Source organism: Takifugu rubripes, chromosome 21 (genome assembly GCF_901000725.2).
Source record: "Takifugu rubripes chromosome 21, fTakRub1.2, whole genome shotgun sequence".
NCBI classification, from domain to species: domain Eukaryota; kingdom Metazoa; phylum Chordata; class Actinopteri; order Tetraodontiformes; family Tetraodontidae; genus Takifugu; species Takifugu rubripes.
The window spans coordinates 8,151,563-8,272,313 of NC_042305.1; the positions used below are offsets into that span (position 1 = coordinate 8,151,563).

General features: G+C 44.8%; 3 protein-coding genes and 2 long non-coding RNA genes across 5 annotated transcripts; 1 reads left to right on the forward strand and 4 right to left on the reverse strand.

Moving 5' to 3' along the window:
• Positions 1-277: 277 nt before the first annotated feature.
• On the reverse strand, positions 278-1,474 carry LOC115247694 (G2/M phase-specific E3 ubiquitin-protein ligase-like). Its single transcript, XM_029830286.1, has 3 exons — positions 1,195-1,474; positions 890-1,068; positions 278-649 (listed from the first exon to the last, which is right to left on the reverse strand). Exons 1-3 carry the CDS (start codon positions 1,352-1,354, stop codon positions 614-616), a joined length of 375 nt encoding a protein of 124 aa, XP_029686146.1. The 5' UTR covers positions 1,355-1,474; the 3' UTR covers positions 278-613.
• A 43-nt stretch (positions 1,475-1,517) lies between these two features.
• LOC115247696 (uncharacterized) lies at positions 1,518-2,973 on the reverse strand. Its single transcript, XR_003886789.1, has 3 exons — positions 2,666-2,973; positions 2,443-2,561; positions 1,518-2,082 (listed from the first exon to the last, which is right to left on the reverse strand). It is a non-coding gene; the product is annotated as an uncharacterized lncRNA (long non-coding RNA).
• A 4,588-nt stretch (positions 2,974-7,561) lies between these two features.
• LOC115247530 (uncharacterized) lies at positions 7,562-9,768 on the reverse strand. The gene is made up of 6 exons (XM_029829544.1): positions 9,229-9,768; positions 9,006-9,124; positions 8,339-8,645; positions 8,158-8,234; positions 7,953-8,005; positions 7,562-7,802 (listed from the first exon to the last, which is right to left on the reverse strand). The coding sequence occupies exons 1-6, from the start codon at positions 9,395-9,397 to the stop codon at positions 7,562-7,564; spliced, it is 966 nt and encodes a 321-aa protein (XP_029685404.1). The 5' UTR covers positions 9,398-9,768.
• A 2,427-nt stretch (positions 9,769-12,195) lies between these two features.
• LOC115247695 (uncharacterized) lies at positions 12,196-15,943 on the forward strand. The gene is made up of 3 exons (XR_003886788.1): positions 12,196-12,643; positions 12,814-14,420; positions 14,532-15,943. It is a non-coding gene; the product is annotated as an uncharacterized lncRNA (long non-coding RNA).
• Positions 15,944-20,189: 4,246 nt separating this feature from the next.
• galnt9 (polypeptide N-acetylgalactosaminyltransferase 9) lies at positions 20,190-73,563 on the reverse strand. Its single transcript, XM_003974548.2, has 11 exons — positions 72,373-73,563; positions 64,966-65,146; positions 57,298-57,464; positions 51,815-51,989; positions 45,971-46,168; positions 41,408-41,525; positions 28,039-28,224; positions 26,675-26,812; positions 25,608-25,703; positions 23,290-23,457; positions 20,190-21,117 (listed from the first exon to the last, which is right to left on the reverse strand). The coding sequence occupies exons 1-11, from the start codon at positions 72,611-72,613 to the stop codon at positions 20,971-20,973; spliced, it is 1,815 nt and encodes a 604-aa protein (XP_003974597.1). The 5' UTR covers positions 72,614-73,563; the 3' UTR covers positions 20,190-20,970.
• Between the last annotated feature and the right edge of the window lie 47,188 nt (positions 73,564-120,751).

The following is a 120,751-nucleotide window of genomic DNA, read 5'->3' on the forward strand; positions in this document are numbered from 1 at the left end:
AACAGAGCTGTATCTGAAACTAAAAGAAATTATTCAGCTATGAGTTGGAAAGACATTATAAAGGTGTAACTTGTACACAAAGTGTCTTAATTTGTCACCTGCAGCATCATTATTTTAAAGTGGGAAATATGAATAAACATAATGCGTAGTAATGAGCATGGATTTCCTTTTTTGTTTAATAGATAAAATCGTGAACTACTGTTTCATGAACAGAACACAGTTTCAGAATGATGACCCCCCCCCCCCCAATTAAAACAAAAAACAAAACAGCCTCTTACTTTAATATCAAACACTTGCAACAAAACACATCTTTAACATCACTTTAACAGCCTCTTACTTTAACATCAAAACACTTGCAACTGCATCTTTAGGTGCACCAATGACAACGGCATAACAATAAACATTTTTGAGTCCAATATGGCTCATACACAGCCAAATCCTGGACTATTCTGAATTCCAAAGTCCATTTGTGCCTTAAACACACTGTAGGAATCCAGGAGTGGTAATTTCAACAAGTTAGAACAAGTATTTGACATTGGGAATGGAGAGCCATCCAGGAACTCAATTTTTGGCAACGGTTCCAACCCAGAAGGAGGAAGTGATGTGGCAAACATCAAAACGTCTTCCACAGACACAGCAGCCTTGCCTTCTGCAAAGAAAAAATGTTCAGGTAGATATACATGGTAATGTGCTTTGGGAGACACTGTGCTGTGTCTCATGATGCATTCTTGCAGAGCATCCAATGAAGCAGCATTCTCAATCTTAAAGACCAAAAAAGAGAAACATCACAATAAATATTTGGATATCCTTCCATATTTTTATTCACTGACATGCTGACATGATGTAACCATGGTGTGTTCTACCAAACTGTGCTTCATGCTATTCTCACCTCTTGCAAAACTTTCCTTATTTCCTCATCAGTTATTGCATTAACTGTTGAATTGAATGAAGGCCGGCCAGCAAGATACTGTACAAGATCTTCTGACAGGAAATGGGGCCCTGGACCTCCATGCACAACTGACAAAGCTATCATCTTTCCTGCCATGAAATATTCATCCTCCCTAACAGCTGCAAAGGAATTCATATTGCAAAATTAAAACATATATACACTTGAAGACATCGAGGAAAAGAAGCAAATGCAATGTGATTTATATATATTTAATTAGTGTAGCGCACATCTAACCCTATGCATACCCTTTGCATTGTAGACCAAGAACCGATGTCCATCGGATCCATCAAAAATGGGCCAGTCTTTCAGGTGTTTCATAAGCAGAGTAAAGAATTCTCTTCTGGGACCACCTGTGTCAATTCCCTCCTCAAAAACACTAGCATCATCAGTGAATCTCACCAGCATGTCACAGTTTTCAGTATACAGTATGTTGGACGCTTGAAACCTCTGACTGCTCCATCCCAAACATTAGCCCTTGAGATGTTGAACCTGCTGACCCTTTTGTGATCAATAGGTAGTGACAAGTTTGCCACAATGTCGGGCAGTGTAATGCTCATCTCCTCCCTGTAATGACAGAAAATGATTTAATTAATGGGTATCAACACACAATGAACCCTTTTAGCAGAATTAATTAAATACCAGCAATACTTCACAACAAAAAAACTGGAATGCCAGTCAGAAGTTCTTACACTGCAGTGTGTTGCAAATTCTCAACAACACTGCTGTAAAAACAAGAAAATTCCACAGATCATGTAGCTAATGGTGATATATCCTTCAGTGCAGCATCTAAAATAGATAAAATTATTGCATCATGCGATCCACTAACCTCCTTTAAAATGCTGTTCAAGGCAAATAAAAAAGGTGATCCTGCAATATGGCCTCCCAAATTCTTTATTATATTCTGCCAATTTGAATGGCCTTTCTGACCCAGGCACATGCATCACCTCAGAGCAGTCTGGATACAAAAGGTCATAAGTCCTTTCTGGTGTGTCCTGGTTGAATGTCCTCATCTTCTGGACTGCTTTTTTTAGGATGTCAGGTGCTTCTATATCTGGGTCAACAAATAACGGGAGTGTTCTCCCTCTTAGAGGTTTTAGAAAAGTCTCATGTCGCACCATTGTTCCAATGTTTATCTAAAAAATGAAAAAGGTACGGTTAATTTCATGTACTATAAAAAGTAACACAAAAGCTTATACATACACCAGTACTTCCCATTAATTATGGAGAACATGGAGGTGACATTTCCCTCCATGTTCTAATTTATGTCAACACAGTTTCATAGTTAGCCGAACATGACTGGAAACTACACTCCAGATACAGTAGTTGCACTGTCTTGCCGAGTTGCTTCAGCAAAGCGTCTCATCTTGCACGAGTGCTACATGCTTTAAAATCTATGCACAGATTCCTGTGTCAAAGTTCTCTTACATAGATCGATTTTTGAGCTACCCCGAGTCAGACAGTCGAGTATTGATAATACAGTCAGTACAACAGACCTGCACGTGTTTTCTCTCTTTAGCCCGATGTCTTCCCCCGTAGTTATAAGACTGACGCTCCTTGGATTTTGAATTTCTGTAGTCCAGGAACTGCTTATATGACGGTAAATGTTTTTCTGCTGAAATTAAAGTCAAGTTTACAGAAAGTTAGCAGCCGCTAACCAATGGTACAGCTGATTCACGTTGTACGTACTTCAGATAGCGACGGTTATGCTACACTAACTTTGCTTAGCATTAACAGGCTGTTGAGACGTCCCCGGTACGTCTGGTTCTTCAGTCTGGGCTGCAGCATTTAAAAACGCCAAAGACCGACCACAGGCAACACAAAACGGCGTCAATCTGTTCAAATGTTTGCCACAAAACGGGCAAAAGGCCACTTGCATGTCGTCCATCCTGCGTCACAATGAAGTCCTTACCCGCTTTCGATTAAAATGATGCAGTTGGTAATTCCCTTTCCGGCTGAAAAAGTAAGTTGGTAATTCCCATTCCGGCTGAAAAGTAACTTGTAAATTTGTTTTGTGCCGGCTCCTTTTTCTGCCGGAAAGGGTATTACCAACTGTACCGACGGAACGCATCCATTGGCCCAACCGTACCAAGGGTCGGTAATTCCCTTTCCGGAAGAAAAAGTTATTTGTAAATTTGTTCAGCCGCTTGTAAAAGTGTTTCGTCATTTGTAAATTTGTTTCATCCGCTTGTAAAAGTGTAAAAAACAGCTTGGTCAGATATTCATTGTGGTGGCCAATGGTCTTTCAAAACATTAGAGGACCCGCGTTGTCAGATTCAGATGTTACATGAAAATAAACGTTTTTGGTCCTGAAAAGAAAAAAAAGAACAAAACTCACATTTCTCCTTGTACAATGTTGATTGTCAGATTGTCCGTATAACACCTATTGAAAGCCCATATGCAGGATATCTGTATGAATCTTACTGCCACTGCTGTACCTTGAGGACAATTGTTCTTCAAGCTCTGAATGGTGGACAGTGAGGGTGCAGACAGAACAGTCAAGAACTGGCAATGGGGCTCCACAGAAAATGGAAGAAGCATCAGATGATCAGGAACAGCACATTCCTAACCCCACCGGAAGCCAGGCACACTATACATCGGGATATCCACACGAAAGTCATCACAAAGCCAAGGGTACACACCTACCCGACTATGGCCAACCACCCTCCAGAGAGGCCAAAGCACCTGCCATCCACCAAGCCCAGTGAGAAAAAGAGGACCCAACCTGAAAGCAACCCCGACGTGCAACACCCGAGAGAGCCAACTCATACAAACTCATAACCACTCGCAACACACACAGGTGCACTCAAATACCAACAACACACATATCCGCAAACACACAGAAAAGAAAAGAAACAAATAGTCGGATCCTAAATGGTCAGTTTTTGTGGGCACTCTAGAGTACAGGGTCCAACAACCCCCCATGACGTATGGGTACCCCAGGCCCAATGCTATTTTCCACGAACAGGAGTAATTTCTGCCACTGCTCCAGGGCACACAGGTACCCCGGGGACCCCCACTGCTCTCCCTCCAAACTGCTGGCAGCTTCCTGTCTGGAATGGGGTTGGAGAAAGTAGAGTTTCATATTTATGTGATGCAGTGAACCTCCACTGCAAAACTCCTGTAAATCCCTAAATTTCTGTGCATTTAACATTTTTGGGCAGATAAAAATGTAGTTAGACAAAGGGAATGGCTGCCATTTAGCACCCCACTTTCATCCGCCTACACCTCCCTCAATCCCAATCGTACAGAGTGGAAACAGTGGGTGTGAAATTGAAAAGGTGTTTGTGTCTTGTTAAAAGGGTGATTTTTATTTGGCTTTTGACACATTTAATCAACTTATTATTCTGTAATGTGAATAATTGAACATCTATAGATATGCTTGAGACCTCTAGCGCTTGCTGAAGAAATGCTTCACTGCAGAGAAGATCTTGTCCAAATAGTTCAAATTTTTGGTCGGTTCCTTCAGAAGACTCTTGGCTATGGATGTAATGCAACGTGGAACCGTTGTATCACAGCAATCAGTCCATAACTGCATGATCTCATCTATTGTGCCCAACTGTTTGCACAAGCTCTTGTGGATTGTCTCATCCAGTCTCTTGAATGAGTTGGCTGTGATATGACACTCGACATCCTGGAGTTCACTGCAGACTTTCTGAAACATGTGATCGACTAAATCAATGTTGTAGTTGGGTACCATCTTTGCATCTTGGTATAGGTGGTGTACTATCTTCTCAATTAAAAACCTGATGTATACTTGGTTTGCTGTGTAACGGGCATCGTGTGTTCTTTCAGTATGATCCAAAGGCACAACTTCTGGCTGTGTTGTGGTTTTCCGGGCTGGGAGGTTAACACTTTCAACGAGCTGTGTCAGCACAGTTTTCAGGAACCAGTTCATCATTACTTGACATGTCCAAGATTTCCTCCATATGTCTGCATGTAATTCATATTGGGATTTTGGAAGACCCTTACTTCGGCCATCAGCTTTTTGTATATTTTCCTGCCAGTATTTGTTCAGAAGTTGAAATAGTTTTTCAGTAAAAACCAAGTTATTAGTGTTGGAAACATGGTCAAGTGCAAGAACTATGGATGTCTCATTTTTACTATGAAGCCAAGACTCAATGTTATCTATCAGCTCCTTAACGGACTCGGTGCTCTCCGCCTTCTTGCTGGGGCAGTGCTTCCTCTTTAGTTGATCAATTAGGTGGTGAATCCAGATGTTAAGAAAACATTTCGTAAAGAAATTTCTCACCTTGCACCTTATTTTCCTCAATTTCTTTTTGTCCTGGGTTTTGTCATGTGACTTGAGGAGGTCACCTGAGAGGACACTAATTTCTAGAGCAGTGTCATTCCACACCTTCTCATATTCTGTGGCAGGTACATGCTCCAACATAGGACTAACAATTTCATTCAACTCTTCTTCCAGTATTTCTTGTATACCTTTTGGTGGTCTATCACTGCCACTTAGGACCCTTCCATATTCCTCATGTTGAACTTTACATTCTTGTTTGTGCTTTTTTGGCACAAAAGATTTCTTCATTTTCTTCCCAAACCTCTTCAAAAGTCCAGAGGCATAACTTATCATGGAATCCAATCCAAAGAAAGGAGTGACCCGCTCCTTATTCTTGGAAAGGATAGCTTCCAGGTTTTTTCCAACCTCTGTCTGAATCATTTCAGACAAGCTTCTTAATGTTTCATCTTCAGCTTGATCTGGAATGGCCAGAGCCTCAGAGAAACTCCTGGGAAATGATTCATTCATACTGGAAACAATACTTGCCCTACGTTTGGGATTTAATTTGATTTCTGCCAACAAGCTGGCTGTAGTTAAAGTCATAATGTCCAAAAGGAACTCGGCCAGCAGGATTCTTGTTTTTAAATCAGTGCAACCAGATATAATCAAGTTCCATTGTTCTTCTGTAATTTTTTCAAAAAGGGTTTTGACAGATGACCTGAAATTGTCCACTGTCAATGTCTCAATACGTTTTCTTGAAGAGCTCATCATTTTTAACAGTAGCTGTGACTATTATAGTTTGCTTCTACAGTATTGCGTGTAGTTAAATTTCTGCTTGACTGGTTTATGCTTGTATGAATGACTAAAATGAGAGGCATTATAACATCAAAGGCATTATAGCTTTGAATTGTTAACGAAAGTGTAGATGGCTTGTCCTTTGACTACATGTTTCTTGTATAAACATGAAAGCTGCCTATTACAGTCCTGGAGGATCAGTCAAGTGTGATCGGCCACTATTTTCTGTCATGCGTGCGAAACCTCTCTCTCATTCCCATGAGATTGAGGACTGATTGCGGCACGGAGAACGGAATCATGGCTGCAATTCAGTGCACCCTACGCCACCACCACAGAGACTACTACTCTGGACCGTCCAGCCACATGTATGGCTCATCCACAAATAACCAGAGGATTGAGTCCTGGTGCTCCATATTCAGAAAGGGGAGGTAAATGGCCTTCATCAAGTAATTTACCTTCTATTTCACTCATTCACTTATACATATGTATATGCTTAGAATGATCATTTATTTTACCAATTTCCATAGGAGTCAGTTCTGGATGGGAGTCAACGGGAGTCATGAGCATCAGTGTCTACTGAGATACTGCTTTAGTGATGTCATTCAGAAGGACTTGGACGAGTGTGTTGGATTGTGGAACAGCCACAGGATCCGGCCCTCCAAAACAGCATCATGTCCAGGAGGAGTGCCCAATGAGCTCTACTACTTACCACACCGGTAATATTTGATGGTAGATTGTCTGCAGTATGTCTGTTTTTCAAATAAATGTAATGATATCTTCTGTGTAACATAGGTTTGACTCCAGAGACTGTGGATTTCAAATCGAACAGACTCAACTGGATGCTTTTCCTGAGGCTCACCTGACAAGAGCTCCATGTGGGGATGCAAACATGCAGGAGTACCTGGACTTTGCCATGCAGAGCAATCATTTACAGAAGGCAGAGTACTGGCAGTCTGCAACAGAGCTGTATCTGAAACTAAAAGAAATTATTCAGCTATGAGTTGGAAAGACATTATAAAGGTGTAACTTGTACACAAAGTGTCTTAATTTGTCACCTGCAGCATCATTATTTTAAAGTGGGAAATATGAATAAACATAATGCGTAGTAATGAGCATGGATTTCCTTTTTTGTTTAATAGATAAAATCGTGAACTACTGTTTCATGAACAGAACACAGTTTCAGAATGATGACCCCCCCCCCCCCCCCCCCCCCAAATAAAACAAAAAACAAAACAGCCTCTTACTTTAACATCAAAACACTTGCAACAAAACACATCTTTAACATCACTTTAACAGCCTCTTACTTTGACATCAAAACACTTGCAACTGCACCTTTAGGTGCACCAATGACAACGGCATAACAATAAACATTTTTGAGTCCAATATGGCTCATAAACAGCCAAATCCTGGACTATTCTGAATTCCAAAGTCCATTTGTGCCTTAAACACACTGTAGGAATCCAGGAGTGGTAATTTCAACAAGTTAGAACAAGTATTTGACATTGGGAATGGAGAGCCATCCAGGAACTCAAGTTTTGGCAACGGTTCCAACCCAGAAGGAGGAAGTGACGTCAGCCCTGTGGCAAACATCAAAACGTCTTCCACAGACACAGCAGCCTCGCCTTCTGCAAAGAAAAAATGTTCAGGTAGATATACATGGTAATGTGCTTTGGGAGACACTGTGCTGTATCTTCAGCATCAGATATTACTATCTGAAAAACAAATGAACACGTATGAAATAACAACAATGGAAGTAAGGAATTTCCAGCTGCCACAGTCGGCCCAAATTCCTGACCAGGCTGAATAGTTGCTGAATGTCCTGGTGCATCTCTGAAACATGATTAAAATGACAAAATTATTACATTATTTATTTCTGTCCTTCAGGCAAGATTCCTAGTGCTTGACTGCCACTAGAAAGGACCTCTCATTAAATGTCTGACTCCCTCTTTGGCAAAGGCTGGGTGCCAAAAATGCACTGACCTTTCATGTTCCGGTATGTTTTGCGGAGTACTTTGGTTTTGTGGTTCAAAAACCTGACAGGAAACACAAATTTATCAACAATTAGTCTCAGCTTCCATAACGCGTCCCTCATCATGTACAGTATATATTAATACTGGAAGGTTGTCAGTTTTGTCATTGATAAATACATTTATTCATTTGTATATAATAGAAAATAATGGCTTACCACAGTGTCAGCTTGATTGAATTCAGCTGAGCTCCTTGAAGTGAGGACAATTTCAGAATCAGAATCTGATTCCACTGCTGTAAAAACAAAAAAAATCCACAGATCATGTAGCTAATGGTGATATATCCTTTAATGCAGCTTCTAAAATAGATAGAATTATTGCATCATGCGATCCACTAACCTCCTTTAAAATGCTGTTCAAGGCAAATAAAAAAGGTGATCCTGCAATATGGCCTCCCAAATTCTTTATTATATTCTGCCAATTTGAATGGCCTTTCTGACCCAGGCACATGCATCACCTCAGAGCAGTCTGGATACAAAAGGTCATAAGTCCCTTCTGGTGTGTCCTGGTTGAATGTCCTCATCTTCTGGACCGCTTTTTTTAGGATGTCAGGTGCTTCTATATCCGGGTCAACAAATAACGGGAGTGATCTCCCTCTTAGAGGTTTTAGAAAAGTCTCATGTCGCACCATCGTTCCAATGTTTGTCTAAAAAATGAAAAAGGTACGGTTAATTTCATGTACTATAAAAAGTAACACAAAAGCTTATACATACACCAGTACTTCCCATTAATTATGGAGAACATTGAGGTGACATTTCCCTCCATGTTCTAATTTATGTCAACACAGTTTCATAGTTAGCCGAACATGACTGGAAACTACACTCCAGATACAGTAGTTGCACTGTCTTGCCGAGTTGCTTCAGCAAAGCGTCTCATCTTGCACGAGTGCTACATGCTTTAAAATCTATGCACAGATTCCTGTGTCAAAGTTCTCTTACATAGATCGATTTTTGAGCTACCCCGAGTCAGACAGTCGAGTATTGATAATACAGTCAGTACAACAGACCTGCACGTATTTTCTCTCTTTAGCCCGATGTCTTCCCCCGTAGTTATAAGACTGACGCTCCTTGGATTTTGAATTTCTGTAGTCCAGGAACTGCTTATATGACGGTAAATGTTTTTCTGCTGAAATTAAAGTCAAGTTTACAGAAAGTTAGCAGCCGCTAACCAATGGTACAGCTGATTCACGTTGTACGTACTTCAGATAGCGACGGTTATGATACACTAACTTTGCTTAGCATTAACAGGCTGTTGAGACGTCCCCGGTACGGCTGGTTCTTCAGTCTGGGCTGCAGCATTTAAAAACGCCAAAGACCGACCACAGGCAACACAAAACGGCGTCAATCTGTTCAAATGTTTGCCACAAAACGGGCAAAAGGCCACTTGCATGTCGTCCATCCTGCGTCACGATGAAGTCCTTACCCGCTTTCGATTCAAATGATGCAGTTGGTAATTCCCTTTCCGGCTGAAAAAGTAAGTTGGTAATTCCCTAATGTATAGGCAGCAGTGATACAAGGTTGCATAACAAAGCTTGCTCTATCTGGATTATTGTAAATATCCACCCTCTTTGTATATTCCATTTGATTCTATCTTATTTTTTCCCCTGAGTGCTCTTGTTGCTGTTGTTGCACTGTAAATTTCCCCGTGTGGGACAATAAAGGATCTGAATCTGAATCTGAATCTATGACCTAAGTCCCTTGACTTTGATATTTGGAAGATCAAAGTCCCTCTAGAATCCAGAAAATCAGCAAATCAGCTCTTCCTTGGTCCATCATAGTTTTATCCGTCAGTACATATCTTAAGGTTAAAAATATATATGGAATCAAAATGTATCCAATGAAGGCTTCATGTAGGTGTACAAATTACATTGCAAGTTATCAAATAAGTTAAATTAAACAAAGAAAACCCCAACTCTACATGCTGAAAGACTCCAGTCCATCTAGTCCTTGGTTGATTAGTTTTCCTAATTATCAAGAAAAACTTCATTGTGCCTGATTAATTAATATATACTGTAACACTGATAACCAGCTGTCGACTTTAAGGCCACTGAATACAATGATTCACACACTGACAGTAAAGGTTATTTAAGAAGAACACAAAATATCTATTGTGTCTGAAAAACAGCTTTTTATTCATTGTGGTTGCCAATGGTCTTTCAAAACATTAGAGGACTGTCGTTGTCAGATTCAGATATTACATGAAAATAAACATTTTTGGTCCTGAAAAGAAAAAAAAGAACAAAACTCACATTTCTCCTTGTACAATGTTGATTGTCAGATTGTCCATTTAACACATATTGAAAGCCCATATGCAGGATATCTGTATGAATCTTGCTGCCACTGCTGTACCTTGAGGACCATTGTTTTTCAAGCTTTGAATGGTGAACAGTGAGGGTGCAGACAAAACAGCAAACTACAGCAGAACTTTACTGATAATTTAATTACCCTCCTTTGTCCCTGCACCACCTCTACATGACCTACTTGGGGTAGGTTTTTGCTGATGATCAAGCAAAGTAAAGGGATAGCATCCGTGAATGCAGCCCACATGCTGATTGGCTCAAAGGTGTTGGGTTAATAGGATGGGTGAAGGTTATTGTGGGGTTACTTTTTCTATTTCCACCTCCCAGATTGGTTTCAGTATAATAGCTATGAATAATGTTCTGATTTCAAGATACACAAAAGAGCATTAAATTTACATCTGCAACGCTTTTCTCTCACTGTGCCTTCAGAGAATCTCTCAATATAATTTGCAGTTGGATTGTTTCAACATCTAGTGAAAGTGCAATTGCCCATGTTTCACATTGGCTATCAGTGTGATTTGTGGAAATGTAACCTACATTCACCCTCATTCTATCTATAATAAAAAGATTCAATTATTACATTAAATTTCCATTCCTGATCAATCTAAGAAACCCACAGAAATGTATCCCGTATTGTAGTTGATAGTGCTTATGATGGAATACTGTATGAGAAATAATCACATCCATTACTGTCCCATTAATCTGCCCTGGGATCTTTATTTCGGGTATAAAAGTAGAGTTTTACAAAGACTTCCAAACTGATTGTTTTCACATTTGGCTAAAAAAAATTAAGGAAAAAAAATCAATCCATTAAGAAAATGAGGGATGTTCATAATTTTCTTAAATCCTCTCTATCAGCTACTTCATTTCATTTTCGTTCTTTTGTTGAGTCAGCAATTGGCACAGAGTTTCATATAGTAAATTAACTGTGGTTCCAGCAATAGATAGTGATGTGAGTCCAGCGTGAAAAGTCATTCTCCCATTCTTTTGTGTGGCCAGTCTCTCACAAATAATAATGTTGCAGTGTTAATTTAGTTTTTGCTTCTGTAGGCTTCCCTATGAACAACAGAGAAAAATCATGTCCTTCTCATCCTGTACAGAAATGCAAGTGTGACAGATCTCTGCACACGCTGACATGGATGCCCTTGAGGTGTAAAGATAGCTTGATTAATGTGTCAGCATAAAATTAATTTGGGAGCAGCCAGCTGAGTGATAGTAGCCAAAGAGTCAACAGGTCAACAGTAAGGGTGGTGGGGAGAGTTTGGCCAAAGGGGCTGGAAGATCCTGACATCTGTAGAGGACATGACTGCCTTGTTTGGTAGCAGATATGAAATGACACCACTTCCATTTTTCCAGAGGTTTTGAACCATTGAGTCAATAAATCCAAAACCACAATGACAGGGTTTTAGGTTTGGGACAGGAAAACCAGTCCCAATAAGCTGACCTTCAGATCTCTGCACCCTGTGTTTTTATCATCATACACATCACTCAAAGCTCCCCATAGCTTTTATATTTAAGCCCAAATCAACTTTTCCTGATATAATGGGCTAAAATACTATTTTACACCGTAGTGTTTCCACAAATATAGACTTGTGAATACAAATGACAGGTATGTTTTCTTTTATTGCCTGTGTGTTTTTTTTTTTTGTTTTTTTTTAACCAAATAGTCGGTATAGAGTCACCCATTTTAATTTATGCCGAGGGACAGCAAATGGAAATTAGTTTATAGCTAACTCTGGTGCAGCTAAAAAGCTGTATGTTGTCCTAGTGAGATAAATAAACAATTGAATACATAAATACATACATAAATTGTATTTGATTTTTTTTTTTTTCCATTATTTTATTTCCAGAGCGTTTTTCTCTGCAAAGAGCACTGGAGTTACTCAGTGCAATGGATGGAGACATGTCAGATTTAGAAAATTTGTCTGACAATGATGATGCCATCCTGGATGCCAATTATCAACCCCCACCTCAGGAGCAAAACAGCAGTGAGGATGAGAGTAGTGGTGATTAGGACCCCATTCCACAGCCCACTGAGCAGAGCAGGGGACGTAAACGTCTCCGTGGTGAAGATAATGGTTAGCCAAGACTTAGTGGATAATTGTTTATTTTAGGGCTTCAGGGCTAAGTAAATGTTTTAGAGGAATGCATAATGGTACAGCACCATTCAATGTTTGTAGCGAAATGCCAATTTACAACACTTGTTGACAGATTCAGGGACAGGTACAGGTTCAGACTATGGCGCTGCCAGATCAGTCAAACTCGGCAGATTGAGGCTGATGGCTCAAATGATGGCCCAGAAGAGCCAACACCAGGACCAAGCCCTCAGGGACAATCCAATAAAGGTAATAATAATAATGGTTCTTATTTTGGCATGCCTTGAAGGCAAATCATAAAATTTCATATAAATATCCACTCAGATTCAACTATGTTATGCACCAATAGACCTCAGTGAATTGCTTGTGTAACTTACTTCGCAATAAGCTTGATTTGTATTTTGATTCTGGTTGTGCAGGACGTGGAATGCGCTGGAGAGCAACTCTATTGATACCAAACCTTGCAGAGTTCGAAAATGAGGACGAAACTGAGCATGATAGAAATGGCTGGACCCCACTGAACTATTTTGAACAGTTTATAGATAGAGATTTAATGAAAACTATAGCAGATTGTACTAACGCTGTGTCACTGAGTAGGAGTGGGGACCTACTCAAAACATCAGTAGATGAGGTTTACCATTTTTTTGGTGCCTGTATTCTGATGTCCTGTGTCCCATACCCAAAAATGAGGATGTACTGGTCCAAATCCCTGAGATTCACTTCTATCACTGACAGATTCACTCGTGACAGATTCTTCAAACTGAGGCAATCTCTAAAAGTCCTGATTGATGATGATGTGCCAGAAGACCTGAGGAAGAGTGACAAATTCTGGAAGGTGCGACCTTTTCTGGATCGGATTTTGCAATGCTGCAGGTCTCAGACTCGGCCTGAATGCGTATCAATCGATGAGCAGATGTGTTAGAGCCAATTTAGTTTCCTTAGTTTAGATGTTTATTTGGGATAAGATTTATTGGCCTCAGGCCACGTGCTTTTATTTTGACACAGGCTTTGGTCACATGACCAAGTAAAGATGGCTGCCCCTCCCTTGGCAGTCAGTTCTCAGTTAAACAAAGGAATGGTTAGTGGTGATATAGTTTTTTACCGCTTAAACCTGGTAACCTTTGAACTTAGAAAATGAACACTTAAATTTACTTATTCAAACCTTTTTTGTTGAGCCATTTTATTTGGATTATTTAGCCTTATTTTGGAATACAAACAATTTGGATTTATACCACTGTGTGCCACCTGCTTGCCTGCATGTCATTTTCCCCCTCTGCTTGCTTGCCTGCCTGCCATTTCTCCCTCTGCCTACATGCTACTTACCTGCTTGTGGCCTACTCACCTGTTTGCCTCCATCTTAAACACCTTCAACCATCTAAAACCAAGGTATGAGCAACAGCTGTGCACAGTGTTTTAAGATAGGCGCGTAACAACAATACAACATCTTTCCTTTGAAGTTGAACTGAATTGAAACTGACACTCACAAGATGGTTCCTTTCACAGGAGCCTGTCCATGTAGGCAGTATTTGCCAATGAAGCTGAACCCTGTTGGCATAAAGAACTTTATTTGTGCTACAACAGATGGCATTGTGCTGGACTTTGATCTGTATCAAGGTTCAGGTGCATTGCGTGAGCAGGTCGAAGAACCAGAGGGTCTGAGTTTGGAAAGCTTATCCATGGCTCGTCTGTGTCGAACTCTGCATCGTGGCACAAAAGTGTATTGTGACCGGCTCTTCACAAGCATCCAAGGTGCGGAGTAAATGATGAAGAAGGAGCTGTACATGACTGGTACAGTAATGAAGAACTGCAGCATTGCAGAAGTTACCTACTGACAAAAGCATGCAAAATGCAGGAAGAGGTACTTCAACAGAAGTTTCCACTGAAGATGGAAAGTTGTGTGTAGTGAAGTGGTTTGACAAGAAACCAGTTCTGATGATGTCTGCTGTTCATGGTACACAACCTGAAGACACCTGCCAGCGCTGGGACAAGATACAGAAAAAATATGTGTCACGACCCAGCATTGTCCGTGAGTACCTCAAGATGGGTGGAGTTGACTTGATTGATAGAATGATCAGTTACTATTGCATGAGCACTCGTACTAAGAAGTGGACAATGAGAATGCTAATGCACTTTACAGATCTGGCTTTAGCCAACAGCTGGCTACTCTACCGCAAAGACCTGACAACGTGAGATGCACCACCAGAGCATCATGCAGTTCCTGGAGTTTCGTATGGAAGTGGCCAGGACCTTCTTGGCCCAGCAGTACAGTCAAGAAGATGATGCAGACTTTCCAGAGCTGTCAGAGGGAGAAGATGATTCAACACAAGGGAAAAGACGTCCAGTGATGGCAGTGCCCCATGTCTCTGTCCGCAGGAGGGCTAATGCACATCTCCCAGAGATGATCAGCCTGAAGAATGCAGCACGATGCAGAGCAGCAGGCTGCACAGGGAGAACCCGAGTGCGTTGTGTGACCTGCAAGGTGTTCTTGTGCTTGCAAACTGAGCTCAACTGTTACGCAGCATTTCACACATAAATGTGGACATGTTCCTAATATAAAAGGGCATACATAGCCAATGCCAAATGCCTTGAATGTTTTATTTTTTTGTTACAGGCATGTGACGTCTATCTGCAATTATTTGCAGCATTTCTAATTAGCCATATCGTAGCTGTGACTGTCTAAAGGGGGCAAAAATGTTATTTTGTTTTGTTTTTTGTTGCACAGCATTTTTTGTTCACTGTTACACTGTGACCTGCAAGGTGTTCTTGTGCTTGCAAACTGAGCGCAACTGTTACGCAGCATTTCACACATAGATGTGGACATGTTCCTAAAGAAAAGGGCACTAAATACTTTGAATGTTTTATATTTTGTTACAGACATATGACATCTATCTGCAACAGTTAGCATTGTTTCTAATGAGCCATATTGTAGCTGTGACTGTCCAAAAGGGGCAAACATGTTTTTTCATTTTGTTTTTTGGGCTGTGATGTTTAAAACATGTTCAAAAATATGTCTGTATGTGTTATTAATACATGCAAAAGCAGTCATTATAGTCTAACCTGTATTCAGGATTCAAATGAAGAGTTTTTCATTCTTTTACACAAAAAGTTTATAATTGACTTTATTGTGCTTTATGGAAATTCAAAACGAGTGTACACATATGCGGCCATCATTTTTCTCTAAAACTACATCATGTCAAAAGATGATGCTTAGTTTTTATACATATCAGGTTCCAATAAGTCCAAATAGCAAAGAGAAATAAAAATTGCATATCAAACAAGAGCTCGGGTCTTAAGAGGTTTTTTCAGTCCCTCTGTACACATAAGTGTACATTGTGTTTAGCAGCATATTACATTGTTACTTTTACTAAACTTTGTCAAATTTGCATGCCATAGCAAACTATATTATCCTCCATCCTCCTATATACTATAGGTATATAGTCACCCACAAAAAACAAATGATTTGCTGTGGCTCCACTATTTCATTGCAGCCATCAAAATCAGTTGTATCTGCATTTCTGTACTTTTTGATCAAGTCTGTTTGGCCTCATTAAAACAGTCTTTTGCCCTGTCTGACAGCCAGTCAAGTTCATTCAAGTGTCCTTCCTACACGAACAATGGCATTAAAAATGATTATTTCTCAGGACTGATGATCCGGCATCACTTTACCTTTTATCAGGTTGTTACTACAGGTGTAAATTACTGCTAATGTTTAAATGCTATTTCTTTTACTCCATAACCAGATATTTCTAAAATGTGATTAAGTGTGATACAAGTTACCAAGACTAACATTTTGGATTTAAAAAATGGACATACGCTTTCGAGTAAATCCATGTAATTTAATGCATCTTTCACAAACTTACGAGGGCACGTGGGATAGAAAACATTGGGATTCTGTTGGGATGAAGCAGAGAGGAGTTCAGGGGCTGAGGGGAACCTTTCTCAGGAAAATAACCTTGGATGTTGATGCGGGTAATGCATTCCCCCTCAAGTCATTGGGCTGTTTTGGGAAATAGCACCATTAAAGTCATCAGTGTCTACAATGTGGAAAGAACACTGGCATGTGGGAACAGAAAAAAGCCTGGCTGACCTTGATGGAGCTTATTAGCATAAAGCAGCCCTTTGGGCCCCATAGTGGGTGGTGGTGTGAATGCATCTGTGTGGAGGAGTGAAGGCAGTTGCAAGTTGCTTCTCATAACCTTGTATTAGACTCAGCCCAACTATAATAAAGGACTCAGTGCTGTTTATGCAGATTAATAATAAAATTGAGAATGATACAATGATTAATGTGTTTGTTGTAGTTTAATGAGAAACCCAGAATTGGCTAAAAATGGGATTCTTTCATCAGGAATGAGAGATGATCTCCAGTCAAATGCTTTTTCTGTGTGTATATTTTAGATGAATTCACTCCACATTCTGCAGTTACCAGCCTCTTATCCCAGGAACCACTATAGTGGTGTTGGAAGTTCCTTTTTCATACAACAGCTTTCCAAGTTGCTTCAGACCGGGTCTTTATATTCTGGTAAAAACAAACAGTTCTCACTATAAAGTGAGGTACATAATATAATAGCATCATGAAGTGCTCATTAGAAAACAAAGAGGAAAACAACAGAACCAACTTCCACAATTTCCTGTATTCCATTGTAGTAGACACACATGCACACACTTCCACATGTGAGCGCGCCACCTCTGCGCTGCCTACGTGTTTCTGTCTGGGAGGCAGCACATCTCTGGGCCTAATTGTATCTTGGAGCTACTATGCAGTTCATCTCTGGAGACCTCATTATAAGATCCACAAGCTGTTCAGGCACGTACAAGCTCTCCTCAATCTCACATCGCATCAGCTTGTACATCATGGACATGTGCAATGTCCTTCGCCCCGCTGCTGTATTGACAAAATAAATTAATTATTGTCGATTAGAAAATGGCACACCTACAGACGAAGGTGCCCGAGACATAGGGGAAAGTCGCTCTGCACATGTTTGATCTAGCTGTTTTCTTTAAGGACTTTGGTTTGTAGTTCTTATCAAAACCACCAGAGCAGTCTGATTTAAAGTCCCCCTTAAACTGTAGTCATTCATGCCAAAGTACCCACCTCATACTTCTTCATGAGCTTTCACACTGTTTCTTTTTTTAATTTTTAACAGAAAATACTATCATTTCCAATCTGACATCACAGGGTGTCTATATTTTATATCCCCTAGAATATTTCAGTAGTGTAACTTTAGTAAAAACATGCACATGTCCTTTATAATGAAAGTATATTCTATGACCTGATGCATGCAACAGCTGCTCATAATCATGTAGAATTCATGCAGGTTAAAGTGCGAAGAGGCTTTTTGTAGAATGTTACATTTGTTCTCCAAGGACGTGGGAAAAATTTGTGTAGAGCCGGAGCTGGGAAGCTGTAAGCTTAGCTTATCATGTGAACAGGAACTGAGGGGAAAGGGGGATTTTAACAGCACCTTTAGAGCACCTTTCTGCAAACAGGATGGGTAATGAGTTGCTATCAATCAAGAGTGAATTAAAAATTACATTTCAGACCAACATTTAATGGATTCTTTGTAAGTCTTATTTTGTGTCAAAAGAAGGGAAGTTACTTCAAACTGGGAAATATAATATGGAGAAGCATTCATTGACTCCAGGATGAATCGCCGTGTCACAAAGATTTGAAATATTGTAGCACGATGATCATTTTATATCAGGGAAGGCTCATAAACTATAACTTCAACTATAATTTGCTCTTAGTCACAAAAGTCTAAGTTATTATTAATTTTTATTTCAACTGTGTGATTTGATGGATTTTAGCAGGCAGAACCCCTGTGAACCTCTGGTTGTCCCACAGAATTACTGTTGCTCTGGATACATTTATGCTCCTGACTGAAACCTCTGCAGAGCCCGTCTGTCTCTGTCAGGTTCTTTCTGCAGATAAATAAAGCACTGATTGCTTTTGTCAAGTAACAAATACAAAAAACAGCCTGTTCATATCTGCATCAAGTTGGTCCCGCAAAGGAGGTAATTACCATCAAGGTCTCCTAATGATACACAAATGAGCATGCGCATGCACACACACATTTACTCATCTTTTGAATGAAGTCACCTCTACCTCTTGGCTGTGGCCCAAGCATAAAGAGAGTATTGTCAGTATCACAATGAGAAAGAATGACGGCCCCCTCCACATGAGATGGATATGGTGTCCTTGTCCATTCAACCCCACTGAGCCCTCACCACGGTTTATTGTCTCCCGCTCCCTGTCAAATGTGCAGTTCCCGCCTCCCTTGCCAGCATCATCGCTTACTGACAGTGCCATCTGATCTGAAGGAAAGTGAAACCTTTTAATGCACACTGACCTCTGCCTATACCTCCTGTCATGGGGGGACTGCTGTCTGCATCCCACATTCACATGTTCTGCCCTATGCAGTTAAATGCATACGACATTCTATTTAGCCATAAACTCTTTCATGCTTTGCTGCTTTATTGAAAATCCTTATGAATGTGTATCCATAAATTCCAGTTGAGAGACGTTTGACCCCTTTAGGCACTTCCTTGAATGCATTTGTGGTTTCAATCATAAATCCAAATATTTATTGAGGACATTTATCATTCAGTGTAAGTACAGGTAAAACAGACTCCCATTTGCACCATTTGCGTTAAGTCCCCTTTTGAATCCACAAAGTAGATGAACCTCTGTGGACCGGAGCCCAGTACATTCATTCTATCAGGTGGGGTAATTTCATTCTGAAGGTGTCAAGTTTAGGGAAACCCATACATCTACAATAATAACCTCCCCGTTCAGGCTATTTCTGGGCATTATACTGGTAGGTAGCGAGTATATAAACCAGGCCAGAAAAAGATGTTATCTCGGGACAGCTGAAACTAAAGGACACACAGATGATGGTGTACTCACAGGATGATTAGGGTAAAAGAACCATGATGTTGTGTCTCAGCATAAACCAGTCGGAAAGCAAATTAATAAAGATACTTGGAATGGGGTGAGATCATGGCAAACATCAATTTTCACTTTCTGCAGCATCCTAAAATGTGCCGCTCATCTGGAACGGAGAGGAGCAGAGAAATGAATTGGACACACATGGAGGAGTCAGTGTGTATTCGGTGCTTTCAGGAGCAGCACTTATGTGTGTTGTCTGTGTTCAAGAGAAAAAAAAGCTTTTTCATATCTTATATTTTCTGCCATTGGGATTAAAAAAGCTTCTATACATCAGACAGAGCTGAGGTGAAAGCTAGAAGCAGCAGACTCAGCAGATGATCCATGCATGGAGTGCAGTGAAAAGAGGTTTTTCTTATAACTACAGTAGATGCTGCTTTAATATGCACAGACCATAGTGAGCATCGTCGAGAACTAAACTGTCATTTATTAGGCTAGAAGCCATAAAATAAAGGAGATAAATTGAGTTGCAAAGCAGTAAGTTGTTTGGAGTTTCTTATTAGGCCCTATATGTCTTAAGATGTCACAACTGCATGTTGTAAATGTCTTTATAAACACAACAAAAGACGCTTTCTCAAACTAACACAAGTAAAGAATTTTTCCTCCAGTGGAAAATTACTTTTCAAAGACCTTGCTTCCAGTGGGCGTTGGAGAACAATCATAGCACGTCAAAAAAGCTGAAGGAGGACGGAGGTGGCTGTAAGTGCAGCCACAACAAAAACATGCTGACTGTGGTGCTGCTGTTAGCAACTGGCTCCACAATAAAGGAAATGTGCGTTATGTTGCACGCTCACAGGATAAAAGCAATTTGTGAAGTGACAAATGCTGCTGGATAAAATCATCAGACACGGCTCATCAAAAACAAAGATTTTAATGTCCTAATTGTTACTTGGAGTATTGATGTTTCACTTTGTACAATATATTACTATCATTAGACTGGTTTATACATTGTTCCATATATCAAGAATGTTTTTTAAAATTGATTTTATACATGCTTCTGGGACTGACATTCCCCGGTCAGAGTTAAAGAAAATAATAAAAGAAGAAGAGAGAAAAAGGCACATGATTGCTCCCATTCAGAGAGCAATACAGTCCAAAAAAGAAATGATGTGCGAGTGTGGTGTGCAGGATTCCTCCTGATCAGCACGATGGGTGGCCCCTCTGAAGCCCTTTACATTATCTGGCCAGGGCAGCAGAAAAGGCTGAAAGCAATCTCTGGAATCAGAGCCCAAGTAAATCATTCTGATATGGTCGACTGACAGCGCGTGTATCTGCTGATCTGTGCAGACACACTCAAAAACAAAAAACAAACAAACAATTTTTACAGTTAATTTCAAGCCAGCATGGGCTCGTTTTGCTGTTCTACACAGGTTTTCTGAAATATGGGCCATTTCAAACAGCCCTGTGTCCTGTAAGGTCCCCATGAAGACACGGCTCAATGGATCACTTCAATTGACAATATTCTTCTTAACGAAAGAAAATCCCTGTAGCCAGAGGGAGACTCAGCACAGTCTACAGCGTGAAATAGCACACGCTAAGACTGCTAACATGGCTAAAAGTCCGTCTTGTCTCTGAACTGTCCGGTGTGTGAAATCCAAGTTGGACTAAATCTCTATCCAGGGTGCCTCTGGCTTTAGTGCCTGGGATGCTTTACCCAGTTTCGTATCATCCACTTCTGACCGGAGCATCTCTGGACGACTAGACGAAGACCAAAATTAGCGTCTTTGGACATTTCCACTTCCAAGCATCGACCTGTGTCCCTGCTGATGATTGGTCCATTCTGCAGAGGACAAAAGACGCAAAGGTTTGACCAAATTTGTACAATAGATTTACAGATATCAAGTTGTCACAACAATATTAGATTAGCTTCAGATTTTTTGTTATTGCACATGTACAGGAACATAGCAACAAAATGCAGTTTAGCATCTAACCAGAAGTGCAAAAAGAGCAGATATAATAAATGCACTATGCGCAGTATATACAGGTTGTTGTATGAACATATTTTACAGATAGGTATGTACATTAAATGCCTTAGACTATAAGTGCTGAGACGATTTACATAAGTCTAGACGAAATGTGCAACTGATACATTAGGAATGTGCAGATGAAAAATTAACATAAAAGTGCATAAATAAGTTTAAACTGTTGGTACGTGGGATACCAAGCTAGTGTGTTGTTGTGTAAATGTAGTACAGTGAGATGTGAAGTGGTGTATAGGGGGTCATCTGGAATTCAGCAAGGACACAGCTCTGGGGAAGAAGACGTGCCTCAGTCTACTGGTCCTTGTCCTGAGGGTTCTGAAGTGCCTACATGAGGGCGGGAGGGAGAACAGACTATGGGCGGGGTGAGAGGAGTCCTTACGGATGCTGCGTGCTCAATGCAGGCAGCACTTCTTCTGGACATCCTCGATGGCTGGAAGTGGGGTCCCTGTGATGCGATGGGAAGCTTTTGCCACCCGCTGCAGAGCCTTACACTCAGCGATACTACAGCTTCCATACCAGACTGTCACTGTTAAGATGCTTTCTATCGCAGTGACAAAAGTTCACCAGGACGGGTGAAGACAGGTGGTTCTTCGTTAGTGTCCACAGGAAGAAGAGGCGCTGGTGAGATTTCTTGATCAGGCTGGAGGTATTTGTGGTCCAGGGCAGGTCCTCCAAGATGCGGGTCCCCAGGAACTTGAAGCTGGGGACATGCTCGACGGCCATGATGTGGATGGGATCAAGTGTGCCTCCTCTCATCTTCCTGAAGTCCACAGCAATCGTGCATATGTGTTTGTGTTGTCCAGGTGTGTGAGCACAGAGTGCAGTGCTGTGGAAACGGCATCATATATGCTCCTGTTGCTGCAGTAGGCAAACTGGTGTTTGTCAAGTGTGGATGGGAGGCAGTCCTTCAGGTGTGCCAGGACCAGCCGCTTAAAGCACTTCATAATGGAGGTGAGTGCTACCGGGTGGTAGTCGTTGAGGCACGTTGGCCTGGAATGTTTTGGTACTGGAACAATGGCTGTGGCCTTAGAGGAGAGTTTAAAGGGTTGGTGATCTGCTGACAGTGGGGTCCTGAAGGCTGTTGCTGTGAAGCTCATTCAGCTCATTCAGGAAGGTGGTGTCCATTGCTGTGGATGTGAAGTTGTTGGGGTTGTAGTCTGTAAGCGCCTGGATGCCTTGCCACATACGCCTGGGGTTGGAAAAGTGATGCTCTCTTGCATTTATAGGTGTGCTTGGCCTTTTTGATGCCCCTCCTCAGGTTAGCCCTGGCTGTGCTGTAGGCCTGTGTGTCACCTGATCTGAAGGCAATGTTACGCGCCCTCAGCAGGAGACGCACCTCCTTGTTCATCCATGGCATCCGATTGTAGTACGTGGTGATCTGCTTCATGGTTGTGATGTTTATTGTGGTGGTGATGTGGTCCAGAACAGAGGAGGTGAAATTGTCAATATCAATGGGTGAGCTTCACTGATGGCCTGACATGGTTGATGAGCAGTGAATACTTGTGGGTGAGGAACAAAGAAAGGTGGTATGATTGTCCTATGTGGGGGAGGGGTATGGGCACCAACCATGTTTGTGTAAACATGGTCCAGGGTTTTGCTCCCTCTTGTATTATAAGAAACATGTTGGTGGAATTTGGGAAGCACTGTCCTGAAGTTTTTGTGGTTAAAATCCACCGCAACAATAAATGCAGCCTCCGGGCAGCCTCTGGGTGAGCGGTTTGTCATTGGCTAATGGTCGCAGGAAGTTCGTTCTTTGCGATTAATGTCTGCAATCTCAACAGTGAAATTCAAGGCAGCGGCAGTGAGCCTGAATCTGGGTCAATAATCACTTTTGATCGTGTGATTGCTGTACAGCAGAGCTTATCCGATGTTGTATCAATGTCAGAGAGTAATTACACGTGGACATTGGATTAATAGTAACCAGGTACAAGCATTCATTTGGAAACTTCAGAGGTGAGGTTTCTTGTTACCTGTGTAAAATCCCAAAGCCTCTGGGAAATCCTCGAAACAGCCTCGCATTTTTTGAGCCGGGGAGTTCGTCCTCTACCGTCATCAACAAGGCATTTTGTGTCAGGCAGGAAGGTGGTCGACCCCAGGGGTCCGAGCTGGAGTAGCCCCTCGGTGGAATAGCGGGCGAGCTGCAATACAGAGATAACCATGTGTAGCAGTGATTTACTGTCACGGCGAACGGAGCATCAATAAATACATACAGCTTAAGTGGAAATCAAAGTCTAGACATGTGTTTTGGCAACAAAACAGTAGAACCTAAGGGAATCCAGTTATTTTCAGGAAACTTTGATTCTAATAAAGAAAGCAACAAATACAATTTATCAATCCTGTGACATTCCCCCAAACCAAAGTGATCCTGCAGTGTTTAATCCTGCACATTACAGGTGATATGTGTCTCTTATATAAGACTACAGGTGAGGTATTTTTTATTATTAATGGCAGTGATTGAGCTTAAAGATAAGATGCCACACATGGCCTTGAGGGGAATAAACGACCAGATCTGATTTGTGAGAACTCTAAATCAAAACCTTGGTAGTCAGCTTTGGGGAATCTATTTTATATCTCAAAAACTTCAGCATATTTCCATCACTTGTCATCCCAAAGGTCATTATTAGTGGAAACGGATTAAGAATTTTTCTAAAAATGTTGTTTTCCTATAAGGTCAAAACTGATTTATGCATGGAATAAGCTGTGATTGGCACGAGGGAACCTCTGTATAATCTCCAGTAATACATTTTGAAATTGGATTGTAAAATAATTAATGCAAGAAAATATTGTGGCAGGCTAATTAACCTGCATCTCACGCAGCAATATTGAGATGCTCCACTGCACTTCCTGCCGTTGGTCAACTTCTGTGACCTCTTCATGCAGAGCCGTAATAGTGTGCAGGTAACACGTAATATTGCTCAGTTGTGCATTGTTCATGCAGTTAGCCTCGAGGATGTCAGTGAGTAAATGCTGCAGATATTTTGAAGAGGTTGCAGAGTGTTTTAACATGGGAACTAAAAGTTAAGCTTCCAACTGGTGTGCATAAGGTTTAATCAGCCTTGTGTAGAGCCAAATGTAGAACTGGGAATCCTCTAATGAGAAAATCTGGATTTTGTGTCTACTTCAAGTGAGTTTTATATGGCTTCAGAGTGCTGTAGGTCAACAAGAGCAAGATTGTTGCATGTTTTGTGCTGCAAATTGGTGTCTATTCACTGTTTAAATACAACAAAATGTTTCTTATCGGAAAGAAACTAATGCAACATTTACTTCAAGGGACTAGTCGGTGAGTGCGATAAAGAACAGTGGTGCAATTTTTGGAGTCTCTAGATATCTGCTGAGAGCCAGCAGACAGAGGGATGATTCAGCACAACTGTAATAGAACTATTTCTGTCCAGCCACGTGCTCAGAAGTAAAAGAGCAACGTTTATAGAAAGGAATATGAAATCACAATGTCCCACGTAATTAGATTCAGCCTCCTCAGAATCACAATACTCATCACAAAAATTGAATGATAGCTGGACATAAAATTCATCTCCATTTGTGGGCTTTCCCCCCCATGGATCAGAGCCAGTAAAGCTTTACAATAAAGACCCCTGCAAGCCTCCACCGTAGTAAACAAGATGAGCTGCCCTCCACCTTTTAACAATTCTTCTCATGACAGAAAATAAGCACATCACCAAAGGTGGTCCGGACAGGTTGGAAATCTCATATGCATGAGTAGCATTTGCATGGCTTTAGGTTAATCATTGTCCTGCAGCACACAACAGGATGAGAGACACCAACCAGGAGGCATTTGTCCTGATATCCATTCAAGCAAATTATCATGCTGAGCACATGTGTTCTATTCTACGGCAGCATCTGCATATTCATTTAAGGGAGCTTTTACCCAGAAGTGGCTGTCTTGGTTCAACTAGTGTTGGCTGGTTGCAATTTATATTATGGTGAGGTGATGTAACCACAATGATATCGGACTAAGTTTTATAGTATATTAAAATGCATAGTTTGATAAATATTGCAGCCAGCTTCAAAAGGAAATGTGTGTGTAAAGTAATTTGCCTCTAAATGTAGATTTAAAGTTAAAACTCTTTAACTGTGCATGTGGAGATCTGTGGTTCTGTTAAATTAGAGGCAGTTAAGTGGCTGTATTTCACTCTGTAGCATTGTTACTAATGGGCCCTAAAACAGACAGCAATTACACCACAATCTTCACTTGTTAACTGGTAAATCTATACGTGTACATTTGCCTAATGTGCTAAGGGCCTGAGTCAGCACAGACATATTTGGTTCGAACCTGGGACGACATGCCGTGGCAGGGGTACAGAATGGCTTTGTCATCATCTTCGGCACCCTGGTCCAGGCAGTAGCCACTAGCCTTGCTGTTTCTCACCTGTGAAAAAGAAGACATTTATTTTTCAATGAATGGATCACATAATTGATGATTCTTTACATATAAATGGTTTAGTCAGCTTTACCACTTTCCAGCTGCTGGACCTTCATCTTACCCTCTGGGACTCTGACATTAGTTTTATTTTCCTGTTCTAATACACTTTTATGCCGACTACTGACATCCTCTTATGCTGCCGCTGTGGTCAGGATAGCACATCACCAGCTCCGGTCATGTATCTCCCTGCAGGGCTCCAGATGGAGGGGTGCATTGTGCTCCATCCTCAGCTGTGTGTGATTCGAATGTGCAGGGCTTCATTTCCAGGTTGTGACATATCTATCATGGGCTGTTGTCAGGAAGGGTTCCACTCGGCTGACCCGCTTGGCACGGCCAGGCTCTGCACTGATGCTCGATGACAGATGAGCCTCACTTCCGAGGTAACAGCTGCGTGGCAACACAATTCTCGTGGACAGATCTGAAATAGTGCCACTTAAGTGGCTGCTTCTCTGAAGAATCCATTAGCTGGGGACCAGAGTCAAAACAGGCGGCGGCGGAAACAATGCCAGTGGTAAAATCACATCGCTTCAATCCAGACTTCAATTCAGATGTCTTCCAACGTTCATTTTCCATTGTTAGAATCAAAATATGTGCTGAGCAAACCGCCAAATAGCAACTGTTTAATTCTTCATCCTCTCATAATTCTGTTTCCTTTGCTGACTGTGTCACGGACGCACCCAATCCCAAAACAATCAGCATGGTCTGAGAAACTAATTAAGTGTTTCATTTAAAGTCATTGTGAGGAAAAAGCATCTAATCCATCAGTATTAATCCTAATCCTGAGCCTGTCATACATCTCATTGTGGATTCAGTTAGAATTTACAAATTCTGACTCCTACATAGATCTCTCTCAGCTTTCTTTCCACCACAATGTGCTATAATTACAGGGAAAAGAAACGAAGGAATGCATTTCTCACCTCCCCGTACGTGATGGTGTTGTTGTAGACCCGCATTTCTGGATAAACGTGTTCAAGGTACCAGCGGAAACTCCGACACTGCAGCCTTTTCCTCAAGGCTAAGCGCTCCGAGACATCTCCGAAATCCACCCCAGGGTTCTGTCAACAAAGGCGCACAACAAAGAAAATAAAAGTCTCAGCCAAGATGCGCTTCAGCCGGCTGTGAGCCCGGGATGCTAAAGAACACCTTTAGCAGTGTGTCAAGAGGTAGATGGATGCACCTGCCATATGGGAACCTCAGTGTTCTCTTATTAACTGTGATCAGCGTTGAGTAAATTCTAATCAGCTGATTAATGATGAGCCCTTGTGGCCCCCGTCTGCAGACCAACCTCAGAATGTCTAATATGGCCTAATCCTGACGCACACATGCAAACCCATATCAGAATAATCGGTTTTCCTTCCTCTCTTTCATAATAAGGAAATGGTTGTGCATTCATCTGGCAACTTCTGTTTTTTGTTCAGATGAAGCAACAACAATAACAAACACACTTTGAATTTCTCTGAGCTGGTCTTCTCTGAGATGTGTTTTGATTTTTGGAGGCTGGCTAAAGGGGTGAATCATACAGCCTCTCCCATCAAAGTCATTGCGGGCACAGTTGGCGCCTCAGACAATAACAAGAATCTGAGATTGTGCAGGTTTGGGGGGGTGAGAGACAAATAGAGTGTGGTGGTTTTATAGTCTTAAACTGTGGATAAAATAACCGTGCACCTCAGGACAGCTGAGGTAATAGCATGCCACACCATTGTATTTGTAATTACACTGCAGCGTGATGGGCTCCTTTCTCAAAGTCCTCTCCCTCCTACATGACCTCGGTGCTGCATGCAGAAAACATATTTCCCCAGTTGGCACTTCCTTCTTGCACTTCTCTATGAGGAGTGTGCAAACTGCAGACTCAGTAGCAGATCAGCCGTGTGAGGCTGAGCAGCAGTGTGATGTTTTGGAAGTCCTTCACTGACAATCATCTCATCCTGCATGAGTGAAGAGGCAATCAGGTCTCAGTATTAAACTCTATTAATGAAAGTAGCTGTTTATCATCTCAAAAGCCCCCCTGAATGCAATTAAGCCAAAGTGATGTGTATGAAAATAAACTGATTAGACAGGAAGCTCATCTCTTTCGCGTCCGTGTTTGAAAACACTCCGCCTCTGCTGAGCCTTCGCTCGGCAGCAATTGTGAAGGTCAAGTGGGCTGAAATCTGAATATTGAATTTGTGTTGACTGGTGTGTCTGGAGGGCCCAAGGTTGCAGGTCTGCAAGTAGGAGGTGGGAGAAGGAAATCCTGAGGGTAGCGGGGAGAGAGTGATTAAAGCTGGAGAATAAACCTTACGTTCATGGGAATGTTCCAGGCCATGTAGACATGGGATTTGTATTCATCCATCCAGACCTCGGCGGCTCGCAGGGCATTGCGCTTGGCATAGTAATCTATGTCATTGTTGTAGGGCTTCTTGGTGCGCTCGATGTGAGCCACTCTAGCACACGGGAGGACTTCCATACTGCCGCCGCACTGCCATACCTGCACAGCAACGAGAAGAGGCACAAGAACCGTTTTGATAAACCCAACAGAAAGATTTTGGGCCATTAAACAGGATCAGCTGTGAAAGTTTAATTCAAAGTACCGTATTTTACTGTTCTTCCTCTTGTATTGTTAGATTTCAGTATAAACATAAATCAATGCAGTATCTCAAAATGATTGCAAATGAGCTTGTAAATCGATCAAAGTCCAAAACCAAATGTTCTGCACTCAATCAAGGGGAAAAAATAAAATCAAGTCAACTCCAGCACCCAGACAGCATAGCAACTCATGACAAATGCATAACAGCCATTATTTTCTTTGAGGCACCAGTGACACAGCAGACCAAGGTTAATAAGACCAGTACTAAGAAGCCATGTCCATGTTGGCTTCACAGTTCTGTCTGGAGTCTTTGTTATGTCATCACTTGTGATTTCTGCAGAAACTCCCAGACTTAAAGCAATTTGTTCCATAAATTCAGCTTAATTGTTATCCTCTGGCAGGACAGCGATTACTGGAAACATAAAACTTGGAGAAAAATGCTTTTCTCCTCTGTCTACTTAGATATTTTATCAAATGATGGACATTTGGAGAAAATAAATCCATTCAAATTCTCATTTATTAGATACCAGGTTTGAAAACACTGTAGTTATTAAAACTGACTGACTAAAAGAACAAGGTCAAACACTTTCATTTACGTGCTGTTGGGCTTTTTCTTTGGTCATATTCACAAACAAGCTACTCAAAAATGCAAAATGAAAAGGAACAATAGAAATATGTAAGTTACTCTCTAATTTAATTTATTCATGACTTTTTCTGTCATTAATGCAGCTTCATACAGGAAGAAAACTGACATCATTACACAATGTTACCTATTTAAAGATGCAATTGCAGCAGATAGATTCATTTTTTTAAACATGAGCTGATGTGACAAATGGTGCAAAATAGGCCTGTTTAATTTCTTATTGTGCAATAAAATAAATGGAAAAATCAGTCCTCCAGAAACAATAGCTGCTAATCTGTGTCATGCTGTGGGAACGTGGCCCAGGAGTTACACAGTCGTGGTCCACAGCATGTGGAAATGTCTCCCCAGATGTATGGGCTGCAGAAACTCGACCCCCTGCGAGCTTTCAATGACGATCAGCACAATGTGCAACAGCTGCTCGGATCCATTAACTCCTCTCTGAACCCAGAACAATGCACCTCCTGCGTGACGTTAGAGGAGATCAGTGCTGTAAAGGAGTCTGGTTTGTTCAGTTGAATCCAGATCTTGGCTGAATCATGTTGACCTGACCATGTTCATTCAGCCCGGTTTCTTTAAATCTACAGCTCTGCCTGCTTTGGGGCATATTTGTTATACTCGTGATTGGAGTCGAGGTTGTTCAAAAGTTGGATTTTTCTCTCTCAGATCATTTGGTTTATACCAGAAATTCTAATCTTTGTCCAGACATTCATATTTTCATTGGTAAGAGCATTAAGCATGACTTCTGTTTTACTTTTTTCCCTAAGAATCTGTATGGCAGCTTTGTGTGCATTAAAGGATTGATTTCCTTTCCCTGAAAAGTTTATTAACTTAGAGATCATTGAACATATCACTTCATTGACGTTCGTGGCCGCGGAGGCTGAGAATCACCATATTCATCACGTCTTCCTGTTTAAACACGAGTGGAAGTCACAATGCTCAAGGTTGTACTAAAGGTTGTGTTTGCTGTCATCTAAATAAAGGCACCCCCCTGATCCTGTATTATGTTTCTTGGACCTGTATCAGTGCTGTATTTCCATGGAGATGACCCCAGCTTAAACACCTCCACTGACTGAATAGTCTTCAGCACCGCTAAACAAAGAACCTCTGCCTGAAAACTCAATTGTAGCCTTTCCCTGCTTTCCTGTGGCCTTCTGCAAATAACCCCCATGGATTGGGTGTAAATATGGAAGAGCCATGCCAGTTTAACGGTGAGTCTGAGGTCCTTGCACATTTTACCCATCACCTATTGTGCAGTAACAAGCTCTGCACAGAGCTGTCTTTCTTTGCTTTCTTAGCAGGGTCCTCGCTCTAAATCAATACCCAGTGTGTGTGTGTGTGTGTGTGTGGGGGGGGGGGTGCTTTTGAATACTGTATGTCTGAACACCACTCATGGATAATGGAAAATGTGTGTATGTGTAATTGCAGTTAGCAGAATGCCCAGCACTGAAAAGCAAATTGAAGATCAATATTTTCTCAACCGCCTCCAGAAGGTCACAAAGCTAATAGCCACCATGACCGCAGAAAACAGGCCTTTTAAATCACATCAGGATTCCTCATGTGTCACCGGATATGCAACATTTCTCCAGTAATAAGGATTTTGTTCCGTTCTACGGGCGGGATTAAAACATATATAAAACACGTGCCGTGGCTGCACAAAAGGTGTAGAAAAAGAACCAATAATTGGAATCATGAATTTTTCAGAGTTTGAGTGGAAAACGGATGTCATGTGATCTTTAAAGTATGGCTCAGATGGCTTCTTACAGCGTGAAGGACGTCGTTAACCTGGTTAAAAGATGTAAAACTCTTGGCAAAATGAAAAAAGTCAAGGTAGATATAATACTTCTCCAAGAGACTGAACCAACAGTGGGATGTGTCAGGACCACCGTAGATAAAAAGGTAAGAAAGGTGATGGGCATCTGTGACCTGGAGAGCTCAATCCAGCAGCCAGAGATTGTGCTTGTTGCTCCTCATTGCACAAATGATGGTCTAGGATTGATTATTTTTTTATGTACAGTGAAGCCCATAGACCAGATTTAAATATAAGAAAAAACAAAAATGCAATCAACTAAAGGCTTAACTTACATTTAATGGAAAGAAAGAGGGAAACATATTGGAAAATTAGCTCTACAAAAGAGGCTCAGGTATGGGATAATCTGGAAAAGAGCTAGGAAAACTAGAAAGACAATACACCAAAAGATACCCAATTAGAAATTATTTTTTGAAAAATGGGACATTAAAAATTAGACAAAAGCCTAACATTTTTGAAAAAGTGATATTGCGAAGTTGGTAGCAAAGCAGCTAAAAACCTGACACACAAATGAAGAAATTAGAGGCCAAATAACCAAACGAGGGAAACAGGACTTCCAGGAAGTTCAGACTTGTTTTTATCAGTGTTATATGAATCTATATTCCCAGAAGCTTCACAAGGAGAACAAATGATCCGAATCCCTACTTGCTTCACTTAATCTCCCAACAGGAAGAACAGAGCAGTTTTAAGAGCCAGGGTGACTTTGGAGGAACTGAAAAAAGGCGATCGCCAGACAACTAAATAAATCTCCAGGCTCTGATGGGTTTACATTGGAATGGTATAAACCATTTAGCTACATTCTATCTCCACTATTACTGAGAACATTCAATGGAGAAAAGACGGATGCCTCCATTCTGGTGGGATGTGATCATTGCTTTGATATCAAAAGATGGGGAAAAAATGAGACTGATTGTTCCGTCCATTTAATGTTTTAAAGCAGGATGATGAAATCTCAGTCTCTGTCACATCAATTCAAGCAAAATGTCCAGAAATGATACACCCGGATATTACACAGTTGGATCCAACAGGTTTTTAAGCAATGCCAAACACAGGCGAAACATTACGCATAATTAAGTACCAAAACAAGTATCACAAACCATCTGGAATAATATGGATTGATGGAGGTTGAGCAAATCTTTTATATCAGAAAGGGGATGTCGACAGGGCTGCCAGATCCCTCCACTCTAATTTGCCATCTTTATCGAGCCTCACAGTCAGTGGATGAGACAAAACAGTTGGGGTCCAGGGTTCTGGGTTGTGTTTGGTTTTTCCTGCAGGGGGCGTGGAGGAGTCAATTGGCAACAGCTGGCACTGTAGGCAGGCGCACCTGTTGGCAATCTCCATCAGGCCACCCATTTAAGGACGAAGCGCCTAGCTATCAGTGTTGGAGTGTTTTGGTGGCTTTCCTGCATGTTTGAGCTCTCCATACCCTCCTGCTGGACTAGTGAACGTGCAGAACCCGACTCCTGTGTTGGCTGTGCGCTGGAGCTCTCTGTGTGCCCTGGAAGATTGAACTAATGCTTCCCTGCAGGCCAGTTTGCGATTGTTAAATAAAACCTATTTTTGGACTTTTTATCACTGCATTCTTCCCTGCTTTCAGGTCCTGTAAAAACCCAACCCTAACAAGAATGGGAAGAAAAGTGGCATCAGATTGTCTCAGGGAGAAGATTTGCCATGTTTGCAGATGACACCTTGAGTTACCTGAGACACCCGTCCAGGTCCCTTCACTCTCTCAAGGTTTAAACAGTGGGCTGACAAAGGGTTAATAACACACACTGACCCCTATGAGGTCAGTGTGTTATTAACACTGAGTCAAATCCCAGAGCTTAAAATCTGCCTTTGTTAAATTAATCAGGGTGTTTTTTTTAAGAGATTTTTGCAATTTAGCCATTATGTAGAAAAGCAGACTAGACAATCCCATTCAGGTTTACTGAAGATCATTTACAGGTCAGACCCCAGCAGTGGATACAAATCAAAGATTAATGACAAAAAACATTTTTTTCAACAATGCAAAAGCACATCATCTCTTTCCTGGAGAGCATTTAGTTGAGAAAAATACATACAAACTTTCCAGCTGAAAGGTTTTCTCAAAGCACATCTTGCTAGAGGTACCGTGGTAATAACAAGGCAACTCATGTTCTGGGTCAGACAATGGAAAAACTCACGAGAATAGTGCTCCCCACAGGGTTTGAGGCTTTATATCTGGGGGCTGAGACAGCCATTGCAAAAGGGGTCTGAGAATAAATACATGTATGACGTTCTTTGAGCGGCTAGTAAGAAAGCAATCACAAGGAGGCGGTGGACAAAAGCTCCTCCATCAGTCACGGACTGGATCAAAGTGGCCCAAGACGCTAACATTCAATCTTAGGCTCAGAAAATATAAGGTTGAGAGTTTATGGAACATCTGGATAAACTACATAGCAAGTTACAGACACACACACACACATAGATATTTTATTTAAATCACTAACAAAAAAGAAATAGAGCCAAAAATATTCATATATCATTTTCTCAGCAGTTTTCATTACCTACTGAGACGTGTCATAATAGCCCTCTGTGACTGTTGTGACATCTCGCACAATTACTTTAATTATACGTCACAACGTGTGGTGCAATAAATCATATGCTAATAAAACTATGTCAAACCAAATGATGCAGCTGACTTTTATATTTGTGCAATGTGGAAAGAAGGTAGAAGTGAGGGAGCCTGAGTCACAACCTCAGGGATGCCCCGAGGCGCCCAAATACATGCAAAATGTTTAAATTACTATCAACCTTTGACAAGATCTGACGGCTTTGATGCACCATACTTTTATGAAGAGGTTTGTCTCTGCAGACTGTGTCACCATCAGCAGCCTGTGCAGCCACAGCCAATGTGGGATATTTTCATGGAAAGCACTTAAAATAAGCTATTTTTGTGATGAAAGGTGCTTTTGTGAATGGCAGGGTTAAAATGCCTGTTGGAATAATTTAAGCAAACAACTCTTAATACTGAAATATTTGGTTATTTAAATAAATTAGCATGCGATCAAGCCCCTTTTCTTTATGAGGAATTCCCATAAAAATGACCATAAAATACAAAATAATAAAATTTTAACACTTATATTATACACACCCACCCCTCCCCCGCACACACATTCACAAAGATCATTATCTATCCTCCACTGACCACTTCTTTAAAGTGCAGGTCCGAATCATTAAGAGGGAGCTCTTCACAGCTTTGATGTGATAGTAATGTTAATTTCATTGTCTGCACACAAAGTTGGTTAATTGCAGCCGGACCGTTAGCATGGCAGGTTCCGCAGAATTCATCAGCCATTTAAAGCATAAGGCCCATTAACTGTGGTAAACAGGCGTCTATGAGGACCGATGCAGCACGTGGCCGATAAATGAGGGCGGTGTAGCAGGCGGGGGCTCGTGATCCTGCAGAATGAACAGAGGTTGGGCTTTCCATTGGTCAGAAGCAGCATCGGCAATGCTGCATTATAGAATGGATTATTGAACACTTGATTAGTGAATGCACCACAGCCACAAGCTAGACCCTTAGATAACTGCTAAAAAACAGAGCTCTTCACCTCAGCTTCCAGAACCTACTGGACTGTGAGGACGATATTACACATCAGGTTTCTTCTCAGTTGCCGGTAAAAAAAGAAGGAAAGTAGGGCAGAGGAGAAGCAGTTGGTGAGCAGCTTTAAAGGCAGATAGCGACGATCAAAGGCAGCGCTGAGATCATGCAGACTTAATGCAAGGCCTGGTCTCGCTACAGCCGACACATTTGACAGACAGCGAGGAAAATTATCAGGCGGCAACAAAACAGAAGCTGCAGATCTGCTCGGATAAGCAGCTCCGTGCATCCCGCAGTAGGCCAGAGTTCAGCTTCTGCACAACTTAAAAAAGAACGAGACTGTTTTTAAGATAAGGTCTAATTCAGAACCGAAGAGGCAGTTTTAGTTTGCTCGTCGCTGTGAATAAAATGCTTTTTAAATAGAAGCAAAACACACAGTTCAGGTTACTGAGATACAGCCTTCCACCTCTGCAGCAGCAGCACCGATTGAAGGATTTCTGCATGAATTCCATTTCTTCAAATCGAGGATTTTTCAATTTTCAGTTGTCCGACACTTATGAACGCAATCTCATTAGCCTTTTTCAAGTAGCCGAAGAGGCTTACTCCTTTGAAGAACAGGAACAAATTGACCTGAACATTTCCCCCGTCTGTCAGAGGAACGCTGAGAGCTGCTCAAACTTTATAACAAACGAACAAAGCCTTAATTTGTCATATCACAATGTCAGGAGATGTTGTAGCCTCTCCAGTTCATGAGGGTTTTTAATTGGCTGTCAATCTACCTGACGGTTCCGTTGAAATCACCGTAAAACACATTAATTTCTCCTGTCATTTGTTCCATAAGAAGATAATTACGGCTGTGCTTTTACTGCACATCTGGAGAACATTGGGAATTAAACTTCTTTGAAAAAGTTTCTTTTTTGCCTTTCTTTTTAGCTGTGGTGCTTTGTGAGTCTGTCCTGAACCAAATCTGTATTCTGCTAATAGAAGTTCGACATCCTGCAGTCGCTGCTGCATTCATCGATAATGAATTATGCGTGCTGGACTTGGTTTTTCATCACAAAATGTTCCATCTGCAAGCTTCGCACATGAGGAACGAGCTGCATAACATCTTTAAGATCATCTCACCCATTTTGAAACAGCTCTTTATCATCCTTTGAAAAGGTTGCTGATTAATCCACCAAGGGATTAAAACGCTACAGAACACAAACTTCTCCTTCCCAAAAATGAGAGAACCTCACATTAACAAAGACCTGCTCTCCAAATAGAACCTTTTGTGTTACTGTTAGCACACGTTGCTGCTGTATGCACGTGCACTGAGGAATACTGATAAAAAAACCAATTTCTAGCTACGTTTTCAAGCATGCTGAAATAGTAAAGAAGATTCTGAACACCATGACAACATTTATTCAACAGGCATAAAAAGATCAGTTTCCCTTTTCCAGAGTGGAAAGTTGGGAGTATCACACTGTGGCGCGCCATGAAGCAACTGAATGTGAAACATATCAGCAAAGCGTTTATGAGTTACCTGGGTGCTAATTACTTATTTACGACCTTCTGGACTCCACCAACAGAGGAGGAAATACATCACTGGCAGGACTCTGGTGCACAGTGACATTAAATTGGCTTGAATACAAAATAATCCTGTTGTTAAAATGCGGCCAAAATGCTAATCCACACAGTAAAAGGACCTCAACCTTGACATATTTGGCTCTCATTGTTTGAACATACATTAAAAATGTTTTTTACATTTATTAACTAAGTCAGCACCTGTTGATGACTTTCTGTTGTCATATTCCCGGCAGTTCGTATCTCAAATGAAGATAGAAGCGGCGCCGTGTTTGCCTTCCTCTCCTGCGAAAACGCTCACTGATGTTTCAAAGCTCTGAGAACTGAAGTCTCCACTATTCCACTGAGAAACTGTGTGCGCATCTGTGGAAGAGACAGCCAATCCCCGTGGACCATCGCCTCATTTCATGCCTTTTCTTCCTCACACCCCCAGAAAAGGGATGGAGCGACGGGGAGACACGCTGGGCTCTTTTAAGCACACTTTCAAAAGCTAATTCCATTCCAGTTGCCGACCTTTGTCTTTGATACGTTCTGTCAAATCTGCTGGTGCAGCCAAAGCGAAGTTTGCTGGCGCTCTTCAAACAGGGTGGTCCTGTCGGATCATTCCAAGTTTTCAGCCTCTGAGATATCCAACAGAGACAGTTACGTGAGCAGATTAGCTAATGCTCAGATAATAATGAGCTTGTTAAGTCTTATTGTACGTCCTGGTGATGATAGTGTCCGCAGAGACAGCTTCTGATGCTTCCTCTGAATTGCGTGAGGACGTGAAATCCAAAATCCATCTGCAGTAATCTTAATTACCTTTTCAGACGGTTGCTGAAATTAAGGTGGGAGTATGAGCAGCCACTCAACAGAGATTGTTGAAGTTTCAGCTTCATGTGGACACTGAGCAGGCAGACGAGGCCTGTCTAATTAGTTATCTCTTTGGCCCTAAAGCTGCACATCTTTGAGGGCGCCCTGTCATCTTTCCAAAGCTATTGGAAGGCTGCGGAGTACGTGCTAGATATCATTGTTACACATTAAGCACGCTTTCCTAACACACAATCTGTTGGGGTAAAATGAAGCCAGGATCTGCAGGATCTCAAGCAAGACAAAGCCTTGGATGATTTATGCAGAGAAGAAATGCAAATCATGAACATGTTTCATAGCGACAACGGAATCATGTGCAAAGGTCCATACAGTACAAGCAGCGCTGCTCCACTTCCCCATATGTCACCAGTAAGTCCCCCAGTAGCTGCTGTAATTCCCCTTAAACATCCACTTTGCATGCAGGATTCTTCAACCTGAATCTTTTCCCAGCACTGAGGCAGATGCTAGCTGGAAGGTACAGTAATGAGCCGTGGAGTAAGTAAATGCAAGTCCATTAAGACCGAAGCAATTGATTCAGCCACTGAATAACGCTGCCATTGAAAAAGACAAATGGCCGATCGATCTCCAATGGCATCATTACCTGCGTGGGGGCTGTATTGATGGTGACAAGATGGTTCCTCCCATGCTGCAGCTGCACAGAATGAGGGAATTAATCCGTGATGCACCGGAGATTTGAAGAAATGGGTTTTTTAAATAAGGCTAGTTTAGCCTTGGACATTTTCCAGATCAAGCCATGCAAAGGAAGTCACAACAATAGGTTGTTTATTTATTACACTCTTTTGAAAAGCATAATATAATCATTTGTTCGTGTCTACATGAGTGGTGTATGAGCTAGTTAGGGACCAAACGGCAGATGTTACCATCACCTGCGGACCCTGATAACTTTCCTCCTTATGAAAGGCCTGATAAAGTGACATATCCCGATCTCTCAGGGACGCTCTCATCTCCGGAGCGACTCGGTTTGTTGGGTGGGGCTCGCATATGCTCGCCGCGCCTGTCGTCTGCAGCCGGACGCGTGGTCAAGCTCGGGGCTGCCAGATTGGGCGGCGTCTGCAGATGGCAGAGCCCTAGCGCCTCCTCGTAACGACATCCCTGCCCTTTATCAAGGTGAGCCCCCGCCTGGACGCAGCCGGCGGGCGTCACGGGCGCGCCAGCTTCATTTTGTGATGAATCGTGCATGTGGGGAGAGCTTATCAGGATGCATCTTCTTATAACACTTATCAGCCTGTAAGCATTGAGATTTAGTGTCTTCAAACAGAAAGCAGGAGAGAGACAAAAGATCAAATATCGGCGTGTGTTTTTGAAAATGACTCATAGCAAAATAAAACTAAAAATAAAAAGACGAGCGCTGAATTTAGAAAATATGAGGTGAATAAAGCAAGTGATGGACCAGTCATTCCTTTCTCCTCATTTATGTTTCATTTCCTTGGCTGCCAGTTCGGTGTGCCTGCTCTGTCTTTGGCAAAAAAAAGAAACCCTTTCACCTGGCAGAGCGTTAAATGTTCCTCAATCTGAGCGCGGACATGGATTTAGAGTTAGTGTGGGTCCCGCAAGCAGCCAAGTTCTTACACAACCCATCACAGGAGAAGACAGGAATAGTCACCTGCAATAGTCACACTATTAGCACCTGAAGTGTAACTCTAACTGCATTTACATGTATTTAAATCCACTCGTGTCTACAAATGCAGGTGGCGTGTCAGGTTAATGGTGTGTGTGTGTTCTGTTCTCTGTATCAGAGGGCCAGATGTTCTCCGAATGCACTCGGAGCAACATCTGACTGTTTCTACCCACCCGCTTTCAACCTGCACCTGTTGTACTGCTGCCAGGGTACAAACAAAGCTGTCAGGGTTGTTTCTTCTCTGTCGCATAAAAGTTACTGTCTGAGGGAAAAATGGACCCACAGACACGGTAGCCGGGGGCGGTGAAAGATGCCACACAATCACAAGCAGTTTTATGATGATGACTCAGAGTTTAATTACATGAAACGAACCCTTTTGAATGATTCCTAAATGGTCAAGCGGGCGCTCAATTTAATATATGAAAAGGACTTTGATTCCTTTCAGTGATGAATGTGTGAGTTATTCATGATACTGTGTGTCCTGTTAAATATGAAATACATAAACTGATGATAACATCATCAAAGCGGCCATGGAGCTGTATTAAATGTCAGAGTGTAATAAGTTTTCTCAGGATGCAGGAGGGACTGAATGTAATTACGGCCCGCTCTGTTCTAGCTGGTGGTCCTGCCACACTTTAATTATCTCCGTTCTCCTCAGATTATGACCAGACGCCTCCAGGACCAGCCCAGGCAGTCACCAAGAGAAAACTTCAAAGAATTAAAAAAAAATATATGTTCATTACTCTATGGAGGGAATTCCTGGTGAGTTTAATAAAATGTCAGTGAAATAGACGGACCACCCTGTGAGATCACAGCAGCTTGGAAGCTGCAGATGATTGGATTATTATGAAAATGAGGCAGCTTTCGTGCTGTTATGGGGAAAAAACACAAATGGATCGTGACTTTTTACGTCCCAGTGACATTTAGGAATCGTGGAAGTTGCGCTGAAATGGTTTTATTCCACCTGTCGGATGTAAGAAGAGTTTATGGAGGATCTTAAAAACCTTCAATATAACGGAAATGACCCTTTTTAGACCTCCTCGATGGGAAATACTGAAACCACGGAACTGTCAGAACACATTTGGAACAAAATCTCGCTTTTTGTCTTAGATGTCACATCCGGAAATGGTTCTGTCTGCTCGTCTTTTTGCAGTAGAACTTTAAGGGGCTCCTCAGAGATGTTTTATCACTGGTGGTTCTGAAGGACAAGTAACACAAACCGATATCGACGCTTCTGGCGGATTCCCCCATTTCTGTCCATAACATTTTCCCTGTCATTGCAAAAGGAGCCTCCTGGCAGCTCAGACATGGACTCCAAAAGTGAAGAGGAGGCCCATCTCTAACGGGAGAAAAGCATGTATCGCTCCCTCTTCTTCCAGCTGATATCTTTGTGTCTGCAGCTTTTTCAATCACACAACAAAGCGAAGGCAGAACTTGGATAGCATCTGTGATTTATGTTCTCTGCCGCTCCTTTATCATTTTTCCCCATCTCATTCATGGAAACAAGACCCCATGCGGTGTTTTGTGCTGCACAATCTAGCGGCTGTGCTGCTTGAGAAAAGACCACTTCCGGATCCCAGCGCTCTTTTGTTTCTGAGCAACAGAAGCCGAACAATCGGCGTAAATTCTAAAAATGACAAGACCTTCCCGGGTGAACTCCCGCCCGTCATCAGCCTCCTGCAGTCAGCCGACGCTGGGCAGCCTCGGCGATTGCGAGCAGCCCGGGCTAATTGTTAAACATGTTCATGCCAATCAAGCCTCTCCCAAACGGCGACTCCTCAGCCGGCGATACAATGAGCCGCCTGAGCCTCTGCAGCTTTGCGGAGTAATTGCCGTCCACTCACCGGAAGCCCGTCTCTATTTCATTAGCAGAGACACAATATGAATGGCAGAAGCCGCTTGTTCAGTTCAGACCTATTCAAAGATGCACATCGCCGAATGGGCCCCTCTTCTCTTCTCATGCGTTTCGTGTCCACACAGACACGTCAACCAGGAGGAGCAGTAATTATGTTGGCAGAGAGAGGAGCATCGTCTTCACTCCATGAATCAAGACCCCTTAGTGCGTATTCAGAGAAAAGGAGACCAAGGGGACCGAGCGCTTGTGAGTCAAGCAAAGTTCACAGGTACATCACGACACACTTTAGCAGAGTCGTTCCAACTGTCGCTGAATTAGGATCTCCCTCCAACCCCAGTCAGATAAATGGGAGAACAGCAGGTAACCTTTGAGGCTGCCGCCAGCTGTTTGGCAACATTAGATGAAGATATGAGCAGCTACAGTAAATCATTGTGCCATTCTAATAGCAAATATAAATATAGTTGCAGCTGGAAGGAGGAGCGCTGAGGAGTCAGAGACGGACGCCATCAGCTGCTAGCATCTGTGTCGAATCTCCGGCTTCGCTTTGACCGATTTTTCAAAGTGGCCGACACTTCAGAGGTGTCGCAAGAGCCACCTGGAGATTTAAAAAATGCATGCAGGGCAGCCTTTAAATGCAGGAGTGGAATCTGTCAAGCCTATCTCATTCCAGAGAGCTAAAGGAACGCGTTCAGATTCAGAATGGTTCCACTCAGCTGGAGAGAAACATTTTCTGAATTGAAAGCAATTCTTCGGCGGGCCCTTCGCTCACTCCGAGCGTTAAATTCAACTGAAAGCAGCAGCAAAAGAGATTTACGTTTCGCGTAAGGGGGCTTTAAAGTCTTTGGATCGGATGTAGATTTGCATTAAGGTTCTCTCTGTTTTTTTCCCCTCCCTGCTCTCATCTGAGAAACTCACTTTAATCGAAGCTCCTGTTGCTGCCCCTGGGGGCGACTACAGCCTTCCCGTGGAAAGCGTAGGGGGGAAAACTGTTTAAAAATGTGAACGCAATTTTTTAGAAATCACCATTTTAAAATATACACCCCGATATTGAATTTGCAATTAGAAGACTTAGAATTGAGCGCAGAATGTAGTTACATTTATGGGTTTTCAACAGTTTTTTTTTTTTTTTTAAAGATAACGAGAATAATGAGCCGTCTTACCCGCATGCCCAGTTCAATGTTTTCGCCACCGTACACCTCCATGCCGGGGTCCAGAAGACCGATCTGGCCAAAGTATTCCCGATCAACCACAAAGGAGCAGCCGATCATGGCTGGGGTTCTGAATGAGGAGAGAGGGAAAACGTTTTTGAACATGATGTCATTGATGTTAATGATTCCCTCACCTTCAGCTGGATCTCTACCTCCCCAGTCACGGCTGGACACCAGAGACCAAGTTCTAACATCAGAGTAATTGTCTGAAGATTACTATCAGTGGTGCCAGTGGTACCGGTACCGCAGGGAATGGAGTCCAATTCATCAACATTAGTGACACACCAGACAAAGAATGGAGCTGTCATGTTGGACTAGCTTTTTTCTTTCTTTGAACAAAGGGAAGTGAATGAAGCCCACCTTTACTAAAAAGAACTGGGCTGCTTTTACTGGTGTCCCCTCAGGGCTGCTTTCACGACTATTATCCATTAGTTTTTAAGTGCTCTGGGACGAAGCTGCTGCAAAAGCCTTACATCCATGAAGAGTACCGTACTTTGTTATTCCTTTATTTATTTATTTCTTCTAAAGTGACCAATGGTTTTATTCTTGTCTCTTGAGTGAAACACACACACACACAGACACGCTCCCCTTCTGCCCCTGTGAGTGTGTGTGTTTGTGTGTGTGTGTGTGTGTGTGTGTGTGTGTGTGGGTGTGTGTGTGTGTGTGTGTGTGTGTGTGCCAGCAGCAGCATTATTAATCACTGCCTCTGTATTAAAAGGGTGCATTGAGCCATAAAGTCTGGTGCCCAAAGAGAAGGGTGCCTTTAGGTTTAGACCCACATTAAACACAATCTGAGCTATTACCCGGACCATAACTGTGAAAAATATTCATCATTAGATGCATAAATGGCAAGTGCAAAGATGGATGTGATAACGGAACTTTCTGGAAAGTTCCCTCTTATAAAACAGTGGATAGTATGTGGAAATCATCACAACCATCGGATTTGATGTGAATGTAGGCCATGCAGTGGAAATAATGTAGAGTCCTCTTTTACACAGGATGCTTTCAAAAAAACAACCCATCATAAGCCAAAAAAGAGTAGCAGGTGTTCAGTCCCTGTTCTTATCCAGTGTTTGTATCTCCCGCTGAAGACAAAACCTACTTCTGCTGTTAGACCTCGTTACTGTCTGCTCATCATTTCATGTTTTAATCCTCCTCACCATGGGAGAGTAGCTGTGTTTGCAGAAGGAAATGCAGGCAGAAAGACTGAAACATTTGAGACGGAATAAGTCAGATACAGAAGCTACTGAACCTGGATAAAGGTTGACAAAAGTGCGAGACAAGAGATGCAATTAAAAACCTGCTGGTGTGGGTGAAGCCACGCGCAAGACTGATAACACAAAACAAGGCTGCTGCCTGCATTAACGGCTCATTAGCTGAAACATTCAGGTAAAGTGTCACCTGTAAGTGTTGATGATATCTCAAGATGGAGCAATGTATACGTTTGGCTTGGAGGAGCCATCGTTTGCCCAGTCTCTGCCCAGTCTCTGCCCATTCTCTGCCCAGTCTCAGCCCAGTCTCTGCCCAGTCTCTGCCCAGTCTCAGCCCAGTCTCTGCCCAGTTTCTGCCCAGTCTCTGCCCAGTCTCAGCCCAGTCTCTGCCCAGTCTCTGCCCAGTCTCTGCCCAGTCTCAGCCCAGTCTCAGCCCAGTCTCTGCCCAGTCTCTGCCCAGTCTCAGCCCAGTCTCTGCCCAGTCTCTGCCCAGTCTCAGCCCAGTCTCTGCCCAGTCTCTGCCCAGTCTCAGCCCAGTCTCAGCCCAGTCTCTGCCCAGTCTCTGCCCAGTTTCTGCCCAGTCTCCGCCCAGTCTCAGCCCAGTCTCTGCCCAGTCTCTGCCCAGTCTCTGCCCAGTCTCAGCCCAGTCTCTGCCCACTCTCTGCCCAGTCTCTGCCCAGTCTCAGCCCAGTCTCTGCCCAGTCTCTGCCCAGTTTCTGCCCAGTCTCTGCCCAGTCTCAGCCCAGTCTCAGCCCAGTCTCAGCCCAGTCTCTGCCCAGTCTCTGCCCAGTCTCAGCTCATCCTTTCTCCTCTCCTGATGAGTGACCTGCCTGACTGCACACGGCGAACTCTGAAGTTTTCTTTGAGTGCTCCTTTTAGAACGCGTTCACGACTTTATCAACTCTGGCAGTTTGCACCGTCTGAAACCACCACTCGCAGTCAATTCGGGGAAAGCTGCGAAGAGGGCGGGGGCACATATTCAGCCATGTTTAACTGTTCCTGCTCACTTCTGTGAGCAGGGTGATCAAATTTGGAACAGTTGTCCATGAAAATAAATCCCCAACCATCAGCAATCAGCTAAAGCCAATTAAGTGAGTAATTAGAGCCAGCTGTTTCCTCATAAATGACATTATTTATGGCCGCTTTTATTTGCCAAATGTTCACAAATTGCAATGCCGAGCTTCAAATAACAATTTACTGCTGTTGTCGGGGGGAGAAATAGTTTTAATCTTTGACTCAAATGAACCCAAATAACACAAAAAAGTTCAAGCAGAAGCAAAATTGCCAACAACTGTTGTGTCTCCGACAAACCTAACCTGTTCTTTCTGTACAATAGAGGTCGATGCTCTAATTTCAGCTGGTGTTAACGCTCATCTTTAGAGCACATACGGTGGCCTGGAGGGCTCAGCTGTTACATCATGCAATCTGGCCCGAGGGGCTTTTATTAAGGACACACTGGTGCTAAAACTGCTTTTTGACCCTTTCATATATATTGTATTTTATTATCGGTACATTTTTTAAAGCAAGTTTTAAAGCTCTTAAATGGTCCATTAAAGGGAACTCTTACTCATGTCATTTTTCTCATATTTATCGGCTTAAATGACTTAAGCCATAAAGTCACTATTCTCCGTGCTCTTGGTCCTGTTCATTCGTCTGCCGTTGAACGTGTCCTCACAGCCGGGAAAAGGCTCTGCGGGGCTTCTGGCGTTGATGGGCAGGAACCTCGAGGAAACGTCACGTCAGTGATTTCCAATAGAGAACCCGGCAGATGACACACTTCAGCGGGGCCTTGAGGGAATCTGTCTGTGTCAACAGGAAAGACAAACCAGCCCTGCCATGTCTCACGCTGGTTGCTATATTTATCCTATAGGTCAACTCCTGCCTTTAACGCTCAGGATATTGATCCAGTGTTTAGGTCCAGGTTTGACAACTGGCATCAAGGTGTTTGTGGAAACCACATGGTACTAAAAGCACTCCTGCCTTTGCCTGAACCCGAGATTAGCCTCAGGGTCTGCAGCATATAGGTCATTCTAGACATAAACATGAGCGTAAATCATGTGTGCAAGGTGACTCGAATGCTAATATAAAGTGCAGAATCCTGGCTGACAAAGATATGCGGCAGTAATTACATCAACTGGTAAGATTTTGCTCATATATTCTTTTTCCTGCATGTCCATAAAGCTTGGATTTCTGATTGAATCGCTGACCTGACCTGACTGACGCGAGCAAAATGAAATGTAACCTGCTATATTTGCGGAATTTCTGTCTATGTGTGTGATTATCTTCCAGTAAGCCTCCTCATAAAAGACACTTCTCACAAGGACGTGTGCATAAAGGAAACATTTCTGCACGACATTTGAGAGCAGTAAGACAACACTGGCAAACATTTTCAATCTGGCATCGCTGTGAAGATGAAAGAGCGCAAACAGAATAACGGATCCACTTTATGTGCCTTTGGCTCGACCTTGTCGACGCTTGGCTTTTTTACAAGGAACCATAACTACAACTTCCCTCATGTAAAGCTGTTTTATAAGATGTGCAAGCAGTATTATAAGTATAGTTAAAGGTGTATGGGATGGTTTTTAATGCTGTTACACTTCCTATCATGCATCATCATGCACTGTGCAACATTCTTTAGGTTTAATATAGTACATTGCTCTAAATAAATTATACTGTCAGAGTTAGTGACCTGTAACTGTCACCATGCCAATATTGTCTTATTGTCTGTTTCCTGTAATTTTACCTGATATTGTTGAAATATTGTCGAAATGAAATAATTCCACAGCAACATCGCAAGGACAGGTGAGAGGTCACATTATTAGACCCACTCCAGCTTGAAATGCTGTTGCCCATCAGGGCCACGCTGACGCTAACTGGAATATAAGACTAATTCCAGGTTGCACAAGTCTCCTTTGACCTTTGTCAGTCAGTTAAAGCCCAGCAGGCTTCACCCTGAACAAGCATAATCAATTCCCCGATTATACAGAAATGCGATACGAGCGGTGCCGTCTTCCAATCAGCAGCAGCATAATGAAATAGTCGGCTCATATTCAGCACACAATTACTCTAATGGCAGTGCATGGCCGTGGCCTAGTGATCCTCCATCAAAATGAAGATATTCATCATGCTAATTGGACAGCTACCTGGAGGATGACGTTATTTGTGTGTTTGTACAGCATGTGGGGGCTCAACAGCAGTTGGGGTTGATGGTTCCACACATGAATAAGTCATGCCTCAGGGCTATCCATATTTCATCAAAGCTACTCATCTATAATAGAGGCTGCTCACCAGCCAGGGCCCTCACCTGATAGGGGCCGTCTCATCACCCTTGTCCAGCCACTCCTGTGGGGGGATGATGTACATGCACCACAGTCCCCAGTTGTACCCATGGGCAGCGTTGGCATACTGCTGCACTTCAAATGTGTTGTACTTGATGTTGTCGATGGCGGGCAGGATGATGCGGGTGTGATCCTCCTTCATCCGAGTCAGAATGGGGTCAGCCCTTAAAGAAGGCGGGAAGCAGAAGCCAAGAGCAAACATTAAGAATCACATATTGCATAAGAAAAAAAAGAATGAACGAAAGCCTTTTGCGCCACGTCAGTGGGAAATTTAATGTTTTGGCTTCAAAATCCACCAAAATATGTTTAAAACATATTGAGGAGATTCTTTTTACAGTGTTTTCTGCTCCATGAATGATGCTGGGAGCAGCTGCAGCTGGCTGCTGATGTTGTCTTTGCATTCCTTCCAGCACTTTACGCGAGTTTGCAGTCTGTCAAATCAGCATTCAGGACGATTCACTCCACTGTTTACAATATAAAGGCCTTGGAAAATGAATTTTCTGCGGAACAACAAATACTATCACAACCCATTTTATATCTTCTGAAAATGAAATGTCAGAATGTGACACTTATCCCAGTGGGAAACTTGATAAGAGGTGAAACCAGATAAAGCAAAACACATCAGGTGAAAAGTGAGGCGCAGGAAAATATACATTCTTTTTCACCTCTCTGCATGAGGAAAAAAGGCTAATATGGGGAAAAAGGCCAAACCCTGTGCTGCTCCTTCTTATCTCAGTCTTAGTTTTGCAGCCTTCAGGTGAAATTCATCATCTTAGAGCAGCACATAGAGAGCGGGGGCCATATTATTAAGCATATATAAGGCACCACCTGAAAGGTAATATTTTAGTCTTCAGAGGCGCTGGTTATTTTAAGAGCTACGGCTATAGAATAAACTGTTTAAAAGACCCATAATTCACTGAAACAATCTCCAGAAGCAGCTCGTTGTTTATAAAGACTGATCATATAGTTCAGGTCCTTAAAACTAAGTTAGACCAGGATACATTTACATTTTCAGCCTCCTCTCCCACTTAAAGTCTGGGCTAGGGGCAGCCTGGTCCTGAGATCCACGCGGTTCAGAAGACCCAGAAACGCTGCTGGCTTCGACAGCATAATCCTCTCACGCAGGGAGAATATCTCCCCCATAACTTCAAAGTGGGCTCAGTTCCTCACGCGCTACACTTCTAAAGATCGGATGCAATTATAAATCAATAAATGTATGCTCACATATGCTCCCACACGATCCCACTTCCTTCCCGCCCACTGAATTTTTTCTTTTTCTCTTCCTGCCTGACCTTGACTCTAATTCTCCTCTACCATCTCCTTCAGTGGAAAAAGACAAACTCATTTATCTGTCAACAGCAAAATTGCTGCTTATCACATTAAGTTGGAGACCTGAAAGAACTGAGAGGAGGAATTCCAAACTAATTATATGCTGTGCGTCTCCGTCCCCTTTAATAGCATGGTAGATGTTGGATTTTAAATGTATGTGACAAGGAGGTCATTGTAAAAGCAGGACTTGTATCACATGATCAAAGATAGGCTAACTCCGCTGTACCGTCTGTGCTTTTGAAGCTGTAATTAACTTTGGTTCAGACGTTGTTGGTTAGCAGCCGAGATGTCCGCCTGACAGCTGACACCAGTTTACTCGCAGGCTCGGATCACAGGCAGCAGAGCTCGGCTCGGCTCAGCTCGGCTCAGCAGGGTTGGGTACTGGACAGGAACACTAGCTGGACACGATATGATACAATTTACAATAGTGTAGTTTCTGTTGCAGGGATAATAACAATGTTATGGTGTAGCAAGGATGTACAATTGGAACATGGAGGCTAGTGTAGCTGTGTTTTATGGAAACTGGGTTCTTAATGGTGTAATCAATGACCAACCCTGAGTTCATGCTAACTATCTGTTAGCATGCAAGCTGGTGTCAATGAATTTACTTTGAGATGAAATAAATGTGGTGTCTTCATCTCGGCCTTTCGAACTAGAACCATAGTGGATCATCCACCTGCATGTTTTATACTTGCAGTGAAATGTCAAGTTGGAAGACGACCGCTAACTCGTGTGACTGGGGTTCTATGACACAAAATGGCCGACTAGTGCAGACTGGTCCGTGTTTTGCCAGTGGATTCGTGCTTTATCCCTCATCTGTGACCATGAGCTTGGGATAGTAACCGAAACACTTCAGCTGCAAATACAAGTGGATACTTTGGACTCAGTAAGTGAAGTCAGACTTTGGTTCGGTGGTCTGAAATATGCTGCTGAGTGACATTAAAGGGAGTTTGAGGGATCTATACCAGTTGTCATGGATGGATCCTGTCAGTGAATGCCTGGAATTTGAATTTGTATATATTTTTTGTTGTGGATGGTACAATAGTTCATTCTAGTCAAATTTTGCTCTAAATGAATCACACCAGTGTAAAATATGCACCAGTTTTTGTCTGTGTAACTCCAAAAACAGCAGATCTGGGATCATCAGTCTCATCTGCCATTTGGCAGATGAACCTCCATCATTCCTCCTTCTGCATCAGCCATTTTTCATGTGCATAAAACAAGGGATATTTATCCACATCAGCCCTCCATGTGTTTCAGAGATTAATATCTATCTATATGCATGTGATATAGTCTGGTTTGTGTCTTTAAGAAGAATATAAGCCTACAGAGCCTCGAGCTATTTTTAAGCACATTAAATCTCTTAAACGCGGGACCACAGTTACTGGCTGTTATTCAACAGAAAGGCCTATATTAATATTGCTGAATATCTCGCATGGTATGAAAATTGCAGAATCTTAAAAGAGAAGGGGAATGTATCCATGCAAAATCAGAATTTATAGGAAACTGATGCCGGGGCTTTTTGAAGTTAAATACAGATGCAAGAAGGAGAAATATAGGTCCTAAAGATGCAAAGGTTGATCCAGCACTTTTTAAATACATTCGATTTGGATGTGGAGGATGTAAAGGTGGCTTAAATATCTGTATTTCTGGATGTTGGGTTTTTTAGAAAAAGCTGTTCTGTCATCTCCCAACAGCTATAAACACAAAAGCCAACAAAGCGAGTGAGGAATTATGTATTTAACAGAAGAAATGTTTCCTCGGGCGTCTGGCTTTTTAAAAGAAACGTTAAATCGAATACGATGCCACTACACCTGTGCAGCACTGGAAAAATAGAACGGCCTCTGATACAGAAGAGATGTTCAAATGGAGGTTTCAGAAATGCTGAAAGAGAACATCGACGTGGCGTGTCCCTCTTCACACTTTCACCAATTTCATTATCTTACCGGGAAAAATAATCAAATGAAGAAAATCGCTTGCCGACAAACCATCAGGCTAGTCAAAGGTAATCGCATCATTGCTTTCAAAAGCACGTGTTTCATTATCACCTCTGCACAGTGACATCCCATCTCCAGCACGCCCTCAGCGGGGAGTGGCTGCTACGCACTTCTAATCATGAATCGTTAATACCTGAGATAGCAACTGGGCAGGGGCTCCAGAAACCACATAAATATCAATTTCTCCGCACCTCCTCTCTGCAGCTGCACAGCTGCATACGGCACGGCTTAATTACAGCTCTTCTCCGTTTCCCGTCGTTAATCTCGGCGGAGGGAAACCGGCTCTGCACTCCGCCAGAGACGGATGGTTAAAGAGAGTGACTAGAGGTGGATTGTGGACATTTAGCAAATGCAAAGCCACATTAATGACAAGCTACAATGTCATGTTGTTGTATTAAAGCAGCGCAAAGCTGCAAAAATTGCATTCCATCACTCCTCAGGTGCAAATTGCCTGGTTCTCATAAACCAGCATATTGTGAGGAAGTCGGAAGCAGCTGTCGGGAGTGAGCTATGCAGTATGACGCAATTATGTTTGCCTTAATAACAACGCCAACCGGCAACACATTTGAGCTGCGAATGTACAGCACCTCCCTGGGGGGGTGCCAATGAATCAGGCGCTGCAGCTGTGAGTTGGCAGCTTTGTCTGTGGCTCAGGCGGCGTGTGCAAGGTCACAGAGGCAGATTCACCACAACATCTAGAGCCATCCATCTCACTTATGACTGTATACGCTATAGTGAGTAATCATATTATGATAAATCGCCGTCCACCCTTGTTGTTACAGATAAATTGTGTAGGTGCCACAAGTAAATCCGTCTGAATAAGGGAGCAGCGCTGCACTGTGAACTGTGGGTAATATCGCACCAACGCAAGCCTCAGGTGGTGTCAAAATGCACATCTCCTCGCATTCCTTCAGCCGGCATCCACTGAAGGAAACAGAAAATAAAAAAGAACACAAAATCAAAGAGACCCTGCTGCACCTTTCATCATCGCCTGCAAATAAAACCGTTACGCAAATCTGAAGCGGCAAAACAACGACAGCAGAAATGAAGGAAGCGTGTTATCAAAGCGGGATGGTGACGCCTGCGTGGGTGGAAGGTGTCATCTGGGGAGCGTTGCGAGGATGAGACGTGTGAGACTCACACGATGGCATCAAAGTGAACGAGTGGGATAACACCAGAAAGTGACAAGGAAGCAAGCACATATGGAAGAGGAAGGGTTACGTGGCGGCACGAAAGGTGCACATATTTCGGAGCAAAGACAGATGGCGAAACAGATGATGGAGGCGCTGGTTTAAGCGGTTATTATCAGCGGTGCACCAAGAATGATGCAACTTTCGGCACCGTGCGCTGGTTGAGCAGCCCGAGGACCCGAATCTGCCAACATCTGTAAGTTAAAAAGGGTGGCGGATAAATCACAGGACTCTTGTTCTGATGTCACAGATTTAAGATGGCGTCAACATGTGAGTGAAGCATCTGCAGCCCCCGTTTGGGCTTTTATGCAGTGAATGGGGGCTGCGTCCGTATCGACTCCTCTCCGCTGCCATTCAAAAGGCTTAAATAAAGTCCAAAAGCAGCAGAAGTGTCACTGTGAGATCAAACACCAACCCTGTGAGGAAACATGAGCTCAAACTGACAGATCTACACAACGTATCACACAGTCTTTTACAGCAGGGATGTCATTTAAAGTTCAAAAAAAGAGTGAGGCAGCAGCAGTTAAACACTTTAGTGTATTTGAAAGTAAGTAAAAAAGGATTAATAATAACAACAACAATAAGAATACTCCTACTACTCATAATGATAATAACAATAATACTAATAACAACAACACTACTAATAATAAGAACAATAATAATAAGAACAACAACAACAACAACAACAATAATATAAAGCGGGACTGAAATTCTCCTCCATCTCTCCACAGAGACGTCAGCAGGGAACAAAAGCTTCGCCTCCTCTTCAAACATTGACGGCGTGACAGCCTCAAATGAGGTGCCAATTACATCTATTCCAGATGATTTGCTCGTTGGTAAACTTGAGCAGCGGGCCAGGCAGACATTGGACTGAGACCCCCAGATGTAATTTCCTATTGCAAGCCAAGCCTCAAGCCTGTGGCTGAAATAACAAAAAATACGCAACGTTTGTGCTCCCTCCGCTGACAGTGTTCCTGTCTCTCATATCTTACCTTTGTGTTTAGTCTTATTAGCTCTAACCATAGTCTATTACTCACAGTTTAAAAAGAGGTCCAAGAGAAAATGTGCTTATTCAAGAAGTGAACGCTTCCCAATAATGAGGGTCACGCTGCTGAAAGTGCTGCCTCAGTCCATTGGCCCAGCATCAAAAATGCTTCAGGTGGATTCTGCTGAATATTTCAAAGATAATAAGTGTACATAACATCCCTGTGAAGTGAACAAACCACAGAGGCAAAGGTGAGAGAGGGCAGAGGACCAGCCGGGACCTCGCCGTGTCCAACACGACCTTTCTTACCAGCCCGTGTTGAACTCGACGTGAGCATCAAAGAAGCCCACGACGGGCGCCGTGGCGGCGTTCCAGCCGTGTATTCTGGCTCTGATCAGACCCTCCCGCTTGCTGTTCCTCACAATCTTCACCAGGCCCGGGTAGCGCTTGTTGACATACTGATCCAAGTTAAATTTCAGTTCCACTGAAAGAGAGCAGATTACAGAGGAGATGGTTTCACTCTACATGCGCAGGAGATAAACACCACGCCGGACTCTCGTGGTCCGAGCTGTAATATTTCCACCGCAGGAACTTGGAAATGTTTGGAGAATTTGGGTTTAAATTACATTTGGGGCCTTTAGGGATTATTGTACCCTAAAACAATTCTCTGCTCTAGTAGTTAGGCTACTTTCAAATATTACATTTCTGATTGGATGACTCCAACATATACTTTATTCCACAGCCAGCAAGGATACATCAGATGGGCCATGAATGTGTCTTCGAACCATTTTCCATGTAATCTTACAACAACGACCTGCAGGGGTTTCAGCTTCTGCCCCGAGATGGTGGATTCGGTCACGGTGCACTTTCATTAAATAGCAAATTCATTTGGAGAAACTGGAGGAGCTGGTGGGAATTATTGGAAAGCTGCATTCTTAAAACTGTTTTCCACAGCCAGCCTCCGGAATTGCTGATCTCTAACGACATTTCAGACAATGAGAAACTGAATCATCTAAGCAGACACTCTCACCCTCCTCGACAGCTTCCCCATGAATGACATTAATTATCTTTGAATTTGCCTCCAGTAACCTCGATCTTTTCCGAGGGAAATCATGACTGCTGGAGTTAAGACAAGCATTAAATATGGAGAACAGTTCTTACATTTATGCAGAAATGGGTTTTGATCTTTGGCAGCTGCTTGTGATTCATTATAAAAGACCATTAAATCAAGAATATCAGTGTTTATTTAATTAGCTGATGTTTAAAGATAGATTACAGGTTGTTGTGGAGGCTGACCTAGATTCAGCTTGGACATTTCCGTGCTTTTGCGGCGCCCCGAGCGCCGTCCATACCTGGCGTTCCGTCTTTATGGATGACATTTTAGGGAATGACAGCTTAATCCTCCGTATGTGTGAGGAGAAGGAGGGAATGTCATGAGCCTCTAACCTTTCTTTCTTTCTTTCTTTCTTTCTTTCTTTCTTTCTTTCTTTCTTTCTTTCTTTCTTTCTTTCTTTCTTTCTTTCTTTCTTTCTTTCTTTCTTTCTTTCTTTCTTTTTTTCTTTATTAGGCTGCTGCAGCAAAAGGATGAATTTGGCAGCAGTGACCCTTGAGTCAACCGTTATTAGCATCCTACATTGAATTACAACGATCGCTGAGTCATGAAAAGGGGTATCTATCATTCACTGTATGGATTTCTTGTTTTGCAGTGCTTCATTTTCCTCATGAGATCAACGTGACGACTGTTGAAGCAATATCAGCTGTAGCTGTGTGAAATGTGTGTGTTCGTTCTCACTAAGAAGTTTGACAAGTAGAATCCTTTACAGTACATGAGATTATCTATATATGCCGTGTTGTGATTGCAAGAAATGGATAAAGGGTTTCCGGGAGTCTTGTCAGGAGAGTAACACAAATGAAATCAATCAGATTTGCATGGAGGACAGAGTTAGTGCCTCCTGTCAGTGCTCGCTCTTTGGGTTGGTTCTGCCAGCGCCGCTGAAGGTTGTGATGGGTCCCCTTGATCAGCCTTCACCCTGCAGCTAAAATATGATTAAAGCCATGAACGTAAGGATAATCAGGGACGGCTGGGAGGGAGAGACGCTGGTTAATCAGACACTGGATTTTTATTCATGGGAGGAGACTTATGAGGAAAACAGGGCGCAGTGTTGCATCATCGACCACACTGCTCAAGAGGAGCCCTGCATCAGACGCCGTGACGCAAGATCTTATTAAAGAACAGATAATACAGGTTTTATTCATTTCTTTACTCCAAGAACCGCATCTAATGGGAGATTTATGGACCATCTGAGACACCGATCCAGAAACAAACCTGAAATCAATGGTTGCGATCGATCCCAGACAGGCCAGGACCGGGATAAGCCGATTTACCACAAGTGCTCTTTGAATATTCCAAAAAGTTCTGTTCGGCTTGGTGGAGGCGCTTTATTAAACCCTGGTGTAACCCAGAAATGTGGTGGTTGTTTGCTTCCCAGTCGTCATGGCAACATGGAGGTCGCTTCGGCATTCATTTTTCCATTTTGGTATGAATTTGTTATATTTGTTTTCTGAGGAAAATGTATTCAAAATCCATCTATCCTCCCCCTGATCTCACAACTGTCACACCTGCCCTGTTTAGAATTCTGCTCGACAGAACGTTGGATTTTTCGCTGGCTCATAAATTATGAAAACATCAGAAATAGACTCACTAACCTGAATTCAATTCTTTTTTTCCTCTCTCTCTCTCCTTCCTCGCCAATGCTGTTCATTTATTCAGATGATATTTTATATGGTGGTGTTTTCTCAGATGATCAAAGACAGTATCGACTACCAGCTCCTCAGTCACATTTAAGGCAGAGAAAGGAAGACGACAACGGAAGTTATAAATAAAACAAAGAAACAAAATAGAATCTTAAGCCTGCCATCAGATGATTCCCTCACATGAGTCTGGTCCTGCTTAAGGTTTCCTCCTGTTGAAAGGAAAGATTCAACCGCAGGTGCTGGAAAGACTTTTGGAATAAGTGATGTGAGCCCACCAATCATCAACTCAGTCCAACACTGATAAAACTACAAATCCGGCCTCATCGTTTCCATGCGGGAAGGGGGGTAAAATAGTGACAAAGCATGTTTTTACTTCTATCTTTATCAGGACTTTCACTGTCATGATGCATTCCCTGACCGCTGACCCCCGAGCCAACTCTTGTCCCTCAAACACCCCTCTGAGGTAGTGAGGACCAAACCAAAGGAGCTCAATTCAGCTGAGACGCTCACCTGCGGCTCCTCCTGCTGCACACCTGTCCATCATTAACTAGTCATGCCCACTCTCTTAAAACACCACCTCTTCTCTTCGCTCTTTCCCAGTTGTTCTGACTTGAGCTTCAGGAATCCCTTATCATCTGACTCGGGTTCTCAGGGTTCTTACTGAATGAGTTACTAGAAATGTGTATTCTGGTCCTCACTTTGAATCATCTACAAGAAGCCACACAGAGAAAAAGCTCCTCAGTGGAATAAACCCCTCAGCCACTAATAAATGTCACCAGCTGTCCCAGCAAAGCCAAACGTGTCACCGCAGAGAGGCACTCATGCCTCCGTGCGTGATATATTATGCCAAGAGCGAGTGTGGCTGCCCCTCTGCTGGTCTCCTGGAGACTTGTTTAAATGAGAGTGGACGGACAGAGCCTTCCAGGAAAGGTCAAGCAGTCTCCCCGGCATGTTAATTGTTTAAACCCTAAACAGAGCAGCTCCTGTGGAACAGCTCCAACATCCGTGCCAATCAGCATCAGCGTGCTCAACAAACATGCTCTAGACGTCACGTGACGCACGGCGGTGAACCGCACCAGCAACCTTAACATCAACCATCAGCTTTTTATTCAGCGAACACAAAGAGTTTTATTCAAGTCGACTTTTGTCTCCTTTGTAAATGGAAATCAGCATGTGGAATTGTTATTGTTTCTATAAATGTTCTGTTTAATAAGGTCAGAAGGTGTTAAGATGTTTTCTTTTGCGTTCTCACTACTGAAATGGCTTCATCAAATAAGATCTTCTTCATAAAACACCAACCAGGGGCACAGATTATTATCAAAATAAAATCCCATATTCCATGATTTTAATTTGCCCACTTCTGGAGGGCAATCAGATTCTGAAATACAACAAAGAAACGTAGCTGACAAAGATCAGAGTGCGTCGTTGACTATTGAACATTAAATGCTTCATGAATCCTCATTTCTAAAACTGAGCAGCTCCTCAAAACTGCTGTCACACATAATTGTAACATTTAAACCCTTCCCGTCTGCTGCTTTCCGTGACCTTTACAAGCTCCGACCTTCTGAGCGTCGGGTCTTTCTAAGAGAGATTGAGGTTAACGGATGACTCGTGGCTCACGTGCGATCTCTGGTGTGATGTATAGATTTCCTCCAAACCACAAACAGAGCCTGTCAAAGAGTTTCTTTTTATCTTTGACCTTGAGTGTTTATTGCTGGCTGCTTTAGTCCAGCGTGACAAACAGGCCTCTTTAAGCTCCTGTCTGTGTGTTGAGCAGCAAAATCATGGCCCAGACAGTTTGGACCTGGTTTAGATGGGCCACCATCAAGGCGGTTTTAAAGCTGGTATATATTTTACAGGTGCTTCATTGGCCCATTCGTCCCTGCAGGTCATTAATGGTGCCGCTCGCTGAATGGACTGGGCCCAGATTAAGCAGTAAAGTGTTTAAAAGGGAGAAGAAAGAGACATGTGGAAGAATCACAATTAGTCTGGGAGAAAATTAGTATTTTGATTGCAGCAGCAACAGCAGCCTGTTTTGATGCTGATATCATCGGAGTGGCGCCATCGCATTAACTCGGTACTGTTGCAATCCATCGCTGCTCAAACAAGCAACCAATCAGTGCCAGATGCTTTATGATTACAACACTGACAATGCACGATATGGTACAATTTCATTTCAAGATTTAATGTGTTTTCATACCCCAAAAGGTCTTTATTCGGTTGTTTTTGGAAGGTAAAATGCTGACGCACGTCCTCTGTAGCAGCTTTTCAGGCTGAAATAGACGGGATAGGAAAGTGCTCCTTCTGCCTGCTTGCTAGCTTATAATGGCTAACTGAAGACCGTTCAGGCTCAGAGGGGGGCAGAGACGTGCATGTGGCGACTCTTGTTCTGGCTTCTTTCACTCTGTTATTCATGTCCCCTTTTCCTCCACCAGCCTGAGGGAGGCAGGCCAGTTACAGCCTGCCAGCTGAATGGGGGCCAAGGCTCGTCTGGAATCTAGTTCAGCCTCCCTCTATTCTGAAAACTCCAAAGCTTCGGGGACGTGGAGCAGAGCGTCGTCAGCCGCTGCGGGCGTCATGCTGCGAAGCCAGCTGAAGTGTTCACCCACATCGACGTGAAGACAGTAGCATGCGGCAGTTTAGTGAGGAAAGACGAGACAAATCCCATCCCTCGTTTCCCTCCTTTCTTCAAGTCTATTTTAAAGGCAGCTGCTAAAGAGTTCACCCTCAGGGTTTCAGTATCCCTTCATCCGCTCAAACCGAAACCCCGCACAACACTCCCAAAAGTGTGTCACATGCAGAGGCAGCATCGGAAGCGCTTCGCCGGCCCGATGCTGCATCATTTATACGCTACTAAGGAAGACAAACGATGACAAATGGAGCATCAGTATGAAAGAGTAAACTTACAGCACGAGACGGTGACAAAGTGCTGGTTTGCAGTAATTCATTAAAGCACACAAATGAAACGTCCAGCAGCCCAGGAGTCCAGCCCCACACTATAACATCTTTTTCTTCTCTTAAGCAAACAGAGTTTTTACCGCTGTCGCTGTTGTCGTCCACCAGGATTATCTCCTTGAGCAGGTGAGCCGGCGTGTGGTTGACGACGCTGTGGACTGAGCGCAGGATCACCGACAGAGCCTCGTTCACGAAGATGAAGACCACGGAGATCTGAGGAAGATCCTCGGGGTACGTCAGCTGCTTACACCTGTGAGGATGGAGTCAAGGCAGTTAGCATGTGCTAATCAAGCCTAGGATGAGTTTGAAAACTGATGGGCTGAATGCAACGAGACAAGATAACTAGATTGATAGCACCACCTATGTCATTTATATGAGGAATCATTGTTCATTTCCTTATATTTAAAACTCTACATCTGAGCCTGATGGGCTCCAGTTAGCTTAGACTAGACTAGAGGAACAAGTGGAGCAGTCGGTTGTCGCTAAGGTGAAAAGATGATTAAGCATGATAAAATGTAAACATTCCTACGGGTCCCTGAAAAACTTTCAGCAAGTTCGGCTGCTCTGTGCGGGTGAGTCGGTCAGGGTGAGTTCTGGAATCGAAGGTTTTTAACAGAGAAAATGCTCAAGGTTTCATTCCTGGTGTATCCCCCACGGTGCCGCCTTACAGTTTTCTCTAAAAACAAATGGCTGAAGGCTGGCTGTCTCTCTGCTCACCACGCTAAACCAACCAGGAAATAAATCCACTCATCTCAGTTATCGTTTGAAAGTGCACATTCTTCAGATGTTACAGAAGGAAACCTCAGATCCAGATGTTCTATACTGTGAATTCTACTGCGGTACAGCCTTACTGAAAATCCATAATGCTGAGCTCAAGCTGTACTCCTGCAGCCTCGGGAGAGAAAAAGAATAATGCTTATTTTTCTCTTGGTTGGTGAGATTCATAAAAAAACACCTATTTTGTAGAGATTCCAGAGGCTCGTGGTTGCCTGTAAGACATTATAGCACCTTCAATCTGTTGACGCATCTATTAACCACGTAGAAGGTTTTTATTCACAGGTCTGCCGAGGCTCAGGAGCATTAATAATTAAGCAGGTATTAGGCTGTCTGCTGAACTTCCTCTACATCAATCAATGGAGCTGCTGAACTCTTGTTTTCACGGTTGGCTGCACTTAGCCAAGCGTGTTTTTCTTCGCCACCAACACCGGAGAGAAGGCTGCTGCAGGCTGGCTGATGGAGCCAGGGACCCTCTCCTGCCGCTCCTGAAGAAACAGAATACCTGGATTCAAGGGGTTCTTAGAGATTATTCATTAAACTTGGAGGATTAAACAGTGGATTTAGCCTCATCCTCGTATGTTCAACCTCTGGGCCACTGGGGAGCTAAGAGCAGATCCTCTTAGAGGAATGAAGGAGAAAAGCGGAATGTAAAATTGACGAACGGGGGAAAGCAAAGATGAGGGACACTCACTGAGTTCAGTCAGACAGAAACTGTAGGTGCCCACTGTTAGCATGTAACTAATGAGTTGTTGGGTCAATAAAGTGCATTTTCACTCTGCTGGAGGTCAAGCCAATAAGTCCACCTGATTAAGGTTCAAAGATCTTGGCTGCCCCTGCTGGTGGGACCCCATAGCTGCAACAGAAAGCCTACTCCTCCATGATTTGAGCAGGACTTGAAAGAAAATCAGTCTTGAAAATGGCTCTAGGTATCCAAGGTATCCATCATATCTATACAGGCTATACAGCTCCTCAAGGTAGGTTTTCTGATTTCACACACACAACAGTGTTCGAATTAAGGTCGGTTTTCTGTGTGCGCTACCGTAAACGCATTTTGCTTGGAGAAAACCTGCTCATTGCTCTTTCTCCCATGCTGTGAGCCATCTGAACTCTACTGGTTTCCAGTGCGCTGATACCCCAGTGAACCTGGAATGTCAGCTTGAGTCAGCAGCATGGTTGGGGTCAGGCCACGGGGGGACGGCTGCAGCAGATGGAGCCCAGCACGGTGCTGAAATTCCACCCTCCCCACTCCTCAGCAGAGGTTTCTGTATGTGTGCGCACATGCGTGTGAGGCGCACGTTAGCAATTTCTCACCTTCCGTCAACAAGCATTGGCAGGGGATAATGTAACACAACTCAACAGATGGTGGCATAATTACATATGATATTGTACAGTAATTACTTGCCACCTCTCAATGAGAATGTGTTAAGAACATTTCTAAAATTATTCTCGCAGCTGAGCAGCATCTTCATGATGTAGCGCCGAATCCCATTTAAACTCGGTTGAGGAGCCTTGTTTCCTGGGAACAGACAGTTAGCTGGAACTGCAGGAGCATTATTATCTTAGCTACTATATACTAAACCTTCCAATATGTTTTATGCGCGTGGGGGTGGATGTGAGTGGTGCACTATGGTAACTATCTATCCTCAGTTTTTGTTTCGTCAGGAAGCGCAGATATGCTGTTCATCTTTATTTATGTTAACTATGTCCTACAAGTACCTGCGAACCATTCAAACATCATTAATTTCACGCCTAACGAAATGGCTTCTAGCAGTGATGTATCGGACCCCTTAGTCTTGTGCCTATAGTCTCGCAGACCCAGTAAGCGTCTGCGTGTGCGGAACTGAGAGCTTAATTTCCTGCATCGCTATCAATCACGTGCATTGGTGCAGCCCACATGTGTTTGACAGGCGAGGCAATAAAAGGAAAAGTAAAGCAGAGTGTTTATGATGGAGCGTGGCGTATACGTCGGGCTATACTCTAAACCCCGCTGTGGCTCGCTATTCATCAGGAAAAAGTGTTGTGATTGATAACCCCTCTGCTGCATCATCTCCATCCCTCTCTGCACATTTATGCTCCCCTTCGGTAACTCTTTTGTTCTCCCTCGCAGCTTCCTGTAAGGCCGCTCTCAAGCAGCATCGCCAGGTTTATAAATACAATAAAGTAGCTGGCGGAGAGACGAGGAAGAGATCCAACCACGACACAATTTATGTATATTGATTCTGTTTTGGGGAGGATCACAGGCCCATTTGGGTTACGGCTCCATGTGTTTTCAGCTCTTGGGGTTGAGCGTTGGGACCTGCATGCAGATTTACATGCATGATGATGAGTTTGGATGCGTGCAGTTCTCAGCTCACGTGAAGTGTGTTCCTCAATCAAAGCGCACACCTGTGGGTTCTGTTGCTTAGCTTCCAAATGCAAGCAGGCGCGTGGGGTGTAAAAATGCAGTCAGGGCTGACATTAGGAGCTGTTTTGTTTTTTTTTACAACTAATGGTCGTAATGGAGCTGTTTTTCACAATTACAGCTGACTTTCGAGTGTGTGGGAGTCCAGTCTGCAGTCCTGAGGCTGTGGTTTGGCTCCTTGGATTGGGTTCCAGTGGCTTCTGTGACACTGTTTCTGTGGTTGTGGTGTAGATGATCTTGTCAGAAGCCGCCTCATCATTTGCACTGAGGTATATTTCCAGTGCTGAAATCATTAAATGTTATAGTACTTCCATTCCCCTACGTGCTGAATTCAATTCCGGCCATCATTCGGCCTTAAATTTCCACCTGGATGCAGAAGAAAACGCTTGTAAAACTGTAACGGGATGAATGATTGACTCATCTGTGCCTAATGGGACTGCACTGGCTGGACAGTGCTCATAATTTGAACCGGAACAGGCTTTGACAGAAACAGCCTGCTAGATGAAGATGTATTCCACTCCCCACTCCCCCTCTCGCCTCCTCCGGCAGCTCGGAGCCCAGGCCCTTCCCTCTGACATTCTGCCCGCTGGCTGCTTTTATTTGCTGTGAGATTTCACATTAACCTCTTGGACCTCATGCCGTGCAGGTAACACCAAAGCAACTTTCCAATCCTCGCTGAAAGATAATGGTTTACCTTGTCATTTCTCTACCCTCCCCCCATCCAGGAGATAAACTCGAGCACTGGAAAGAGCAGCAATTTGTGGAGGGAGCTCCGGAACCAAGACCTTACGATCCCATTCCGTGCTATCAGACGCTCGGGAGATGAGGTAAGCCGGTTTTCTTCGGCCTCACACCCTGGTTATCACCCTCCCACAGGCTGACAAACACGGACCGAAGGGTCATTGGGAAAACTGATCATCTTCTCTGCTCCAGTTTGGGATTTGACAGCAGTTGCAAGAAAACATGTATCAAATCATTTGCAAAGTGACAACAGTGATGAAGGCGCGGCGAGAAGCAATTGAATCACAATTGGCTTGCGGGAGGGAAAAATTGAATAAGAAAATAACCGTTCGTGTCCAAAAGCGCTTTTTCTTGACAGACAAGGTGTATTTAGGATATTTCATTTCTTTGATGGCCATCAAATATGGAATCAACTCGCCTACCTGTCAATATTGTTTCCCCTCCAGCAGTAGCAAATAGCAGGCTCTGACTCGCCGTGAAATGGCGCCCTTAAGCCCTTTCAAATCGAGAATTGGAATCTTGGCAGATTTGCAGGTTTAGCGAGATATGAGAATTGTTCGGCAATAGCTTTAACGGTCATCAGAGCCCGTGAGGACTCCTGATCAATTACGAGCCCATTAAACGTGTCTGGATCCTGTATTAAGCCTCACTTCTGCAGCGCCATCTTCATTTCTTTACCCATAGGACATAATTATGGAAGCACAACTTGGAACCAGAAGCATTTCAGGCTTTCACCCATTTGCAGAAAACTGCAACAGCTACATTGATCCAAATGATCTATAACCTACGCTAGCAACCCAAGAGGAGCCAATTAATCTAATCAGGATCTGGTGTTTATTGAAGACATCAGATGGCAAATAAATGCGCTGTATGTTTGCTCTAGTTACTTCAGCATCAGTTACTAATGCCCATATTTTGGGTTAAATTTGGGAACGCGACACACCGCTGAGTAGTAGAGGTCTGATAGAGTTACATGGTGGTTTTGTGTAGACGTGCCACCATTGACTCAGCCACAAATTGAGATTCTGTGTCTTTGTATCAAAAATCTTCATTGTTCCTTCATCATTCCTTCATGTTAAGTAGATTCCACTAACATAGAAGATGTTACCCTCTGGTCTACCGACCCCCTCGGGTTATCTCTGCCCACTGGGAGTTATGGTAGGCTCTCGGTGTCCTCCCTGTGTCAAAGTTGTTGACATCTGTTCACATACAAGCGGAGCTTCTGCTGACTGAGGTCTTCCTCTTTGACTCCCACTTGTCTGTGTGTCTTTTGGTTTAACCTCTATTGCCTGGATGCTAATTGTTGCATTAATCAGTGCGTGATTGGGAAGTTTCTCTTGATCAGCTGGTAAACGTGGGTCATAGCAGCCTTCACGTCATCTTACATTTCTCTTACTCTCTGTCTGTGGTTGCAGGAGCTCAGTCCCAACCTATCAAACTATACATGCCAACATAAAGAGCAGATTCATCACATTATAAGTTAAAACACCTCTTTTAGCAGAATCCCACCCTTTTTAGTACCCTTTTCGCAGTTCTTTAACAGATTAAAGGCAGGAATTTCCTGGAACCTCACATTCCGGAGTTGCTCTCAGCTGATTTTATTAATTAGCAACCCCCACCATTTTTAACAGCACCCCCCTCCTCCCTGTTCCACCCCTGGAGCTCCGAACACACCCGGACTGAAACGAATTGTCATCCCCGCTAAAGTCCTCAGAAGAGCCTCCCGGCTGTCAGATATGCTCGCCGTGCTTCTGCCTGTCACCATTGTTCTTTGAAACTGTGTGAAATAAATGCTACTGGCAGCCCTGATTATCCCCCCACCCTCAATGCTGTCACTGTATCACTGCTGCGGTTGTGTGATATTTGGGTAAAAAGGGGCATTTAGGGTGCCAGGCCTCTGCAGCACAGCTCTAATCATTTCATCCACGTTCTTTCATGTTGGGATTAAGCGCATCTGAGGTTGTTTTCCACGAGCTGACCCACCATCATGGGTTCTTCTCAGACCCCACGGATAGAATGGCCACACTGCACTGACACAATTGGGAGCAGGACGGATGGAGCGAGTGAAAGAAATGAAAAGGATGATGCAGGGAGGAAGAAGGGAGCAGCGGAAATCTTCCCCAGGACAATTTTAATGAGTGAGAGGAGTTATGTCCCTGGCAGCTGCTGTTAGTGTTCATGTATAAAGGGTTAAATGCAAAGAGAGCGATGAAAGATTTCATTAAAACAGGGGTCATTTACAACACAATCTTTATGTTAAAGGAGCGGCAGATAGTGGCGCATAATCTCCTAATCTGCTGAATGTTTTACTCTTAAAACTGAAATTATTATTTATATAGTTTTATCATCTTCGGCAGTCCAAAAACCAACAAATATTTATTCCACAGGTGGTAAACCTGTATCTTTATAGCTAATATTACAATATCTACAATATCTCATCTTAGCTCGGTGTCTCTCTCTGTTTTATTCAGCAGAACTGGATTTTCTACAGATGCCGACGGTATATTTAAAACAAATCATAAGACGTGTGTTCTGCTGTTTTTCCGACATTGTTACATGATAACTTGCTGTGAATCAATAAAAATGAAATAAAATGGAGTAGACTCGCGCTCCCTCAGCTCTGCTCAGTTGCCATTTCAGTCTAGACGCAGGCCTCTTGCTATCAATATTAGAATAGATTTGACACGTGCTAATGCTAATCACAAATAAATGGTGAACATTAACTTGTTTATAAAAGTTTTAGGCAGAATATAATGGAATTGAATTTTAAAGCGTATTTAATTAGTCACCTCAAGGGTGATTAATCCTAAATTAACACACATTATAATGCTAGTTTTTAAATAATTTTGTTGATCTAGCCGAGGATCGTTAGCAGCATGCAAATAGCTTGAACACAGATATGCATAACGAGTTGGTCAGAGGGAAAATAATTTCTAGCTTCAATTAAAAACTTTTGCAACAATTAAACATATTCAGGGAAGTTTTTAATGATGGGTTGCCTTTGGCGACTAATTGCACAAATTAAATCAGTTGTTGCTTTGCTTGTTTTTGGGAACACAGCACAAGAACCAGAAAAATAGGATAAATTCAGGGTCCAATTTGATCAGAATCTATAATTACATTTAAAAAATAAGTTGTTAGTGCTCGTGTGCAGTGGTTATCAAAAGGGTCGCACGTGTTTGATATTCTGTTCTTCTCCACCAGGTTTGAATCAACATCCTCCACTCAGCCATCTATTAAGGTGAAACCAGAAAACGACAAGCAGATTTAGACGTTTTATCCAGCTCTCAGCAGAAGTCGCTAAAGTCTTTGCCAAAGAAGTCCTGAATAAATCTAGAGACACCAGGTAAATATACAACACAGCTCTTTAAGTTAAATACAGTGGAGTAAAAACCAAAGCTACGGGTTTTCTCTGTCTTAAGACATCTGAGAGCGGCTCATCCCTGGAGAGGCAGGAGAGGACGCAACAAAGTCAAGCAGCCTCGCTGACTGAGTGCATCCTGTTCTCGGCGGTGCCGGATGCTCTCTGGAATAAACATGTGGTCTCTTCCTCAGCTGTGTAATCCGCAGCACCTCTGAGCATCTTATCATCTCCAACTCACCTTTTATGAGTAATCAAGCAAAGAGCACGGTGCTGGAAAAAAAACCCTGCTTCTGATGGGAATGACACTTTCTTGGCATAACGTCCTGCCTCGGGACATGTACTTTCACAAAAATAGAACCGATCGGCTGCAGAGGGGATTAAACTGTCTAAAAACCATACAACCCTGCCAGCGGGGGGGATCAACGTGGTGCTAGAGCTAAAAAAAAACAGAGCTATAGGTGGACGTACTTTTTAGGCCTGTAGTCGGGGATGCTGCGGTCCAGAGAGATGCGATCGCTGAGCTGAGCATTGTAGCCGTATTCCTCGTATTTCCCTTCAGCGTCCCGGCTGTCTTCTCCCAAAGTGGCGGGAGCCCCACCTTGTCCGAGTCCTCCGGGTCCCTCGACAAGCCCCATGGGTTTAGCCAAACCTGAAATGACACAACAGAAGCCTACTTTTAGTTTTGGAGCTCTGGCTTCTTAAAAATAAAAATAAAAAGATAGCAGAAATAGGAACCGAAGGATGGGGGGGGGAGATTTGACTTGGCATCGTGGCCATTCTGGGACCCAACGGGATCCACCGGTGTAACCGTCCTCACACTGTCAGTGAGAACGTGCAGCCAGGCGGACACAGATGTGAGACAGGTGAGCGGAACAGAAGCTAAAAGATGCTCCAGCAGAGAGGGTCGACCCAGACCCAGCTGCCACAACACAGGACAACCCCCCCCCCCCCATAAAATCTGCCCTCTGTATTTTAAACTCCACGCTCGTTACCCACCACGTGCTTATTGACTCTCCGCACACGTGCAGCAGAGACGCTGCTGTGTTTAAAGCCGGCAGATGGAGACGATGCCAGCGAAGAACCGCATTCACGCAGGAGAGCACAGGTGCCAGCTACAGTTCAGGCTGATGATAAATGGAACCAGAGCAGGAGCAGCTGGTGCGTCTGCAGAACTCCAGAGGTCACCGTGTCGCTCTGCATTCTGCTAACCTGCTCGTTTTAAAACAAGGCCCCCTCTGTTAGGAGGGACGCGACGCGCTGCAGTGTAATAAAACACGCGTCATAAAAAGAAGCAGGGTGGCGAGGGAAACTGTCCGTTCAGCTCGACTCAGCAAAGCTGAAAAGCTGCTTTCTGGACTGACCGCGAGGACCCGCAGAGATCAAACCAGCCCAGGAAGGACAGACGGGTGCGTGCTGGGTCTGAGAGGAACGTTGGGTATTCCAGCGGTGACATGCTGTGACATTCAGTACGAGAGGTGCATCGCTGCGTCTGCTGACAATCTATGTGCAGGTAACAGCAAACCAGCTGAATTCCCAGCGGGAGGTGCGGCAGGGGGCCACAGCCACTCCCACCCCACCCCCACAGAGCTATTCCATATAGCTCAAGGTTGCCTCTCCTCTCCCGCTCACTGTCAGCTGTGGCATCTCAGGCAGCAGCAGGAACATGCAGATGGCTTCAAACGCTAGTTTTTTATGCTGTGACCTATTTGGTCTGTTCATAAAACACACTTTTACACCAACAGCTGCACTTTCAAAGTTTTAGAAGAGCAGTGGTGCACTCCCTGCCACGGTTTCATGATGTAGTTCAAGCTTGAAAGTCTACTTTTAAATAAAATCACCTGCTTTGGTGGGCGCCATTTTCTTTAGCTTCCTTGGTGTTCTGCAAAGAAACGCAGCTCCAGATTTAATAGGTTGGAGTTAAACTGCTGTCATCGGGTGTAAAAGGTCACACTTCCAGAGGTGTTTGCTTCTCTCCTTGGAAGATGGTGTAAAACTCCAAGATATGCTCATAATATGCAACATTAGCACCTTTTTGTATCCGAGGGCTTGATTAGCAGCAGAGCTTTATGCTATGTTCTTAAGCATTTGCACACGTTTCCAGTCTGGAATCTTCCATTTTCCAGTTCAGATTTCAAGGGAATTGTGAGGAAATGTCAGATGATTGTTTGCATATTCTGTAGAAGAACCCGCCTGAGTCAGTTCTTCAACAGATGGATGCACAGACAGCACGTAAACAACAGGCACCATTGAGTGTCTCAGCTCCGTGTCGGCCCCCCAGGAGCCGTGGGGTTTTCGCCATGTCTGGACGGCCTCAAAGCCTCCACTGCTGCTGGAGATTTCTAATTGCAGCTGAACGGCCACAAACCATCTCCTCCCGGAGCGGGATTTAGCCGCCCCCCCCCCCCCGTTCTGACTGATGCGGCGGCATTTCTGACAAGGGTGCACGTCACACGAGCCATCTGGCACAGAGGCCGCCATCCGGAGCTGGGGGCCCGGTCTGGAGGGGCCGCCTTGGAGGCAGGATGACGCCTGCCGAGTCTGTCTCCTTTTCCTTCCGCTTCCTCTGAGTGAAACTATTATGGGATGCGAGGGCACACTCAGAGTGATTCTGGGCAATTTCGTAAAACTTCCATTAATCTTTCATTTGTGAAGCTGTAATAAACTAAACTAAAGTAACTGATGTTCCAACGCAAGACTACAAATGATCCCTATAAAAACAGTGTTAAAAACACTTTTATTTATTACTTATTTACTTATTTTTCTGGTGGTTTTGGGGAAAAAAACACAATCAGTTTCAAGTCAAAGTGTACTTATTGTAGGTATTTAAATGTCAGCTACTTTTATTGCATCTTAGGAAAGGCCTGAGGTTTGCTCTTTTAAGCTCGTAAGAAGCAGAAAATCAAAACTTGGACTCCAGACAAACAGAAATAAAAGCTTTTAGTGATGAATCTCTAAAGGGCGTCTAAATTGTTGCCTTTCTGAGAGGAGCGGGGTCAACCTCGCGCTAATGCTGCCGGGAGCAAGAGGACAACCTATAGCTCTCGGAGATAGAATTGTACATCGCTGCGACGCTTGGGAAGGAAGCAAGTGAGCTCTTGGTCGACTGCAGCCTGTAACCATGGTGAGCCCACGCAAGGAGAAGAGAGCTTTCCTTCATGAGTCCTAAAGTGTCAGTGGCACTCCAGACGCCACATTAGCTTGATGCTACGTCTCTTTCTCCTCCTCAGTCAGTTTGAAGTAAATCTTTCAAACGCGGTGTCTGTCGTCATTCCAGACGCTCCATCTGTCTGGAAAAACCTCGACGGCAAACCCGCATCGGGTCGGAATTAAGCAGCACCCCTCCAGAAGCGGCGCGTGTGAGATTGAGATTGAGTCTGGGATTTAAGGACGACCTCCAGTTCTGATGAATGATGCAGGAGCGGGAGGGGATTTATGGGTGACCAAAGCGTGGCTGAGATGCAGCGCCGCTTCCAAATATTGATGATGAGATGGGAGGAAAAGAAGTGCTCCTGGAGAGGCATTCAAAGGCCGAAACACGCGGTGAAACATTAAAGGCCCTATCAACTCGCCGCGACGTCTAAAGGCAGCAGCTGCTGACGTGATGGAGCTGCAACCGCTGCCGTGCAACCACTCATTTGTGGTGTTTTAAAAGTTCTAAAAAAAGGAAAACCCTGTTCCTACAGCCTGTAAATAACACCTCTGTCTTCTGCTGTCTTTGTCTGGAACATGTCAAGTGCGTATTGGTGTGATGTCATGAGCGCCTGAGCAACCAGCCAGTTTTCCTCGCGATACGCCGCAAAACATCGAAGCAGGAAACCGAAATTTACAAACCTTGGATCAAAGACTGCGAGAACTTCCCACAAAATCTCAGTTTAGCAGCGAAACAATCAGGACGCATCCGCAAATATTTGCTTTTGGCTGAAAATTTCAAAGACGGGCATCTGCAACGCACCAATTATCAGAGAGGCCCGTGCGTGTGGAGCTCTGCTGTGGGTAAATCAGATCATTTAGTGTCTCTAATGGGATCACCAGCCAAAGCTGGGCAAGTGTAAATAAGACGAATGCTCACTTTGTGTGAAAAGGCCATTATTGTCAGAGGCTGACTGTCGGGTTAGCGGCGGAATTCATTATCCCGATTCCTCAAGACTGCACTGAATTGATTCTTATCCCTCTCTGAAACGGTTTTGTCGAACCCCAGCCCTCATCTCCGTGCCATTATTGGAATATATTTCATTTCATCCGGCTGAGACGCCGCGTCCCCACAGCAGCCGCCATTACGCGCCGCATAACGACGTCAAAACACAGGGCGATTCCTATCATTAAGATACCGGCGGAGCATAAAGCCTGTGTCAGCGCGGAAGAGAGACAGTGTGACATTTCTCATCAACTCTTTGCTCCAGCGAGCTTAGCATATAAACAGCACCGGATTCTCCGCTATAATTGGGCATTACAGATAAGAAGCATATCTGGCGCAGCAGCTGGGCCTGTGAGGCTGCCATCCCATCAGCACCTACGCATGGCTAGAAGGCCGAGGAGTGACATGCATGGCTGATGACAGTCCCGACAGGAGCGCGTGCTCAGGGACTACCACCTGACTCCTACAAGGTCAGAAGGACATTTTTCTTTCCCGAGAGTTCCCTGGATTACGGGAAAAATTCGATTTTACGTTTATTTCTGTGCGATAAAAACGACGCCGCTGCAGTCTGTCAGCGTAGCTATTTTTACGACGATGAGTTGCATTAAACTCCCCCCCCCCCCCACACACACACACACATCCCTGTGACAACTGCGCCGCATGTTTTGCAAACTGAAGCCGCGTTATCCTCATCAGAAACCGTCACATCAGGAAGAGTTGATGATTTAGTGAAACCCCGACAGGACTGGATCATCTGCATATTTGGATAAACGACACGGTTTCTCTCACAACTGGTCTCCAAGTGTCTCTAAAAATCTTTTTGGTGCTGTGATGCTATCTAGCTAGCTGAAACTTCTGTTCCAACACAACAGAACGCATCTCAACTGATTATCTCTTGAATATGTCACTGTAAAATATTTTATTCAAATGGAAAGAAGAAAATGGCTTTCTGGCCGGGACTGTGGTGGAGATCCAATCATTGTTTTTGAGCTGAATGATAAAACTGGTGCGAGGTCTTTTTATTTTAAAAAAAATGGAGCAAACATTCTCTTTCCCAGCAAAATTTAGACCATATCTCATGATAAGGGCTCGTTAAAAGGCGCTTTTGTAAATATAAATATGACAACGTAGGATTATCCAAGCAGAGACAAACTCTGGTGAGAGAGAAGGCGTTTGCTAGCATTAGCCCCGAGCTTCTGCCGCCAACGAGTCTGTGCTTAAGCCAAAATCACAGGTAACAACCGAAACGTGTCCATCTTAAATTGGGAGCGCATCAGCCTCTGAGCGTGGCTTAAATTGTTCATCTCTGTGTGTCCAAGCAACAACAGCAGCTCCTCTTGTGTGTTGCCTTCAGTTAATCGCGGGTTCAGCGGGAAAGTCGGAGTGAGGAGGTATAAGCTGGTTCTAATGGAGTACTCAAGGTCAAAATGCTGCTTCATAAGCTTGCTAACAAGCTTAAAGCCCCACTCATCTGATTACCCAAAGACAGCAGCGTCCACGTAGCGCGACAGCGCCGCTGATAACCGTAATTTGCCTCAGTACCGAGCAGCCCGGAAGCATCCCGGCTGTTGTTTTCTTACCGGGACGATCTGGTCACCATTCATCAGAGGACCATAAAAAGGAATTCTGAGACTTGTTTATGCCCTTCAAATCTAATTGGACCTTTGCTGCAGCTCTCGTGGCACGCCAATGGTAGGCAATAAACAACAAAGGAAATGGGCAATTACTTCATATCGCTGCCGGACATGGTAATGGTTATTGGCACTCAGAGGCCTGCTCCTGCCGTATTATTCCCAGTGGCCACAGAACATGTCGGGATATGAAGGTGTGATTAAGTGCCAGTGAAGAGTCACGACGTGGCAGCTTCCCTCCATCATATGGAGTGCAGCTGATTCCTTTTTTCATGTCAAATAGAGGCGAGTCAAATGTTGCAGATTAAAAACTGGAAAGTGAAACTGGAAAGTGGATCTCGCCGTCCGAGACCGGGGAAACACATCAGGGCACCTTCTCAGACTTTCAGCTCCAAGAAAACTCTTAGCTTGAGAACTCGAACTGCACGTTCTCCACATGTGAAAGTGTATTTCTCAACTTTTTGGGCTAATGAGACACTTCTGAGAGTCTTTTTTAATGACGCTGCTATGAGGACAACAGTTTTGGCTGTTGATTTAGCGTTTTTAGAGTTAAAACAAGCTTAATAATAATAATAATTGCATCCAAAACGGACACAATGGGAAGCGATGTGAATACTTTAAGCATCATGCATCTACTGCACTTAGCTATTGTTTCAGTGTCTAAAGGATAAACAGAACTGTGGGTTTGCATCCCTCACCAGTGATACTCTGGGGTTCTGTGATGATTTTTAAACAATTCCGTGTCTCTAAGTGACCGCGGGATGCACTAAAGTTTTCTGGGGGGGACCGTGCCTGTTAGCTGGATGCCAGAGCCCATGCATAACTCAAAGTGACAGTGCGACCCTTTAAATAGCTGCCCGAGCTCAGGCAAAATACTAATATCATGGTAGTCCAAGGTTTGGAGCAGTGTAACTATGGCAACGCAGGCCCCTTTTGGAAAACATGCTCCCGTATCTTGCATTCACTCACAATTCCATTCAAAATGTTCTTTTTAATCAAGGCTGAAGGTACAAATCTGCGCCCTCTGCTGGTGGACTGTGCACCCTACATCAACAGAGACTAAACCGCCTTTAACACAAAGAGAACACCGAAGACAAAGAGAACACACAGAAATAGAACCAGAGACTGTCCTTGCCCACAGAGCAGAAGTCCTCCACTAACAGTCTGCAATCTTTCAGTGCCATGACTGGCTGATGACCAGGAGGTTTTTGGTTTTTGTTTCAGGCAGTGAAAAGGCAGAATGAGAGGTTCTGTTACAAACCTTCCCTCAGAATACATTAATTAATATCTCAATCAACACTCCTGCATTAAAGGTGCATGTGTGATGTTTCTGTACAGCCCTGAGGATGTGCTGATGTGCACCTCCTGCATGGCAGAGAGAGAAGGATGGCTAATTATGGCCTTGAAATCCTGATACTTTTTAAATAAAATGCTGTCGCTTCATAAAGGTGTCTGTCTTAATTACAATAATCATATACTGGGATGTCTATGATGACTAACTAATCCATCATCATTTAACCTCCACCCACCCTCCGCTCGGGTCAGCGGCGGTGCAGGAGCCTTGAAAGCTACTTTATGTGTCATTAACGGTCGTGATTGTGAGATTTTTTGTCACGTGTAAGCCAAACTGATTCGAAAGATTGCTACTGAGGAGACCAAATCCTCCCAGCGGAATAATGGCCGTGTAATGAAATACAAGTCTGTCAGCCTCTTCTTCAAAACTCTGACTGCTTGTTAAATCTGATCTGTTCCACCAAACGCTGCCTCGGGTGAGACAAATTACATCCGTGTGCAGATCTGTGCACATCAGCAGTCAAAGGCACAGAGTTTGACAGGAACCAGCGATGGAGAGGAAAAGTGGCGTTAAAGAAACCGCCCAGCAAATATAGAATATCTCTACACTGTAAAAGATCAGTTTGCTTGTTCACTGGTTAGCACTTCAGAGGCTGCAGACCTTAATCCTATCTCATGGGGGAGAGGAGGCTTATAGAAATGAGGCTGAGAGTTGTGCACGAGTGTGCATGCTGCACGTCAGAGAATGAATAGTGTCCTGGTGATGACCCCAGCTTTTGCCAAAGTTTGAGCTGCTGATGTGAAGCTGCTGCCTACCGTTGAGTTGGTTGTAGACCACATCCTCCAGCCTCTCCAGCCTCTGGAGGATGGACTGCCTGTCCACTAAGTTGGAAACTTTTCCGTTCCTGGCTCTTAGTCTCTGGTCGGAGATGCGCCCGATCTGGATCAGCTCCTCGGAGCGGTCCTGGATCCTGCAGTAGACTGAGAACAGGATAATCCCCACGAACACCAGGATGTTGACGGTCAGCAAAGTTTTGATTTTGCGTGCCACAGCCATGGAAGAAGGATTGGGGCTGGACTCCAGTCAAGCCCAGAAGCTGCCCGCGTGCGGTGGCCTGCTTTGCCGCCTTATTCCCGGGGCGTGCGGGGGTTGGATTTGTGCGCGGTGGAGGGAAGGTCAGCCTGCCAGAGGTCCTGAAGGAGACCCGTTCAGCACCTCGGACAGCTCGGCAGCCTGTTCGCGCCTCTTCAGCGGGGCGGCGCGGGCGTCACATGGAGGATCGGAGCGCTGCTGACGCGTTTAGCCGACACGGAGCTGCACACGCTGGCTTCAGCTACATACTACGAGCCGAAACGACGCTGTGGACAGCAACATTCAGATGCAACGCATCTCTCCCCAGCAACGGGACAAGCCGCCAGTTCCTTAGCCCCAGTAAACGAGCTCCATCTTCCATAAAATGCGCTGAAATAATCGCTCGCATCGACTCATCCTGCTGCCTCCGCGTAGCTCTGACATCCCCTCTCACAGAGGCGGTGTGGTCACTGGATGCGTCCCGCTCTGTCCGGAAAATATGTGCATGCTTCATAAACAAGGCGGCGTTTGGCGTCTCTCTCCCCCCTCTCTGCGTCGCTCCCCTTCTCGCTCTCTTTCTCGCCCCTCTCGTCCAGCCTTGCTGTCAGCCGTCACTCCATAGCTGCTGTTGGCTTCGAGCACCGTGAAGATCAGCGTGAGCTAAGAGCAGATCTGCCCTCGTCTGTGGTGGCAGAGAAGATGCAGGAGGACTCTGGCATACTGTCTCCCCTCTCCTCCCCTCTCAGGGAGAAGCAGCCGCCGCTGCGTCCTGACGTTTGGAGGCACAATCATGAATATTCAAGAGCCGAGTTGGCCTCGGAGGGCAAGATAAACACCAGAGAAGCCTTCTGATAACCGTGAACAATCTCTGATCTCACGTACTGAGGGTAAAAGCTTAAAGGTCGGTGCCTCCGCATGTCGGCTTTAGGTTTGAATGTCAGTATTACGCAACTGCCCCGCCACAAGTGCACGGCAACCTCGGGACTGTAATCCCTTTTTCCCCCCTACGCGAATCTCATCCCATCAACTCCACCGACTAAACAAGCTCCTCTGAATTTTAATATTTCATAACAGAAGTCATTAGGTTCAGCTTCCATCCGCCTGACATTACAAGTAACCCCGCGTTTCACGTCTTAACCAAGAGCAAAAAAAAACCCACTGAATTATTCCCATGACACAAAATAAAACCTTTTCCAGATCAGACCCAGATGACAAAAAGTTAATCAAGCAAAGTCCAAACACTGGATCCCCCCCTGCTGCTGCACCCTCACCTCATTTCCATTTCCAAATGAGTTATTGCTGAAGTAAATCACGCAGGGGGAATTGGGCCTGGCTGTGGAGCCGTCCTCCATTACACAAACACAGAAATGGAGGCGCATTTGATTGATTCCACCTCCATCCCACCAGTGAAGACCTCTTTCTATCATGTTTGGGCTCCAGCTTCACTGTAATCCAATATCTTGGTAAGTGTCATTTGTATTGATGGGCTGTCCATGCCTTTGATAGGGGGGGGACGCCCACCTGCATATATCAGGCCTCTTTAAAGGCCTGATGCTGCCTAAGCTTTTATCTTTGGCTCACATGTAGAAAAAACAGCCTGATCGTCTACAATGCTGTTCCATCTGAATACGGAGTGACCTTTAGATGCAGCTTTATTGAGACGTTGAGTTTGGGGTCTGCAGAAACAGGCAGCCTGCGAAGCGCTCCGTTGTGATGAGACCTCAGCGCGCTTGTTCACGCAGCAGCTCTGAAGGCCCGGCAACCTGTACGCGGACACGTGGGGGTGCACAGAGGAGCTCCAATCACATTAACCTGCCTCAACCTCTCTTATTCCACTCAGCTTCTCAACGTCAGCTACTTGGATCAGTCGGGGGGTGCAGGAAGGAGGGTGCTGCAGAACCACTGGGAGCATCTGGGTCAGTCAACCATATCGACACACAATGAGCTGCCAGTTTGTGCTGATACCTTTAAAGCTGCTGTAAAAGTAAAACTTTTGCAGATTAAAGCGTTCCGATGGTGAAAGAACCCAAAATGTGTGTGGTTCTGTCTCCTCACAGCAACAAGGTCCCGGTTCGAGTCTTTCCCACCTTGTGTTCAGTGAATGTGGTGTGTACCCCGCACTTTCTCCACATTAACACGTGCAGAACACGTGTTTATTACCAATCTTGGCCTCTTTCTCGAGAGTCTAATATGGAACTCTTACCTCTGGAACAGTTTCCTCTTCTCTCGCCCTCGAGGTGATGTCCTCAAAAGTCGGTCCGTTGCAGTCTGACTTCTATTTTCCACAGCCATTTTCAGCGGGTTGAATTGTGTGCCTCATTCCCTCTATGACTGTTAAAAAAGATGCTAAATTGGATCCAAGTAACTGCACTCATATCATTCTCTGTGGGTTTATGGTCAGAAACTGACGCGCTTCACATTCCCCAGTTAATTCATTACTACTATAGAATATTGACTTGCAGCTTTAAAAGATTAATATTGGGAAGCATCAACTAGTAAATATAAGCGTGACTCAAAGGTCATGTCCGAAGAGAATATTACCTGCTGCGACAATGGAGGCTCTAAAGGCTCCCCTGGGTGACCATTTAGTTGAAAATCTTTCACACTGTCCGGTTCTTGAGTGTCATGGTCGACATGGTCGAGACAGGATGCTTTCAAACAAGGACAGCCAGAAGTCACCAGATTATAGACAAACAAACTGAGCTGCTCCTCTAATTTTAACACCAGAGTGAGAGGTCGTCATAATATCACATCCCACGTTTTTGTCTTTGGTCTCTTTAATTTAATATTCAGTGTATCCTGAACGTCCTTGCTTTGGAATGAAAACTGCGCCTTTGGACATGTGCTGATTGAAAAAAGACCTTGGCGTCTCATTAAGAGCTGTCAGTATTCAGCGAGAAGATGCTCAGCAAAAACAGCACCGAAAAATTGGAATATCTACCTGGTAAATTATTGCAGTCTTTGCTACTCTTGGAAGGAGTAATTTTCATTAAGATTTTCCAAGGTTGTTTCTTCCTGGGAGGAACTAAACGTGTCCTCCATTCGTTCAGGCGCTGCTGAACATGCATAGCATCGACGTAAACACGGATGATCTAAATCACCAGCTGCTCCACCAAGGTTACTGTGACATTTGGGGGAGAAAAAAAAGGATAAATCTGACGCAGCAGAACAGTGTAATTGATGTAAATGGACAAAGAAAAGAAACAGCATGCGTGTCCCTGATCCGCTGTGCACGGACTGGCTGTGTCATTTCAAGAACGGCGCACACACTCGCCATACTCATCCGCCACCGCTAATGTGGTGCTGTCTGTTTCGCTAGCAGAACTAAGTTCATACATTACCTCTTTTGACCTGCAGGCTAACAGCTAAGCCCCAGTTCTGTCTGCCTTAACTTAGCTAATTCACATTCTACCTCCAGCCACTTCCCGGCACTCTGCCGCTGCCGGTGCTGCTGCTGGAGCTGTTGATTTGCCTGATGCCTTAACTACATTAGAATAATAACCCTGTGGATTAGAATGTGCTGTTCCGCTCCAGGCAAATGCTGACATGTCTCTGGTTTCCAGATCCAACATAGACGGCGTGGAGGAGAGGGGGCTCAGCAGTCTGATGGCGGCGGAGACTCATTAATGTCAGGACTAACAAAATCCACTAGGACATCACTGAATGGAAAATAGCCTTAAAAAATGTGTTCAAATTTTTAAAAATGCGAAATATAACACCTTCATGTAAGCCTGCACAAGGAGGCACGAGTTGGCCAGGCTGCTCGGTTGTAGAAGGTGTGGAAAGAAACGAGGGCACGGAGAGGTTTTATAGGTGAGTTGAAAGATTTCCTAAGTGGTCCTGAACTTGTCTGGAAGCCAGTGAAGATGGATGAGGGTTGGGAGGATGGGCTACCAGGGCTTCGAGCATGTGAGGACTGCAGAGGTCTGGACTCGTTGGAACCTGTCCAAGACTCTGTGGCAGGAGTCCTAAAAGGATGATATGAAGTTGTGGATGTGGGATTGGACCACAAGATCGGCCGTGGGTGAACCGAATCTAGAGAAGTTTGAGGTGAAAGAAGGCAGATATTGTGAGGAATTTGATATCGTTTCTACCTCAGTTTGAATTGAGGATGACATTAAGATTGTGGATTTTTGGGGAAGGGTTGGAAGCTTTCAAAGTAGCATCTTAGCACCACAATCGTGGGCGTTGTTGCCATTTAGTTTCAGATTGTTGACACAAAGGTTTTGATATCATGCAGAGAGTTGAACAGGGACTTGCAAATCTATAGCTGAATGATGCTGAGGCTTTTTTTTTTTTTTTTTACTGAACTTTAGCAAAGGAGGGCTATAATCACACTGGGGAACAATCTGGGAAAAAAATTCTGTTGATTTTTATGCTGATTAAAGCTAAAATTGGCATGCAGATTCCAAAATTGCAGTCACTTTTTTTCTCCTAGCACTTCACATCTTTTTCCTCCTCAGCTTATCCTCCAGATAAGCAACCTCCCACTGATTAGCTCTAGTAAGACTTGCCAGCTGATTATGACTGCGCTCATCTACAGCTACGTGGAAACTTGTTTGTGCAGTCACAATGGAGCCAGTGTGGTGAGAGATGTGTGCAGCTTCTACTAGGTCACTACTATCAATATCCGATCGGGGATGCTTTGAACTATAGCATATCCTATAGTTCAAAAACTTGTCAGACCTAACAACAAAAATTGTGTACCCCAGTGTGATTGAAGAGTAAATTGTCTGAGAACAGAGCCTTGAGGTGCTCCACAGTTCACTAAAGCTTGGTGAGATTGTAGGTGATGACAAAATGTTTCCCATTGCAACAGTAAGTGGAAATGATTTAATATGCTTTTGAAGAATATGGTTAGCACCAGCTGCTAAATGCACCATTCAGCACTGGAAACGTTTAAACTACAGCTACATCTTCCTGTTACTGAGGTCGAGGTAGGAATTTGCTAACATGTACAGGTTTCTGCATGACCACGTCAACTGAATGATTGAATATAGCGGGAGCAGCATGAGACGGGCTTGTCAAGGTCTGGAAAAACAGCCACAGAAGAAGCTCTGCAGACCCCCACCCCTACAGGTTTTTGTGATTTATGGCAGAAGCCATTACACCTTGCCACCGTACGGGTGTCAGCTATGGCAATTAGAAAAGAATAATGGAACATGGAGCAAAAGGAATGAATCCCTGCATCAAGAGAAAGAAAAAAAAACTAATCAAAGACAAATGGACTTTCCATAATACCTCTTCATTATGCTGGAGAGGAAATTGTTTTGAATGTGTGTGTGCACCTCAACTACAGGCTCTTTCTCAAACAAAAGCCATTACTCTGCTGACACCTCCGAGTTGTTTGTAGGCTGATTGATATTCAGCGCGGCCTGTAGCCTCAGACAGAAAGCGAGGGTGCACCCGGTGGAGAAAAACAGCCATTGTTACAACAAAAGAAAAAAAATGTTTTTAAAATGCACCTGAAGAATTCAGCTGAGCCCAGCACTTCCAGAGAAGCAAAATAAATAAATAAAAATACACTGCACAAAACTCCATTTATGAAACTATGAGGATTTCTATACTGTGTGCAAGCTGTAGTCATACCCTGAGGTATTCCCATAGCAGATACTGTAGCTATGCCAACTGTAAAAATGTCAATTACAAATAGTTTCTTCACATTCAGCTAAATGTGACCGTCAAGTCAAGTCTAAAGCTAAATGTGAAATGTAAATCTAAATATGTATAAATGTTAATATCTCTAAATGTGAATGTTGCATTTAAATCTAGATATCATATATAAATATTAATGTCAAATGTAAATGTTAATTGTAAATGTTAATTTTTTTCGCCAAGTGAAACGTATCATCTGCTACCTATGAAAGGTGCTACGCTGTAGTTCACTTTCACATAGATTTCTGCATTTAATTGTGAACGCTGTGTCATTGCGAGTGTATGCTTACCCTAAAATATTGATTAAAACAGAGGAATACTGTTGAAGAATCATTTTTCTAGGGTAACCTTAGGATGACTAGATGTAGATACAACTAAGGGAAAAGCAGCGGTAGCAAAATCCAGCAAGGCAGCAGAGTTTGGTCTATTTCGCTTCCCTCCAGCATTGTTCTCCTATCCAGAATCAGGTGTGGGAGGGGGGGCTGGGTGCTGTTTGGGGTGGAACTTGAGTTTTACAACCAGAGAGACATTTAACATTTGCATTTCAAGTGTGTATTTATATAGACTAGTCATATTTACATTCTGCATTTACTTTTAGACATTGTCACATTTAACTAAATGGTAGAAAACAAGTTGGGACATTTTTACATTGCCCCCTCCCCCACAGAAACCAGCCCCTGCCTGCAGAACACGAAGTCAAAGTCTATGTCAGTGTGCGATGAATATGCTAAACGTTTGTAGCATTTTGCATGAATGCACAGTGTAATCTTTGATTTAGGGCAGCTTAGCTTTCATTTGGAAACACTGTCTCCATCAATCTTCAAAAAGCCATCCCCGCCCCCCTTCAATCCAATTTTGTGCACTGTTCCTTTTTTAAATTAGGACGCTCTGTAAATACACATGCTAATCCACGCAGCGTTGCCGTTTGCTCCGCAATGGAACAAAATCACATATTTGGCAGTGAACAGATGGCCAGATGGGAATCTCGATCAACATGCTGCCGATTGCTAAGGTAACACCACATAGAGACCAGTTCTGGAACCAATCAAGCAGTATTTTTAATGAAAGAGAGAAGATGGTGTGTGTTCCAAAATATGACGCAAAGCTATCTGCTATTTTTTAAGCGAAAGAGGGAAAAAAAACTGAAGGCAGCAAGAGACATCAAAGCAGCGCAGCTGGGCCTCCCTGTTCCCGCCTGCTTCGCTCTCTTGTAATTAAAAATAGAGTCATAAGTAAGCACAGGGGTCTGCAAAAAATAATTATGTGTCTCTGGCAGGGAGGAGGTCACATGTGTGGGAGGGAGGGAAGGTGAATAAATGTAAAGCCGTGTAGCAGCTGAGGTGTGTGTAGGAAGAGGGGGAGCCCCTGGGGGCCTGAGGAGGGTTGAGGTCGACGCGGGTGCAGATGACTGCAGGTCATCCCTCCTCTTTGCGAACTCCCCGATGGTGGAATAAAGGGCAGGAAGAAGAAAGTGACGAAAATAAAGAAGACTTGCAGGTTGCATGTGGAGAGGCGGAATTTAAGAAAAAAAAAAAAATCAGGTCAGTTGGAGCGCAGCACGTGTTGCAGCAGCGGCAAATATGGACCAACGTGACACAGGCGTGTTCAGCGTCATTAACATAACAAGTGGCTGGTGACCCATCACGACCAGCCCAATGGTGAAGCAGCATGGAGATCCATCCAGAAGACTGCATCTGGCCCTCATCAGCGCATGCGAGAGCTGGCACCGTTGGCGGCGCCGCCTGGAAAACCCTTGAAATCAAACGGAGACGACGCAAGAGCCGAGGACGAGTTGACTCGTAGGGTTTCCAAACTGGAACGTTGCCCGGTCTGCAAAGCTCTTGTTTTGACCGTGACAAACCCCGTTTTAATAGAAAGGAAGTACCAAATGAGTTTCTATAGATTTTCTGCAGCTATAAAGCACAAATCATTTCCCAGGTCTTGACTCATTTAATGCACTGTTTAATCTATGAAAAGCCCTCCTGGTTTGGAAGGGATCTCAGATTGATCGTTTTAACCAAAATGATCATCAAACTCCCTCCGCTTGTTACTTTTCCTCAGCTGCAGCATCTATTTTATCCAAACAGGCAAGAAAGTCAATTGAAAGTTAATTTCAATATAGGTGATTAATGGTTGCTGGAGGATGCTCTCTAAACTGAGCACTATTCCACCATTCCAACCACACGCAGGTAATTACAAATGCTTCCGTGCACCTCCCCCTCCTCACACACCACCTGTCTCGTTTCCAGGCATGTAGCAAAGAATGGTGGGTAGAATCCAATAAATCACATCGCCGTGGCTCCGTTTAAGAGAAGCTCCGCGTCTTTAACTGTACAAAAACACAAAAATCGCCCGTCGATGAGAGCAGACTTGCGACATTGCAGACACGGTGGAGCGAAACTGCCTGAATAAACTTTAAAAAATTCGAAATCTCCACAATTGAAGCTACCAGAACTGGCCTCAACGACTCTCCCGTTTGATCTGCAGACACGAACCTTCCAAGATGGAGTTCAGCTCAGTTCCCGTCCTCAAGGGCGCCGCGGCTCAGCCCTCCAGCGGAGCTGCGCCTTTTTCGGCGCGTTGCTAATCCCGCCTCTGCCGTGCTGGATGATCCTGCTGCCGAACTGAGCTGTGGTGTTGGCATTAATTGGCTTTTGTCCTGTCTTTTCACCTCGTACGTTAATGCTAACACTGATAACCTCCGTAGCTTGTTTCTTCAAGCTACAATAACATACTATAATACTATATGTCAAGTTATATTTCAGCACCTGCCCAACCTGAAATGGCCTGGTTCCATAAACCCCCAAAGGACGCTAGATCAGCTCTTCCGTTACACCTCAATCTTTATTTTATTTTCAAGATTGTTTGGCTTGCATTGGCATTAGTATCAGGATTAGGATTAGGTTGAAAACCTTTAACACAAAAAGAAACAATTTAGCAAACAATGGAGGAACCCTGTGTTGAACTTGTCTTCTCTGTCAGTGTTTCTTTCCTCAGGACAGAGCGAGACTCTTTTAAGTGCTGCCTCCAGTGCAGGAACACCTTCCAGGTGTCCCCACTTCGTGATTAGCAGCCTGCTCTGCTCAATAATGCATTCTGGGATTTGTAGTTGGGATGTGAAGAACACCAAGATAAATGTCTGAGATTTATCTCAACACTGATTTAATGCATCCTTTACATGAGAACACCATAAATCCACGCATTGCATGCATAACTCGTTTCACTTAGCTGGATATTTAGCAGTCCTGTCCGTTTTAGATGCACACTCTCTTTTGTGTTTCATTACACCGGGTATGAGCTGGAAAACAAAACCTGCAACGACCTCCCAGGATAAAGGATGGATCAGCAACACGGCGCTGCCGCGGTTGTCTGTGTGCTGGTGGAAGTGGAGGGTATTTAGAGGGTAATTGTTTGGCTGCTACACTGTGAGCAAACAGAACTTTAAAAGCAGAGCAGTAAATAATGCACGGCTTTCACACCAAACAGCCACGCGCCTCGAACTGCGGCGCTTGTCTCTCTTTGTCTCAGCACGCCTGACTCCGATTGTTAAAATTAGATCACCTTGAAACGTTTCTTTAGAATTACAAGTCCATTATGTCGTGCCGTTTCGGGCGTCCTGCGGAGATAAGCGCCTGTTGGAAAATAATCAGATCGACTATCAAAATGATTTCTGGCACAAAAAAGGACGGAGTACGAGGAGCGGAGGCCCGGCCAGCCGCGGGACACAAAGCGACTGCCAATGAGGCTGTCTGTCTGGGAATGTAAGGGAGAGGGGCTGAGGGGGGGCTCTTGACATTGCTGTGGCCAGGAGCTTGTTGTGCTCTTATCTGCCAGTGTGGGCTATTTACAGTTAGAAATACAGGCGAATCATTGATAACCAGCCATGTATTACAGACAAAAGTTTAAACCGAAGGATTCTAGTTTTACTTGCCATCATTCCTACATTTGACACACGCTTCCCAGATATTGAGCTCAGCTCGGCTTAATGCCGGAGCGGCAGTGAGAATTGTGGAGACCCTGAAATGATTTCATGCACCTTCTGCTCCCCGTCCAGACCAGGTCAAAGCTATTTCAATTTTCTAGCCTCCGAAAGCATTCGGCCCGAATGGAAAACCCCCGGCTGGAGTCTAAATGTGGCCGTCGAAGGCATGCATTAAAGGGGATTGTCTGGAAGTCAGTGGGAGGTCCCTTCGTGGCAGGACTGTGATCTGCACACAGTTGCCTCAGCGTCTCCTATCAACAATCCTTTTCCGTCTTTGCACGCTGGATCTTTGTCCGTAAAACGCGGTCAGCGAACGTATCATCTCCCTGAAACACTGTCTCTGTCTTCCTCTTCATCATGATGCAGCTTTGACACAGCGCTCCAATGACAGAGCCGTTCTGGATATGGAAGATGTCAGAATATGCTGATGCACGGGTTTGTGCACAGCATCCTGCACCCCGCACGTTGGCCTGAGCACGGCTTTCAACAGTGCTAATTGCTGCTTCTGTGTATCCAGAACTGTTAATGAGCTCTTTCCTTTGTGCCTAAATTACTTCTACAGTTCCAGGACAGCGCAGAGTGTAATCCTAATGTTTACAATGTGTCTTTTCATGGATGTCTTTAGCGCTGCAAACTGCAGCAGCACGCTTGGGACGAATGCAGCAGCCAGCGTGGAACTAAAATGAATTAGCCCGAAGCTCGACTGTGTGGCGAAATCAGCGTTTCTGAACAGGCTACCGCTGAAGCAGCCGCATCAACACGCAGGTTTTTCTTAATTTACCGTCCACACAACTTTATAAAGTCATTCCAAAGGCATTTTTGGACAAATGTCGCTTGTGTTCCTACTGCTGCAGTAGCCCAGAATGGACTAACTTGCCAATAATTCTAGGTATAAAGTGGGTTTTAGTAGTTTTCTGCCTAATTAGTCAGCTGCAAAAGATTCCCCACATGCGGAAATATGACTAGTGTTGTTTGGAGGCCCAAAGGGTATTTGGTGGATGTAAAACATCCGGGAGCTAGCGCTGCTGAGCACCAGGAGCTGTTTCCTGTGGAGAAATCATTTAGTGCGCTGTGTCAGACCACAGCTGGACAACAGCGCTCTGATTCTCTGGAACAGCCTGTCCCAGATAGACCTCCCAAATTCACCAAGGCAGCAACTGAGGCAGCAGTTGGACGCCCTCTCGAGCTGATTGAGGAAAGCTCATTATCTTCTGTCATCATATTGAATCCATTTCATCAGGGCGGCGGCCCCCCCATATCAGCCGTCACAACTCATCTCGTCCAATTGAGTTTCACCCTCTTTATGGCTGACAACCTTGATGTCACCTCAGTCTCTTTTAAGCAGATTATCTTAACGTCCTCCCTGCTGTGGCCAGTGTTGATTACCTGATTGAACAGGGTAAATAACAGCTATCTCAGGAACTCGACCTCTGATGGAACAATTTATAATGTTTACAGCACAAGCAAAGTCACAGCGCTCAATAGTCTCACATGTATATGAGAGCCATTCATATTTAAAAGCAATGTCAGCTATTAAAGCCACTATTACCTGTTAATCATAATTAGTTTGACTGAAATTCTCAACTTTTCAAAAGAATCTAAGCACTTAAGATCACAAGACACACAAGACGTTCAGCGATATCTGCCCTAACTGCCCCATTCGCACACGCATTAGCGGTAGCATCGGCGCTGGCCTGCAAAATACTCAGCTGAGGTTTTGAATTCCTCTTTAATATCATTTCACTCCTGCATATTAATAAAGTTCACTTTGATTTCAAAATAACTGCAAAATCTAAAAGAAAATCTGACTCATGGCTCCACTTACCTCTGCAGAATACAGCTGAGTTTTCTAGGAGGCGAAGTGTTTCTACCAGCAGCACGTTTATTTAACAGTTTATTCACCGGCAAAAGAAAGTGAGCAACATATCAAATCACACCGACTGGAAATGAAGACTTGAGCTGCAGAGATAGAGGATATTTCCATTAATATATCATCATAAATCTCAGCTAAGGAGCTACAGACCTCTGATTGCAGGAGACGTTCGTGTTTGTGTCATTGGATTTCTATTAGTGAACATCACCATTTAAACTGATGACTGTTGTCCTTGGAACCAGCGTACAGGAACCTTTGGGTTGTGCTGCTCCTTTCATCGCATCATAAACAGATAAAGATTGATCCAAAGACAACCGTGCCTCCAAATCCAAATATAGGCCGTGTTGCCCTTCATCGATCGGCCGAGCATCACGGAGGTGCTCGTCTCTGACTCCCACTCTGCAGTTTTTCTTCCTGGCGTCGTCCTTGAAGGAAATATGTGAAACGTGTGAAAACAGCTGTCAACCTGAGAGCCGGCGGTTTGAATCCATCCGTCTTCATCTCCAGCATCAACGCCCGCTGAGATTGTGGACGTTTAAGAAAGTTTGGACGCGATAAAAGTCTCGATGGTTGTGGACAAGTGCTCTTGCTGGGCTTAATAGTGAGTTTACCCAGAGTGCTCAGCCATTTTCTTCCTCATCCACATGCTAATTACATGCAAATGTGCGTTCATCCCATTGTGGAAGCGCTCCACATGTTAGCCCGAACTTCTTTCGTCACACAGAAACAGCTGGAACATATTTAGTGTCTGTCGGGTTTAAATAGTCGGGTTTTAATAGCGCCTCATTAGTTCTGGGGAGATGGTGAGAAAAGCTGCTTATTAGCTTTTCTACAACCCGACTGGCACCAAGTATAAACCTGAAAGCGTGGAATGGCACATGCTAGCAGACGTCAGCAGACCTCTGTCCCCTAAATGACCGTTCCAGCCTTGTCCAACTGACTGAAAGACAGAATTCCAAACAAACTGGCCAGATCTGCAGGTCCAGTGATCATGGGACAAATACCAGTTAATTCATACCGCTGTAAGTTAAAAGCTGCTCCATTCAAATCAGATCAATGGTTTTCTATTTCCTTATACAAGTGATGATGATTTTATCTGCCTGCGAGCCTCTGGGCAACGCTCTCAACTCTGGAGCGCCAGATCGATATCCCGGAAAGCCGGCGGATTTCTGTGAGCCTGAGTATTGTACTGGCTTCTGATTGGTTTGCTTTATGGGTTTAGCTGGATGAGGGTGTGTAAACCAGAAGCCCCGGGCAGTTAGATTTCACCAGGCAAAGGGGGAGATAAAGCCCCAAAGCTCCCGAGTGCAGAATCAGCTGTGGATGGCAGGAGTCCACTCAGCACTCAGGAAGGGGGGGAAGTTCACTGTGCCACAGCCATACAGAAGAAACAGGCGGCATCAGCAGCAAACCAGAGGAAACCTTCTCCATGGAAACCTGGCTGATGGAGTGGAACCAGGAAATAGCTGATATTTATTATTTATTCTTACACAGGATCTGGTTTCACCTCACTTGTCAACCTGGAAGAACCTGGATGGACGAGAGGGACTCGGATTTGTCCTCTTTTGTACTGTCATCAGCCTTTGAAAATTTGGTGTTGAATATGGGTTAAATGAAGAGCGACTCAGTGATTAATGAGACCCGAGATGCCGCTAGGTGTGTGTGTGTGGGCGGGGGGGGGGGGTGTGGTCCCGTTCAAACGGCCCCGCGCGTGGTTACGGGCGATAATAACCTGCAGCCTGGGAGGCCTCTGCATTCCATATTTCCACTAAAAGCATAATTACACTCATGTCAGGTGCAGTCAGCCATTAAAAATAGGCATTAAAATGATAAATTTATACATTAGCATCTGTCAGAAATGACAGGAAACTAATCCTGTAATCCCAGAATATTAACAAGTGATAAATAAAAAGCTTATGTTGTTGTTTACCACGCTGATAGCAGGCACAGATGCACAGAAAAGTGTCAGACTGATTGAGTATTGATTACTGAATACGGTAACGGTGTATTTACTCATTATTTAGGCACATGAACCAGTTTCTGGCCTCCTTTTTTGCACTGTGGCCTCACCTTCTTCCCGTTTTCTCCAAGAAGGAGCAGCAGGAGGATGGAAAACACCATTCTGTCCTTATATGAGTTAGCTCAATTATTCATCAGGGGGGACGTGAGCGCCGACGACCAAAATGTGCACCGTCAGCCTGTCACATTCTTGATCTTACCTTCACCTTTCTGCATGGTGAGTGTTTCCCTGCCCCCCTCCCAGTTTTCCCATCACTCATTTCGGCTAAAATAATCCAGCATTATGGGACACTTTCAAATTAAAGTGATGTAACTGTGCAAACCACCACAATCCTGGTAGCTGAAATTGAATAATTAGGATTCTGACCATGTGCCTCTTTGGCTGCAGACACCAGCCATACAGGAGGATCACCGGAAGCTCCGCCCACCTGCGTGGTTCACCTGTCAGCCTCTGCTCGGCTGCTGGAGCCTGGGCGTCACCTCTCTGACTTTAGATGGATCTTTAAATGTTTCTATTTGCTGCTTGGGTCGAGCTTCCGGCGTTGCCTCGCAGGTACGATGGTGCCTTCTTTAAATGCAAATGAAATAAAACTGGAATGAAATGTGCTGCTGCCAGAGGTTAGCAAGAACAACACTCTGCTGTGCATTTTTAACATCTTTCAGAGGTTTCCCCACTGATTTAAAGTGCTCGGTGCAATCACGCACATGCTGTGTTTCATCTTTGGCTCATAACATTTATTTCTCTGAGAACATTATTGACATTAAATTGGGCTCCTAGTGTGCATTTAGTATTGGTTTAGGGAGCAGTGTTCTCGAAGAAAATGAGAATAACCCATTTTCTTTGTCCTTTTTATGATATTCATAAAGTTATATGATGCTTCTAAATGGAGCCTACTTAATTCCCTTGATGGTATTATGATGTAAATTATTCTGAACCTGGGTAGTTGTACAATGCAGGAATCTAAAGGCCCATAAAAGCTGCAAAAAAGGGCAAAAACCTTCTTCAGAGAGACCCAATTGTTTCCATTTATGGACTTTTGTTACTAGATTGACATGAATTCACAGAAACCCCCCGACTAGAGTGCTGAGATCCAGGTGGAGCAGTGAGAGTCACTAAAGCTGACTCTGACCTGAATGGGACAGTGACACACACGTAGAGCTTCAGAAATCAGGCCAACATGACTGCTGGGAAAGCTTTGTTAATGCCTCATTTTTATTTAAAACTGGAATCCAGCCTCAGATGGGTTTTCGTCCCCAAAGCTGAATATTAAACTGCACTTTTCTCATCTTTCATATCCTAGTTCTGCAGCCACACTGTGGTTTAAATACAGGCCGGGGTCAAAGGTGGGCAAATAAGAAGGCGGTGAGACCTGCTGTCCTCTTTCTCTTTTTTTTATTCATACAAAAAAGTGAAAAATCGAAGGAATCCTATTTCCCATAAAACACAAACTGAGACCTCGGCGCTGATGTTTCCCTGAGTGGGCCGGTGGCTGCTAAGTTTCTCACGACTCAGAACTTTTGTGGTACGCCCAAGTGGGTGAGCTTCACGTGTGGGCTCGGGAACGGGAACAGTCAGACGAGGCAGCAGGACGTTCCGTCTGAAAATGGAACCTGACCGGATGGTTGTGGAGGACGGGAACGTCTGCTAATGTCCAAAATGTTCCACCAGCAGTTCCACGTGCTTCCTTGGCCTCCACACTGAAATTCTTGCTCGCCGTCATTGCTGAGTCATGACACTGCGGTGTCGGGTCCTGTTCTTGAGAAAACTTGGAGGTCGGCACCAGCAAACGGTTCATTCAAACGGACCTTTGCTGGACCTGAGATCAGAATTCTGTCTTCTGACGGGTTGTTTAGGTCGGAAGTCCAAAAAAATGCAGTTATAGCTTTGAGCGTGCCCGATGATGTCACCAAGTTATTGATTTTCGAACCCTTTTCAACGTGCACTTATTGGATTTGGTTGATTTGCTGGAAGCGCCAGTACTGGGTCTGGGTCCGCCTGGGCCCAGCCAGTTCCGCCAACTTCAACACAAACTGCCAAAATCGCAGTGGCTTTTGAAGATCTTTGGCTTTTTATCTGCTTGGCAGCCCCCCGTCTCGGCGTCCCAGCGCGCCTTTTCAGGCCTTTCTGTGGATGAAAGAGCCGGGGCGGCCAGCCGAGCCGGGCCGCTCCGCACCGACCACCGTGCTGCTGAATAAAGCCCGGCTTACTGTTGCGGCGGGGGAATGGTGTGTTTTCCAGGCCTTTTGTGAAGCCTCCGCTGGCTCAGAGAAGAGGCGTACGAGTGGAAACCGGAATCTGATTTCCTGCTGAGTTTACTGCTAATAAGACCGCGTCCATCCGACGGCCGAATGTCGCCGCAGAGTCTTTCTTGAGAGGGAAATGAGGTTCTCTCATCATTCGCCAAGGTCGCCTCAGATCTGTGAGGGTTTGTTTCAACTCTGATAATTGATGCAATGTTTCTTCTATGGGGAACAAAAGGGAGAGAACGAGGTCAGCGGTGATGGAAGCTGCGGTTTGATCAGCGTTCTCTCCCGCTCGGAGGGCTGCAGACGGCTGAAGGAAGACGCTCTGAAAACGCCGCAGCGTGACGAAGGTGCGCACCTCCTCGATCGATAGCAGCGCGTATCTTAATGCCATTAGGGGTTCCTCCAAAGACGCCCTCAGTCAGGGGGGGCTCTGAAGTGAGAAGGGAATTGTGTTAATGTCACCGGTTTTGATGCGCAAATGTCAGAATGCCCCTGTGTGTTGGGTGGGGGCGGGGGCCGGGGCTGACCTGGGGCAGAGGGGAAGGCTCAGGGTCACTGGACTCAGGGTCACTGGGCTCAGGGTCACTGGGCTCCTGGAGGAATTCTGTTACACCTGACTGCTTCCCTTCCCATTCATGTGCCCTTCATGGCCTTAACGCACGGCTGAGCAGTACCTGTGAGGGGGCCGGGACCCCCGGGGCAGGTGGGGGCCGGGACGTGCTGATTTCTGAGGATGGAAATCAACTCTGCTTCTGGTGTTGGAAATAAAAACCGGACCTTTAGAAAAGCATATACATTTATATATATATATATATATAGACATTAAACTACACACCAAAGGGAGTTATCATAAAGTTTATGACAACTCCAATAAAGTGTCTCTTTATGCCATAAAGTGAAATAAGAGCATATAAGGACAGAAAAGATCTATATATGAGCAGGTTTTATGTTTGTGTAAAAATTTCTATTTCTCAAATCTGATCAAAACTCCGACAAAGCTTCAATTTAGATTTGAATTTGTCACTTTCAGGAAAATCAAGATTATGTTTATCTGCTTAAATATGCTAATATCTCTGATCTCATCGGTTGAAAGTCCCATTAGCATCATTAGCACCCAGCATCAGGACGGGCCCTGAGGTCAGAGGTCATGACTGAGTCATGACTGCTGATGCCGCTTCCCTCTCGCGTATCACCACACGTTGTGGACGCGTACCTGCAATCGTTACGTGCGGTTACCTTATATTCCCACTGTTGTCGAGAGCGAAGCGGCAGATCGGCGACGAGCCGAGTTCGGTTCAGCTTCAGACGCATCTTCGGAGGAGTGTCGCTGCGTTGCATCACGCGTCTTTGTGGTTGGGTGGCGTCGTCGAGAGGATGAGGCTGGGCTGTGATCCAGACACAGGATGATAAGAGTTGCTTTACTGGAGTGATCAGAACCGGCGTTGCAACAAGACACAGGCGCAGACGGCTGCCGTTTATTTGAGCCAACCCAGAGTAAATAAAGTAAACGAGCATGCTAAATACTAAACTGACCTCTCCTGTAATGTGACCATGGCTTGCAAAAGCTGCTGATGGATGTGGGGTTTTGCTCCGTCCTGCGGGCGTCCGGTGGAAGGGAGAAGGTGAGGTTATTTTGGTCTCGGAGCTCTTCGTGTTTGTCCTTGCTGGAGCGGCGTTGCAGCACCAGCCAGCGAGCCCAACGTCCATATTCATCAAAGCCGCAGCAACGAACGAACACACAGCAATTAGCATCTAGGGCTGTTGTTTCCACTCAGGAAATGCTTGTCATCACCTGTAGTTCCTACACAAAATCCCTTTAACGTGTTCTTTATGGCCCAATTACCGGTAGATTTTTTTTTTGATGGATATCTTAACCGACTCTAGGACAGCTGATAAACCGCAGCAGCTGCATCAGGTAGTAACCAAGCAAACACACGTTCTGCACCCCCCCATCTCCCCAAAGCCACCAGCTCAGTGTAAGCCTTTTTATTTTCCAGCACCGAGCTAAAGAGTTCGGCAATGCCAAGCTGAGCCCCTTAATAACCCCACAGCTCTCCCTCGTCTCCCTGTGCCAACCCTGCTGTGAACGACAACAAATACAGTGGCGACCTCCCCCCCCCCCCCGTGACGTGTTCACTTCCTCCATTAGAGAGGCGAAGCCGCTCGGATCGATATTCCCGCCTGTGGTGATGAAAGTCAGGAGAACTGTGGAGTCTCTCTGAGCTACTTTATTTCGCAGCCCGACAGAATCAGAATGAGACGCAGATGAAGCCATCAAAGAGCACAAAGATCAGGACTTTAGTCAGATTTCAGCGGCTGCCTGAAGGTCTCAGCAGGACTTTTCCTTCCTCCAGAGGTCACATTTATACACCAGCATAAGTAGATCTGCAGCTTCGTGCATGTTGGCTGCTGCAAGATTTATTTTAAGGTTTCCCTTCAACTTGATTAAAATGTGATTTGGATTTACAGGCTTCCGTCTTTTGCTGCTGCTCCCACCAACACTTTACTTCATCTGACGTGAGACGTTCAAGTCCGCCAAGTTTGGGTGACTCGTGTGATCGTAAATCTAATGCAATGATGCTGCCACGGCCGCGAGCAGCCGTGCACGACTATCAGAAAGTTCATGCGTGTGTTGATCTACAGGGTGGATGAATACTGCCCCCTGGCGGTCATGCTGTTTTTAACTGAACGGCTTGATGCCGATGCTTGAATTGGGATGAACCAGTGCAGATGTTGAATGACCTCAATATTATGTAATATTGGGAAGATGTGATTTCAATCAGTTGTCCTGATGCATTTCACATCATGTTTTATCTCATTCAGTCATCGCCATCATTTAATAATTTTGTGCACCTTTTTTTTAGTTTTGCATCTATACACGAGCATTTCCAAAACAGTAAATGCTGCATGCATGTCTGTCATATATTAATTGCGTTTTTATATTTATTAGTCACGTTATGTTGCTGTATAAAAATAAACCGCTAGATGTCGCTGTTTGCACAGAAACCTGCATTCCTTCAGTGGAGATTTAACTAAAGCATGCCTGAGTTAATGGATTTCTTTATTTTTTTATACTGTGGATTTTAATATACCCGACGTATTGGATTTATAAATTGCTTGATCCATTCAAAATTATCCTTATCCTGCTTTGGCTGGGTTGGTTTGTTAAGGTTCAGAGATAAGTTGTGTCATAGTTTGATGTATCTGTGAATAGTGAGTCCAGGCAGTTGGTGTGCTTACACAGAACAGACACAGAAGAGACAAAATACAGATGTGATGGAGTAACAATGACAGAATAGGGGTTAAAATAGGAACAGAAGCCCCCAAAGAGATTAAAAGGTCAAATTTGTCATTGATAAGATATATATACTGTGGCTGGATGGCAAATTTTGCAATATGTGTACACATGGTTATGAAGAAATGAATGAAATGTGTGGTCGACTGCAGGGGTGGAGGACAGAAGGGCATCCGAGTCATTGTTAGACTGCTAATTATTTCTGCAGCGTCACATGGTCTCATGAAACATTAACATAAAGGCTACTTTGTTTCCATGTTTAAAAAAAGACTCCCTTTTACTCTCAATTTGTTCTCTACACAGACATAAAAATGTCCGAGGGGAAGAGATTTAGATGACCTTTGTGTGACATTTAGTCAGCACATTAAATTGCATTTTAATATCAGATTGCTGTAATATTGCCGTGCAGAGACACTCAAATGTCATCTGTCTTTAAATCAAACACCCATCCGGCGTGAATGTATTATCTTAGCTTTCTTCTTCTTTTGTCTTTATTTAATCCTCACGGAAAAACACACAGAGGAGCATCTAAATGACAAAGCTGTCTGTTGTTCTTGCTCTAACCCTCAGTTTAACTGGCTGATTGCTGTGTTCTCCTGCGCTGATCTCTGGGCCAGTCGGGTGTGATGATGATTCCTTCTGCGCCATCAGCGCTCTGACTGGACCTGGATCCATGTGAATATTCAGGCCTTAGTTGTGTTGTGCATGTGTCCCCGTACGCCTGGATGCACATTTAGCTGTGTGGAAATTCCCTCCGGTCTGGCAACAGAGACGGGTCAGAAGTTTCCACTTGCACAGAATGAAATCAGAGTCTAAAACCAGCGAGACGGTCCAACAAAAGAACCATCTGCTGTGGACAGCCTGTCCCTTGATATCTGAAATGACTGCGGAGAGGTTCACATGCGTCGTGCGCTCCTGTGGCGTCAGACGGCGGCGTTTCCTCCGCTTTGTGCTTCACGTTTGCCACGCGAACGTGCGGAGACGTGCGGCGTTGGCAACCGCAGACGCTCCACGAGAGCCATCGGATGTTTTCCCCTCCCTGCCGCTGATGATTTCCAAGCCTTAGCAGCCATGCAGCACATGTGCATCGTAGCAGAACAGCAGAGAGGGCTCAACCTGCTCTTCCTCTCTGCTTTAGCCACGGATGAAATGCAATCACAACCATGCAGACGTGGCAGGAAAACACGCAGCAGAGGGCCGCTGATGACTTTCTGCACCGCAGAGCCGCGTCCCTGCGCGCCAGCGCGCATGTTTAGATTGAGTTTATAATTTGATAGCCTGGAAGAAGCCGAGCATGAACCCAGAGGCCGTGCTTAAGTCTGCACATACAGAAAAGAGAGGCCATTTCACATCAGCCAATATAACGTTACAACCAAACGTGGCGTGTCATTGATATCACCACAGTTTCAGTCTGACTGTGTAGCATTTCCCAGCATCCTTTGTTCACAGGAAGTGGGCCAGACATACAGTAGAGTCCATACCTGACTACAACGTTGACTAACCTTTACAGCTCTGTATTTCTTCATTTACATCTCAGCTCATGTCAATTCTCCATTGCTTTGCTTTCATTTAATATTGTTTCTCCAAATTGAACATTTGTAACTGCGCGATTTCGCCTCCTCGTCTCGCGTCTTTGAGCTAAGAGAAGTGAACAGAAGCAATTTAGGTTTAAACGGGCCACAGCCGAGCGTCATCGCAAGCCCGACGGATCTCTGCGCTCCAGGACGGCGCCGTCCTCGGAGACCGCCGCGGCGCGATGCGCGGCCTCGCACAATCCACTACAGCTCCATTACTTAGCCAAGAAATTGCCGGGACACGGCGTCGCCACAGAGCATGGAGACACTCTCATTCCAACCTTATAAACTCTGGGAGAGGAGTCATCAGCGCGGAGAGATTTACAGCGGCGCTGCCCCGGGCCCCAGACGGTTATAGATCCCTTTACCTTTCAAGAGCAATTTCACTCCAAATGGGATTAAAACTAATGGCATTTGACACCGCCATGTCAAGCGCATTGAATTCATCGGGTTTTATCGCGCCGACATTTGAAAAGGTTGAGGAGGGTGAAGGGGAGGACCCTGGGGTCTCCCAGGTGGCTTTTAGCACCACCACCGCACCTGTGGCCACCACCTAGAGCCATTAACAACGAGCCTACAGCTCGTCTCGCCCCGGTGAGCCCAGCCCGGAAGTTTGGAGATGCTGGTGCGTGTTTGTGGAGAGAATCGGACCCTTTGGTGTGACCGTGCTGCGAATATGAAAGCAGCGACCCTCATTATTCTCCTGGAAGTGCTGCTCCTCCTTCTTCATGATGGAAAATCAAACAGGGGGGGGGGGGGATAATACGTTTCCTCATTTCAATATGTATAAACAACGCTCTTCAAGGTCTGCCGATGAGCGTGTTTGCCGCGTTGGCAATGCCAGCAGAGTTTGTTGCCTTCGGGGATCCTGCGTTTTCTAAACGCATTCATTCAGGAGCAGAGTCCACTTCTTGACCTGAATAACAATTTTAGCTGCTGCCATGTCTGACTGTACCCCGCTGAACGCCTCTTTGTTTCTCCGCCGCGCTGCTGCTTGCATCAGCATTTCAAAGCTGCTGTTTTGTAATGATTGTAGTCTTCAGAATCACCGTCTGTTGACAGCGCTGATCTTTTAAAATGAATAATTTTGCAGAAAACAACCCTCACATCTGGAGGCATGAATTGGAACTAGGAGAAAATGTGTAACAAACTCCGGCGTGCAGCTAACTTACCAAACGTGTCTCGATTTCGCGGTGCTGTTTGACACCACCGGTCCGTCAGTTGTACAAGGACGAGCATGTTTAATTGAATTCGCCGCTAAAAGATTTCCCTCATTTTGCTCTGCTGTCAGTGTGTACAAACACACTTCTCAACGCTTGTATTTGGGTGCACTGAACGTTTTCCACTTGAGAAGAAAGTGAGTCTCAACTGTGCACCAGACTGAACTCTTATGTGAAATTTGTTGGCACCTTTATAAATTCAATCTTAAACCTAAAAATGGGGTTTGCATCATCTTCAGTTCTTCCCCAGTCGGTTGTTTTCCGCCCATCCATAGTGAATTGATGATGTCATTCCTCCACTAAGTTCTCTCCCTGGGATGTGACTATGCTGAGTCGCCACAGGAGCTAAATGATCAGAAGGTAAATGTGCGGCTGCCTCACACAGACTCGCTAAGCTAACGCTCCAGACTTTTAAGCCATTTTTTGCTATTAGCTCACACAACGTGAGTGCCATTTGGAGGCTCTTCTGAGATTTGCTCCCAAATTGGCTGCGAATAAACAGACGTGCTCCTGTCTCAGCGGCACACAGGGCTGGATGGTTCCCTGGTGGCTGACAGAGAAGCCCAGCACAGTCTAATGGCATCATGGCAGTGGCAGCATCCATTCATAGTCGGGCAGTACAGATGCACACGCCTCGGTCTGGTACAGACAGGATGGATGTCGCTCCTCCCCTCAGCTTTACACGCCTTCCTGCCTGATCCGGCACAGACGCGCCGCTGTAATTCATGCAGCCCGTCTGGGAGAACAAATGTTCTCCTCCAGCAACATCCACCGAGGGGGGAGCTGTGCGTCAGCGTCGGAGGGGTGTGCAGTCAGCAAAGCCGACACCAGGTGGCGCCCCAAGTCTTTTCTCATCAGCGCCCCCGCTTGCATCCCAAACGATGACGTAATCCCTTTCAGACCATCCTATCACATGGTACAAACAGTCCGTGTGCTGCTCTCCACGAGGAAACACTTTGATTCCCACTTTGATACCATTGTTGCCCTTATCTCCGTCTCCTACACGCTTATCTGGGATCCAGGAGAAGCTTCGGTGTCTCTTTAATGGAACCAGTCTGATTCTGCAGACACCAGTCTCTCCCATCTGGCCACGCACCCACTGACGTCGCTGACTTGTGGGCTTTTGAAGAGGGCTGTGACCTTAGCCGTAATAAAAAGTGATTCTCGCCGCACTAATCCGCTCCTCTGGTCACACAAGCTCTTAACCTTTGCTGCCTCCGAATAAGTGAACGAAACCGTGAATATGCAAGAACCCCCCCCTTCACACACCATTCGGGGCTTAATAATATTGCCTTAGCAGGCAGATTACGGCAGAGGGAGAGCATCTGCTGGAGGGAGAAACAATATGACAGCTTCCTCCCGGGGGAGCGGTGGCTGGAAAAGACAATCAGAAAGAGACAGGAGGGGCGGGAACAAGCAGGCACTCTTGAAGGAACATGCAAGCATCATAACCACCAGTCCCGGGGGAGCCTGGGGAGGACCGGGAGGGATATTGGTATGTTTGTTAACACGTTCCGCTCATCTCAGAAAACCAGAGAAACCTGGTTGCAGATCTGGGCCCAGAGGTTCAACCTTTCTGCCGGTGGGGGAAATGACATTTTGGAGAAATGCTGTGAAAAATGAACTCTAGTCACGTTGAGCTGCTTCCTGAATGGTCCTGACGTCAGGAAAGAGGCCTTTTGATGTGGCCGCCGTGGTAGGCGGACACGACGAGGCTCTAAAACGGTCCGGAACGCCAACTGGTAACGGAGAGAATGATGTCAGAGCAGCAGCTAATGCCTGTGTCGGGCTTCCACTGTGATTATGAAAGCTGTCTGTTTTCATTCAGAGCAACAGAACAGGATAAATAACCAGGATGCTTCTGAACCGAAAAGCCCAAATTGAGCATTGAACCGCCAACCCTGCCCACGTCCCTTTATCTGTCAGTAATGACACATTATTGGAATCCTGAGGTTTATTCTGCCAGCGGTAGGGTGGTGTTTGACCACTACACCATCCATTTGTCCAGTGCACCACTTCCCCTGTCCCATTAATGGCTCCATTGACCTCTGCGGCAGAGGTCGGCGACCTCGGACGTGCCGTGGTCACACATGTAATGAGCGCTCCACTATTGGCTGTCCGTCTCAGTGACTTTGACGGCGCTTCTGTGTCCGGACTAATGTGCAAACACACGTGCACGTCAAGCACGGGCTGCTCTCCTCTGGTGTCCCAGAAACAAGAGGATCAGAAATTTCAAAAGTGCGTTCCCCATGTGTCCGCAGAACGCTGCCCAGCCAGGAGACATGGCCCCGCCCCTGCAGGCCTGCCAGGCTACCAAGTCTGGTCAAATTCTCTCATCATTTAGCACCTGTTAGCGAGCCGCCTGGCGAGTGTTTATTCATTTCTTGACTTGAATTAATGAAGAAATGATGGCAAACGTGTTGTTTTATGCAGACTTCGCTGTCAGCTCGCTGTATTGACAACTGAGATGATGTAATTGGCCGCGACTTGAGGAAGATAAAATCAGAATCTGTTGTGTTGACCACAAGTATTCAAGCTGCTAGTTATGGAATGTTGAAAGGTGTGGATGCTTTTAAGTGTTTTAGGAAACCTCGCTCTTCACTATATGTGTGTCTGTGTATCGGTGGCTTTTCCTCTCAGTGGGACTCGCCACCCACAAAGGTTAATGAGCTTAAACACAGCTCAGAGTGAGCTCATTAAAGAGACCACAGAGGCTGGATGGAGCACAGGGAGGACGGCGAAGCAAGAAAATGGAATTTGAATTGGGCTAAAAGCCACCACAGAATAACTGTCACTGGGGTAAACGATGATTTCTCTTTTTAGAAAATGCTTTGGATGTTTATGATGCTTTCAAACTTTCACATGTTGGCAGATCAGACATTGCAAAATGATTCAGATGAGCTGAATGTTCCTCCTGGGGCGCCGTGGGATGAAGGCTGAAGAGCACAAAGGTTTCAATTAATTTACTGGATATTCATAATGCAGCATATATAACTGTGTCTGTGTCAGACTTAATCAATCTTAATCAAAATATCATCTTTACGGCTACAAAATAACCAACGGCCTCCAAGCGCCGACCTCAGCACATCCTTTAAAAACATCACCATCATGGATTAATCCTCAAAGAACTTGATTCCCTGATTCTGCCTAACCTGAATCATAAATTATGGAGGCACTATTTTCGCTTTCCCTCTGATGTCGTCCAGCTGCTCCGCCTGAACTCTGTGATTTGCAGTTTATTGATGAACAGATGGTTTTAATTTGTCCTGCAGTAACCTCTTTCCTGGCCATAGCCAGCACAGCCTCACACACACACACACACGCTTGGTGCAGCTTGATGATGTTTCTACAGCTAACTCAGGCTACCGTTTGATGCTATTTACCACTGGCTCAGTTGGCCAGCTGACATGTGTGATCGTCTTCCTGGGCTGAAGATCTTCCATTTTGATTCTTTCCTCTGGAGAAGCTTCAGAAACGTCACTTAATAAACCAAAGTGAAGCTGTTCGGATTTGTATTTACTGAGTCTTTGGCCATTTCTGAGGATTTATTACAGCAATGCAAGAAGTGCAGATTCCAAAAGAATAACATCTTATTTTCCTGAGGTTTTTACTCAGCTAAGGAGTGTATTTATGGAAGCTGTGACCTGTCAAAGTAAAGGATTAACTTAAAATAGAGCTCAAACCTGCAATTAGCCAAAAGGCACTTGGCCTACTTGCCCCGAGGGGCTCTAATGAAGAATCCTCCCCTATTAGTGCCCCAAATGTGCAGCAGATGTGATCCCTCATGTCGAGTAAGTGCAGAGATGAATAAATATCTATATAGAAACAAATTTGCTGCATCATTAAACAGATGGTAAACAGGGCTCATCTGTTAGGAAGGTATGTTCCTTTTGAAGATCCTGTTTAACCGAAGAGGAGTTTCACTCAGCAGGATTATTGCTCTAATCTGTGTTCATTCATTGGGGTTCTAATCTTTTCCAGCCGGTGACAGTGACAGAACAAAGCAGGTGAGACCGGCAGTTGTCACATCTTCACACGCAGACACCTTCTGAGTTGTTCAAGCGGCAGAGCAGCAGGTGAAGGATGTCGCGCTTCTGTACTGCCGGTGCACAAAAACGCGGTGGTTCCGAGTCGAGCAGAGAAGCTGCCTTGAGACGAACGCTGTGCTGACAGACGGGGAGGAAACAATAATGGCATGTGTGAAGCGTTTTCTGCCTGTTGGAGGGTTAGTGAAGGGCAGTGAAGGCCCCCCTGCTTCACGTTAGCTTTGCTAAAGCGAAATCGTCTAAATTCTAATGCAGCATCTTGTTGCCTCATAAATTGGTGTCAGAGGGATTAATTACATTAAATTGTTGCATCTGCTCTTGGTTTTTGCGTCCAGATTCACTGGAAGGTGAAAATGTGGGAGGTAAATACACACATTCTAAGAACGTCCCTGCAGAATGGAAGCAAAGCATGAAAGCTTTGAGGAATTAGACGCTTGATGGTGGTGGGTTCAAACAAAAAGAATCCAACGGCTCCTGTTAACCCATTGCTGCCCCATGTTTATCGGCACCAGCAGGAAAAACATCAAAAAGGGGGCCAAGATGGTGGGTGAAGAGGTCAGGCAGCAAAGCTTTTAGCTGCTGTGGAAGAAGGAAAATGAAGCCATACATGTGCATTAGTTATCATTCCAGCATGAGCAGAGTTTTTCATGACTTCATATTTCAGGCATGCTCAAGTGGGTGGAAACCAAGGAGGAATCCAACCAGAGTGCAATCAATACCAAGACTCTCCAAACTTGCTGTGCGTTTATTTTTTTTTGAAGTGCAGTAATCTGCCCAAGGGCTCATCAGTTGTTGCTGCAAAATCCAGTTCTCCCTTTGTCCTGGTGTCCACGTGGAGGGACAAAAAGACAAAAGGGCACTAATAAAGTAGAGAAAGAAGGATGACAGGGAGCTGCAGCACACCCCAGTTATGACCCCATCAGCACTGAGTTGTTGTTCAGCTCCGAGGTGGTCCTCAGGGCACCGTATTTCAAGTCTCCTCCGACAGACTTACGACGTCGCCGGCCGAGCTATTTCACTCACAGGCTGAAGCAAGATGTTGACTTTTCAATAGAGGGAGCCATTAACAACCATCGACGCGAGCGCCTCAGAATCGAGCAATCGCTCCCTGGAAAGCTGCACTTAGCTCCACTCGCCCGTTTTTCAAGAGCAAATTTTGTCATCTGTAAATGAAAGCATGCTTTTAACACACAGGATAATGTATTCATAGGTCTTTTACCCGTATGCACAATCTAGGCCCTCAGGGCTTTAATTAATGAAGCCGTGCTGAACACACACTTACGCCGGTGTGTTAGCATGTGCGGTAAACTGCCGGCGGAGCTCCACCGTCACGGCTGCTCTAAAGAAAGTGTTTGTTTTGTTGGCGCCGGCGCGGCTAGATGAAGTTCAATGTTTTCTTGGCCTCTGTGGGGATGAGAAGGGCTCCCATTAAAGCGCAATGAGAATCTGATTCATAATGAATGCAGGCAGGAGGTTACATCTGCGAGCACATCTCCAGCAAATTGCAGCCTTGGCCGTGGCCTTGCGCTGTCATTACGTCTGACTGTGACTGTCGGGCCCTTGGCTGTGTTGTGCACTGAGCAACTTTCCAGGTTGGATTTAAGCTGAAACTGCTCAATGTCAATGCTAACAACCTGTATGTTGTCATCTTATAACATTCATTTTAAAGGGGAACCGTATCGCGAGGAAGAAATGTGCTCAGTAAAATGGCAGAAATGTTCGGCCCTAATTGGGACTTGATGGAAAATCGCTCCGCTGATGAGGAGTCAGTTTTTCCAGGATGCACCGATCCGCTAATCAGCCTGTTCTCATCAAGTGATTCAGCTGTTCCTTCATTTCCTTTTGTCCTTCCAGTTTGTGCTGAAGTGCAGCCTGATGAGGTTTATCTGGATGGAACATTCTGCTCCTCTGATTTTACTTTGGTGTCCCAGCAGGGCCCTGATACCGGGCTCTCCGCGAGCCGCACCGGGTCCACAGCTGGGACTCGTCTGTCGGCGCCATACGTGCGCACGTTCAGGCTTTTCCCCCCACTGTCATCTGGTTCTTTGTTTCAGGCTTCCCGGCAGTTTCTCTGGACGTGTAAACCTCTTGGATTTTTCATGGCCGTGCGCGTCGGCTGCGTGTTTTCAGACCCAGATGGCGGCTGTGTGTTGGCCGCCGGGATCTGAGGAGCCAGTTTAACACCGGCCTGCTGTGGCACAACGAGGCAGCACACGCTCGCAATGTTCTAAATCATAATTTCAGGACAAAAAAACCCACATTTTACTCTAATAAAACGGTCATCTAAATCAAATACAACAGAGGTGACTTATGATTTATGAATTCACCATCATCTAGGTCAGGCTTCTCTCTGTAAACGTCTCCAGCACCACAATCACCTTTGCTGACTATCATAGATGTGACAAGGTGGAGTCTGACATTTTTGTTCAGTTCTGACCGACCACCTCCCGCTCTGACTGAAACTGAGGGGCTGCCGCCCCATGAGCAATGTTTATTTGAACCAAGTCCACCTTGGCTCGCTTGTGTCTTGGCTCAATCATCATTGAAATCATTTTGGAACATGAAATGGAAGTGTAATATATATTTAAACAGATTGGTTTTGACGGTGCTCTTGATTTAATAAGCTCAACTGGACGTATGTGGAGCCGCCGCATCATATTCCGACAACCACAGATTAAAATTAGCTTTCTCTGACAAATCTCCGCTGAATTTGGACTAAATATGCCCTCACCTGGTGATCCGGGTGCAACTCAAATGTCTAATTTCAGAGAGCCCTCTTTGACTGGTAATACATTTGATTTCATTGTGGCATCTTATCCCGTCAGAAATCAACATCTAATAACCTGAGATGGACACGCTGTCAGCGCTGGCGTTCGCCGTCTCCAGCGCGCCAACATAAAATTCCTCATGACTTATTCATGACTTGCGTCACGTAGAGGCGGAAAGCAGACGGTATTTTGACAAAATCAAGTGTAAACTGAACGAACCGAGACAACCGTGGCGAGAAAAATAAATGTTGGCGTGTCAGGACGCGTAACGATCTGCGGTAATTTGCAGTCGGTCTGCGGCAGCCAAGAGCAGCGAAGTGAGAGGCATGAGTGATTTGTTCACAATCCACAGATGGGAATTCAAAGCTGTAAAGGCTTGCTAGGACGGGATTTAGAACTTTGCTTTTGTTTGTTTATCGCTAAATATCATTATGCTCTGTGTTAGCACCTGACAAACATCAGCACGCTGTCGGTGCCTCTGCTGCAGAACGCCATTCTGCAGGCAGCCACTAAACTCCTGTCATGTAGTTTAAAAGTTGGCCTCATTTATTAAAGATGTGGAGGGAGTGCCTACAGGCGGGTTTCCACGGTGACTGCCTGGTTGCTGATGCTGCTGATGTGGGCGCCGTTGGCTGATAAAGGGCCCGTGGCTTCGTGCGGCTGTCAGCCTGGCAGACAGACAGCTCTTTGCTCTGGTCACCGCTGCCTCGTGCCATCTGGGTCCCTCTGAAGGGGGAGGACGGAGACATGCCAAAGGAGGCGCGGATAAGGTCACGCGTTCGCTGGCCTACTGACTGATTCACTGTTTGACTGACTGCTTTGGTTTTCTACAGAGATTTAAAATAAACAAAGCAAAACTTGACATTCGACACATCTCTGAATGTAGAATCGGATGAATAAGAGCTCGTCTCACTGAGAATACGCTCTGTCTTTGTTCCTTCTGTCAACACCACTTTGGTCCTGCTGCACCTCGTGCACGTCCAGATACGGCACAAGAGGATGAAGATCGTCAAGATTGAGAAAATTCATGAACGCTACATGAGCCTATTCGATGCTAAACCAACCTGCTGAACAGACTGAAGCTAAGAAGCTGATGCTACCTAACTCCTATAATTTATGTGTTGTGTGGTTTATGCAATCAAAAGTAAATCAAACCTGAAGAACATCATTAGCATTAAAACTCCCAACCCAACGCGTAGAAAACGGCACAGTTTAATAAGGCTCTGAATTACTCCGTCGGTGATAAGCTGCTAACTTTACGCTAATGCAAACCGCAGAGAGCAGTAAATATGATTCTGATTCTGCTGACGGGACACACAAACACACACACACCCACGCACACAAGCATGCCCACTGAGAGCTGCACGCTAACATGGATCATTATGCAGCTGCTCAGGTAAACAGGTTCTTTCATGCAGGAGTACTGCACAAGCTGAGGCGCGCTGACCTCAGAACCGCCGTTATTGGGGGCTCTCCCACCTCTGCTTAATTATGCATGTGGACTAAGTAATCAGCCTCCCTGTTCGGTGCCGCTCGCTCCACCGTACCGCTTCCTTGAGCTCGCGAGCTGATTATGGAGCTTTGGCAGTCCAAGCACTTTGAATTATTTAAATCTGTGTTAAGCCAGCTGTACGTACGTATATCAGCGGCAGAAATGGATTAGGGGCCGACATGTTTTTCCTTTGGCTCTGCCACACAAATACTCATGAGTCATCATCCCTTTCAGAGAAATGCCACTTTCCCCACGTCGCCATTGAGCCGCGGATGTCGCGTTTGGAACTATTGGAGTTAAGAGTACCCCACTTTTCCTGCACAGTTGAGTCTATTAAAAGGTCCGGTAAGAGCCTGAGAGGAGAGCAGATCTTGTTGTGGGTGGGCTGTGAAGGTTCCACTGCACACAATCAGAATCCTGCTGTCTGCCTCTATTGCCAATAAAAGAACAAGGCGATGATCATAAAAAAAAGGGGGGTGCTGTACAATGTCGGGGGAGGGGCTGCCTGCAGAGCCCAGCAGATACTGCATTTAGAAAGATCTCAGCAGGATACTTGCTGCAAATTTATGTCTGTGGCAAACGGATCTGTTCAGAGCCGAAAACAATGATTGTTTATTTCTGTTAAGTGCACGCTGCCGCGGATTTGGATAAATCTTTCAATTACACCTTGTAAAAATCAATGCGGTAGACGTTTCCTCGCCGTTTCCCCCCTCTGTGCCTCTGACAGCTGCAGCTTAGGTGTCAAGATGGGGTGTTAAATTTGTAAATAGGTCCTTTTCCCCTGTCAACTGATATGAAATTAATGCTGCGGGTAACAGAAGAGAGGAGACGTCTGACAGGTGGGGGAGGGTGGGGGAGGATGGGAGGCCAGGGGAGAGCGGCGTGCCCATCAGGGTCGCGGAGTGACAGGAGATGAGAGAAGCTCTTCAGTTCTCTGAGTCTGCCACAGAAATGAATTCACATCACCTCGATTGCACTATTACCGGGGGGAGGGGGAGGCATGGGGAGGGGAGGGAAGGAGAGGGGGGGAGAACAGAAGGCTTTCCGGGCTTTTTACACAGTCAAGAATCCTGGAAGTGGAACTCACTCCGTTTAATCCTTAAGTGCTTCATAATGGTGATGATGGGCTTCCATTCAAGGCAGTTGTTGTAATCGCATAAGTGAGGGATCCCCTGTGGTAGATAGAATGTCAAACACTGAGAAACTGCTTGATGCACAGATACCAGTGGGCCAGTGAAGAACTGGGAGAAGATGGGAGATACTGGGGGCTGTTTGATGAGCACTTTGAGACCCGGATCCTCTGCTGGAAGAGGGTGGATTGCTCACTTTGCTCACAGAAGAGCAGTTGCACCAAAATGAGGATTTGAAGTATCTGAGCGTCTCGCTGAGGTGGATCATCACGACGTGTGCGGCGGGTTGTTGTTGCAAAAGGGTCTGGTGGACCCACCCGCCTGAGAGGCCGAGCTCAGACCAGGACACAGTGGAAGGATCCCACCTGGCTCAGGAACACCTCGGTGGTCTGTCAGAGGCAACAAATCAAGACAAAAAAGCGCTAAAGTCGTTTGGTTTATGGAGCCTTAATTATGAGCCTCGGTGTCAGGATTTGACACGGAGGTATTCCTCTCCTGCGGCTGGCAGCTTCCCCGATGCCGCTGACATTTTCCTGTCCTTTTGTGCCGCCGAGTCGTGACAAGTGACAGGTGATCTATAGCCACTCAAAGACCGGCATCTAAATCTGAAACGAGCTTAGTCGCAGCTCGGAAAATGAGAATTGATAATCGAATGATGCTGAATGAGGGGGCCTGTCAGTGCGTTGTAAGGGAGCTGACGGATTTAGTTAAGGGAGAGGGAAAGCATGGCGGATGGATTCTGGCAGGATAAAGAATCGCTCGGCTCAGGGAGGGAAGCCGTTCCTCCACGCTATTTCTATTTGCTTCCAGTCTTTGGATGCCGGTAGCGTTCCAGAAGGATAACTAGCGGTTCCTCAGCAGCCACTCAGCACACCCCTGTAGATTATCTGTACCAATAATCATCATCTCGACATGAAGAAATGTAGTCGTTCGCATGTCGTTCAACATTAACGTCATTTTATCGCGTCGCGCTTCGCTTCGTTGACACACCCGCAACTGGCTCGCTTCGCATTACGACACGTAAAAGTCACGCGTGTCTCGTGACAGACGGATCTCTCTGCCGCCATGGGGACGCGATACGACAGCTCTTCACGCCAGAGATGTTTTCGCTTTTCTTCGACGACATGTCACAGCGCCGCTAAGTGTCACATCCCAGAGATTTGCAGTGGCCGGGGCCTCTGTTGGAAGCTATCGGCACATATTTGTCAAATCACACACGAGCCCTGAAAAAGCGCTCCAGCAGAGGATGGAAAGATTCTGCAGAGAAATTGTTCATGATGGTTGTGGGAGATTTCCCTCCCAAGGCTGTCAGAGTTATGACCCCTCAATATGAGTTTATTGGTTTCCCAAACTTTTTTTTTTCTTCTTCTTCTTCTTCTCTGGCTGGGAACTTCTCACTGAGGTCAGCGAATTCCTCATGAAGACTGTTTATACTCACTTTTAAAGTTAACGGCGGTTTATGGGACTATAAAGCAGCAGTCTCAGAGGAGCAACAGTCACGGTCCTGCCTTTAGCTGGGCTAAAGAATCGCCTTGTGCAAGCACGCGGCCAGCTCTCGATCCCCGCGAGGTTCAGGTATGAACCTCGTCTTTGTGTAGATAAACTGATTTAAGTATCTGTCTCTGTGATTTTAAAACCATCCACAGTGCACACGGATACATCTGAGGCTGTGTAAACACAGAGGTGAACATGCATTGATAGTGGAATGTTTGGTGTGTAAAGCAAGAAGCGTGACATCAGCAGCGTGTGGCAGGGTAAAGACGGACGGAGGGAACACAGATACCGTTCCACCTTCATGACACCCCATGAGAGGATATGAAAAGCTAACATATGTTTGGGCTATTTTGATACTTGGGAGAATGGAAACATGGATGAATACACAGCCAACTGGGGGGGGGGGGGCGGGGGGGCGGAATTAAAGCTCCATTATAATATGCGAGATGTTGTAAAGGTCACTGGTCCGTCGGTGCTCCTCTCCGTTGCACAATTTCATTCCTAAGTATGTGGTGGTCAGCAAAGTGCAATAATCTTTCTAAATTTAAACTGATGAAAATTCAGCTCCGTCGCTGCAGTTTCCAAAGAGAAACAAAATGCAGTCGCACTGTTTACAGATCGCACTCAGAAAGATCTCCAGGGCCAAACTTAAGTGCTTGTTTTATTTCTGTTGTTATGAGTCTGCTGTGTCCATTCCAAGCATTACGCACATTACAGCTATTTGAATTGTAACAACTGCAAAGCTCCCAGGTGACGCTAGCGATTCAAAGTGGTGATTTAAAAGAAACGGCAATTTATGCCAAGATTTTTTCCCCGGACAGTTAAAAGTAGAGAGACAAGCCAACTCTTGTAAAATGAGGCCGTAGCTTCTTATTACAGATATAATATTCATATAAAGCGTTGCCTGAGATCCTGCTAATGTTCACCACAGCAAAGCTGGGTGTAGTCCGGAGCCATTATCCTCCCCCATCATTCCCCGCTGCTCAAGCACCTGCCCTTATCACGCGGCTGGACGCCGTCCTGTCCTCCTCTGCGGTGTCGTTAACATCACCCCCGTGAACTCCCGATCAATCCGGCCTCGCTGGGAGGCCATCCCTGCTAATGGCTAATGAAAGGTGTAATTACAGCAGGTCAGCGGAGGCATGCAGACTCAGAGGAGAGAGACGATGACAAGTTCATTTAGATCATTAGAGCCAAAAAAGTACTGCCTCGTTAGACGGCAAGTCAGGCGCATTATCCTCACCGTATTCGTCCAGGTCTGCCGGGATCAGTGGGTTGCATTTAATTGTGCCATAGTTAGTAAAATTATGAGTGGATAACAATATGTTATTGAATTCAACGCAGAAAGAACAGGACTATACGTGGTGACTAAGGCATCGTGTTTCCATCGCTAACCTTTTGTTTTACCTCCTCTACAACATTTTTACCTCGCAGTGGTTGCTTGTGTTTGTCTCTTTCAACTTTGCTGCTAAAAGCGGCGCCGCCTTACCTCCGAGGGCCCCTGGAAATAGACCTGCAGCTGTATTTTTAGATGGCTATTAATAGCCGACGCTAATTTGTTTCAGCTCTCCAGGCGCCCAGCATGGTCTTTCAATTATGGATGAGGGGAAAGTCATTGGATTCTCCGTGCTGAGCGGAAGCCGATTGGGGAGGGGGGCGGAGGACGCCCTGTGCAACCGTATGACAAACAGCCAGACAACTGAAGGACGTGCGCGAGGAAAGAGTGCAGCGCTGCATCTGCGAGTCCTGATTTTTATTGGGGATTCATCGTTCGGTGAATAAAAATAAGAGTGGCCCTTCAGACAGAATCGGGCCGCTTTTATTCTCGTGGATAGACATTGAGAGTGACAATGTGGGTAAAACAGCACTCTGCGCTGGCCTGTGCGCAACTCTGCCACTTCAGAATTACTATGACAACTGCTACAGCTTAAAGGTTTTAGGGCCGTCTGCGTGGAGCCGCTGCGTTTTTTTTGTGTGCTCTTGTGTTTGTTTCTTTTCCAAACACCAACAGAACCATCTGGGTTTGATTTCTGTCAGCTTTTACAGGCACGCGCTTTAAACCGGAGTAGAGCAAAGTAGAGCAGTGCTCTAAATACAGCAGATTTCTCCGAACCGTTCATTCAGAGCCACACTGGGCCGTACCCTGAGCCCTGGGATTGCCCCGCTGCCGGATTATTGTGCTCGTGGTTTGAGCGTGTGTAGCTCCTGGATGCAAAAACGCTCACTTTGACCACCATCTCATTTCCTTCGCCGTGTCAAGTATCACTTGATGCGTTCAAGGGCTGTCTAATCAGGAGCCTGTCCAGATTACAAACGGCTAAAATAGCGAGCCAGATTATGAGCTGTCAGGATAGATATCAATCAAACTTTAACACTGATGTCACGGCTGATGAATTCCAAACCAATGGTTAAGCATTCCTATTCCAGCCATCTGCTCATGTGATATCCTACAACAGAGAAGGCCTTTTCATGAGGATTTAAATCTCCACGTATCACAGAGGTTTCTGGAACTTCACACCAAATCAGGCGCAGGTTATATTTGCTTCGCTTTCATCTCCTCTGCTTCACAAGGAGCACAGAGAGAGCAGACTGAGGCAGGCTAACCACAGAATAACACTGCCTCAACCCCCCCGGGAGAGAATTGGCCAGAGATGAACCACGTTCCATTTTTCACAAAGACTAAATCCCTCTGAACAGTTTCTCAGTCAGGCTCCTCCTGGTTCTCCCCAACATATTCATTACTCTTGTGAGCGACAAGGAGAGCATGTGGGTAAATTGGGTTTAGCTGCTGACCTTTGGTGTTTGATTAATGGGGCCTCTGTTCTGCGGCGCTGCGGCAGCGGTCCGGAGAGCTGCCGGCTGTTGAAGTGGTGAAGTGACAAGCAAAGAAACTGAGCAGAAGCCAATACGTCCTCCATCCAGTTATTCATCTCTAACCGAAAAGGCCGAGCCCAGTCAAGGACCAGCGACCTGATCTGAAGGATCGCCTCCGCGCTTCGAATTCATCAAACGAGGCGACCAGACACGCCAGAGATTTTTCTATATCACAGGCGGAATGAGCGGGGACGCTTTTGGAGAGGATTATTTTGGGACGGGGTCCAATGATCGTGTGGGTGAGGACCACAGGATGCACTCGAGACGACATTTGCAGGCTTGTAATCATGCGCGGGGAGGTGGGGGGGGGGCGGGGGTCTTTGACTGGTGCATGAAATGTGATCAGTCATCCTGCAGTTTTTAGAATTCACCTGACAGACAGAAACACAAGCAGGCAGCAGAGCTCCCCGAAGCGCCGCCTGGCTGCAGATCACATCTGCCACACACGAGGAATCGCAGAACAAGAGCCAGATAATCACGTTTCCTCTGCCCTCCCATTATGACAAATTAAAGAGGTCTGGGAGGCACATTTTTTTCTGAGCGGCAGCTTCTTAGCTTGTCATTAGCTAACAGACTGACAAATTGATTAGTATTGATCGCAGCCCAAGCCCCGCAGCGTCTCGACCCCCCTCTGCAACAACCTGCAGGAAAAGTCATAACATACTCAGAATTAAAGGATTTCATGTGGCTTAGGGGACACGGAGGAGGATATATGAGCCATCAGCCGGAGCTGTAAACGAGAAAAGAGGCAATTTAAGTGCGACAAATGTGTTCAATTTACAATTGACTCACTCATTCGTCAGCTTATTGTGTGTATACGTACGGCATGGATTGAATATTGATTTTGTGCTTTAGACTGCGTTGGTCGCTTTTGCCTTGAAACGGTTGATCAATTTCAGCTCCAGTATGAACACTTCCACTTTCAGAGGGAACCCATCCTCATCCTTTCTTTTGAAATCAGTGTCGGAATCAAAGCATCAATAGGACAGTAGGCTGATAACTTCAGGGCCGCCACTTTTGTTCCACTTAAAACACCTCCAGGGAGGCAGAATGGGTGCTCAGTGTTTATCAAGGGAGTGAAATGTTGCTCCGGGTGTTGTTGCGTCTAAAACGCCTTCAGATGGAACCGTTACCAAGCTGTTAGTTTACAGCTACTCCCAGACAGATTCATGTGGAACCGATCCTCACTGTCCTTTGGCTGACTCGCCGTCAGGTTGCATTCAGGAGACGCGTTCTTCAGGAAATGGTAAAGAGTGCCACACTGGGGCCCACGGGTGGGGGGCTTTCAGCAGCCTGCTGAGGAGATGATCTCTGTAAAAAAACAAACAAAGAAAAAGAACAAGGCTATTATTTAAGTCCCTGTTAGATTTATGGGTTTTGGTGGTTGTCATGGTAACAGTCATGGTAGCATAGAGCCATTTTAGGACATGACCAGAAAAGCATCTTTAGGGGCTGGTGTAATGCAGGAGCCCTCTGAGGTAATACCAGGACACAAACACACGGGAGGAGGCTGGAGAGCAAAGAGAGGCTAAAATACACAGTTGGGGCTGTTATCGTTTATGGCGCACGCTGTCTGGTTTATGAGGAGGTAATTAAAGTCTGCTGCATGAGGACAGTCAGCAAGAGGGAGGCAGTCAAGGAAATAATATCCAGAAAACTCAATTCACTTATTAAATTCAAATTGTTGTGACTGCCGCATAAGAAGAACTGGAATCCCTGAGAAGCTTTTCTACCAAATCTTTCCCCACATACTTGTCTACTCCCGATCTTAACAATTAATCACTTATTCAATTTTGCTGTAATTTAGAAATGATAGAATGATGGTTTGTTAAAACGCCCGGAAAATGAGATTAATGAAGAGCCTGAAAGAGGCTTTCTTGGAGTTTTGAACATCTTTTCATGCCTTCGTCTGGAGTCTTTTCTTTGGTTTAAAAGGGCAAATACTGTATAAAGACAGTGTTTGTGTATGTTTATTTACACCGTATGTGGATCAGTTGTGTATTAGCATCCAGCTTAGCTCTCAGGTAAACTCCAGATAATGTGGTCAGTCCGTTGTGCACGCGCTGAGAGGTGCACTTTGACCTTCAGCATCGGAGCCTTTATCTCCTCCTCACACCGAGTGTTGTTGCACAAACACTGTGGACGTCCTTCCGATGCCGTCGGCACCATCCCGCTCCTTCTGTTCTGGGAAAACAGTTTGCTGAGCCAGCGAGGAATGTTGCCACAGGCTCCTAAACTCTGTAACTGCAAAACACAGATGGCCATTATTGTAGTCAGCATTGTCCGGGTTTTGGAATTCTCCGACTGTAGCAGCTGGAGGAAGAGGACCGTGTTCTCCACGCAGACTTTAAATATTTCATACGTTTCCATTTTTCTGCCATATCACTCCAAGGACTGATGAGTAATGCATCAAGGAAAGACTCTGGATTACATACATTGTTTTAACTTGGCAAAGAACCGAAGGAAGTCCCGCAAATCTGAGAGAATGTTGTAGAGGGTGTTACAGTTTCCTTGTGGTGTTTAAAAGATGAGCCCACAGAAGACGATAACTCTCCAACAGAAGAAACAGTCCAGAGGAAAAGAGGATCTTTCGCAATCCAAACTGTAGAGCATCAGGTTTGCAAAGAAAACGTTGTCTCATCGTGCACTTTTGGCAGAGAACTCAAAACTTGACAAGCGTTTCCTGCTGCTATTCATCTGCAACCTCAATATTTCAGTCCATGGAACATTTACTCTAAATTGTGTTAGGAAAGATGAGAAACGTTCCACTTCCGATCTTCACAGCTACTGCCGGTTTGGAAACGGGCTAAAGTCTAACGAAGCGTATCTTTAACCTGCGAGTCACCTGAAAATGTGATTATTTGGTCTCCTCGCTCCATGAGGTCAGGAAGAGCTGGTGGATGCCCCACCGACAGGAGCCCGTCTGATTTGAAGCTCGGGGCGGCACAGAAAGGGCAGACCGAGCCCGCAGGAAGTTAGCGGACGCTCTGCCTGCTGCATTCTTTATGGGTTTCTGCTGAAGAAACAGCCAGGATGTTGCTGCGTGCAGCTCCGGGATGAAGCGGTTATTATCCATCACTCTCGCTGACAGCTCTAAGTCAACCAGTGTCATACCTGCTTCAACAGCCTGTAACTCTGGCCCACGCTAGAACTACGCTGTAAACAAAGCCGTACGACCTCTTTAAATGGAGAGAGGATTTAATAGGCAAGGGTTTTGGCCAGACTTCCCACAGCAATGGATTCCCTCTTCTCTCTGCTTCTCTCTAAATTACCCCAAATCACACCATTACACACAGTTTGCTCTGGCTGTGTTTCTGTGCACCACTGATAATAGCAGTAAAGAACACTTTATGACCACCAGGAAAGAGCAACTCTGCTCCTACTCTGGGCTTTTCTGGTAAATGTGCCTCAGAAATCAATAGTGAGCTTCATAAAAGGAGGCCATTGCTGATCACATGAGTCACCTGTCATCTCATTCCTCCAATAATCTTTATTTCACCGGGTTACAGACGAATAGTGGTAGCCTACAAATGGCTGCGGAACTCTTAATGGAGATTATCCTTGTAAATCTGTCACTCATAATTCCTCAGTGTTCTCGGCTTGTTCTCAAACCGCATCGCATTCGCAAACACGAGTAATCCTAAAATTGAGGAAGAAAGGAGACTGTTAATCCTCGACATCACTATTTACTCAGGAATAACGGCGTGCCAAAAGAAAACGGAGTGCATTAGCCCGCCATGTTGAAATGACTCCGTCAAAAAAAGCGAATGAATATCTCATAGTTCTTGCAGTATTTAGTGAATAGATTTTAATAACCAGGCTTGGGAGGTTTAAACCACACTGTTAGACAGCAGTACCGTGCACGGTATCGACACGGGTGTGACGTGCACTGATGCCAAACACGGACGCCAACAGCCTCGGTGAGCACCGGCGTCCACGCTGGTCTTCAGTCGAGCCATTCAGTTGCATTTGTGGCTCTCTGAAGAGCCTCTCAGCTTCCAGATGTCTGTCCCACACAACAAACACCACAATCTGGCATCGCTGCTTCCGTGGGATCTTCATGGGTGTTGCCATGGAACTGCGGTGGGAAGGAGGCTTCAGCACCGGGATACCTTTAACCTTCCGAGGTTCGCGTCATCCCTCCAGGACCCCGAGCAGACACACTATCGTGTGTAACCTGATTTTGACGGATTAACAGAGACAATTGTACACAGAGGAGCAGCTTCTGTGGATGACATGATGTCTGCAAAGACCTTCCAGGGTCACAGATGGAACTCTCACTCTAAACCGAGTCCCGCTGCTGCTGCTCGATCGTTTTTGGCCCAAACATTGCTGACAAAACTGGCTGTGTGTTCTCGTGTGCGTGTGCGCACGCGCGTGCGCGTGGCTTCTATATCCTCTGCTAAATTAACTGAATCTCCAGCCTCGTTTTCCAGACTCATGGCCTCCCATCTTGCAGGACGCTCTGGTCAGCAGTTATTATCTCAGTGGCTTCTGTCCACACTGGAACCGCGCAGCAACAAAGGACCTGTTTACGCACCATGAATTACACTTGCACAGCATTGGGCCAGTTTCTACAGCTGCTCTGTTTAACGATGGATCTCCTGACTAATAATAAGGCTAATTTGAATATTTGTGGGTTTGTTTTGTTGCCCATCCATAGGTGGATCCCACGTGCTTGATATTTGCTTGCAGAGAGGTAATTACCCATCGTGGTATTGGATTAGGATTCCAAATTGGCTGATACTGGAAGAATTGGGATTAAAAAAAGATCGTGTTAAACCTGCCTAATTTCCTTGTTGGTGATTAAAACAATGACACTAATCTAATGAGGATGAATCGGCTTTGATTAAGGAATCACTGGTGTGTTTAGTTGCTCTTCTAAACTACACTTTTCCCCCCATCACAGAGCCACATTCTGATTCCAGCACCTATGAAGAAAAGATTAAACAAACACGACATCATTTTGTCTCAGTTAACCTTTATTGTTCAGTCAAATTAGCCTCGCAGGATTTGTTCCATATTTATCCCTTATTTGCATACAGGCCAGAAGCTCATCTCACACCACACAAATGCTCACTCACACACATACACACACACACACCCACACACACGCACACTTGTAGGAGGAATGTATCAAGGAGAGAAGTCGCAGCCTCTGGCAATTAGCAAGGACCCTTCTGCCGCGCTGGATGGGATCGTTATGACGGCATTTGATGAGACATCGCCACCAACACTCAGCTATAATTCACCGGTGTGACACGTCCCTGTGGGAATGTACCCAACCAAGACAATCAACTGAGGACTAATTCTCCTTATTTATCATCAGCGTGATGCTGCGGCTGAGAAGATGCCATCTTCCTCTGGGGCTTTGCGGTTTCCTATGAAGTCGTACAAAGGCTTCAGCATCAATTAGCTGAGCCGTCCTCTCCGGTCTGCAGCACTGAAACGGAGCAAGTTATGTTTATCTGTGTGTGAGCGTCCACCTGCTCCGTGACGAGGCCCTCTCTCTCGGCAAGGACATAATAGGGGACTGACAAACACACGCGCCGCGTCCGGTTTAATCCAGAACGCCACATCGACCCAAATGGCCGCGCTTTTGTCTCCCCGCGGCACTATTTGATGTTAATGTCCCCGTGAATTATTTATCCGTGTGTTCTCTTTGCCTTCTCCTCCTGCTCTCCAAAGGAATAAATCAAAAGAGCGGGGGCACACGCAGAGCAGACAGGAGGATTTATCACGGGCAGTATTGTTTACCGCGCCGACCTCCGGGCCCTGCCGTATGCACATATCTGTAGTTTGCAATCAAACAACTGTCTCTGCTCAAGGGGCCAAAGCAGCTGCTGCTGGGCTGCTTAGTCATTCCTGCTCCCCCCCCAAAAAAACCAGAAGTACATGATGCATCTATTGTGTAATTAGGGACAGTGTTGCAGTCTGTTAAACATTCAGTGTAGCGCAACTTTATTACAACAACCCAGAGTCCCCCCCCCCCAACTACCAAAAGGTAAACAAATGTTTTCGGAAAATGTCTGAGTATTTCAAAGCACAAATAACGGTAAATAAAGTATAGAATAAGGCGGGGGGGGGGGGTGGGGGCATCCATCTGCTTCTGCTCATGCAAGTATAAACCATATCTTCACACCTGCTGCCTTTTTCCCCCCGTCTCCACGGTAACAGATTATTTATAAATGACTGGCCTTGCAGTGCGCCGACGTGCACCCCATCAATCACCGATCAGCAACGGTGATGGAGTCAGAGTAACAGTGTGCTTTTCTTTCCCCCCAACAGTTTTATTCCATTCAAACATTAAACACATCTTGTCGGAGCAACAAACGAGTTTGCTTTGGATATTTGAACATAAATCAGAGCTGACAGGCTGACAGGTTGGTATTTCTCCTTACGTTGGCAGTGATCGCTGCAAACAGCCTGCTGGTGTCAGCCAAGTCTCCCCAACACGTTTGAGAAGTCGTCATTTCAGCCGTCGGCGCTGCGTTTGTACCGAGACACTAATGTATATGTAAGCATTTAAGAGGATGACGTTGCGTCACAGCGATTTATGTGCAGATTATTGAAAACCGCCGCTGTCGTTTCTTATTAATAACGTTGATCTGAGTAAATTCCGAGTTAATCAATGAGACAAGCCGGCATCAGTGAAGCACAAACACCACCATGGCAACTCCAGTGGAAAAACAGTGATTTCCTCTTTTTCCTCGGATGAGAAATCATGCAAATCATGTTTGGGGTGAACTTGATTACCCGTGATTGAAGCCACTTTCGACTGACTGAAATATAAACCGCATGAAACAGAAAAACAATTGTTGCAAATCGGTGAAGATGAAACGTCTCTTGAACTCGCGCCGTGACGCGTCGTTGCTGAACAGTCTTGAAAGAGCTGTAATGATTGATGCGGTGTATTCCAGGAGATTGAGATAAGCTTGTTTTCTTTAGTTTAGTGGCAAATAAATGGGAACATGAAGGTAAATGAACCAAAGTCTTCACTCGCTTCTCCCCGTTTCCAGAATGGACTCCTGATCGTTCTCCATTAGCTGCTGTGATAAACAAAGACAGAAACAGCCGTCACCGTGCTGGAGGGGCTCTCCAAGGCTCAGCCCACCGTTAACTGACGTATCTGGAGCAACGCTCGCCGCGGTGGGGAAACTTCCAGGTTCTGATGTTACAGATGTGCTGGGTGGGCTTTGCTAGCTGAGTGGAGGGAAATAGCCGCTCATCATCTGAAGCCCTGGCCTCCTTTCGACAGCTTGAGCCAATCCCCGCAGTCCCGTTGTCCTACTTTAACACTTACCTTGCTGCTGGAACATGGGGTTCCTCCATCAACCTCAGCTTAAGCTTAAAATAATGACAAATCGGGTGAAATTTAGCTTTGCTGGAGCATGAGCTGGTAGCGCCTAAACACCGCGAGGCAGATTCTGGAGATATGCCCCATGAAACATGACTCTCACAACTGCCTTCATGACTCTTTAATCAGCTTTACAGTATCTGGTGTGGCCAACTACAAGGAGAGACAGTTGGACGTGAATTTATGTCTGTTCGAATATATTAAGACAGAAAACCTGTCGGGTTTGTGCCCCGATATCCTCGTCCCAACAGAAAGGCGCACTGTTGGGTCAAAGAGCAGGCCTGGTGCCTCGGGCCAAATTGAATTACTATGATTGCCTTGTCTTTTGTAATTAATTTGCAAAATGCCTTGGGGCCTTAATAGCTAAGAAGAGCACAGGCCTGAAGGACAAACTCTAATTAAAAGTTGCCAAGGATCGGGGAGAGTGTGCCGTGGTGCAGGATGACTTTTCTGTTAAAAAGAGCTGATTAAAATTCTGCACCGGGCCTCCACTGAGGATGCTATCAGGAGACTTCTGTCTTCCCCCGACCAAAAGCGGGACACGATTATGAGTCAGGAATTAGAGAAATGGTACAGGAAACGAGGTCGCGTGGGCCAGGTTGTGGTGCAGGTCAACCTTCATGCACAGACGTCCCACAGTTCTGCTTGCGTCGGGAGCTGAATCTTCTTTGTGTGCCTTTCTTCCCTCGTCCAGACGCGTCTGAAGAGGAAGCGTTTTAATGTGCAAGAACAAGCTTCTCTTACTTTACTCTGGCAAATTACCAGGATTCGTTCCGTGTGGTAATTATCAGCATGTGTTTCCTCGCTGACCTCAGTCTCTGCAAAATTCATCACAACTGTGGAAACGAGACAAAGGCACTTGTGTACTTGCGTTCTCGCGTACTTGTGAGCATCAACAGTCCCCGTTCCAATTCTGTGTACGCGGCCTACCAAGGATGCATCCTTGCTCCGCCCAAGTCCGCTTCAGACGTGACTTGTGTGGATATCCCAACATGCATTTCTCCTCCTCCTCCTCTCCTTGTGTACATACAGTAGTTCAGATGTTCTCTCAATACTAAGTACTTGCACACTTAGTATTGAAAAACGATGTTGAGAATGAGCACATATGGTGGGTCACAGCACTAAAACTCAGCATTTGTGAATTGGAATGTACAGATTTAGCCACTAGTAAAAGGCCGTATAGACAGATGGCAGATCCCCGTTGCCGTGGTGTTCTTGATTTAATAAGATGTTCCTCTATCAGTTCTTTGTGTTTCTGAGTCTGAAAGCACCGTGTTATAAAATACAAATTAATTTACATCATCACTGCAGGAACAGCTTGCCAAGCTAATGGGGGAAAAAAAAACCTCCCACAGCAGTTTAGATTAACTTCATCCAGGTTTTTTTTTTTTTTTTTGTAGAAGTCAAGTCCTCAATTGCTTTTCTGCCGCTGGCGCTCCATCTCCATCTTTGCTCGCTGCCTCTGTTTCCTCCTGTCTTATTTCCCTGCTTTCACCTGTGGAGAGCAGCGGCTGCCGTCTCTGAGGGGGAAAAGCTTATTGAGTCAATCGAAGCAAAGAGGAAATTAACAACTACTGGCTGGCTGGTTTTATTGTTTTGTTTGGAGACGGATGCGGCTATATCCTCGCCAGAGAAGCCAGAGAATGCTTCCCTTGGGCTCTTTCGCAATTGTTTTTTTTTGTTTTGTTTTTATGTATATGCTCCCCACTTCTATGGCTCAGCGTTTTGCTGAAGTTGCAGGCGTTAGGTCTATTTTCTTCCATTTAAAATTCATTTGATTCTTTTTGACTTTACCGGGAGTTTGAATCCAATTTGAGGCTGAAGTGGAGACGGGACGAGAGGCCTCGCGTCCACTTGCCCTGCGATAATTGACTCTTGCTTCTATTGTTTTCATGCATCAATTATGCTTTTTTTTTGGTCTTTGTGCTCCAACAATGGGAGCTGGAGCCTCTGTGAATCATCCAGTTGGTAATGGAAAACAGTCAGTGCACCGTGTGAGGAGCAGCGTGAGTGGTTTTGTAACACATTCGCAGAATAATCTCCACAGCCTGTTTCCTAATGCGCATTTACAAGTGTTTTTTTTTTTTTTTGTGGGAGCGACGTGTCCGCCCGCTGGGCCCTGTCAAATCAACATGAGTTACAAGTGAATTTTAAACCCCTAATCAAAACCCAGCTGTCTCTCCTGCACCAATCTGACACCTTCTCCGTGTTCTCCTCATGTTCTCCTGCCACTGGACCAGAAAACAACCTCTAATTGTATCCACATTGTAACAACAGAGTGTGTTTCTGTTGGCCCCTGTGGGAAGCACGTCTGATTAGCTCTCAGAATTCAGATTTGGAGGATATTAGTAAAGTATTGAATGTTTATTTGACATTTCTGGCAACTGAGCTCAAGCCAATTTAAGCCCATTATTCGACATTATGTATATTGGGTGAGACATTTTAATGGAAGATATATCAGATTTTAGTTTTTATAGCATTGACAGGTGGGGTGGTACTAGCAAAGTGCTGCCACATTATGGTCTATTACTCATTCATCAGCATGTTCAGCTTAGCTGTTAAGACATTTCAGCGCCGATCTCAACACCAAGTTAATGGACATTGTACTGAAGATGCAAACAACTTAACTATTAAGAGCATTTTGATGGATATACATGATGTTTAACAGTATTGAACATTAAACACAGTGCTTCTTGAATGTCAGTTTAAACCACTAAACTGGTGCTTGTGTTAAGTGTACAACGCTGAGATGATCAGACGTTTCACACCAAACACGCTGTGACATTTATCTTCTGACAGCCTGCTGTTGCACCGCCATCATCAACATACATTTTCAATAATTCCCCTCCCTCGCCGGCCTCCGTTAGCGCTGTCATCTTAACAACAGGAGAATTATTTGCAGCCTAATTGACTGAAGCCAGTTGAGCTCATTTGATGCTAACCGCACATTCTCACAATGAGCTTTTGATGAGCTTAAATCAATGACGGGCAGGGGGAGAGTGTTACATGCAGTGCTCATTAATTCCATTGTCATCCATCCCTAGATGCTTGAATGAGAATGCGCGGAGCAGAAACGCCATTGATTTTTCTGACTTCCAAACAACAAAAAAACAAGCCCGTGTTACAAAAACATCTTGCAACTTGATAGCGGAATGAAGCAGAAATTCAGCTTCGCGCCTCCAGTGATTTGACATAACTCATGGGGGAAATGTGATTTTGTCCCAATAAGGGTGAGACTTTGGGTGAAAACACCAGGGGTCTTGTTGCTCCTCCCTGAATAGTTTGCAGGTGACTTTGAAAACGCCGCTCTGTAAATATGTGTCTTTGTTTTTGCAGTCGGTGGGACTCAATGGGGAAAGTATGAACTCGGCGCTGGCAAAATTATGACTTGAGATTCATTTTGTTTACAGGCTTTCACTTTCTTAAGGTATCAGCGCTTAATAAATGCCTCTCTCTCTCTCTCTCTCCTTCTCCTGCAGCAATCAGGCTCCTGCACAACTGCACCAGGCGATGCCAGAGAGAGGAACTGTTTAATTTACCAAGGGCTTTAAGATAATATTTACATAAGCAGTGTTAAAAAGAAACCTTGCAAGCCCCCGGGTTATTAATGGTAATTATGCTTCATAAACCCGTGCCCTTCCTTTGCCAAACACACTTGCAGGCCCCGCGGCTCTCATTTGAAGTTTGCAAGCTTGATGGCAGAGAGGGAAACACGTAGATATACAGATTAAGAGTCGGCAGCATCCACCCACTTAGCAGCTTAGAAGCAGACGGAGTGAAGCGTCTGCTCAGGCACATCAAACCCTGTTTGTGCTGTGAATGGAGTGATCCATTGTCTGGGCGATGGGATGTGACAGCGCAGATACAGGCCGTCGCTGACATGTCTTCTATCCTGGATTAGCAGTGAGTCAGCCTGCCCGCAGTGTGTTTCTATACTGCGCCTCTGGAAGCCAGCCAAGCTAAAATAGCACCGCCTAACACACTCCCACCCTGACAACATATTTCACTGCGGCTGCTCTGCCTGTTGAGTTCAGGTTATTGGACAATTTCTTTGGAAACAGAAAGCGAGAGTCTTGCAGAGCCGGTTAGTGACCTGTTGGGCCGAAAACATGCTTCACACGACTTCAGCGAAGGCTGCAGCTTTACCAAGATAGGTTGGTCCAAAGCCCTGCACGCTGAAAAGGCATTTGCACACGCCAACATGCAGCCATTTTTTTTTCTTGAAATCTTGTCGTCAACAGGTTCTGGACTATTAAAAACAAGCGGGTGAAAAAATTCATTCTGATTGCATGATTGTGATTTTTCCTTCTCTCTATGATGCTTCTGTTGCACTCTAAAGTCAGTCTTTTTACTCTTTAGGCCAATGTAAGTTCATTAAAAACGCTAATATGCACCATTGGTTAAAAGTAAATGTTTTCTTCTTAGACGCTGTTGTAAACCAGTTTCACTTTGCTAGCAGGTATAGCATATTAGCACTTGTGAGGATAAATGGGATTTGACAGATTGTTGCCTATAATTCTCTATCCTTGTCCGTGACAAGAGGAGTGCCGCAGTTCAACATTGGCTGTTTTTAGATTGAGTTGTTGTTTCCCTCAAGAGCGGCGAGTTGATCCAACGAGGCAGCTAAAATGAGACAAAACTGCTTTTCTCGCAGGAGAATTCTTATTGGGTGAGGAGATTGCGCTGATATTTCTGCCCTGTGAGTCACTGCCGCTGCCTCTGTCGGCCTTTCTGTGCTGAGAGTGTAAAGCCTGGAATTGAGAGCTGATGAATAGGCAGGAAGGCTCTTATCACGGGCGGCTGTGAGAGTCATTTATCAGCTGAGAATAATGGAAGCCACGGAGATGAGTGGAGCGGTTGGCCTGTTGCTCCGCAGGATAATAGGGCAACGTATTTGCAGTGTCCCAGAGAAAGACAATGTAACTATGCTGATGGTACAGAAGTCACACTTCTGCAGGATTAGAATCCCATTTTTGTTACGTAAGACTCTAGCTCACCGCACTCTACAGAAACACAAGACTATGGATCAGATGGATGCGTGTGCAGTCAGTTGATGTTCTAGCGGTTCCGGCTTGTGTGTCTATTTGCTCCTGTAGG

Excerpts from the sequence above, each read along its gene's own strand:
- LOC115247694 (XM_029830286.1), bottom strand. The coding sequence starts at position 1,354 with ATGCTGGTGAGATTCACTGATGATGCTAGTGTTTTTGAGGAGGGAATT. Across the intron at positions 1,069-1,194 it reads CTTGGTCTACAATGCAAAGG|CTGTTAGGGAGGATGAATAT; the intron begins GTATGCATAGGG and ends ATTCCTTTGCAG. Across the intron at positions 650-889 it reads TAAGGAAAGTTTTGCAAGAG|AAGGCAAGGCTGCTGTGTCT; the intron begins GTGAGAATAGCA and ends TTTTCTTTGCAG.
- LOC115247530 (XM_029829544.1), bottom strand. The coding sequence starts at position 9,397 with ATGGACGACATGCAAGTGGCCTTTTGCCCGTTTTGTGGCAAACATTTG. Across the intron at positions 9,125-9,228 it reads GCCTGTTAATGCTAAGCAAA|CAGAAAAACATTTACCGTCA; the intron begins GTTAGTGTATCA and ends CTTTAATTTCAG. Across the intron at positions 8,235-8,338 it reads TGAACAGCATTTTAAAGGAG|CAGTGGAATCAGATTCTGAT; the intron begins GTTAGTGGATCG and ends TTGTTTTTACAG.
- galnt9 (XM_003974548.2), bottom strand. The coding sequence starts at position 72,613 with ATGGCTGTGGCACGCAAAATCAAAACTTTGCTGACCGTCAACATCCTG. Across the intron at positions 41,526-45,970 it reads GATGAGACGGCCCCTATCAG|AACCCCAGCCATGATCGGCT; the intron begins GTGAGGGCCCTG and ends CTCCTCATTCAG. Across the intron at positions 21,118-23,289 it reads GGCTTTGGGATTTTACACAG|AATGGACCAATCATCAGCAG; the intron begins GTAACAAGAAAC and ends TGTCCTCTGCAG.